Consider the following 141,883-nt stretch of genomic DNA (forward strand, 5'->3'; position numbering starts at 1 on the left):
CGTTCTCCACGGCGTCTCCAGACTCCACGTCTGCACGTGCTCAGTGTGAACCTGCTTTCATCTGTGAAGGGCACAGGGCGTCAGTAGCGAATTTGCCAATCTTGGTGTTCTCTGGCAAATGAAAAACGTCCTGCACGGTGTTGGGCTGTAAGCACAACCCCCACCTGTGGACGTCGGGCCCTCATACAACCCTCATGGAGTCTGTTTCTGACCGTTTGAGCAGACACATGCACATTTGTGGCCTGCTGGAGGTCATTTTGCAGGGCTCTGGCAGTGCTCCTCCTTGCACAAAGGCGGAGGTAGCGGTCCTGCTGCTGGGTTGTTGCCCTCCTACGTCCTCTTCCACGTCTCCTGATGTACTGGCCTGTCTCCTGGTAGCGCCTCCATGCTCTGGACACTACGCTGACAGACACAGCAAACCTTCTTGCCACAGCTCGCATTGATGTTCCATCCTGGATGAGCTGCACTACCTGAGCCACTTGTGTGGGTTGTAGACTCCGTCTCATGCTACCACTAGAGTGAAAGCACCGCCAGCATTCAAAAGTGAACAAAACATCAGCCAGGAAGCATAGGAACTGAGAAGTGGTCTGTGGTCACCACCTGTAGAACCACTCCTTTATTGGGGGTGTCTTGCTAATTGCCTATAATTTCCACCTGTTGTCTATTCCATTTGCACAACAGCATGTGAAATGTATTGTCAATCAGTGTTGCTTCCTAAGTGGACAGTTTGATTTCACAGAAGTGTGATTGACTTGGAGTTACATGGTGTTGTTTATTTTTTTGAGCAGTGTATATTAATATAGGACAAAACACCCATCACGACAAGAGACAACACAACGTTACATATAGAGAGATCTAAGACAACATAGCAAGGCAGCAACACAACATGACAACATAGCAAGGCAGCAACACAACATGACAACATAGCAAGGCAGCAACACAACATGACAACATAGCAAGGCAGCAACACAACATGACAACATAGCAAGGCAGCAACACAACATGACAACATAGCAAGGCAGCAACACAACATGACAACATAGCAAGGCAGCAACACAACATGGTAGCAGCACAAAATATGGTACAAACATTATTGGGCACAAACAAAAGCACAAAAGGCAAGAAGATAGAGACAATACATCACGTAAAGCAGCCACCACTGTCAGAGTGTTCATGATTGAGTCTTTGAGATAAAACTGTCCCGTCTTAGCGGATGTATAATCAACGCGAATTGAATTATGAGGTGTTTCAGGCCCGAAGTGAACACAATTGTATTTATTTTTATTTCACCTTTATTTAACCAGGTAGGCTAGTTGAGAACAAGTTCTCCTTTACAACTGCCGCCTGGCCAAGATAAAGCGTAGCAGTTCGACACATACAACACAGAGTTACACATGGAATAAAGAAACCAAGTCAATAATACAGCAGAAAAAGTCTATATACAGTGTGTGCACTTGAGGTAAGATAAGGGAGGAAAGGCAATAAATAGGCCGTGGTGGCAAAGTAATAATAATATAGCAATTAAACACTGGAGTGATAGATGTGCAGAAGATGAATGTGCAAGTAGAGACACGGGTGCAAAGGAGCAAGATAAATACAGTATGGGGATGAGGTAGTTGGATGGGCTATTTACAGAAGGGCTATGTACAGGTGCAGTGATCTGTGAGCGGCTCTGACAGCTGGTGCTTAAAGCTAGTGAGGGAGATATGAGTCTCCAGCTTCAGTGATTTTTGCAGTTCGTTCCAGTCATTGGCAGCAGAGAACTGGAAGGAAAGGCGGCCAAAGGAAGAATTGGCTTTGGGGGTGACCAGTGAGATATACCTACTGGAGTGCGTGCTACAGGTGGGTGCTGCTATGGTGACCAGTGAGCTGAGGTTAGGCGGGGCTTTACCAAGCAAAGACTTGTAGATGAAATGGAGCCAGTGGGTTTGGTGGCGAGTATGAATCGAGGGCTAGCTAACAAGAGCGTACAGGTCGCAGTGGTGGGTAGTATATGGGGCTTTGGTGACAAAACAGATGGCACTGTGATAGACTGCTTCCAATTTGTTGAGTAGAGTGTTGGAGGCTATTTTGTAAATGACATCGCCAAAGTCGAGGATCAGTAGGATGGTCAGTTTTAGGAGGGTATGTTTGGTAGCATGAGTGAAGGATGATTTGTTGCGAAATAGAAGCCGATTCTAGATTTAATTTTGGATTGGAGATGCTTAACCAGACACCTAGGTATTTGTAGTTGTCCACATATTCTAAGTCAGAACCGTCCAGAGTAGTGATGCTGGACAGGCGGGCAGGTGCGGGCAGCGATCGGTTGAATAGCATGCATTTAGTTTTACTTGTATTTAAGAGCAGTTGGAGGCCACGGAAGGAGAGTTGTATGGCATTGAAACTCGTCTGGAGGTTAGTTAACACAGTGTCCAAAGAAGGGCCAGAGGTATACAGAATGGTGTCGTCTGCGTAGAGGTGGATCAGAGAATCACCAGCAGCAAAAGCGACATCATTGATGTATACAGAGAAGAGAGTCCGCCCGAGAATTGAACCCTGTGGCACCCCCATAGAGACTGCTAGAGGTCCGGACAACAGGCCCTCCGATTTGACATACTGAACTCTATCAGAGAAGTAGTTGGTGAACCAGGCGAGGCACTCATTTGAGAAAACAAGGCTATTGAGTCTGCCGATAAGAATGTGGTGATTGACAGGTCGATGAATACGGCTGCACAGTAATCTCTCTTATCGATGGCGGTTATGATATCGTTTAGGACCTTGAGCGTGGCTGAGGTGCACCAATGACCAGCTCCGAAACCAGATTGCATAGCGGAGAAGGTCCGGGGTGATTCGAAATGGTCCATAATCTGTTTGTTAACTTGGCTTTCGAAGACCTTAGATAGGCAGGGTAGGATAGATATAGATCTATAGCAGTTTGGGTCTAGAGTGTCTCCCCCTTTGAAGAAGGGGATGACCTCGGCAGCTTTCCAATCTATGGGAATCTCAGACGATACAAAAGAGAGGTAGAACATGCTCGTAGTAGGGGTTGCAACAATTTCTGCAGATAATTTTAGAAAGAGAGGGTCCAGATTGTCTAGCCCGGCTGATTTGTAGGGGTCCAGATTTTGCAGCTCTTTCAGAACATCAGCCATCTGGATTTGGGTGAAGGAGAAATGGGGGAGGCTTGGGCGAGTTGCTGTGAGGGGTGCCGAATAAACTGTATTCTTTCACGACGAGTTGTTGTGGGAGAACCATACAATGTCATCACGTGACTCCAAATTTACTTCGATATGATGGTTATATTAATATTTGCGCATAAAAGCGTTCACACCGAGATTTCTACAATTCTCGCATAATTAATTTTACCGACACAAAAAGATCCCACCTTGTCTAACGTATTTTCTTTACTCGATATATTGAACGTTTACCGACAAAATCTTTTGTTTCCATCAGGCCTGTTATGACATGTTATATCCTACGTACTTTACTCGCATTTAACAGGTAATAATCCTTGGTTCCAGTCTCTCTGTTCAGGCTGGAGCTGTAGCAAAGATGTTTATAAGTAACCCAAGATAGACTACAGCCTCTCGTTTTCAATGGGAACAATGAGTCAGAGTTGGCAGAACAAGCAAGGACGTGGGCAGAGCAAAGCGTTATTTGCATATTTTCGTTAGGGAACGCTTACTCTGTATTTCGCATGTGAATATTTATTTTATTTTTAACCTTTATTTAACTGGGCAAGTCAGTTAAGAACAAATAATTATTTACAATGACGGTCTACCCCGGCCAAACCCTAAACCAGACAGCGCTGGGCCAATTGTTCGCCGCACTATGGGACTCCCAATCACGGCCAGTTGTGATACATCCTGGAATCGAACCAGGGTCTGTAGTGATGCCTCTAGCACTGAGATGCAGTGCCTTAGACCGCTGCCCACTCGGGAGCCCCTAACTCAATTCTCCCTTGCACTCATTCTAAAACAACGCAATTTTTGGAAGCTTTGCCAAAGTGTAAAGTCTACAAAAATGTGATGCTAGTGTTTCGAAAAGAAAACTGTATTGAGACCAAATGTTTCATAGATGAGAACATTTGCAGAATGTCCCTCAAAATCCATATCGTTTTTTTTTCTTCAGGCCAAATCAAACGAAACGTGAACGAGCATTGCTTCGCATACACGCGAGAAAAGTGGACTTGCTTTCTAATTTCAAGCGCCTGTTTTCTGTCATTCACTACCGTGCATAATCATTCCAGCGAGTACACGCTCTTTCGCGTTTCATTTGATTTGGCCTTCCCACTTCCGTCCACTGGGCTTCCGCTTACCACCATATTTGGTAGGGAGTGTAAACTCCAAGCGGATGTTTCACATTTATACATCCGGTGAAATTTCTGTCTCATTGTTCTATCTGTGGGTGTAGCTTCCACTAGGGGTCAGCAAAGATCTATTTTCAACTACCACGCACACGTTCTCTAGACTACGAGATACATTGTTTCGTTTTTACCGTTACAAATCTAACCAATTGCTGTATCGGTAATGAGTGCAATAACAGTTCGATTAGAGAAAGTACTATCAGACATTTTTAAAGCTTTATTTGTGCTGAAAATATTTTCGATGTGGAATTATCTAGCTCATTTCCTCAGGCGTTTACTTGTGCTACCCAAGGGGTCTTTTCCAAAAGTATTTAGCAGACCAAAATGTTATGGTTGAAACAACGTGTGCACCAAATGTTCCACGCGTACAGTAAAATGACACAAGTTTACATTTCGTCAAGAAGAAGATGATAAGCATTAGAAGATGTTGAAGTGCCGCTGGTTTCGTTCTAGCAACCAACAAACGGCAAGTAAAATTGATTCTACCGCTCAAGACTCGTCATGCGGGTTATGTAAGCCAACATGGCATTTCCCATTGTCAGGAGCACGACTCTGGCTATGCAGACTATAAAAGCCTAATAATGGTCGTCAAACTCATTAACCCATTTGATTGCGAGAAAAGTAATGCATGTATTACATATTCATGTATAGATTATGTAGAGTTTTTCTCTTAAGATATTAAAGCTAGAAAGTTATGGGTTGTAAGAGACAACATTCTGGAAAATAATTTCATCATTTGTGTCAAACTCTGTCAGACCATAATAACAACATCATATTTACATCATCTATAATCCTGTCTCTTTTCCAGCAGTGATGTCGTCCTCCAGTGAAACATGCCCGTTCTGTGGGAAAAACTTCAAGAGACTGAACAGCCACCTTCCCAGATGCAAGATGGCTCCGGTCACCACAACCACACAAAGGTCGCAGACCCCCCCTGGCCCAGCTGACCTCATCACAGACAAGAACAGCAAGAAGACATCTTTATCATCGTCTTCTTCATCACCATCAACAACTTCTACTAAGAGTAAGAAGGCATCATCTTCATCTCCATCACCAGCGTTATCACCATTGGCAACTACAACCAAGAGTAAGAAATCATCATCATTGACAACTACTAAAAACAATAAGAAGACACCATCACCTTCCTCCTCCTCATCGTCATCGTCATCAACAACAACTTCAAAGAAACGGCAGAAGCTCCTTGATGAGACTTTCATTCTCTCCAAGGACAGTCTGGCAAAAGATCCAGCCAATATCCACACAAAACCCAAAGCGATAGCCAAACTCAAAGCAGTCCCTGCCACAGCCCCAGTCCCTGCCACAGCCCCAGTCCCTGCCACAGCCCCAGTCCCTGCCACAGCCCCAGTCCCTGCCACAGCCCCAGTGAGCACTAAAGCCAAAGCTGCCTCTAAGAAGAAGGTTTCACTGCGGGAGCAGATTGAACTATCCGCTCAGACAGCCAGAGCTGCTGCCACACTATCCCAGGAGCCTTTACCAGGGGCACAGAGTGAAGCAAGACCCTTCTGGAAGGAGGAGGTGGGGAGCAGTAGGGAGGAGGTGGGAGGAGAAGAGAAGCTGCAGGGGTCAGGCAGTGGTCAGCCCAGACCCAGCATCCAGGACCACACCACCGTCAAACCTGACCGTCTGTACAGCAAGACAATCGCACTGGACCATAACCCAACCATAACCTCTGACCTCAATAAAGACCGTCTACGCAGCAAGACAAGCAACAGGGGACAACTCATGGTCAACCACGTTTCAACAGTACTGGACCGTGTTCAGACCACAACCGCTGATCGTAACAAAGACTATCTGTATAACAAGACCAGAAGACTGCTCACGGTTGAACTCGGTCAAACCTCCGTGAGGACAGAGTCAGCAACAGCCAATCAGAGCGTGACAAGGGAGAAAGCGCCATTCGACACCATGAAGTATGGCACTGAGCAGAGGATCATGGGTCTGTAGTGTTTCTCTGGTCTTACTGTATTATGGCTGCCTAATCCATTGACATCTCTACTGCCTGTAGATGAGACCAGCACTAACTAACTGGTTAACCATTGACATCCCTACTCCCTGTAGATGAGACCAGCACTAACTAACTGGTTAACCATTGACATCCCTACTCCCTGTAGATGAGACCAGCACTGATTGACTGGCATGTTGTGTTGTAGGTAAACTGTCTCTAGGGGAGGTGAGGCTGAAGGAACTACCTTGCTGGATCGCTACCAGAGCTCCCCGCAACCCCAGAAATGGAGTACAGGCCCTGATCAGCGGTAGAAGACACCCTACACCAGAGATCATCAACTAGATTCAGCTATAGGACGATTGTTTTTCATTGAGCGGATGGTCAGGGGGCTGGAACATAGTCACAAATCATTAGTAGACTACAAATTGACCGCAAGAAGTCCAAACAGATATTTGACAAAAACATAATAATTTTAATCCTAGCTTACATTTGTTTATGATCACATACACTGAGTATACAAAACATTAAGAAGTTACCGGCTACTAAGTTGCTTTGAAAGTAGTGGAAACAACTTTTAATGTACACTGAGTGTACAAAGCATTAGGAACACCTGCTCCTTCCATGACATAGACTGACCAGATGAATCCAGGTGATATTGATGTCACTTATTACATCCACTTCAATCAGTGTAGATGAAGGGGAGGAGACGGGTTAAAGATGGATGTTTAAGCCTTGAGACAATTGAGACATGGATTGTGTGTGTGTGCCGTTGAGGGTGAATGGGCAAGGCCAGATTTAAGCGCCTTTGAACGGGGTATGGTGGTAGGTTTTTATCTTTTTAGATGTTTGTTTTTTTATCAGAAAACTTGGGGTTGCCAAATAAAACGCCAGTAGGGGAACCCAGCCCGACAAACATACACACACATACACATTCACACACAGTGAATCTATTTGGTTATCCCATGATATCTCTTTTAGGTCCATCTACCATCTCTCTCTTTCTTTCTCTAGGATGGCAGTGGTACTACAGGAGGTATATAGATGTGAGGAAAGGTGGAGTGGGAGGAGTGGCCATGCTGCTAGCAGGATACTGCGTCCTGGGCTACACCTGGCACTACCCACACATCAGTAAGTGTGTGACTTCAATCTTTCTTCAAAAAATTGACTGACTTTCTTTATATGTTTACTGACTTGTGTGTTTTCCCTCATTAGAGCATGACCGCTGGAGGAAGTACCACTGAGCCCTGCTGAGCGCCAGCGGTAGGGGTCAAACATAGGGGAAACCTCTCACTCTGGAAGCGCGCCCCTAGTGGTGTGGTGGAGAAACATTTTCCAACAGGAGACATATTTGACGAGCTGCAGCAATGGCGAAAACGCTTTGGCTTCATACACATATTCTTCTGTGTGAAAGGAGATGAAATGTATACAGAAGCAACACTGAGGTGCCCAGGGAAATGGTCTCATTTCAGTTTGAAGTTTAATTTCTTGTAAACCTTGTGTACAACTCTTTAAGTATTTATGTCGCATTTGCTGTTGTTTTGTTAACTGTTTATGAAAGAGAAGGATATCTCAATGTTACAGCACGTCTGCTTCTAGGACAAGTTAAAAATGAATTGTGTTCTCTCTAAACTAGTAAGAACAGCATCAAAGCTAATTCAGCACTCCTAAAGGACTCCCAGCCAATCCAGCAAGTGTCACTGTTGGACTGTTTTTGTTTAAACTGACAATGTACTGTGTGTAGCATGCCCTCCCAATCAATGCCTCAAATGATTGAATGTAGACAAACTGGCCCAAGTATAGTAATACTATAATAACAAGTATTACAGTGTGTGTGCTTGCAGTATTTAACTGACTGTGAAGGTTTTACCAATACTACATGTTTGAGAAAGGTCAAGTTTCAAATGAATCAGGCTATGCCCATTTATGATTGTATTCAAAATGAATTTATTGTTGACTTTTCTCTTTCTGTTGTAGTGAACACAAACTAAAAATGAACAACACAGTATTTGTAACAATTTCACTTGGAACACTTCATAGCCAACAGAATACAAAAAAAAAACTGTTTTTACATTCTTCTTCTTTACAAAAAAGTATAAATATTGTTTCATTTTTATATATAGATATATATAAAAACTATACAAATCATGTACAGAGTGAGACAAAAGTAAACAGTGAAAATGGGGGTAATGAAGTAAAAATGTGTCACTCCTTGGCAGAAAGAGCCTAGTTTATCAACCTTAGGCACTCCTGTGGGAAACGACTGTTCCCCATTAAGTGCACTACTTTTGCTCCACGCCACATAAGCTTGTCAAAAGTAGTGCACTATCACAGGCATAGGGTGTAATTTGAGACATGGGGGTGGTCAGGACCAGGGCTGAAATACAGAGGGTTGACAAGACAACATGTAAAACAGACAGCTGTGTTCTCTCTCTAAAGCCTTCAGTCTGTTCATTCAGTCAATTTATGAGCATAGACACTCCCCTCTCTCTCTCTCTCCTGTTGATTGGGGTATAATTGTTGGGCGGGGCAGGAGGATTGAGTGACGTGATGGATAGAAGAGGAGAGGAAAGTTAAGCAGGCGAAGTAATGAGTGACATTCGTCCAGCGTACGTACGCAGAGACATACAACCCATGACCTTCCAGAGTCATTAAATCTCACCATGGTTACAGTGGTTGCGTGTTAACTTCGCTGGTACACACATCCCTAACAACACAAATCGTGATTTATAAAAATTAAAAAATTGAAACCAAAAAAAGATAAACACGGCAAAACATTTCTCCCTCAATCTGAGGAGTTAGTTCCCCCCCAGCACCAATACACTCTAACGAGAGTGAATGTGTGTGAGTGCAGAGGGGCGTCACATACCTTTAAGGTACAAAAGAAAAATGCCAAATAAGAAAATGACAACTGACAGAAAACCAAAAGCTGCTTGTTTAGTCGTTATATAGACACAAGAGTGTGAGTGAGTCTCTCTGGTTTGACTTTACCGTGAAGACTGAAGTAGAAAGTAGAAAAGTAGAAAACACAATATTTGTTGTAGTTTTCCAATCCATCAATTACTACTGTATTTTATGTGTAGGTGTATAATGTCAGGTGCAAAAATAACATTTCTTACAAGGCTTCTTCATGTAAACATTTCAAGGACAATGTAGAATTTCTCAGGCACAGAATCATCATCTTCCTCCTCCCTGAACTTCAGCTTTGTGGGACATAGCCTAACATTGAGTTTCAGGAATTTAGGAATGTTTCTTTAGAGGTCAATGAGAAAGGGTGTCGAATTTGGCCAACAAAAAATGTAATTGCTCATTTGCTTCATGAGGCTTATTTGATCAAATAGAAGTTTTGCAATGGTTAGGTTGTTACAAATGCACTGATATAAGTGGACACACGTGGCATTAATATCTGAGTTGTACCTGTTGTCATAGAGATACTGTATATAGAGAACTCTTCGTGGATATAACTCGTTTTAAAGTGGCCATTGGGGCTTCCACCATTTTAAAATAGCCAACTGGGTGGGAATTCCTATGAGTTGGAAGCAATCGGCCAATGAAGAAGAAAATGTACTACTTTAAAATGGAAATAGCCTCAATGGCGCTGCCCATGCTGTCACAGATGCTATGATGGCACAGATACAGAGATGAGTCCTCCATCTATCTCCATGGCCTGTTATTCCCACACGTATCTGCCCTCTCATTGGCTAAAATAGTCCTACCTGATCTCGCCACCTCCCACCTGCCTTCCATCTTAGAGGACATATATTTCCATTGTTAGAGCAGTCAATCGACTATTTTATCAATATAATAGACAATCTTTGCATCCTCTCCCCACTCACACCCAACAGGATATGATGTCACAAAGATCATGACACCTGGCTGTCCTACAGTAAATATAATACTGTAACCATAGAAATACAATCTAGATTATATTTCTATGGCTGTAACTAACTCAGAGCTGGTTGAAGTGGACTGACAATGAGAGAGAGAAGGAGAAAATAAACAACAAGCATGTAATCCCTGGAGCGAGCTGAGGGGAAAGGATGGGAGGATGAGAGATGGAGGAATGGAAGGATAGAGTGATGGGCACGTCTGCCTGTCAGTCTCTAACATTCTAGAATGCTGTTGACGGCTGCCTCTAGAACCGAGTCTGTGTCGGGCGGGGTGGGAGGGAGTGGTAGGGGGACCTGGGGGTGAGAGGGCAGGTGAGACAGGTGCTGAGTCTGTTCCGTCCCTGTCGACACTGCCGCTGTGGCCGTAGCAGCCACGTTTCCAAGGTGATAGTTGCTGTTGTTGTTGTTGCTACAAGCAGCTTTGTTTCCATAGTTGCTTTGTTGAGTTCTCTTCAGGTCAATGATACTCTTATAAGAGTCTTTTCCTCCTCCCCCACTACCTCCCCCCGGGTCTCCATAGCCTGACTGGGGGTCTGTCCTGTGAGGGGGGTCTGTGTTCAACCCCCCCACTGACTGTCTATGGCCATGGCTGGACGAGGGGGAGGAGAGAGGGTCCAAGGGGAGGCAGGGGGGAGAGAGGAGAGACGGCTTCACCGCACAACAGAAATCTTCCAAGAAGCCATCTATGGAGGGAGGGAGAGAGAGAGAAAGAGACATGATGAAAAATAATGGTCCACAGCTTTTGAATGATCCACATTCCTGCCATTTCCCTCCTCCTCACCTGGGTCAACCAGTATCATACGTTTGTCCTGTGTCAGGTTCTGCCGTTCCTCTTGGTTAAAGGTCCTGTCAATCATCACCATCTCTGAGGAGGGACTGGAGCGCTGCAGGAAGAGAGGGACTTAGCAACATCCTTACAATTTTGAAGATTAACAAGTATTTGTGTGTATGTGCATATGTTCGTGTGTGTGTGTGTTCTCACCTCAGCCTCCACCATCAGCAGTCGTCTGTATTTGTTGATCATAACCTGGGTCCTCTTCAACACCTGAGTCGCCATCGTCTCAAACTCATCATCCACTGGTACAGACAGAACACAGTGTCACACTCACACACACACACACACACACACACACACACACACACGGTGTAGGGGAGGTTTCTGACCTTGAGAAAACTCTTCCTTGTTGGGCGGAGCACCGTGGAACATGTGGTAAGGGAGGAGTCTGTGCAGTGCGTCGTCCAATGAGGTGAAGCGGGTGATGTCAGGTGACAGAACCCCTGAACGATCCATCGTCAACTGATGTAGCATCCTGCAGACATACATTGTACACTTGTCGCATACAATCAGTATAAATGCATATGTGGATATACTCACATCTATAACGCTGGAGGCTGCTGAGGGGAGGACAGCTCATAGTAATGGCTGGAATGGAATGGTATCAAACGTATGGTTTTCATGTGTTTGATATTATTCCATTCCAGCCATTACATCAAACCGTCCTCACCTCAGCAGCCTCCACTGATTTATACGTACAAACACACACTACTTACATTGCTCCTCTGGTGAGCTGCTGAGGGGCCTGCCTCTTCTGAGCGCTGACCTACAAGAGACACGTCATTTTCATCATCACGCACACAAACACAGACTAACACACAAACACACACGTGTGCAACATGTAGACTACCTGTGTGTTTAGCAGGGAGTCTTGGCTCACGGAGGTCATTGTTTTCACAGCTAGGAGACAAAAAAGGAAACAGAAATCAGGAGAGGGGTTTCTTTATGTCTGTAACTACACACAGACACATGAACTCATATACAAACACAAACCTTTGTTTCCAAGGAGGTTGACGAGCTGTGTCTGAGCCTGTGACAGGAAGTGGAGAAGAAAACAACAAAATATTTATAGAAACAAATACAAAGAGGGTAATAATTGAGAGAGAGAGAAAGAGAGAGAGAGTGAGCGAGGGGTAGAGAGTTGTAGTTAGTACCTGTGAGTATTCCTCATCCTGTGTGGCAGTACCAGTACCAGAGAGAGACATGGGGGAGAGGGAGCTGCTGTTCTGAGTCACTGCGAGGCGCTGCACTGGGCTGCACGACACCTGACCCCGAACCCCTGCGGTCGCCGTGCCAACCAGCGTCAGACACCCCTGATTTGATGCCGCCTGGATGGGGGCAGGGCTAGTACCAGGAAAAGTCTGCCATTTTTGGGTCATGGCTCCTCCTACTCCCACCTGACTGCCTCCCACTTGGATCAGCTGACCACCCGCCGTCGCCGTGAAGTTCTGCCCGGTGACAAGCTGCACTGTGTTCTGATTGGCTACCATGGTTGATTGGGATGGGTCTGAGGAGCCATTGTGGTGGACCAGGTACTGCCCTGGGGCCAGATTGGCCTGGACTTGTTGTCCCTGGTTCTGCTGCCCCAGCGGAGAGTGGACCAGGATGGAGCCATTAGCTGTGTAGTTTCCCTGGGCCGCAGTGTTAACCATGGTGGTGGTTGTGGTCTGGAGTCCCAGGCTGTAGACTGTCTGAGCCCCAGCTTGAAGGGGTTTGGGCTGGATAGGTCTGACTAGGGCCTGGGTGCCCCCTTGTCCTCTCTGGATGATGATGTTCTGCAGGGGGATGTTTTTAAAGGGCAAGCCCACCTGGTTCACCTGGCCCACTTGGGAGGAGGCGGCGAACACCTGCCCCCCTGCTGCTACTCCCCCCATCACCCCCCCGATCTCCCCACCCTGCCGGAGGAGGATCTGTTGGACCCCTCCACCTCCGAAGGACCCCAACACCTGGATGTGCCCCCCTGCCTGGCCGTTGTGCAGCTGGGACACCTGGGACACCTGGGATACGCCCTGGAGAAACTGACCACTGGGAAACGCTGCTGTCGCCGTGGTGACCCCGCCACTGTACCCCCCCGAGACCAGCTGGGCGGGGAATGGGGAGGGGGCCGGAGGGGGAGGTGGTTGGGAGTCTAGCATGGCCTCCTGTTCCAGAGTCTGTTCAGTGATGTCTGCCTCCATGAGAGACTTCTGCAGGATGTCAAAGTGCTGGTCCTCTCCTCCTCCAAGATCCATTCCTCCTGGAGAGGCTCCTCCCCCCAGCTCATCCTCGATGAACGATAGGCTGCTGGAAAGCTGGAGGCCAGCACCCGCTGAATCCTCAAACTCGCCATCTTTGAGGCCGGAGTTAGAGCCAGCCTGAGAGAGAGAAAAAAATAACACTTTATAACTATAATTGATACTCATGGTACTCAAAGTGCTTTACATAGTAGTGGGAAGTTCACATTATCCACCATCAGTGTCTAGCACCCACCTGGGTGATGCACGCCGACCATTTTTGTGCCAGAACACTCAGCACACATCAGCTATCAGTTGGAGAGGTGAGGAGTGATATATGCAAATTAGGAGGATGATTAGATGGCCACGATGGAATGGGGCCAGGTTGGGAATTTATCCATTACACCAGGGTAAACACCCCTAATCTTATGATAAGTGCCATGGGATTTTTATGACCACAGAAAGTCAGGACACCTGTTTAATGTCCCATCGGAAAGACTGCACGATAGGCGGGGTAAAGTCACCCTTCACTGCCCTGGGATCTCCCTAGACCAGAGGGAACAGTATTGGCCCTCCAACACCACTCCAGCAGCATCTGGTCTCCCATTCAGGGACCGACCAGGACTGATGCTGCTTAGCTTTAGAGGCAAGCCAGCAGCGGGATGCAGGGTGGTATGCTGCTGGCAACTACGCAGGTTCCGTCAGTATATAAACCCACTGGCAGCAGGTAAGTAAAGGTTTACGAAGACTCACAGTGTTACTAGTGAAGAAGGTTCCAGCAGAGCCGTACACTGCGTTCGTCACATCATCCTCCTCAATCTGAAGGAGAAAACACACAGTCACTTCACCTGTATCACAAAGCAGCCTGCTAACTTTATTAAATATTATGTTAAAATAGGCATGGATGAACTAGTAGACCAGAGGGGGGAAACACTCACAGACTTGTTGGTGGAGCCGTGGAGGTAGTCATTCAATGCTTGCACATCTCTGAAGGAGAGGGAGGGAGCTCCAGTCAGAGACAATCTGATTTTTTTTTTTAAATGCAATTTAGTTAACATTTGTAGCCCTTGGGCAACATACTTCTCTGTTCCACCTGCCATTATGAATGCCTTAGTGTTAGATATGTTATAGACTATGTTTGTGATTTAATTGTCAGACAGATTTACCCTATAATATCCAGAAGACGGCGATCGTCCTCATCATCCATGACACCTGGGAGAGGTGAAAGCAGAGAGGGACGAACTGAGAGGAGGGTTGGATGAGAGCAGAGTGGAGGATGATGTGAGAAAAATGATGTGTAATGGAATGAAGGATAAGTGGAAAATATTCTATTAAGGCTTTTAACTGTATACATTCTGTAAAATGCTCAAATGCAATATGAGTTTTTATTCAAACCCGTCACTACTCTAGATAGAGGCAACAATTCCTATGAATGCTTATGAGCACTAAAGAGCAATGCAGAAACATTGACAGTGGGCCAATAAAGAGGAAGTGGTGTGTGGTGACAGTTGGTGATGACGAAATAAAACACTCACAGCTTTCTGACAGCGGGCATGGAATCATTAATTAACCACCCTTTATTTTCTGTGCTGGAGTAGAAGGGAGCAGGGTGAGAGAGACAGATGGGAGAGATACAGGAAAGGGAGAGGGAGGTTAAGAGAACAGTACGTACAGTATTGCCCCTATCCCTCCACCTAGTATCCAGATTCCCTGAGAGTAATAATATAGGATATTTTAGCAGACGCTCTTATCCAAAGCGATTTACAGTCGTGTGCAAACAACCCCATTATTCTGGCGTTGCAAGCACCATGCTCTCTACAGCAGACCGGGAGTGACGCTCCCGAACCCTACCCTTCTCCTGCATATTGGTCGTCTCTCCTGTCACCTCCCATAGAATGAAGATGGCCATCGGTGTAAATAACTCCACCCTGTTCAATTTCAAGGTTGTCTGGGAGTTGAACGTTTAGAAAGCATTTTATAGCAGACATTCCACAGAACTAACTCCTATGATGTTGACCGTCGTCTTGTGACGGAAGGGGCCATAGAACAGTGAATAGCAATAGTATCATACTATTCTCAAGGGCGAACCTGTTATTTGGTTCATTCATAGAGCCGCAATGGCCGAGTTAAACAAGGTTGGGCTTTGAAAAATGGATTGCCAGTGTAGGGGGCCTAATATACTGTGATGTGTCCCAATTATAGACGTATTTTTTTCAAACTTATTTGTATCATTCATTCGATGTCATGTCGAATTACAAATCTGATACATTGTGTCCAGTCAGTGATGTAGCCTCTTACTCCCGTGTCAGTCTGAAACAAAATGGCGACTCCGCCACCATCTTTATTTGAGAAAGAAAAGCCTGATGATGAGACTCAAAACAATGCGACAAAGTCTCAGCTACAATTGAGTAGTTCAATGTAAAGGGAATTACACGAATATGGTTAATCAGATCTAACTGGCCGTTTTGAAATGGCGAAACTAGTTGCATTTTCTATAGTTGGGCTGCTAGTTTGTATGTTTGTCCTTAACAAAACATGTGGCATACGCAGATAAGCGTGGCACTTTATATGCAGTTTTCCACCCCCCAAAAAGGAAACAAAACAATATATTTTACTTCACACATTAAACCGATATACCCGCTCTTGGATGGTCCCTTCAAGTATTGTTAGTTAACGAAAGATTAGTTGAAAATAATCTGATGGCGTCGTAGTATGTCGGCTACGCGACTAGCTAGCTTTATAATGTCCCTCTGCCCATTTCATTTGGGTTATTTTATGCCATAGCGGCGAGCTAGCACCACTAAACATTGCATTTATACGTGTCAAATAACGTTTAACTGTCCGAATTCATACGCAGTGTCAAAAAAAACCTGTCAGTTGGCTTGGAAATATCAAAGATTTGACTAGATACATTTGGCCGAATGTGGGAAAACGAGCAGCTAGCTTGAACTCAGTCAGCTAGCTGGCCAATAAATGCAAAAATAAACACACAATATAGCATTTCCTCTCCCCCCCTACAACTCGCCCAGTGGTCGGAGTAGGCGTATAAGAAGAGATAGCTAAACCAGCTCATCCGAAGAATAGTCGAAACATTTTTGCTCCAATTGAATTTCGACATGGCAATAACACCCTCCCAAATCTTAGCATTGTGCTGAGTCGAACCGCTAGCTAACGACAGTCGTGGCACGACGCTCAATCTTCGGCGTCGTTAACAAAGCCAGTTAATGTATAGCTTGCTATTTTTTTTTTTTATGTCCCCCAAAATATAGACTGAATCGACAGACAATGAATCGTATTGGAGCACAACAACAAAAAAAGCCTGTCCTTCCAGCCTCTAGCTGACGTGCTCCTTCTCTGTTGGGGTAAAAGCTACCACTCGTCTTCTACAGTATTTAGCTCATCTGCCAGCATGCAAAACGTCACATTTCTCTCGATTTGCTGAACAGACGTATTTCAAATCGTGGAATTTACTAGAGCGTGGCGATTTCCATCAAGCAGCTCTTGGGGCTACTTATTTGACCGAGGATTTTTTTTTTTTAACTGGTAAACATCGGCCTGTTCTTGGTTAGCTCCGTTGTCGCCTATTTAGAAACGTCGGACATAATTCGTTGACACGGTTAAACGGACTAAACAGCGTCGAGACATAAATATTTATTTCGATTAGCATAACATAAAGACGACTGAAAGAAGGCAAACCCTTACTCCTGTCTCACTCTTCTTGAAACCCAATATCTCCATTTGGCAACTTTTAATTTGCTCCCCCCTCCTCCTCCTCCCTCCCTCCTTTCCCACTCATATATTTTTCTCACTGTCCCTGTTCTGTCTCAGATATATTTCTCTCCACTCTCACTCTATTCCCCCCCAGAAGGAAGGGAGGAAGGAGGTTGTGTGTGTTTTTTCCTTGAAATTTTATCACAAAATTATAATACACTCAAAGGGAAACTCACCGTCATGAAAAAGCAGTGCCTTGTCAACGGGGTTTCCTCGCCATCACAGCACGGGTAGTCGGGGTAGTGCCGCTCCAGCAGAAGGCAGCAACATCAGAGCATTCTACAGATAGCATTGCAATATTCCATAGTACTCACATAGGACAACCAAATAGTTACTAAACTATAAATACTGAAAAACTATGTTCTACCATTCATTATTATTATTTGTTTTTACTTAACATATACTTAAATTCTCCCATATGAATAGGAAATTGTTTTACTGTACGCTTGGCTATTATGAACGGTAGGGGGCCACTAATAGATGCCACACCTTGATGTGACTGCTTAAGTAATTGAGGAGGAATGACTACATAGAGATCATCAAAACGAGGGCGTTATTCCACTCATATACTCTCCAAGGGCATATAGGAGGGCGGTAACAGCTTTAATAAGTCTTATTCATAGTGCTGCTCTGTACACCATGTTTCAAAAAGAGATTGGGGTCAACTATGTATACCGCAATTCAATCTATTGTGGTGTGAATTCACGTAGGCCTATTTTATTCCATATATTTCATATTATTGAAAACAGTTACAGCTGTCTCCTTTTGACGAGTGAAGTTATTCCTCCCTGCAGAATAATACAATGTTACTGCATATGAAAGTGAGGTGTGTGTGACATTGAGGAATAAATACACTCTTCTACATCTACTGTGAAGGTGGTCCCAGATATACTCTTTAACTATACTGAGATTAATTTTATATTCGCCTCGATTTAAAACCCAGGAATCCTTCCATTTGTTTTCGCAGTAGGGCACGATAGAACATGGGAAACATTATAGATGGATATTTGTTATGGGTTGCAGAAATGGGCACTGTGGACTTTTGGGTCTAGGTGAGAGTGGGGAAAACGTAAGAAACGCCGTTCCATAACCCACCAATTAAGTGACAGTATAGCCACAAGAGGGGAGGGATTTATCCAATGAGAATGCCGTTTGTTACGAAGCGACATTATCTCTTCCGCATGTGCCGATACAACAACATAAACGAGAATATGGATGTGGAGAGTGGTATTTGTCAGGGAAACGGGGACTCTGGGCCTAGTGAGTTACGCGTGAAGATCCCCGAGGGGATGCTGAAACGGGAACAGGATAGGCTCGAGGACGTGGAGAGAAAGAAAGAGGTGAAAAAGAGCCAGTCTGTCACGGAGGAGAAGAGCGGGTTCTTCACCGCGACGTTCGGCAGCGAAAGGGCGGCTATCGAGAAGTTACTGGCTGGTTGCTCGGAGGCTACTGACCGTGTCCTGGCCACCAAAACCTTGGAGGAGGTGACTACTAAAACACAACAGCTCCAGAAGTTTCTAAACGACAGCATGGTGTTTTTACCGCAGTACGAGCTGAGACAGGCACAGATGGCGCTCCAGAAACTACATAACTCTCTGGCCGAGAAGAGAGATGAGATTCTCCCCAAGAAGAAGTTCGCCTTTAGGTCGCGTGCAGCAAATACACCCAAAGTAGATCCACCTGTCGCGGAACCAGCGTCACCTGTAACGCCTAAGGATTCTGGCCGAATTAAAGTGGATGGAGCCATAAGCCCCCCAGAGCAGTGCGGCTTCTCCCACTTTGAGTCCCAGGTAAGCCCCTAACATAACACGATTCATTAAATCATTTCTTATGAGAACGCTTGTCTCTAATCAACTGTGCTGTAGATTCTACTCTTTGAAGGTATGTAGTTTAAATGTCTGATGACCACTGTTTGTCTTTGGCAGGTGCTGACCAAGACAGCGGAGGAGATCAAACAACAGGATGTTCTCCTGACCCACCTGACCAATTGCAAGGTCAGACTCCTGGGATCCCCAAGCACCGTCCACATCAAACACGTCCAGAACTGTGAGATCTTCTCTGGGCCGGTCTCCAGCTCTGTATTCGTCGACCACTGCACCGGCAGCACCCTCTCCTTCCCCTGCCAGCAGCTACGGACTCACCACACTACTGACACACAGGTCTATCTGCATGTCACCAGCCGCGCCATCATAGAGGACTGCCAAGGGGTGCGCTTCGCCCCCTTTGCCTGGTCCTACCCAGGTCTGGACCTGGACTTTAAGGTGTCTGGTCTGGACCGGGAGAGGAACAACTGGAACCAGGTGGATGATTTTAACTGGCTGGCCATAGGGACCCAATCACCTAACTGGTGTGTCATCCCAGAAGCTGAGAGAAGAACTGAATGGGACTCCTAGAGACATAAATAAAGAGCCTGTCAATCAAACAAATGAAGTGTTTTCTTATTTTCTAGAATTTATGTTGTTGACTTCAACAATCACTCAGTCCTGATGTCCTGACAGGGTTGACTGTATGTGTATTTTATATATATATATATCCTTTATATATTTATTTTATGTGTGTGTTTACTCATTGCTGCTTTCTCACTACCCTACTCTGAGCAGTACAATTAGAACGTTAACCACAGGTAATGTCACTAACACAGTTTGTTACATGTTCATTTATTCAGAAAGGACCACCTTAGTTTGTAAAAAAAATATCTATATTTACAACATGCATTTCTTTCACTGTTCTCTCATCTGTGGAAGTGGTCTTGGTGAGTGTTAGTGAAGATGTAAATAAAGGGTTTGGTTGACAAACCAATAAATCTGTCAGTTTGTCTTTTAATGGTACATTAAATATATGACTGAAACAGTTTGGGGTGGTTTTCCGGGATGCGTATTAAGCCTAGTTCTGGACTAAAAAGCAAGTTCAATAGGGAATCTCCATTGAATGTGTTTAGTCTAGGACCGGGCCTAATCTGTGTATGGAAAACCGTCTCTAACTGTTTCTTCCCTTTTCCACATCCTGTCCCCACTTTTCCCAGAGAAATCTGACATGTAGTAGAGGTTATAATCATACTGTACCAATGACAGTGCTGATCTCTGCCCTCAGCTACTCTAACGCCAGTATGTTCCTCTGGTTTCTCTCATAAGTTTTGCCAACTTCTGAAGATGTCATATCAGGTCTGCTGGCCTGTTGTGTGTAACTGTGCAGCTCACATGTGCACCTGCCATCATGTAGTTGATTGAATGCACTGACACTCACATAACCACACACATCTCCCTTCTCTTATATAGTTTACACATCACAATCCTAGCTTTGCTGTGCAATGAAGAGGCCTCCTTTAGAAGTTAGTTGTTGGTCCACCAAACTGCCAGAAGCATTACACAGTTCATTCATTCCAGACACAAACACCTTCATAGTTAAATCTGCCTGCTTCCTTACTACAGCGGGGTATATTACAATGCAGGGTCAATGAGTTAGCTAGCGAACTTGCCTTATCACTCTGAAATAACTTTTTTTTTTTTTTTTAGAAATATAAGCTAGAAATGGGCATGGTTTAATTGTCTTAACAGCCCAAAAAACATCTCAGTTTAGCTTTCTTAATGAACCAGAAAAGCAATAGTTCTTTCTGGTTGTTGATCAAATTTATCTGATCCTGCTTTGTAGTAGACCCCTCTGATGAGAGACTGCCAGGTTGTTTATGTTGGCTGCTGAATGCAGGTGTAACTAAGTGGGTCATGGGGAGACTGTTGTAGGAGTTACTCTAAGGATCCATTCTTCCAGAGCCTGTTTGTCTGTGAGGGGCTTACAGGTTTTTTGGTTGTTTTTATTGAATCGTCTCACTGACTCTACACTGCAAACATCCTGCCTCGTCTGAACCAAGGGACCCATGTCAACATCGCAGCACGTCTTAGTTCCACCTACCGGCTCTCTGTTAACCACTTACTGTCCTCGTTTCCGGCCCCCGGTGCGTTCGATCGGGGCGACCGTGGACCATGTGAGCATTCAAACCAATTATGTATCCTGGCAGCAGTTTACGGCCTGGCTCATCTTCTGGAGAGGGATTTCTGTAAATGGGATCAGACTGCTTACAGGGAATTATCATGACGCACCTCCCCTCTGGCTGGAATCGGGAGGATCTTCCTCAATCCTCCTCCAGCCAGTGAAAGGGACATCACAATTAGCCTCACCTGTTGATTTTGACATTTTTGGAGGGAAAGTTTGGGACAGGGGCAAGGGGGAAAAGTGGGAAAAGTGTGACCCTGTGTTCTGTCATCCGTCTGGGTGAGTTTGGTGAGTTTTCTATTTAGGGTCCTGCCATTATGGGAGAGGAAAGGGCCCTGAAGTAATAACAGCACTCCTCTTTCCTTACCTCTCCTTCTCTCTGGGATGGATTACAGATCTTTGGCTGAGCTGACACTCCTGCCCTGCTGAAACTCTGCTGCCTGGGACATCCAAAAGAAGGACCAGACCTTCAGACATTAGAGCTATATCTCATCTCAGTAGTGTATTTTCATTTTAGGAATCTCCCTAAATTGCCACCATGGCACTAATGAAGGTCAAGTTTGACCTGAAGAAGCGGGTGAAACTGGCCCAGTTCGTATGGCTGATGTACTGGTTCTCAGTGATGGCAGGCGTGCTGGTCTTCAGCATGGGTCTGTTCTTTAAGATCGAGCTGCGTAAGCGCTCAGAGATGATGGACAACAACGAGAGCCACTTCGTTCCTAACCTACTAATCGGCGTGGGGCTGCTGGCCTGTGGGATCAATGCCATGGGAGGCAAGATCTGCTATGACTCCCTGGACCCCAGCAAGTTCTCCAGGTGGAAGCCTATGCTCAAACCCTTCCTAGTCTCCTGTGTGGTTTTCAACTGTCTCCTGGTGCTGACGGCTCTCCTCTGCTTCCTTATGAGGATCCCTCTCCAGTTCACGCTGGCCGAGGGCCTGAAGAACGCCCTGAAGTTCTACAAGGACACAGACACGCCGGGACGCTGCTACATGAAGAGAACCCTGGACCAGATGCAGATGGAGTTCCGTTGCTGCGGCAACAACAACTTCAGGGACTGGTTCGAGATCCAGTGGGTCAGCAATCGCTACCTGGACTTCAGTGCCAAGGAAGTAAAAGAGTGAGTCATGATATTAGCAACAGATCTAGGATCAGTTCTAAAGATCCCTAACCATTAGGAGGTAATAATGCAAAACTGACCTTAGATCAGTGTTAAACATAGTGATGTACGTTTTTTATTTTAAATAAGATGACTCTATAATAGGCCCACACCAACAAATGGTATGAATGGAGATTGTAGAGTTAGTTTATGGGGGGGGGGGGGGGGGGGGGGGGGGTCCACTGTTCTTAAAGGGTGTTCAGTATAAAGGGATTGCAGGTGCGAGGAGGGGGGGACTAAGTCATATAAAAGGGCCACTTTTTGTTATAAGGTTAAGGAGGGATTACAGGGTCAGTGGATTTTAGATTTTAGTGTTAGAGGTGGTGATGGTGGTGTGTGCATGTGGGTTTGTTTAAAGGATTACTGAACAGTGTCTGGCTTAGGGAAGGAGATTCAGTCTGTGAGAGTTGAAAGGGAATGATTCCGGGGTCTGTTTTGCAGTGTGTCTGGTGTAAGGTGTGTATGGATTCATGTGTTTCAAGTTTTGGTTTTCAGTGTAAGTGATATCAAGTGTGTAGTTGTGGTCGTCTAAAGGGGAAGTAAGTGGCGTACATGCACCCATGTGTATGCGTGAATGTGTGTGTGTGTGTGTGTGTGTGTGTGTTGTGAGTCTGTGAGTTCTTAGTGGCTCCAACCCTACTTTAATACAACTCATTCGGAAGATCGGACCTGTCTAGAGTGTCAGCGTTATCAAGCATTTTCAGTATTCCCAACAGAGTGTTATTCTATGTCCTTGTTGTTGGGAATGACTGGAAATTATTCATATCCCTGTCACTCTCTCATCTCTGATCCCATCAGACTACTCTTTGCATGACTCTAATTTAGAACTGCCCTACAACTGTCAATCACAGTTGAAACCCTACCGCCAGACCACCCAAAGGCCAAATGCACGCTCCCTGCTACAGAATCAGAGAGATTACTGCTGTCACGTCCAGTCCAGTCAGTCTCACCTTATGGGGATCATCTACTCAGACGATCAACAAACTGCTTGATTGATTACCTGTCAACTATAACTATGTTGACAAGCCACAACTAGGTTAACTAGCTACTACTGTATATCCAGCCATCGATTAGTTAGTATGCAGACTAATTCCATTTAGGCAATTCATCATCATTTGAAGTAATGGCTCAACCATCAATTTATGAATTGAATTTCAATACATCCTCTGAAATGCCTTCTCAGTGTAGTGGGGGAAAGTCATTCTGAGAGAGATCCTTTGTAAGTCGTGTGCATCATTATCCTCCACAATCCTTTGTTGTAATTTCTGAGTCCGTGGCAGATAGATGTCTTACCAATGAGGACGTGTGTTCAATGAGAGTTGCTGAATGTTTTTCTCATCTTCAGTGTGCTCATCTGTTTGTGTTGGAGACCGAGATGTAGTGAAAGTATCATAGTTCCTTCCCAATGTAAGCAGAGTTCATTCTTCATTCTCCTTTGGCTCATGCACCTTTTTTTGGAAAGCAAGTGACAGTATTCGTTTGCACTGTTTCTTCCCAAATCCAATGTGAGGAGAGCAGAGTGTTCCCAGTAGAGAGGGGCAAACGGGGTTAATCCCATTCAAACAGCATGTGACTGATAGAGCTTCGTGATCCTCTCTTTACCAGGTACAATGTGGACAGATTTCAGCTCTGTCAGAAACTATGCAAGCACTGCAAACCCTTTGTCATGGAAAGAGCACGTAAAAGCAGTGTCAGGGTTGTGTCAGGGTTGTGTCAGGGTTGTGTCAGGTTGTGTCAGGGTTGTGTCAGGTTGTGTCAGGGTTGTGTCAGGGTTGTGTCAGGGTTGTGTCAGGGTTGTGTCAGGGTTGTGTCAGGGTTGTGTCAGGGTTGTGTCAGGGTTGTGTCAGGGTTGTGTCAGGTTGTGTCAGGGTTGTGTCAGGTTGTGTCAGGGTTGTGTCAGGGTTGTGTCAGGGTTGTGTCAGGGTTGTGTCAGGGTTGTGTCAGGGTTGTGTCAGGTATTTCAACCTAATACTACCTTTCTAAATACTGGTAGTTCACTAGGACTTCATCACACTTACAGTGCGTTATGATGGATGGATTGGGTAGGGCTTTTTATATATTACCCTGACCATGACATCTGCCCTTTGCCCTCTGACCCCCAGTCATTTAAGCACTAATGAGTATGGAAAGTACTTGGTGGAGGCTAACTTTTCACTCCCCTAACCCCATAAGACCTTGACCCTAACACACAATACACTGTCCCTAAGCCATGAAACTTTAACCTCTGCTCTTTGCCATTTCACCCCCCAGTCGTATCGGCAGCAACGTGGATGGGAAGTACCTGATGGATGCTGTTCCATTCAGCTGCTGTAACCCCGGCTCCCCGCGGCCCTGCATCCAGTACCAGGTGACCAACAACACGGCCCACTACTCCTATGACCACCACACCGAGGACCTGAACATCTGGAAACGGGGCTGCCGCGACGCTCTGATTTCCTACTACGGAGGCATGATGAACAGCATAGGAGCCCTGGTGCTGCTTGTCACTATTCTGGAGGTAAGAAAATATAGTCTGTAGAGCATCTACAGATGGACTATCCAAATAAAGTTTGACCAAATACTCCCTTTCACTCGCTTGTTAAAAGGCATGGGGTGTTTTTTGTGATGAAGTTTTAACTGAGAGTTGACAAAGATGCCCCAGATGCCTGGCTAGATCCAGAATTCCTGGCATGGTGTCCTCCTGTACTCTCAATGTACATTTCCACACCTCCCTCCACCTCCCTCACCTCCTCCACCACTTACACCTTCCTCCATCTCCTCCACCACCTACCACCTCCCTCCACTTCCCTCATCTCCCCCCACCACCTCCACACACTTTCCTCCCCTCCCTACACCTCCCCCCCACGAACTCCACCAGCTCCCTACACCTCCACCTCCTCCTTCCACCACCCCCCTCCACCTCCATCTCCTCCACCCCAACCTCCTGCATTAGTCATGATACCTGCTTCTACGCCTCCTGCTCTCTGCTGTAGGGACGCCATCACCTGCCAGGTTTACAGAGGTACACACAGACACACACCTGCCAGGTTTACAACGGTACACACAGACACATGACTGCCAGGTTTGCAACGGTACACACAGGCATACACTTGCCAGGTTTACAATGGTAAACATAGACACACACCTGCCAGGTTTACAATGATAAGTGTAACGGATGTGAAATGGCTAGCTAGTTAGCGGTGGTGCACGCTAATAGTGTTTCAATCGGTGACGTCACTTGCTCTGAGACCTTGAAGTAGTGGTTCCCCTTGGTTACCCTCTGCAAGGGCCGCGGCCTTTGTGGAGCGATGGGTAACGATGCTTCGTGGGTGTCAGTTGTTGATGTGTGCAGAGGGTCTCTGATTCGAGCCCGGGTTGGGCGAGGGGACGGACTAAAGTTATACTGTTACATAAACATAGACACACACCTGCCAGGTTTACAATGATAAACACAGACACACACCTGCCAGGTTTACAATGATAAACACAGACACACACCTGCCAGGTTTACAATGATAAACACAGACACACACCTGCCAGATTTACAATGGTAAACATAGACACACACCTGCCAGGTTTACAATGGTAAACATAGACACACACCTGCCAGGTTTACAATGGTAGACACACACCTGCCAGGTTTACAATGGTAAACATAGACACACACCTGCCAGGTTTACAATGGTAAACACAGACACACACATAGAGGCAGGCTTACAGTGGTAGTGCACATGGCTGGTAACTCTTTAGTGGTCTTCTTGTGGGCCATATGGATGCAGGCTTTCACTCCAAACAAACCAATAAAATACCTGAACTTGCTTCAGCTTTGGTTTTAAATTCTCCTCATTAGGAAGTGCAACTGAGAGCGAGATTTGGGTCTTGGAGGCTTTGATGTGGGTGTCTCGGAAGTGTGTGTTCAAACGTGGGAAGCGTTTGCACTTTCACTCGGCCAAAACCGTGCACAGTTACAGTCACTCACCTTTCCAGATAACTTGAAACAATCTGACCAGAGGGGTATACTATGATTAAGCTAGATCTACTTATAATTTTCTAATGCTAGCCAGCTTCAGTTAGCTTCACAGTCCAGCTCATGCTTCATTCGTACTCCGACGTGGATATTGCTTGTCCGCCCGCCGCTAACTCTAGCAGGCTTATGTCGTATGTCGTATGTCTTATGTCGTATGTGGCTAGTCGAACACCGAACTCTTCATTGAGACAATGCTGAAACACCAATGTAATGGCGAGTCAGTGCCACATTTTCAATTGTGCCTAAATCAAATTGAAAGAAAAGTTATCTTGCATATTCAGCAGGCTATGGCGTGAAATAGGCTTGTTGAAGTCTTTATTGATTGTTAATGCCATCTTTGGCATGCTTGTCAATGCACAAGCACTTTTTTCCCCACACTTATCAATAAAAGCAAAAGTTTCTGTGCAAAGTTTAAAATGTATTCTGTCATTACTAAATGTGTAATGTGATAGGTATTTTAATGTAACTTTTTTTGAACACACATTTTTTTATTAATAAAATATTGAATCAGTCATGTTCCTCAAATGAAAGGGATGATGCAATCTTTGCGAGAGGGAGGGAATCTAATTTCATTGGTCCTCAACTCGCAGCTCAGACACTTCATTCAGGATATATTTGAGCAGGTTAGTTCTGAATGATTTGTAGCCACAGGAATTTACCTGCCTGAAAGGTGAGCAATTTTCGAGGTACCAGTTATCCCCAGTTGAACTCAGAGTTGACCAAAGTTACCTCCCTAACTCCTCAAACTATGTATAGGCCTCAGGTCTGGAATGGTCAAAGTTAGTTTGACGTTGGATAGCCTATCTCTGGGGCTAGTTAGGGACGTCAAATAATTACTCTATGTAAATGGGATAATATTTTCATGTTGCACATCTTCGAGTTGTTTCGTTAAATGCTTTCAATATTTGTATATGCATTTCTACAATTTATAGTTGGTTTGAGGTTTTTAAGTCATTGAAATTTGGAGCTATTGACATTTAAAAGTATTGTCCCATGTACATTGTGTAATTTACTGATGGTTCCTAACGAGTCTCATATGGATATCAAATATCAAACATATCAAACTGACCATGGTCATTAGGATAGAGCCATGTGCAGATGCAATCTGAATTGATAAATAATTGGGTGCTTCCAGCTGTAGGCAGGGTTGAAATAAATCCAACCCAAGGAAAGCTGTTACGGTACCCTTCATTCTGTGACATACCATTTTTTCCTAATTATCTTGCAAATCTCAGTTTTGGACAAGACTGACTCAATGACCAAAATGATGCTATTACACTTTGTTGTAGTCAATTTTGACACAATAATAAATGTTTCTGACTAATATAGATGCCACATAAACCGTTTTCTACCAGAGAAGTTGTTTATTGCCTTCAGTTGCTCCCTTAACTTGTCCTGAAAACCTGGACTTGGACTCAATCTGCTGAAGCTTATCAGGGATAAAAACAACCCGAGAGATCTCCTACCTGGAATAGCCATGGTTACGCAACTGTCTCCATGGTATTACCTTACCTATAGCTTTGTCAGAGGGGTCATACTAGAAAGGATCCGGCTTTTGTCAAATTAACATCATATTTGACTTTTCGTACTAGGTTTGGAGAATTAACGTAGCAGGTTAGGGGAATTATGTTAAAGTTTGGAAAAGCCTTAGCTTAAATGTAAAAAAAAAAAAAATCTACTTTTGACAAAAGCTGGAGCAATTGAAGTTGAAAATTCCTGGTGTTTGTGATGACTGCCGTTTGGTGCGACGCAGACCAGGTGGGGAGCGTGGTGAAACAGGAGTCATCGCAGTCCTTTTGAGTCAAAGTTTCTACTGAACAAAGTCATGTTGGGGTGGCAGGTAGCTTAGTGGTTAGAGTGTTGGGCCAGTAATTGAAAGGTTGCTGGATCGAATCCCTGAGCTGACAATGTAAAAATCTGTCGTTCAGCCCCTGAACAAAGCAGTTGTTGTATGCTGAGGCAGTGAAGAAAGTAGAGGAGGATGGGTCAATGGTGAGGATCCCAGTGAGTAATAGATTTCTGTCAGTTTCTTCGGTTGTCTGTCATTGGAAATAAGAATTGGTTCTTTACTGACTTGCCTAGTTAAATAAAGGTTAAATAAATGTTTTTTTTATCTTGTTAGAGCTTTTGTGCCGAACCCATTGCACTGTTTCACATGCAACTTTTATGTTCATGTCGCAGCCGTGTGTAGGGGGGAGATTCCAAGATGTGGGAAGTGTGCAGGAGGGCATGGGACAGAGGATTGTGTCGTTTTGGTGGATAAAGTTGCGTGTGTCAACTGTAAGGGTGCCCATGTTGTTGGGGATCGGAAGTGTTCGGTGCGAGAGAGGCAGGTTGAAGTGGTCTGAGTCAGAGTAGTGCGGAAGCTGTCGTATGCTGAGGCAGTGAAGAAAGTAGAGGAGGATGGGTCAACGGTAGAGGAGGATGGGTCAACGGTAGAGGAGGATGGGTCAACGGTAGAGGAGGATGGGTCAACGGTAGAGGAGGATGGGTCAACGGTAGAGGAGGATCGGTCAACGGTAGAGGAGGATGGGTCAATGGAGTAATAGATTTGTGTCAGAGGGTGTTTTGAGCTTCATTAAGGCTGGCTTCTTAGCGTTCATAGAAATGCTTATCAGATGGAACGTAAAATCACAGAATATAGATGTTGTGGTGGCAGCAGCAGAGAACTATTTGGGCATACCAGATTTGACTTCAGAAGAGTTACAGGGTGTGTTGAGTGGTGGTGTCCTGTCCTCCCAGGCCTTTGGCATGGTGCAGGAGCAGATAGTGTCAAAGTAGTGAAATGGGGTATGTATTTTATTCGGTTCTGTAGGGCTACAGAGATGCTACTACATTAGCCTATGCCTGTGAGGCAAACTTATGATTGCTGTTGCCTGTTGTTGCTTACCCTGTCAGTGTGAATCTCTGTTTTTAGCTAACTCTTTGTTTCAGACGGGTTTGATGTGTTGACTTGGAACATAAGCAAAGCTATATTTCAGTTGCTGAATGCTGATTGGTGTCTTCTGTTAGACATGTCAGCCTGCGCTAACAGCTATAGCTATCTCTCTCAACCCCTGTAGGTTGGTTAATGTGGGGTTAGGTTAAGTTATGGGTTTTCACTTCCAGTACATGAGCAAGTCGCTGAAGCTAGTGTTTACCTCAGGCCAGGTGTAGCTCTTCACCCAGGCTAGGTGTAGCGCTTCACCCAGGCTAGCTGTAAGTCTTAGCCCAGGCTAGATGTACTGTAACTAATATGTCTATCTCTATCCCCTGTAGGTTATTGTGATGATCGGCCTCCAGTACGTGAATACCTCCTTGTCTAACCTGGCCAACCCAGAGGACCCAGAGTGTGAGAGCGAAGGCTGGATCCTGGAGAAGACAGTGAAGGAGACGTTTACTGACATCATGGACAAGATGAAAGCCATGAGTAAAGGCAATGCAGTGGACGAGGCCGGAGTGGATGGTGTCGCCACGGGCAGCTGAACAAGACACATTGACACAAACTGAGACATTCCCACCGAGGGGAAGAAAGGCAGATTGAACAACTCCTTTGCATATATTACACAAAATACACACATAATACACACATACATGCCCGACACACACAATACTGTCCATCTGAAGGGAAAACTGAAATGGACACAAATGGACTCTTGAGTACATGTCAGCACTTACGATATGTTGAATGTACGAATGCATGAATGTATGTATAAGTCACATTATAACCAATTTCCAATATGCCCTCCCCCACTCCAATACACACAGACTAACAAACAATACACACTTTTTCTAAAACTCATACCTTTTCCACACACACACACACACGCACACACACACACACACGCACATACACACACACCTCTCCTCCAACCCCAGCTTTGCTACTCTGCTTCAGTTTTCTTACGTTCTGTATAATTCTGCTCTGTTTCATATTTTATTTTTAGCCCATTTTCTATAAAACGAGGGAAAAACTAAACACCACCCAGTGTCATGAAAATGCATAATGTCAGATGTTTTGCATTGCACTGTGAAAATGCATTTTTAAGAGTAAGGTCAGGAAACCAGGTATGTTGTGTTTTATGGATAATGTGGGGCTGGTGGTTGTGGCGCAACCCGCTTCCCTTCCCAGAGAGGACGTTAAAGTGGAAAGGTTAAATGTTAATTCATATCCCAAGGAAATATGTTTTGGATCCACCTGTAGTGCAGTTTTTTCTATTAGATAATTCCTAGAAAATTCCAAAGAAAAGGACTGAAACACCCCAGATATCAACTCTTTAAAGTTCTTAATTTCTAACTTAATTTGAGAGATGGAGGAGGGCTGGAGACTCCTGGGCTGGAAGAGGTGGATCCATTTCACCCTAACCCGATGTTGTTGAAGTTTGGGAAGGAGGGCTGGAGACTCCTGGGCTGGAAGAGGTGGATCCATTTCACCCTAACCCGATGTTGTTGAAGTTTGGGGAGGAGGGCTGGAGACTCCTGGGCTGGAAGAGGTGGAACCATTTTATGCTAACCGATATTGTTGAAGTTTGGGGGTGAGGGGCTAAAGGAGACGTGGCGGGGGTGAACCAGGGGTGACCCCAAAGTTGAGGACATTTGAGACTGGCAGCTAAACCCCTGGCCTCTGACCCCTGAACTCTGACCCCAGCCGTCTGCTCTGTGAGGTCACTCAGCAGGTCCAATCAGCATTCTCTTATTGGATTATCAAGAGCTACTGTACATACCCACACACTCACAGACCAACTCCCAGGCTACTGTTGTCTTTGTAAATAGTCTAGTATTGATACATAACTTTTTTTTAACCGTGTAATTCATTTAAATTATTTTATTTACTGTAAAGAAAATGTTTTGCCATGAGAAATCCTTCTGTTTTTCTTTCTGTATGTTGTGTAGAAGGATGATGAGGCCATTGTGTAAATGAAAATGTTAATAAAGAAGCTAGCCCTGTGAAGTAGAGTTGGACATATTGGTGTTGTGTTGTTTCTACTTAAGACTGATCAAAGATCAAACAGCAATGCCTTCTGGGAACTCAGCGGGGTGCCTCATTTAGCCAATTGGATCAGGGTAATCATCAGATTATCGCATTCACATGGACACAGGACAACCCTGCACATGGAGACTGAAGGACGAGGGTGTGTGCGTATGTGCGTGTGTGTGTGTGTGTGCGTGTGCGTGTGCGTGTTTGTTCTGTGACTTTAGATGAAAAAAAAATCTAAACTTCGGATCTCTAACATTCTAGGTGTTTTTAGTTGTTAAGCGACCAAAGGATCCGCCTACGTTACCAAAGGATCCGCCATTAACTACGTTACCAAAGGATCTGCCTACGTTACCAAAGGATCCGCCTACGTTACCAAAGGATCCGCCATTAACTACGTTACCAAAGGATCCTTACCACAAATCAAGGTTCTGATTCCAGGTCAAGTCAGAGGGGAGACCTATAGAGAGCAGAACAGCAGTAGGTGTTATTATAGTACTGTAAAGGACCAAGTATAATGAGGTTGTGAGTTGGGGCTTGGGGGGTAGTTAGTGGGTGTGTGGAGTATCTAGCTAGTGTGTGGGTGCCTGAAGGGTAGTTAGTAGGTGTGTGGGGTAGCTAGCTAGTAAGTGGGGGCCCGAGGGCTAGTTAGTGGGTGTTTGGAGTAGCTAGCTAGTGCGTGGGGGCCTGAGGGGTAGTTAGTCAGTGAGTAAGGTCTTGAGGGGTAGTTAGTAGGTGTGTGGGGTAGCTAACTTGTGAGTTGGGGGCTTGAGGGGTAGTTAGCGGGTGTGTAGGGTAGTTGGCTAGTAAGTGGGACCAGAGGGATAGTTAGTGGGTGTGTAGGGTAGTTGGCTAGTAAGTGGGGGCCAGAGGGATAGTTAGTGGGTGTGTAGGGTAGTTGGCTAGTAAGTGGGGCCAGAGGGGTAGTTAGTGGGTGTGTAGGGTAGTTGGCTAGTAAGTGGGGCCAGAGGGGTAGTTAGCGGGTGTGTAGGGTAGTTGGTTAGTAAGTGGGGCCAGAGGGATAGTTAGTGGGTGTGTAGGGTAGTTGGCTAGTAAGTGGGGCCAGAGGGATAGTTAGTGGGTGTGTAGGGTAGTTGGCTAGTAAGTGGGGGCCAGAGGGATAGTTAGTGGGTGTGTAGAGTAGTTGGCTAGTAAGTGGGGCCAGAGGGATAGTTAGTGGGTGTGTAGGGTAGTTGGCTAGTAAGTGGGGGCCAGAGGGATAGTTAGTGGGTGTGTAGGGTAGTTGGCTAGTAAGTGGGGCCAGAGGGATAGTTAGTGGGTGTGTAGGGTAGTTGGCTAGTAAGTGGGGGCCAGAGGGATAGTTAGTGGGTGTGTAGGGTAGTTGGCTAGTAAGTGGGGCCAGAGGGATAGTTAGTGCGTGTGTAGGGTAGTTGGCTAGTAAGTGGGGCCAGAGGGAAAGTTAGTGGGTGTGTAGGGTAGTTGGCTAGTAAGTGGGGGCCAGAGGGATAGTTAGTGGGTGTGTAGGGTAGTTGGCTAGTAAGTGGGGCCAGAGGGATAGTTAGTGGGTGTGTAGGGTAGTTGGCTAGTAAGTGGGGCCAAAGGGATAGTTAGCCAGTGAGTAAGGTCTTGAGGGGTAGTTAGTAGGTGTGTGGGGTAGGTAACTTGTGAGTTGGGGGCTTGAGGGGTAGGGTAGTTGGCTAGTAAGTGGGGGCCAGAGGGATAGTTAGCCAGTGAGTAAGGTCTTGAGGGGTAGTTAGTAGGTGTGTGGGGTAGGTAACTTGTGAGTTGGGGGCTTGAGGGATAGAGGAGTTGGCTAGTAAGTGGGGCCAGAGGGATAGTTAGTGGGTGTTTGGTGTAGCTGCAGGCAGCGGTAAAGAGGCCAACAGTAGGTGGTATTTTGGTATTGTGGTTAACCAGCAGGTCTGAGCAGATAAGAGGCCAAAAGAGGCTTTAGATTAGCATCGTTAGACAGCCTGGAGAACAACTATACAGTCCTGGAATTACGTCACTAAGGGGAGGGTGGTATGAGCTGAATCAGGGGAAAGCGGTACCCACTAAGCAAGCATCGTGACGTCCATTACAATACCTTCTGTTTCCCACAGAGAGCGGTAGATTATATCTGTTCTCTTCTACCTTTCCTAGCTGGAAAAGCACCAGGATGTTGTTTTGAAGTTATGAATCTGAATTGAGAAAACTGAATTTAGAGAACTGAATTTTAAAACTGAATGCATCTGAGAAATTGATTATATTAAACTTTGGTAAACTTGAAATTATAGTTTGTAAACTTATTTCAAAAATTGAATTTGAATATTGAATTCAAATCAAATCAAATCAAATATATTTATATAGCCCTTCGTACATCAGCTGATTTCTCAACATGCTGTACAGAAACCCAGCCTAAAACCCCAAACAGCAAGCAATGCAGGTGTAGAAGCACGGTGGCTCGGAAAAACTCCCTAGAAAGGCCAAAACCTAGGAAGAAACCAGGCTATGTGGGGTAGCCAGTCCTCTTCTGGCTGTGCCGGGTGGAGATTATAACAGAACATGGCCAAGATGTTCAAATATGACCAGCATGGTCCAATAATATTTTTCTAAAAAAATGTTACCTTTATTTAACTAGGCAAGTCAGTTAAGAACAAATTCTTATTTTCAATGACGGCCTAGTGGGTTAACTGCCTGTTCAGGGGCAGAATGACAGATTTGTACCTTGTCAGCTCAGGATTTGAACTCGCAACCTTTTGGTTACCAGTCCAACACTCTAACCACTAGGCTACCCTGCCACCCCATAATAGGGCAGAACAGTTGAAACTGGAGCAGCAGCACGGCCAGGTGGACTGGGGACAGCAAGGAGTCATCATGTCAGGTAGTCCTGAGGCATGGTCCTAGAGCTCAGGTCCTCTGAGAGAGAGAAAGAAAGAGAGAAATAAAGAATTAGAGAGAGAACACTTAAATTCACACAGGACACCGAATAGGACAGGAGAAGTACTCCAGATATAACAAACTGACCCTAGCCCCCTGACACATAAACTACTGCAGTATAAATACTGGAGGCTGAGACAGGAGGGGTCAGGAGACACTGTGGCCCCATCCGAGGACACCCCCGGATCACATCAGTGACTCAACCCACTCAAGTGACGCACCCCTCCCAGGGACGGTATGAAAGAGCCCCAGTAAGCCAGTGACTCAGCCCCTGTAATAGGGTTAGAGGCAGAGAATCCCAGTGGAAAGAGGGGAACCGGCCAGGCAGAGACAGCAAGGGTGGTTTGATGCTCCAGAGCCTTTCCGTTCACCTTCCCACTCCTGGGCCAGACTACACTCAATCCTATGACCCACTGAAGAGATGAGTCTTCAGTAAAGACTTAAAGGTTGAGACCGAGTTTACGTCTCTTACTTGGGTAGGCAGACCATTCCATAAAAATGGAGCTCTATAGGAGAAAGCCCTACCTCCAGCTGTTTGCTTAGAAATTCTAGGGACAATTAGGAGGCCTGCGTCTTGTGACCGTAGCGTACATGTAGGTATGTACGGCAGGACCAAATCAGAGAGATAGGTAGGAGCAAGCCCATGTAATGCTTTGTAGGTTAGCAGTAAAACCTTGAAATCAGCCCTTGCCTTGACAGGAAGCCAGTGTAGGGAGGCTAGCACTGGAGTAATATGATCTCATTTTTGGGTTCTAGTCAGGATTCTAGCAGCCGTATTTAGCACTAACTGAAGTTTATTTGGTGCTTTATCCGGGTAGCCGGAAAGTAGAGCATTGCAGTAGTCTAACCTAGAAGTGACAAAAGCATGGATTAATTTTTCTGCATCATTTTTGGACAGAAAGTTTCTGATTTTTGCAATGTAGATGGAAAAAAGCTGTCCTTGAAATGGTCTTGATATGTTCTTCAAAAGAGGGATCAGGGTCCAGAGTAACGCCGAGGTCCCTCACAGTTTTATTTGAGACGACTGTACAACCATTAAGATTAATTGTCAGATTCAACAGAAGATCTCTTTGTTTCTTGTGACCTAGACAAGCATCTCTGTTTTGAGTTTAAAAGTAGAAAGTTTGCAGCCATCCACTTCCTTATGTCTGAAACACATGCTTCTAGCGAGGGCAATTTTGGGGCTTCACCATGTTTCATTGAAATGTACAGCTGTGTGTCATCCGCATAGCAGTGAAAGTTAACATTATGTTTTCGAATGACATCCCCAAGAGGTAAAATATACAGTGAAAACAATAGTGGTCCTAAAACGGATCCTTGAGGAACACCGAAATGTACAGTTGATTTGTCAGAGGACAAACCATTCACAGAGACAAACTGACATCTTTCCGACAGATAAGATCTGAACCAGGCCAGAACTTGTCCGTGTAGACCAATTCACCGTGAACCATTAAATCCACCGTGAACCATCAGATCCTCCTCTCCACCCTCGCAGGGCTGGGTGTCTCAGGCTCTGCACACTCATGGACTGCATCCTATGTGGCAGGCCGCTCCTACCAGGTGATGTGGAGAGGATCTGTGTCTGCCCCACGCACTCTCACTACTGGTGTCCCCCAGGGGTCGGTTCTAGGCCCTCTCCTCTTCTCTCTATACACCAAGTCATTGGCGCTGTCCACTCGCTCCTGCAGTGACTCGCTCCTCTACAACCCTCAAACTCAACTCTAGACCTTGAAGCCAGTTTCATTGCTTTTCTCCATTGTTCCCCTCTATTCAGGGAGAGATTTAGACCTGGGACACCAGGTGGATGCAATTTATTATCAGGTAGAACAGAAAACCAGCAGGCCACCTCTGATTTCTTGGCCCTTCCACCCCTACGGGAGGGCAGCTCCGCTCAGCCCAGTCCAAGCTCTTCTCTGTCCTGGCACACCAATGGTGTAACCAATTTCCCCCTGAAGCTAGGACAGCAGAGTCCCTGGCCATCTTCTGAAAACATCTGAAACCCTACTTCCTTAAAGAGTATCTTAATAATCTCATAGCCTTCCTCCTTTCGCACCCCCTCCTCACCACTTTCCCCCTTTATTGAGTAAACATCTATGTGTGGTTGTCCCACCTAGCTATTTTAAGATTAATGCACTAACTGTAAACCTTTCTGGATAAGATCGTCTGCTAAATTACTAAAATGTAAATGAATTCAATTGAAATTTAATGTAAAAACTGCATGCAATATTCCTAAAATTCAGTTTAAAATCATGAAATACTTTTTTGAAATACAATTTTAGGGTTAGGGATAGGGAAAATGATCTCCTAATCTGCCATGAGAAGTCACTTCTGGCCTTAACTGTATCAAAGTGGCTTGTTTGCAGGGAGTCCCATTATGATGTAATTCAAAGAAGCTGTCCTCTGCTGCAGTCTACTGGTGCAGATAGGTACTGCTCTGCTCCCTCATCCTGTCATTCTACAGCAGATATCACTATCCCAATGTCTCCTTTGATATTCCCCTGGACTTTTGTCCTTTGTTTAGTGATGTCATAGTTTGACCTCTAACCCAGAGCTCTGGGGTCAAACACGTAACCATCAAAGACACAGATAAACATTTTCTGAACTATGTTCATCTAGAGAGAGAGAGAGAGCCCTCTGCTGTGAGTATGTTTTAGTAGCTAGTCAGTGTCTTGTGTCTTAATGAGAGGGGGTATTGTTTGGGCCCCGCCCTGAATACCCATCACACCGTACCAGGCTGATACAACGACATCACCCAATAACAAACACACACACACACACACACACACACACACACAAACAAACACACACATATACACACACACATATGCACATTTAAATTCAGAAGTTTACATACACTTGGGTTGGAGTCATTAAAACTCCACAAATTTCTTGCAAACAAACTATAGTTTTGGCAGGTTGGTTAGGATATCTACTTTGTGCATGACATAAGTCATTTTTCCAACAATTGTTTAGACATATTATTTCACTTATAATTCACTGTATCACAATTCCAGTGGGTCAGAAGTTTACATACACTGCGTTGACTGTGCCTTTAAACAGCTTGGAAAATTCCAGAAAATGATGTAATGGCTTTAGAAGCTTCTGATAGGCTAATTGACATAATTTGAGTCAATTGGAGGTGTACCTGTGGATGTATTTCAAGGCCTACCTTCAAACTCAGTGCCTCTTTGCTTGACATCATTGTAAAATTAAAAGAAATCAGTAAAGAACTCAGAAAAACAATTGTAGACAACCACAAGTCTGGTTCATCCTTGGGAGCAATTTCCAAACGCCTGAAGGTACCACATTCAGCTGTACAAACAATAGTACGCAAGTATAAACACCATGGGACCACGAAGCCGTCATAACGCTCAGGAAGGATACGCGTTCTGTACCCTAGAGATGAACATACATTGGTGTGAAAAGTGCAAATCAATCCCGGAACAACAGCAAAGGACCTTGTGAAGATGCTGGAGGACACGTGTACAAAAGTATCTATATCCACAGTAAAACGAGTCCTATATCGACATAACTTGAAAGGCCGCTCAGCAAGGAAGAAGCCACTGCTCCAAAATGTCCATAAAAAAGCCAGAAGACGGTTTGCAACTGCACATGTGGACAAAGATCGTACTTTTTGGAGAAATGTCCTCTGGTCCGATGAAACAAAAATGGAACTATTTGGCCATAAGGACCATCGTTATGTTTGGAGGAAAAAGGTGTGGCTTGCAAGCTGGAGAACACCATCCCAACCGTGAAGCACGGGGGTGGCAGCATCATGTTGTGGGTTAGTGCTTTGCTGCAAGAGGGACTGGTGCACTTCACAAAGATGATGGCATCATGATGAGGGAAAATTATGTGGATATATAGAAGCAACATCTCAAGACATCAGTCAGGAAGATAAAGCTTGTTCGCAAATGGGTCTTCCAAATGGACAATGACCCCAAGCATACTTCCAAAGTTGTAGCAAAATGGCTTAAGGACAACAAAGTCAAGGTATTGGAGTGGCCATCACAAAGCCGTGACATCAATCCTATAGAAGATTTGTGGGCAGATCTGAAAAAGTGTGTGCGAACAAGGAGGCCTACAAACCTGACTCATTTACACCAGCTATGTCAGGAGGAATGGGCCAAAATTCACCCAACTTATTGTAGGAAGCTTGTGGAAGGCTCCCCGAAACGTTTGACCCAAGTTAAACAGTTTAAAGGCAATGCTACCAAATATTAATTGAGTGTATGTAAACTTCTGACCCACTGGGAATGTGATGAAACAAATAAAAGCTGAAATAAATAATTCACTCTACTATTATTCTGACATTTCACATTCTTAAAATAAAGTGGTGATCCTAACTGGAATTTTTACTAGGATTAAATGTCAGGAATTGTGAAAAACTGAGTTTAAATGTATTTGGCTAAGGTGTATGTAAACTTCCGACTTCAACTGTACATACACACATATACAGTACACACATATATACACACAGGCGCACAAATGCATGCACCCACACACACACACACACACACACACACAATGTCCCCTACCCCATCAGACGTATAAGACCATCGTTGTGTTGAAGGTTAAATACACACATCTGATTGTTTGGAGGAATGAGATGTGGTGCTTGGTGGGTGGAGATGGGGGGGGGGGAGCTGAATCTGAGATGAATATTCTGTCTGTGTAGTGTGTGTTTGTGTCAGATGAATATTCTCTCTGCTCCATGTCTGTGGTGGCAGTGAACAGTGGGACAACAGTGTGAGACAGCTGTGGCTGACAAAGACTGGAGTCAGAACAGCTAGTCCACAGAGTCAGAACACACACACACATACAGCCTTGCCAATAACAAGGCATTATTATTCAAACTATACATTAATTTAGCATTTTATTCAAAGAAAAGTGTGTGTGTGAGAGAGAGAGAGAGAGAGAGAGAGAGAGAGAGAGAGAGAGAGAGAGAGAGTGAGAGAGAGAGAGAGTGAGAGAGAGAGAGAGAGAGAGAGAGAGTGAGAGAGAGAGAGAGTGAGAGAGAGAGAGAGAGAGAGAGAGAGAGAGAGAGAGAGAGAGAGAAGAGAGAGAGACCACTTGAATGCCACACACACATCCAGAGATCCCCCAGAGTGACAGAGAGTGAGGTAAAACAGGTGTGCAAACCTCTGAAGGAACATTGACAAACAGCATTGTTGACATTGTTACTGCTATCAGCCAATCCAATCACATTGAACAACAGATTCACTACATGGAACAACAGATAGTCCCCAAACAAATCTAAAGGAAATTTGTTCACAGCTCGTCCTCTAAGTCTGTGTGTATGTGTGTGTTTGTGTGTGTATGTGTGTGTGTGTGTGTGTGTGTACAACTAGAATTCAGTGAAGTGAGGACATTTTGCCGGTCCTCACTTGTAAAAAAGACATTTTAGTCTTAAGGGTTAGGTTTAGGGTTAGAATTAGGGTTAGGGGTTAGTGGTTAGGTTTGGAGGTTAAGGTTAGGGTTAAGGTTAGGGTTAATTAAGGGTTAGGGAAAATAGGATTTTGAATGGGAATCAATTGTCCCCAAAAAGTCCTCACAAGTATAGTAAGACATACAGTGCCTTCAAAAAGTATTCATACCCCTTGACTTATTACACATTTTGTTGTGTTACAGCCTGAATTCAAAATTAATGTAATTTTTTTTTGTCATCCAGCTACCCACAGTACCTCATAATGACATAGCAAAAACATGTTGAGTCAATAGTTTGTAGAAACACTTCTGGAAGTGATTACAGCTGTGAATCCTTCTGGGTACGTCTCTAAGAGCTTTCCACACCTGGATTGTGCAACATTTGCCATTCATCTTTTCAAAATTATTCAAGCTCTGTCAAATTGGTTGTTGATCTTTGCTATACAACCATTTTCAGGTCAAGCAGATTTAAGTCAAAACTGTAACTCGGCCAATCAGGAACATTCAACTGACTTAGGAAGGACTTTAATAAATGGATCACTAGACACTTTAATAATGCCACTGTAATCATGTTCACATATCTTTCATTAGTCATCTCATATACTATATTTTATACCATCTATTGCATCTTGCCTGTGCCGCTCGGTCATCGCTCATCTATATATTTATATGTATATATTCTTATTCCATCCCTTTACTTAGATGTGTGTGTATTAGGTAGTTGCTGTGGAATTGTTAGATTGCTGTTAGATATTACTGCACTGTCAGAACTAGAAGCACAAGCATTTCGCAACCCTCGCAATAACATCTGCTAACCATGTGTGTGACCAATAAAATTTGTTTTGATTTGATTCACTGTCTTCTTGGTAAGCAACTACAGTGTAGATTTGGCCTTGTGTTTTAAGTTATTGTCCTGCTGAAAGATGAATTAATCTCCCAGTGTCTGGTGGAAAGCAGACTGAACCAGGTTTTCCTCTAGGATTTTGCCTGTGCTTAGTTCCAATCCGTTTCTTTTTTATCCTGAAAATCTCCCCAGTCCTTAACGACTACAAGCATTCCCATAACATGATGTAGCCACCACTATGTTTGAAAATAATCTGTTGTATTGGATTTGTCCCAAACATAACACTTTGTATTCAGGACAAAAAGTGAATTGCTCTGCCAAGTTATTTGCAGTGTTACTTTGGTGCCTTGTTGCTAACAGCTTGTACTGTCTTCCTTCTTTTCATTCTGTCATTTAGGTTAGTATTGTGGAGTAACTACAATATTGTTTATCCATCCTCAATTTTCTTCTATCACAGCCATTAAACTCTGTAACTGTATTTAAATCACCATTGGCCTCATAGTGAAATCCCTGAGCGGTTTCCGTCCTCTCTGGCAACTGAGTTAGGAAGGATGCCTGTATCTTTGTATTGACTGGGTGTATTGATACACCATCCAAAGTGTAATTAATATATTCACTGGGCTCAAAGGGCTATTCAATGTCTACTTTTTTTTACCCATCTACCAATGGGTGCCCTTCTTTGTGAGGCATTGGAAAACCTCCATGGTCTTTGGTTGAATCTGTGTTTGAAATTCACTGCTCGACTGAGTGACCATACAGATAATTGTATGTGTGGGGTACAGATATGAGATAGTCATTTAGCATGTTAAACACTATTATTGCACACAGAGTGTGCATTTATTATGTGACTTGTTTAGCAAAATGTTACTGCAGAACTTATTTAAGCTTGCTATAACAAAGGGTGTGAATACTTATCGATTCAAGACATTTCAGCTTGAAATGTTTTATATATATGTAAACATTTCAAAAAACAACACTACTGGGTATTGTGTGTAGGCCAGTGACATAACATCTCAATTTAATTTTATATTCAGGCTGTAACACAACAACATGTGGAAAAAGTAAAGTGGTGCGAATACTTTCTGAAGGCACTATCGCTATGTGTGTGTGTGTGTGTGTGTGTGTGAGAGAGAGAGAGAGAGACATGTGGGGGAGGAGAGACAGAGACAGACGCGAGATGACAAACACGCTGTCTCTCCTCCATAGATTTTCTAAATCTGAATCCAATCTTCGGGGACGCGCAGCTCTCTCTGGTACCACCCCCTTCCCCAGTTCGGTCTCTCTCTCCTTATTTCTCCTTCTCTTGCAGTGTGATGTGTGGTCATATGACAGGGTCTGAATACCAACACACTCGACATGAGCGAGGAGGCGTAAACCGGAGAAAACAAGTGGCTAAGTGTGTGTCGCGGACACTGAGAGAGCGTGAGCGGTTACTGGGGAACGCCTATCTGACTGAAACTGCGGAGAAGAAAATTAGTTTAAAGCAACGGGGGACACTAACTAACTAACTTTAGGCATATCCAACCCAGCGAAGTTAAAAAATATATATATATTTACAAATCGCATCGTGTTATTGCTTTCCACTTTTCTGAGCGGTGTGTGCCCAAATCTCAGAATCGGAGGAGGCTGGGGCTTGAGGAAGCAGTTTGGACATACTTTTATTTTAAAGTTATACTTTTTTTTGTTGTTAAGCGTCATTCTAGAGCGTCAGCCCTGATTTTGGCTGGTAAACTTGAGTTGTTAGTTTGACAATGGTCGGCGAGTTGAATGAGCAGGTCCGGGAAAGACCCAGACCAAGGCCCAGCCCGGACTACCTGATGCAGTTGATGACAGACCGGAAGGTGATGAGCTCGCTGCCCAATTTCACTGGCATCTTCACTCACCTGGAGCGGCTCTTAGACGAAGGTAAGTGCTTAGGCTACAATGCATATATATTTGTAAAGATTTACAAAAAAATATGATAGGTCTATAATTAGCAGTGGTAAAAAAAGTAGCAAATTGTCATTCTTGAGTAAAAGTAAAGATACCTTAATAGAAAATTACTCAAGTGAAAGTCACCCAGTAAAATACTTATTGAGTAAATGTCAGAAATTATTTAGTTTTAAATATACTTAAGTATCAAAAGTAAAAGTACAAGTATAATTAATGTCTAATTCCTTATATTAAGCAAAGTAGATGGCCACATTTTCTAGTTTTTTACATTTATTTACAGATAGCAAGGGGCATGCTACAACTCAGATATAATTTACAAACGAAGCATGTGTTTAGTGAGTCCACCAGATCAGGGGCAGTAGGGATGACCAGGGATGTTCTCTTGATAAGTTTGTGAATTATACCATTTTATTGTCCTGCTAAGCATTGAAAATGTAACGGAGTATGTATGGAGTAAAAATGACATCATTTCCTTTAGGAATGTAGTGAAGTAAAAGTTGTCAAAAATATGAATAGTAAAGTACGGATACCCCAAAAACAACTTAGTACTTTAAAGTATTTCTACTTAAGTACTTTACTCCACTGATAATTAGTTGGTTGATATTTCAACTATGTTGTTTGGTGAGATACTGTGACACACATTAATAAACAGACACACCATAGACATTAAGAGAGACACACCAGGCAGTTGGTGATGTGAACAAACGGACAGTTGTTAGTCTGGGTCGGTGACCTATTGTGCAAGGCGGTGTGAATGTGGCGGCCCATCCCCGGTTAGTCACGAGGCTCAGTACTCGGTCAACGGGATGTCAACCTGAAAATACTTGACTTTGGAGGACGTGAATAGAGAGCCAGTAAACTCTCTCTGTGTGTGTGTACAGTATGGCTGATTGATTGATTGATTGTAGTCTTTGAAGAGGACCCCCATCACAACAACAACCAAAAACACTCCAAGCAGGTCAAACGACATAGTAACAAACAATGAGATGTCCTGTGGAATTAATGATCAGATTATATTGATTTTGACAAAGGACAAGGAGAGGGGGAGAAATAACGTAAAAATGACTGAGAGGAAGACAACGGGAGAAAGACAAGAGGGGGAGAGGCCGGGGAGGTATTTGTGCTTGGCTTTATCTCTACACTTCAACCTGCCATTACACTATCTAGATTTCTCTCTGTATATATATATATATAGACTGCACATACTCACTCACACTCATGCACCAGCTCTCTTTCCATTCTGCAGCCACATTATTCTTATTGTGCCAATTTTAACTACTGTGGCCGTCTCATCCAAGACACATTTCTCGTGTGTGTGTGTGTGTGTGTGTGTGTGTGTGTGTGTGTGTGTGTGTGTGTGTGTGTGTGTGTGTGTGTGTGTGTGTGTGTGTGTGTGTGTGTGTGTGTGTGTGTGTGTGTGTGTGTGTGATATGTACGCAGGGCTCTAAATTATTTATTTTTATTGGGAGCACAATTTAGGAGCACCAGAAAATACGATTTTTATTTTATTGATTTGCGATACAGCCAATAAGAAATCTAGCTACTTTTAAAACACATGTTGTGCCCCAGAAACTAATATGCAACACGGTAAAGACAGTTTGTTATAAAAGCTAAGATGTTGCTACGAATACCTGTCATTGAAATGACAAAGTCATTAGTGGAATATTAGGTTTCTACATTGTGTAAAAATGCTATTTTACTTTTTGTTGTTGTAATGTTTTATTTAACTTTTCTTTTTTTTGTTTACAAACAAAAACACAATAAACCTACTTAACATTGACATACATTTCCACCAACATTATGTGGTTTCTGTCTGTAGCCAGATTTCTAAACAAATATGTTAATGATAAAACATTTGATTCTACTAATATTTACATGCATGCATTTCCACCAACATTAATGACGTCACACTTGCTCAGACCTACGTTCCAATCGTGCCCACATCCAAATGTTGTTTTCTAATGCTTGTAACACTCTGACTTCAAATTGTGTTATGACGTTTCTGTCTGTAGCCAGTTTCAAAAATAATAATAAAGCATTTGATTGGTCCAGTATTTAAGTAATAGCTTTTTCAATATAAGCGCTAAAAATAATATTGTCCAACCCATTGAGTATCTCACGGCACCCTCATATGCCATGTCTTGAAATGTGCAGATAGATGGATTAAAAGTAAATGTATATTGTAAAGCTTCTGACAGCCACTTTCTAACTCCGCCTAAAACTGTTGGACTTTATAGTACTCCCAGAAGGCATGTGTCATTGAGTCACTGTTAGTTTTACACTTAAGACATGACTCTGAAGTTTTGCTGTAGAATTTGTATAATACATTTTAGACATTAGTTTATACTGGATTAAGCGTACATTTGAGTTAACTGTGTCATTTTCTATGTCTTGGTTCCAATAGTTTATATTTTTTTCGAAGACATTGTCAGTTGGACATTACCTATCATCTTAGTATATTTTTCTGTCTCAAATAGGATTGCTCTGATGTCCAAAAGCTTTCAGGTCAAAATGTTGTAATATAAAACTTAAGTTGCAGGTCTTTGAAAATGTTTACGTTGGTCAGTCCAAAATTGCTTTTTAATTCTGTCATGGAATTAATTGTATTTCCTATTACCACATCATTTACGGTTTCTATGCCTTTAGTTTTCCATGTGGGACAATTTGTTGGTAAATTCTGAAAAGCCAAGGATTGTTCCATAGGGGTGTGTTTTTAGAGAGTGATATTGGTTCTTGTAGGATCCGTTTCATTTTCTTCAATGTTATAGTGTTCTTAACAATTAAGTTGTTATAGTGTTCTTAACTATGAAGTTGTTATAGTGTTCTTAACTATGAAGTTGTTATAGTGTTCTTAACTATGAAGTTGTTAATGTGCTTCGATCCATCCTTTGAAAACAGACACGTGAGAAGATTCTGGGGAAAAGCATGCACCTCTTCAATATGAACCCATTCTTCCTCTTTAGTGCATTTAACTATACGTTGTAAGTAAAAGCCTTGGGTTGTGAGTTGATACAACTCCAAGTCTGGGAGGTTAAAACCACAGATTTAGGGACATGTATACTTTTTTAAAGAATGTCTTCGGTGGGGTAATTGGTATTACTGAAAAAAAATATAGAAACCTTCGGAGCTATGTCATTCTAAAGATGTTTATTCTACTTGTAAGATTTACGAGGAGATTGTCCATTTAATTAGATCTGCCTTAACTTTATTTCATTACTCAACAACATTATCTTTATATATTTGTTGTTTGTTGTCACTTATTAAGCTTCCAAAGTATTTAATATTTTTTGTTGTCCACTGCTGTAAATCAAGATGTATTTTTCCTATTGCCCTTATTAAAAAAATTCCACGTTCATTTTATATCCTGAGATTTTAGAGTATTCCAAAAATATTTTTAACAAGGGGGACATTGAGTTTTCAATATTAGTGAGTCATATCAGGAGATTTTTAGCAAATAAGTTACGTTTTTTTATTCCTGTTTGCCAATACTGATACCTGTTACATTTTGGGGCCTGTTTAATTCTATCTGCAAGCAGTTCAATTGCCAGTGCAAACATGAGGGGGGAGAAAGGACATCCCTGTCTCAAATCAAATCCAACTTTATTTGTCACATGTGCCAAATACAACAGGTATTACCGTGAAATGCTTACTTACAAGTCCTTAATCAACAGTGCAGTTCAAGAAGAGTTAAGAAAATATTTACCAAATAAACGAAAATAAAAATTAACACAATAACGAGACTACATAAAGGGGGTACCAGAACTGAGTCAGTGTGCGGGGGTACATGTAGGTAGGAGTGAAGTGACTATGCATAGATAATAAACCCTGTAGGAGCAGGGTACACAACAAATGGGGTGGGGGTCAATGTAATAGTGGGGTGGGGGTCAATGTAATAGTCCGGTGGCCATTTGATTCATTGTTCAGCAGTCTTTTTTGATTTTTGATTTTATTTTTTTATTTTACCCCTTTTTTATCCCCAATTTCGTGGTATCCAATAGTTGTAGTAGCTACTATCTTGTCTCGTCACTACAACAGGCTCGGGAGAGACGAAGGTTGAAAGTCCTCCAATACACAACCCAACCAAGCCGCACTGCTTCTTAACACAGCGCACCAATGCGTGGTTAGCGCGCACTGCGCCCGGTCCGCCACAGGAGTCGCTGGTGCGCGATGAGACAAGGACACCCCTACACCCCTAAGCCCTCCCTAACCCGGACGACACTAGGCCAATTGTGCGTCGCCCCATGGACCTCCTGGTCGCGGCCGGTTACGACAGAGCCTGGGCGCGAACCCAGAGACTCTGATGGCACAGCTGCCGCTGCAGTACAGCGCCCTTAACCACTGCGCCAACCGGGAGGCCATTGTTCAGCAGTCTTATGGCTTGGGGGTAGAGGCTTTTAAGGAGCCTTTTGGTCCTAGACTTGGCGCTCCAGTACTGCTTGCCGTGCGGTAGCAGAGAAAACAGTCTATGACTTGGGTAACTGGAGTCTCTGACAATTTTAAGGGATTTCCTCTGACACCGCCTATTATATAGGTCCTGAATTGCAAGAAGCTTGGCCCCAGTGATGTACTGGGTCGTACGCACTACCCTCTGTAGTGCCTTATGGTCAGATGCAGAGCAGTTGCCATACAAGGCAGTGACGGTTAGGATGCTCTCGATGGTGCAGCTGTAGAACTTTTTGAGGATCTGGGGACCCATGCCAAAATGTTTCCTGAGGGGGAAAAGGTTTTGTCGGTGCCCTCTTCACGACTGTCTTGGTGTGTTTGGACCATGATAGATCGTTGGTGATGCGGACACCAAGGAACTTGAAACTTTCGACCTGCTCCACTACAGCCCCGTTGATGTTAATGGGGGCCTGTTTGGCCCACCTTTTCCTGTAGTCCACAATCAGCTCCTTTGTCTTGCTCACATTGAGGGAAAGGTTGTTGTCCTGGCACCACACTCCCAGTTCTCTGACCTCCCTATAGGCTGTCTCATCATTGTCTGTCGTCAGCAAACTTAATGATGGTGTTGGAGTCGTGTTTGTCCACGCAGTTGTGGGTGAACAGGGAGTACAGGAGGGGACTAAGTACACACCCCTGAGGGGCCCCAGTGTTGAGGATCAGCGTGGCAGATGTGTTGTTGCCTACCCTTACCACCTGGGGCCGGCCTTTCAGGAAGTCCAGGATCCAGTTGTAGAGGGAGGTGTTTAGTCCCAGGGTCCTTAACTTAGTGATGAGTTTCGTGGGCACTATGGTGTTGAATGCTAAGCTATAATCAATGAACAGCATTCTCACATAGGTGTTATTTTTGTCCAGGTGGGAAAGGACAGTGTGGAGTGCGATTGAGATTGCGTCATCTGTGGATCTGTTGGGGCAGTATGCGAATTGGAGTGGGTCTAGGGTATCCGGGAGGATGCTGTTGATACGAGCCATGACCAGCCTTTCAAAGAACTTCATGGCTACTGACGTGAGTGCCACAGGGCGGTAATCATTTAAGCAGGTTACCTTCTCTTCCTTGGGCACAGGGACTATGGTAGTCTGCTTGAAACATGTAGGTATTACAGACTCTGTCAGGGAGAGGTCTAAAATGTCAGTGAAGACACCTGCCAGTTGGTCCGCACATGCTTTGATACACGTCCTGGTAATCCATCTGGCCCTGCGGCTTTGTGAATGTTGACCTGTTTAAAGGTCTTACTCACATCGGCTATGGAGAGCGTTATCTCACAGTCATCCAGTACAGCTGGTGCTCTTGTGCATGCTTCAGTGTTGCTTGCCTCGAAGCGAGCATAAAAGGCATTTAGCTCGTCTGGTAGGCTCGCGTCACTGGGCAGCTCGCGTCTGGGTATCCCTTTGTAGTTTGTGATAGTTTTCAAGCCCTGCCACATCCAACGAGTGTCAGAGCCGGTGTAGTAGGATTCAATCTTCATCCTGTATTGACGCTTTGCTTTTTTGATGGATCATCTGATGGCATAGCGGGATTTTTTTATAGGTGTCTGGATTAGTGTCCCGCTCCTTGAAAGCGGCAGCTCTAGCCTTTAGCTCGATGCGGATGTTGCCTGTAATCCATGGCTTCTGGTTGGGATATGTGCATAAGGTCACTGTGGGGACGACGTCGTCCATGCACTTATTGATGAAGCCGATGACTGAGGTGGAATAATCCTCAATGTCATTGGATGAATCCCGGAACATGTTCCAGTCTGTGCTTGCAAAACAGTCCTGTAGCGTAGCATCCGAGTCATCTGACCACTTCCATATTGAGTGAGTCACTGGTACTACCTGCTTTAGTTTTTGCTTCTAAGCAGGAATCAGGAGGATAGAATTATGGTCAGATTTGCCAAATGGAGGGTGGGGGAGAGCTTTGTATGCATCTCTGTGTGTGGAGTAAATGTGGTCAAGTGTTGTTTTTCCTCTTGTTGCACATGTGACATGCTGGTAAAAATTTGGTAAAAGTGATTTAAGTTTGCCTGCATTAAAGTCCTCGGCCACTAGGAGCGCCGCTTCTGGGGGAGCATTTTCTTGTTTGCTTATGGCCTTATAGAGTTGGTTGAGTGCAGTCTTACTGCCAGCATCGGTCTGTGATGGTAAATAGACGGCTACGAATAATATAGATGAGAACTCTCTTAGTAGATAGTGTGGTCTACAGCTTATCATAAGGTACTCTACCTCAGGCGAGCAATACTTCAAGACTTCTATAATATTAAACATCGACCACCAGCTGTTATTGACAAAAAGACACACCCCCACCCCTCGTCTTACCAGATGTAGCTTCTCTGTTCTGCTGGTGCATGGAAAATCCCTCCAGCTCTATATTATCTTTGTCGTCGTTCAGACACAACTTGGTGAAACATAAGATATTACTGTTCTTAATGTCTCATTGGTAGTATAATTGTAATCGTAGGTCATCAATTTTATTTTCCAATGATTGTATGTTAGCAAGTACAATTGATGGCAGTGGGAGTTTACTCGCTCGCCTAAGGATTCTCAAAGGCAGCCCGATCTGCTTCCTCTTTTCCTCCGTCAAACTGAGCAATCGGGGGAGAAGGACCTTGGTCAGGGTGATGATTATTAGTGTCAGTCGATGATTACGCTCCCGGACCCGGGATGGGGAGTTACTAGATTAAAGTATAGTGCTTGGTGGGTCTCTATTGGGTGCACTGAAAGACCTAAGTGAGATGAGTGGAAGCACCACACATATTAACCACTGTTGAATCTTAACTATGTTTACAAGGAATAATACAAATTCAGAAACTTTTTCCACATTTTGTTACGTTACAGCTTTATTTTTATTTATTTATTTTATTTTTTATAGAGATTTTACCCCCTTTTTTCCCCAATTTCGTGGTATCCAATTGTTAGTAGTTAATATATTGTCTCATTGCTACTACTCCCGTACGGGCTCGTGTTTCCTCCGAAACACAACCCAACCTTAACACAGCGCTCATCCAACCTGGAAGCCAGCCGCACCAATGTGTCAGAGGAAACACAGTGCACCTGGCGACCTGGTTGGCGCGCACTGCGCCTGGCCCGCCACAGCTAGTGCACGATGAGACAAGGATATCCCTATCGGCCAAACCCTCCCTAACCCGGACGACGCTAGGCCATTTGTGTGTCACCCCATGGACCTCCCGGTCGCGGCTGGCTGCGACAGAGCCTGGGCTCGAACCCAGGGTCTCTGGGGGCACAGAGACCACTGCCCTAGGCCACTGTTCCACCCTTTACAGCTTTATTCTAAAATGGATTAAATAGTTTTTCCCCCTCATCAATCTACACACAATACCCCATAATGACAAGTCAAAAACAAATGTAAATTTGCAAATGTATTACAAATAAAAAACAGAAATATCACATTTTAGGTAGATATTCGGACCCTTTACTCAGTACTTTGTCAATCTACTTTTTTTAACAACAGATTGTAGCAGTTTGTTAGTTTTGGTGGGCACTGTGAACTTTAGTATTGTTTTCCCAGAGAGCATTTAACTGTTCATTACTCTCGTTTTACATTCCAAGTTGCCCTTTGTCTTTTTCTTTGACGGAGGCCATGATCTGTTGCGTTCGTGTTGCTGCACTGTTTACAAACTGATTGGTTCACTGTTTACAAACTGATTGGTTCACTGTTGTACAAAATGGATTGCTCACCCTCTCCCAGTTGCTTGGGAATATGTTGATTTATCAAGTTGAGGCCTGATTGTTTCTACATATAACCACAGTTTTGTCGGTATGCGCCTCACTATTTTCCTATATGCATTGCATTGAACATATTATACTCTCTTTAAGAATGTCAGGTTTGTGATGACGAAATGCAAAAGATCTGCTGTTCATTCATTGCTATGATCATTGACACAGATTATATTGTCTTCAAAAATGGAAGGCAGTCGGGAGGAGGCAAGATCAGGTGGGACTAGGGCTGTGTCAGCTGGTGATTGTCAAGCAAATAATTGCCGGTCTCATGGTAATTTACCATTAATTAACATAAATACGTTTAGCATCTCCCGGCTTCCTCGCGTAGACTACAAGCCACTGATGCAGACCAGTGGAACATCTACATTTTAATAAATACATTTAATATAGCCTACACCATCACAATAAATCCATTATTTATTTTAAAACGGTCTAAAGAAACATGATATGAAGTAAATCTAGTCTATTTCAGAAGAACAGAATATCATACTCTGAGTTGTCCCTCTGGCTATGCCATATGCTTGTGTGCTACACTAGTTCATTTAGCAGACAATTTGCTTAGAATTCCTTGACATTATTTTATATTTTCTGAGGGTATCTATTAACAAAAGGAGTGCGTTAACAAAGAAACAAGTTCTCCTATATGCTTAATTAAGAGTTATTTATGCAACTTTAGTTGTGATTCAAACACTAGGCTATATGTTTTGATTTTTAAAACATTCTAAGGCTGATGATGATGTGAGTTTAATTATGATTTGTAAAGAGTCACATGAAAGGCATGAACTCTGCTTTGATTTCGAGCAGGCTGCACACACTTCATCAGTCTCTCATTCACAATTTGACAAGCACTTGATAATATTCTCACCGATCCTCAAATTTCCTGGCGGCATCCCACTTGTGTTGAACAGCTTGAAGAACAATCTGGCCTGAAATGGACATGTGCTCTTATAATCTCCACCCGGCACAGCCAGAAGACAGGCCACCCCTCAGAGCCTGGTTCCTTTCTAGGTTTCTTTCTAGGTTCATGCCTTTCTAGGTTTTTTTTCCTAGCCACTGTGCTTCTACATCTGCATTGCTTTCTGTTTTGGGTTTTAGGCTGGGTTTTCTGAATAGCACTTTGTGACATCTGCTGATGTAAAAAGGGCTTTATAAATACATTTGATTTATTGATTGGAACGTGATAGATTCCAAATTAATACAACCACTCGCATCAAACAAATATTTTAAAAACAATGAGGTTGATGCAACAGATCAGAACGTTTAGCTTAAAATGCTGGTAAACTATTAGGCTATTTCTTCATATAAGCGCAGTAATGCGCACACGGCAGTAAGAGCAAATGTTCCAAAATGCAATCAATTAGCGGGAAAACACCATTCTCAAAATGACCACAAATGTGATTTTGCATGTAATGCATTATTATAAAGGTGCATTTTTATGGTGAAAATTGTCTTCCCCAAACTTAACTTAATTTTTTGAAGTTATTTGGCCACTTTAGTTGTGATGCAAACCTTATCAACATATAGGCCTATGGGCTAGGCTACATGAGGTGTGTGACTATAATTTATAAGTCACAAAAAATAGGCATGCACAGTTTCCTGCCTTACTGCACAAACTGGGCATCATTCACAAGTGATAATACATCATTCACCTGCGATAATGCATCATTCACAAGCGATAATGCATCATTCACAAGTGATAACACATCATTCACAAGCGATAATGCATCATTCACAAGCGATGATGCATCATTCACAAGCGATAATGCATCATTCACAAGCAGTAATGCATAATTCACAAGCGATAATGCATCATCCACAAGCGATAATACATCATTGACAAACGATAATATTGTTACCCACCAGACTATTCTTGATTTAATCTTGTCTTTACATACATTATTTAGTTTATGTGTAAAATAAGTTTTGATACAAAATACATGTAATTTATGCACTTAAATAGAGAATGGAGGATGCTTTTCCCGTGGTTCATTTGCATGCCAGGCAGGTAAGCTATATGTGCTTAATATGTGCTTAATAGTAGTAAAGTTGATAAGTAAATATAGTAGGCCTAGTGTATAGAGGGATCCTCCTCTTTTTAATAGAGGCCATCAAACTCTGTTTTATGGTGGTCATGACTCATGACTGCCGCTGTGGCGCTAATATGGTCACCGTAACACCCCTAGGTGGGACCACTCTAGCCAATGAGAGGGCAGATAAGCTTGTGAACAACGGTTTCCAATAGTTACCACAAACACAGTCTAAATTGGCTATGTAGTAAAAATGCATGTTTTTTTGTTGCTTTTTGGTCTTAATTTAAGTTTAGGGCTAGGCATAAGGTTAGCAGTGTGGTTAAGGTTAGCTTTAAAATCAAATTTTAAGAAGAGAAATTGTGGAAATAGGTGGGGTGGCTGAGGTAACTAGTGACGACCAGGCACGTGTTTTTTCTCCGTTTCCAGTTTGTCACATCTCTTAGTTATATCAGTACACTCGTAAAACCCTAATCATTACAAAACTTCTATTCAATCAACTAAGCCACACGTAGCAAATAAGCCAATCATTTTTTTGTTAACCAAATTTTACACTCTCCCTGACCTCCATACAAAAACTCCTCTCTTGTTCTGTGGTGAAAAACGCCATCTGCTGGAGAAGACAGAGTTTGGGCCCAGTTATCCCTTTGCCTCTTTCGCTCTGTCGTTGATCTCCTGAAGAAGCTATCGCTTACTTTTTTTCTGTTCTCCAAAATGGTTGGATATAAACTTGCCAGGTTGTTAGCTAGCCAATGAGGTAACATAACTGAACAAAGTGTAAACAAATGGTTAACGACACATGAGCAGTTTTACATTTTATCCAGACCGACTTACAGTAGTGAGTGCATACATTTTTTAAATACTTTTTCGTACTGGTCCCCCATGGGAGTTGAACCCACAACCCTGGCGCTGCACCGCCATGCTCCACCAACTGAGCTACACTAGAACTGCCCACGACCTGGTTTATGAATCTAAAATGAGGTCCCGGCGAGGAAGATAAAAATGTTGCACTGGTATGTTATTTTTTTACCTGGTTGGGTCACAAGCAAGCCGTTTCCACTGTAGTAATGGTGCAACCATGACACTATCAAATCTGCACTCTTTTCTCTAGGGCACTCGGAAACAACAGTACGGCACAGCCTAATCATTAAAACAATTATTATCTGGAATATATTTTTCCTAGTTGCACTGTGCCCCCAACAACAACTGCTCCCCTGGCACCGATAATGTTTACGTCGATTAAGGCAGCCCCTCGCACCTCTCTGATTCAGAGGCGTTGGGTTAAATGTGGAAGACACCTTTCGGTTGAATGCAGTTCAATTGTGCAACTGACTAAGCATCCCCTTTCCCTCTCCCAAATTGGTCGCACTTTAGAGCCCTGTGTGTGTGTGTGTGTGTGTGTGTGTGTGTGTGTGTGTGTGTGTGTGTGTGTGTGTGTGTGTGTGTGTGTGTGTGTGTGTGTGTGTGTGTGTGTGTTTAACCAGGTTTACATGTGAGGTCAGGTGTGTTATTAGTGGCGTATAGCTGTTGTGAATATAGCTTTAGATAATTATAGTTTCAGTTATTATAACTATGTTCACACTTAGTTATCACTCAGCTTCCGTCAGGCCATAGTTATTTCACAGGGGTATGTGTGTGGTGTGTGTGTGTGTGCGTCTAGCCTAGCAGGTTATTATAGTGGTTGGCATGCTGTTAGTAATGCATCATGCAACAATATTGAAAGTCTGAGTCAGACAGCTTTAAACAAACACACACTGTCTCCGTCTTTATTTTGTAGTGCTTGACTTTATTAATTTATTTTCTGTTTCTCTCCCTCCCTCTTGCTCTCCCTCCTTCCCTCTCTTTCTTTCTCTCTCTCTCTCTTCCCTTCTCTCAATCTCTTTCTCTCTCTCCCAATCTCTCTTCGCCCTCTTTCTCCCTCCATCAGAGATAGGTAGAGTGCGCAAGGACATGTATAACGACTCAATGAATGGCGGTGTGGCTGCCGAGGGGCGGGACTCCGAGGAGCTGCCTGATGGGATTGGTCCAGTGGCTCAGCTGCAGGAGAAGCTCTATGTGCCCGTTAAAGAGTACCCCGACGTGAGTAGACAAACCTTTTTTCAACCGTTATAGATGTCTTTATGTCAGTGTCTAAATGAATAACAGAATATCTATCGCTTTCCATAACAGAAACGTCCAGCCCATTGGAGGGTAAGGTAAAGCCGATATGAATAGAATGGGCTTGGAACCTTTAACCCTTGCAATTTCACTGGTAAACTCATGAGTACACTCACAATGGCTGCCTGGTATTGTGATGCAATAATTTCCATGGTAAGGTATCATTTTTGTTCAAATGATGCTAACTGATGTGGCTCCTGCAATGAATATATTTTATGTAATGTCAGTTGTGCTGATTCAACAAATCACCACACAGATTGATGGGTACACTTCCTGATTTTACTTCCTGCTTTGCTCCTAGGTTGAAGATGTCAAAGATGTTAAGACAACCGCATTCTAATATCCCATAACTCTTTGCAACAATGGGATGGTAGTTAGTAACAGCTCTGGCCCCAGATTTTTGACAATGTTGTCTTGAGCTGTATATTTTCGACCTAACTTTGCTCCTTACCAGCTGCTCCAATTGTTGAAAAGAATTGTCTTAGCCATCGACATCTTCAATGTAGCTCTGCTCCTATGGGTATACTTGCAAGGGCCACCAGTCCAACCATTATGCCATCATTGACCTCTATTTCTATGGTAGAGCCATCACCATGTTGCTTACTCATGTCTGGTCCATCCAGATTGGTTAACATAGATGGGGGTAGCAGTAAAGGGTAAAGGGCTGCTTTCTAAGCCCCCAGCCCTTATAAAAGTGGGTTAGAATGTATGGCTGAGGACATCAGATAGGGGTGACGACCAACAAGCTCTCACAGTCTCACTGCAGAATTAGACGTTTATCCACGTTACTCCAATGTTAAATGTCAAAGTTGCTCCAAACGTCAAATTTCAGAAGTGTTTTGACGCCCTGGGTTGACCAGTTCTGCTCAGTATCATTATTTTTCTCCAAAGTCAAATTTCAAATTTGCTGCAAACTTCAATGACAGAAGCTTCTCTTCCTTCACATAATAAAATGACAATATAACCGCGGTTAGTGCTATCCGGGATCATTGGGAAGTCCCGACCTTAACTTTTACAATGACCATTTTAAATTTCAACTTCAATGGGGTAACGTCTGAGATGGGACGTCCAAGGATCCCAAATAGCATGGGACAGTGTAACCACTGGTAACAGACACATGCAAACACACAGAAGGACACACAAACCGATGGAACAGATGAGATCAGGGCTAAAAATACATTAGAATATCCCCTGTGTGTGTGTGTGTGTGTGTGTGTGCGCTCGCTTTAAAGGGGTTATTTTGGGAAGGAAGAGAATGCATTCACATCCGTATAAAAGTGTGGGGGTCAGAGAAACAAATAAAGACAGACACAACGGGTGTGAGAGAGGAGAGCGAGAAGAGAGGCAGCTGTCTTGTTAATCTCTCAGCTCCAGTGACAGATAAGGTTAAGAGAGCCTGGCCTCACCACCACCTGCCAAAACAAACAATGACCTATTCCTGACTCACGCGCTCTAAAGTGCCACAAAATATTTTCATGCGCCAACGGGAGTTTTATTTTGGGAGCACTGCAACTATGAAAAATATCTCCCAGATAATTGTTGTAATGATAAGGCTTCACTGTATAGTTTTGTTCCGTGAGCCTTAGAGGGAAAAAAGCGAATGCAGTCTCATTAGCGTCATGGTTGTGCCATTACTATAGTGGAAACGTTAATTCACACACTGCGCAGTGTATACACACTTAATTATAAGGATAATATATTGTAAACAGTTGTAATTTTTACGTTCGCTATTATTGTTTGTTACTTTTGACTCCCTTATATGTTCTACTGGAGCCACCTTACCCGCCTGTGCTAAACAGTTATGTTAGCTTACGAACGCGAAGACAGTTGTAGCTAATACACCGCAGTGTTGCCAACTCCTCAATAAGGAAAATAGCTATTGGCTGTCCTAAAACTCGCTAGAAGTCGCTAAATGACGTCATCACCTAATTTGCATACTTGGCCATGTGCATGTAATTTGTGATGGACGCTGTAGGAGAGGGGAATAACATCTTGGGAGAGACAAAAAGGGAGTAAAAAACACAAATATGTTTAGAACTACAAATGAACTTTCTTCTGTCGATTCTTGTTTTTTTTTATGTCACAATTCCAACCCTCCTCCTTTATCCGGGTTTGGGACCGGCTAAAGTGACCCAAAAGAGACACTCTGGCAGAGTTACTTAGTTTTTTATTAAATGTTTTAGTTTTTTATTTGAGTTTTTTACATTTACATCCCGCCCTGGGGATGCCAGGGCGGGATCCAGGGCGGGATCAGCCAGCGGCGGCTCCCCGCATGTGCGATTCATTTGCAGTCTGGACGTGAGGGGTGAACATCTCCTGCTCTGACTGCAGCTGGGAGGGACTGCTGCGTGAGGACTGGGCTGCCTGCGAGTGCTTTAGGACGGAGGTGGGGCCCACGGCAACACCCGCTGCTCATTGAGAAGAGTACGATACTTGCTTTCACGTCAGAGTCTCCAATAACACCAGAAAAAGTCGCTAGATTTGTCGCTAGTCGCTTTTTAAAAAATGTGTCGCTAGAGAGGTCTGAATACTCCCTAAATATAGCGACAAAGTCGCTAAGTTGGCAACACTGTACACCGGAGCAGTTTCTGAAGAATTTTGCTAGTCTCGTTTCTTGAGTTTTCCAGCCATAGCCTTTCCTAGGCTATATTCCTATGATCGAAGTCAAACCAGGTAGGCTGCGATTGTTTTCAAAAATGTTTAGCTGATTTCACTGAGAAACCTTAACTTACAGCCCAAATAAATGTTAAACTACATCTTTAGACTTCTTAGCATAGTGAAGATCATAACAATTCCTCAAACCCTTTTCTACAAACAACCCATGCAATTGATCTGATTATTTTATAAGCATTGCTCCGCGGAGACACAATAAAAATAGACTTGCTTTCTAATTTGACACGCTATGACGCATCTGTTTCCTCTCGTTCACTTTTCGTACTTTTTAGTCCATACATTTTCCCTGTCACCTAAAAGTACTTGTTACATTTTGAATGCTTAGCCGGACAGGAAAATGGTCAAGTTCACACACTTATAAAGAGAACATCCCTACTGCCTCTGATCTGGTGGACTCATTAAACACAAGTGCTTTGTTTGTAAATGAGGTCTGAGTGTTGGAGTGTGCCCCTGGCTATCCGTAAAAAAATAAAAATAATGGTGCTGTCTAGTTTGCCTAACATAAGGAATTTTAAATTATTTGTTACTTTTGAACCTTAAGTATATTTTAGCAATTACATTTACTTTTGATGCTTAAGTATATTTAAAACCAAATACTTTGACTTTTACTCAAGTAGTATTTTACTGGAGAACTTTTACTTGAGTAATTTTCTATTGTAGTATGACAATTAGGTACTTTTTCCACAAATAGTGATTTTACACAATATAGAAAACTAATATTACACAAATGACTCGTCGATACTATGTATTCGTAGCAACATTTGAGCTTTTGTAATATACTAAAGTGTTTGCAGTTTTACATATTCGTTTTTAGAGCACAACATGTGCTGCAAAGTAGTTTGAATATAGGCCCAATAAAGGATGTATCTCAACAACGGTAAATCATATTTTCTGGCGCTCTTTCATGTGGTGCTCATAACTTTAAGTTGGGAGCACCAGTGCTACCAATTAAAAATGTCATGGAGTATTTCATGGCCAGGCCAACCGAGACCAAGTTACCAATCAGGTCCAGGAGTATTTCATGGCCAGGCCAACCGAGACCAAGTTACCAACCAGGTCCAGGAGTATTTCATGGCCAGGCCAACCGAGACCAAGTTACCAACCAGGTCCAGGAGTATTTCATAGCCAGGCCAACCGAGACCAAGTTACCAACCAGGTCCAGGAGTATTTCATGGCCAGGCCAACTGCGACCAAGTTACCAACCAGGTCCAGGAGTATTTCATGGCCAGGCCAACTGAGACCAAGTTACCAACCAGGTCCAGGAGTATTTCATGGCCAGCCCAACTGAGACCAAGTTACCAACCAGGTCCAGGAGTATTTCATGGCCAGGCCAACTGAGATCAAGTTACCAACCAGGTCCACGAGTATTCCATGGCCAGGCCAACTTAGACCAAGTTACCAACCAGGCCAAATAAAATAAAATACAATTTTATTGGTCACATACACATGGTTAGCAGACGTTAATGCGAGTGTAGAGAAATGCTTGTGCTTCTTGTTCCGACCGTGCTGTAATATCTAACACGTAATTTAACAATTTCACAACTACATTATTTTATTTTTATTTATTTGATTTAACCTTTATTTAACCAGGAAGGGCTCATTGAGATTAAAATCTATTTTTCGGCCTCCCGGGTTGCGCAGTGGTTAAGGGCGCTGTACAGCAGCGCCAGCTGTGCCATCAGAGACTCTGGGTTTGCGCCCAGGCTCTGTCGTAACCGGCCGCGACCGGGAGGTCCGTGGGGCGACGCACAATTGGCCTAGCGTCGTCTGGGTTAGGGAGGGTTTGGCCGGTAGGGATATCCTTGTCTCATCGCGCACCAGCGACTCCTGTTGCGGGCCGGGCGCAGTGCGCGCTAACCAAGGTTGCCAGGTGCACGGTGTTTCCTCCGACACATTGGTGCGGTTGGCTTCCGGGTTGGATGCGTGTTGTGTTAAGAAGCAGTGCGGCTTGGTTGGGTTGTGTATCGGAGGAAGCATGACTTTCAACCTTCTTCTCTCCCGAGCCCGTACGGGAGTTGTAGCGATGAGACAAGATAGTAGCTACTAAAACAATTGGATACCATGAAATTGGGGAGAAAAAGGGGTAAAATAAAAAAATAAAAATCTAATTACAAAAAAATTACAGACAGACAACATGAAAAACTACAAGTAATCTAGTAAAAACCATTGAATTCACAAGAGTATAAAACAGCAAATTAAAAACATTGACAGGTCAGGGAATCAGCCTCAAAATCCTTCATCATTGATTTAAAAACACCAATCGGGACAAGTTCTTCCAGTTTAAAAGTATTTTATAAGGTGTTCCAAGACGATGGCGCAGAGTACATGAAAGCCCTTTTACCAAATTCAGTTGGGACATTTGGAACAGTTAGCAGGATAAAGTCCAGCGAACGAAGAGAGTACCCACCACATTTCTGAACAATAAAAATGCCCAAATAAAAAGGTAGTAAACCCAAAATGGCTTTGTAAATAAACGTATACCAGTGACTGAGACTACGAGTGACTAGAGAAGGCCAGCCAACCCTGGTATACAAAGTGCAGTGGTGCGTAAGGGTTTTGCAGTTTAAAATAAATCTCAAAGTGCCATGGTAAAGAGTGTCAATTGATCTCAAACACTGAGCGGAAGCATTCATATATAAAATATCCCCATAGTCTAGTAAAGGCATACATGTAGCTGATACTAGCCTCGTTCTGGCTTCAAAAGAAAAACAGGCCTTATTCCTAAAATAAAATCCCAATTTCAGCTTCAATTTTTTTGTAAGTTCTTGAATATGCAATTTAAAAGAGAGGCCGTCATCAATTAAAATTCCAAGATATTTATATGAGGTTACAACCTCAATCTCCTTGCCCTGACAGGTAGTAATAGGTGAAATGTTCAGAGGTCTATTTATTGCATTAGAAAACACCATTAGTTTAGTTTTGTCAGTATTGAGGATAAACTTCAATTGACACAAGGTATGTTGAACAGTATAAAAAGCAGTTTGCATGTTCTGGAAAGATTTTGTAAGAGACGAGGCACAACAGTAAATAACAGTATCATCAGCATAAAAATGTATACACACAAGTGTATAGGAATGAATAAGAATATGTACATATAAATATATGGATGAGCGATGTCCGTCATAGGCTCAGGAGTATTTCATGGCCAGGCCAATTTAGACCCAAATTACCAACCAGATCCAGGAGTGTTTCATGGAAAGAACAACTTAGACCAACTCCTGGCCCTTCTTCTTCTTCTTCTTCTTAAAATGTCTCTCTCTGTGTGTGTGTGTGTGTGTGTGTATGTGTGTGTGTGTGTGTGTGTGTGTGTGTGTGTGTGTGTGTGTGTGTGTGTGTGTGTGTGTGTGTGTGTGTGTGTGTGTGTGTGTGTGTGTGTGTGTGTGTTTAGTTTAACTTTGTAGGTAGGATACTGGGTCCAAGGGGCCTAACAGCCAAACAGCTGGAGGCAGAGATGGGCTGTAAGATCATGGTACGAGGAAAAGGATCCATGAGAGACAAGAAGAAGGTATGTGTACACACACACACGCTCACACACAGATGCAAGCCCGAACACACAAACAAAAGCATGCGCGCACACACACACAGCATGTGTATTTCTTTTTGGTAGTAGAGTCTAACGAGTGGAGTAGAGGTGAATAGAGCTGGGTCCGTATGTTTCTCTGCTGGTTTAGGTTCTCTGGTCAGCCGTACAGTGGAGAAGCTAAAGGCAGGTGGAGCGCAGCTGGCATTCCATCCACCTCTCATGAGAATACACCCATTCCATACCTCAGAGAAACAAAGAGGGAGGGATGGAGAGATGTGGAAATTAGTTGAAAGAGTGGGTAGACATTAGAGATGAAACGGTATGGAAATTATATATCACGATTATAGTGACCAAAATGATCACAGTTATCAGTATTATCAGTATAATCAGTATTATCAGTATTATCAGTATAATCAGTATTATCAGTATTATCAGTATTATCAGTATTATCAGTATTATCAGTATTATCAGTATAATCAGTATAATCAGTATTATCAGTATTATCAGTATTATCAGTATTATCGCGGTATTGTTAATGTGCTGGAAATGTTCAAAAAGTACTGATACAGACTGAAATCATTTCACCAAGTTCTATATTGAAAACCAACAAATAACAATGACTTTAGCAGCACTATGCATTTTGCATTTTGAATGCAAGAACAATACAACCATATGTAAACAAATCCAATGTGCAGGTGTTGACATTAAAATAACAACACACAATATGTAAACAAATCAAATGAACAGCGCTGATTGTATGTCTGTACTCTCCTTCATGAAGAAACAAGGTGCTGCTGGCCTAACATCCTGTATGTATGCATCTTTGTTCACATGAGATTGAAATGTAAAAATGGCATTATATTTACTTTGTCCGGTTTAAGTAGTGATCTGCGAGGGGAGGCAATGTGCCCGCTAGCACTGAACACTCTCTCTGATGTCACGCTGGCTGCTGGGATGCACAAAAGCTTCCTGGCAACCCTGGCAAGGTGAGGCAGCTCTGATGCAGGGCCCCTCCACCACACCAGTGGATCCTCGTCTGCTGGAATGGGAGGCAGAGACAGGTAGATCTTGATCTCTTCTTTCACTCTGTCTTCTGGGGTGGTCGGAATCTGATCCTCTTTACCTCAACAAGGCAGCAGAGAGGTGATCTTCCTCAACAACCCAGCCAGGCCTTTCCCCTCCGATGCCGCTGTGGGGGTGTTGGTGGTGGAGGTGCTGCTGGTGCTTTGTGGTTCTTCCCTGACTTGTGCAGCTGCCAGCTTCAAGGCCTCCTGGACACAGCTGTCAGTGTCAACTTTGGCAGCCTCAGGCTCATCTACAAAGCTCCTTTTTGAAGCGGGGGTCAATGAAACAAGCCATGTGCATGACTCTCTTTGCATCTGTTGTTAAGGTCTTCTCTCATCTCCCTGGTCAGTGATGGCTCCGTATCCTTATCATCTCCTTGGTCAGTGATGACTCCGTATCCTTATCATCTCCTTGGTCAGGGATGGCTCCGTATCCTTTTCATCTCCCTGGTCAGTGATGGCTCCGTATCCTTATCATCTCCTTGGTCAGTGATGGCTCCGTATCCTTATCATCTCCTTGGTCGGGGATGGCTCCGTATCCTTATCATCTCCTTGGTCAGGGATGGCTCCATATCCTTATCATCTCCTTGGTCAGTGATGGCTCCGTATCCTTATCATCTCCTTGGTCAGGGATGGCTCCATATCATCTCCTTGGTCGGGGATGGCTCCATATCCTTTTCATCTCCTTGGTCAGGGATGGCTCCATATCCTTTTCATCTCCTTGGTCAGGGATGGCTCCATATCCTTTTCATCTCCTTGGTCAGGGATGGCTCCATATCCTTTTCATGTCCTCTGTCAGGGATGGCTCCATATCCTTTTCATCTCCTTGGTCAGGGATGGCTCCATATCATCTCCTTGGTCAGGGATTGCTCCGTATCCTTTTCATCTCCTTGGTCAGGGATGGCTCCATATCATCTCCTTGGTCAGTGATGGCTCCGTATCCTTTTCCACCAGAAAATCACAGGTGATGTGGTCCAGGACAGGCTTGTGGCTGACAGTGTCACTCATGTCTCTGAGGCAAGTGCCCTTGTAAACTGTCTCAGAGGTTCAAGTAGCTGGCACAGTTGCTCCATGACACTTATGTCGGCATCCTTGGGCATCAGATGCCATATTCCTCTTTCTCCAGCCAGTGTCGCGCAGACCGGCTGCTGTTGGCTGAGGAAACGCTCAAGCATCTTGTGTGTAGATCCCCATCGGGTCACCACATCATGGATCAGAGCCTTCTGTGGCATGTTGAGGGCAGCTTGCTTTTCTCTCAGTTTTCTCCTTCTCTTCCAGCTCCGTGAGAAGCCTTGGACCAGATGACAGCAGGCCTTGACTGCTGTGTCAACTCTCTGAATTTTCAGAGCCTTTGAGATGGCCAGGTTCAAATGATGGCCAAAGTACCCAAGCCACAGAACTGGGAACTCTTCAAAAGCCCTGGTCATGTTTGTTGCGTTGTCTGTGGTAACGCAGACCAGGTCTTTCTGGTTGATCTCCCACTCTTCCAGCATATTCTCAAACTCTCTGATGTTGTGAGCCGAGTGATCTTCTGGGAAGAACTGTGTTTCCAGACAGTTTGATTCCAGTTACCAGTCTGGGGTGAGGTGATGGATAGTGAAGCTGATGTAGGGTTGACCACCCCTGCTTTCACTGGTCCAGAGGTCAGTAGTTGCAGCAAGCCATGTGCCTTGAGCCAAACTTTTTCCAACATCAGTTTTAACCTGGTTGTACAGGTTTGGGATTTCAGTCATGGAAAATAATGTTTGTGATGACACTTTGTAGTGAGTCACGGCAACCTTCATCAGCCTCAGAAAGCCAGGCCTCTCAACAATTTGAAATGGCATCATGTCCTTTGCAATGTAATATGAAAGGGGTACAGTGAGGTCTTGAGCATGTTTTGATGTGGCTGCATAAGCAGCCTGCCTTTTTAAAATGCTTGCTGGAGTGTCTGTGTCACAACTGTAGATGAGGAGGGACCAGTAGCATCCACTGGGTTTGCCTGCTGCACACCTACTCTGTAAACAAGAGAACAGCAAATGTATTATTATGATTATTATTATTATTCACACACACAGTCTATCTTCTGTGTTGCATTTGAGCATGACCCCATGCACAATTTACATTAATACAAATTAGTCTTAAGACAGTGAAAGTAATTGCAATGAGCCCAACAATTGACATAAATACAGGAGTCTTGTAGAGGAGTCTTATAGAGGAGACTGGTAGAGGAGTCTTGTATAGGAGTCTCGTAGAGGAGTCTATAGTGTTTCTCCTGTTGAAACACTTTTACAACCAAGTTGACGACTGCCTGATTTTAAATGAACGAAATATGTTGGTTGGGTGACTAAACTATCTAACCTTGTTATCGTGTTTAATGGACAAATAGTCTGCAGACACATGACGCATACAGCAGCAGAACAACGTGTCGTGTTCACACAAAACCAAACCCACGCTGCGCCTGCGTCGGACTGTTGCTAACTGTGGTTGATGCTGGACACTATTTACCGTGAGTTTTTCAAACCGTGGTAATCAAACACACTTTTAATGATGATTCAAATTTGAAACGGGTAATACCGTGGTTTATCGTGAAACCGACTAAACGTTTCATCCCTGGTAGACATTCTGACCTTCATGAGGGGGATTATTCAATGAAATGGCTACACTGTAAAACCAAGTGTTTAGGATCTGAACACATAACTAAGCGCTCTTCTGTAGCACGTTTTAAACACCTCAAGGCATTTAGAATGTCAATGAAACTGCATCACAGTGTTTATATTGTAAACACCAGAACGTGTTTAATCCTTGTGACACGTTTTAAACACATGAACACATTTATTCAGCACAAGACGTTCAGGTTTTAACCGCTAAACACTGGGTGTGAAGCCGTAATTTCCTATTTCCCAGCATGCCTTTCGAGTGAATGTGAGAGATACCCACTAATGACTCTGCTTTTAGTGACAGAGACATGGTTCTTGTGTTCAATTACATCTATTCTTGAAGCCTTCACTAAGTGATTGCTTAAGTGAATGTGTTTGAATTAAAACTAAACCCTTTATGACCTCATATTATGCATTTCATAAGGCCTTTAGTTATGGCCTCGTTATCCTTGACATTTTGGTCTGAAAATAATGGGCCACATCAGACCTGCAATAAACAGTACGCTGGTTTGTGAAGTGATTAGTAATTCCTATCGGAATCCAGCCAGAGGGAAGATATCCAAGAATTTGAATATTTGATCACAAACAAGAAAAAAAATCACCCTGAAACAATGGACGCTGGGAAATATGATAATGAGGCCACTACCGCGTCTGTTTCACTCTGAGAGACTTCAAGGAAAGGAACTCTACACAGTCGAGTAACAAGAGCACTCGACGATTTGAAAATAATTATTGAATCAAATGTCCTGTTCAGTTATATGTAGGTAAGGTGACAGACATTCGTAACACTGATCTGAATAAAAGGCATACATTTTTTTTAGGACCACAGGACAGTAGGAAAGTAAACGCTATTGCTTAAAATCTGAACACTTGGGAGATATAGGTGTTCTCCTGGTTGGAAAGCGACAGGAAAAAGATGACTATCATGTTTAATCTAGCCTCAATGGCAAATCTAAATACCTAATGGTTGAGTTTTAAACACTGACATTTAGTTTATGAGTGTGTCACATGTTTCTGGTCTTACAGTGTACTGTGTCATTACAGAACTGAAGCCAATGTGGACAGTCTTCTGGGAAACGGAAACATGTTTTATGGATGAAGGAAGATGCTCACATACACACTCAAATACAAATACACACACACCGTAATATTATTGTTTTGTATGTGTATCAGGAAGAGCTGAACAGAGGGAAACCTAACTGGGAACACCTAAGTGAGGAACTTCATGTTCTCATCACAGTGGAAGACTCACACAACAGAGCTCAGATCAAACTACAAAGAGCTACCGCAGAGGTCAAGAAACTGCTCGTACCAGCTGTGAGTACCAGGAGTTTCATGCTATAATTGTGTGTGTGTGTGTGTGTGTGTGTGTGTGTGTGTGTGTGTGTCTGTGTGTGTGTGTCTGTGTGTGTGTGTCTGTGTGTGTGTGTGTGTGTCTGTGTGTGTGTGTGTGTTGGGGAGTTGGGTAATTCGCCAGGCAGCATGTATAAAGGCGTAACCATGGTAATGCATGTGAAATTAGGGGATGAATGGAGAGACTGTTCACACTTTCCCTTCACTCTATCACTCCTTTCACTCCTCACACTTAATGAATTCCCTCTTCCTCTCTCTCTCTCTCTAATTTCTCACATCAACTCTTTCCGTGTCCTCAACATTTCTCCCATTCTCTTAGCCTCCTACCCTTTCCCCACACCTCACACAGACACATTATTGCTAACAATGTTGCTCTACTGAAATTCAACTTTGAATAGAGTAGTTATGAACCCCCAAACAAACTCTCAGATCACACTGCATTGATTTACAGTAATATAACTAATGCCCCCTGTGAACTTATTCTGTCCCGTCCCTGTCTCTTAAATTGTCCAATCAGGTCGCAGTATCAATACCAGAGAGGTTATAATGATACATGTTAAAGGTCCATTGCAGCCGTTTTTATCTCAATATCAAATTATTTCTGGGTGACAATTAAGTACCTTAATGTGATTGTTTTAAAATTAGAATTGTAAAACATTTACAAAAATAGCTTCTTAGGAAAGAGCCATTTCTCAAACAAGTTTTGCAGGGGAAACTTAAAACTAACTGTTATTGGCTGAGAGGTTTTTCGGTCTATTAACTAATTTACTGCATGGAAGGTCGTGGAAGGTCATGGAAGGTCATGGAAGGCCAAAACTCCATCCCACCAAAACTTTTCAAGCAGCTCTTACACTAAAAATGCATTATCAGAATTTTCACAATTTAACAGTATTGTTCCAACCTCATAGTGTGGAAATAAATATAAAACAGAGGAAAATCACATTTTTGGCCTTTAACTTAACCCAGAAAATCAGAGTGTGTGGGTATGGGTTAATGATACAGTTGAAGTCTGAAGTTTACATACACTTAGGTTGGAGTCATTAAAACTCGTTTTTCAACCACTCCACAAATTTCTTTTAACAAACTATAGTTTTGCATGTTGGTTAGGACATCTACTTTGTGCATGACACAAGTAATTTTTCCAACAGTTGTTTACAGACAGATTATTTCACTTATAATTCACTGTATCACACTTTCAGTGGGTCAGAAGTTTACATACACCAAGTTGACTGTGCCTTAAAACAGCTTGGAAAATTCCAGAAAATTATGTCATTGACATCATTTAAGTCAATTAGAGGTGTACTTGTGGATGTATTTCAAGGCCTACCTTCAAACTCAGTGCCTCTTTGCTTGACAACATGGAAAAATCCAAAGATATCAGTCAAGACCTCAGAAAATAAATTGTAGACCTCCACAAGTCTGGTTCATCCTTAGGAGCAATTTCCAAACGCCTGAAGGTACCACATTCAACTGTACAAACAATAGTATGCAAGTATAAACACCGTGGGACCACGCAGCCATCATACCGCTCAGGATGGAGCGTCTCCTAGAGATGAACGTCCTTTGGTGTGAAAAGTGCAAATCATTCCCAGAACAACAGCAAAGGACCTTGTGAAGATGCTGGAGGAAACCGGTACAAAAGTATCTATATCCACAGTAAAACAAGTTCTATATCGACATAACCTGAAAGGCCGCTCAGCAAGGAAGAAGCCACTGCTCCAAAACCGTTTGGCCATAATGACCATCGTTATGTTTGGAGGAAAAAGGTGTGGCTTGCAAGCCGAGAACACCATCCCATCCTTGAAGCACGGGGGTGGCAGCATCATGTTGTGGGTGTGCTTTGCTGCAGGAGGGACTGGTGCACTTCACAAAATAGATGGCATCATGAGGCAGGAAAATTCTGTGGATATATTGAAGCAACATTTCAAGACATCAGTCAGGAAGTTAAAGCTTGGTGGCAAATGGGTCTTCCAAATGGACAATGACCCCAAGCATACTTCCAAAGTTGTGGCAAAATGGCTTAAGGACAACAAGGTCAAGGTATTGGAGTGGCCATCACAGAGCCCTGACCTCAATCCCATCAAACATTTGTGGGCAGAACTGAAAAAGCGTGTGTGAGCGAGGAGGCCTAAAAACCTGACTCAGTTACACCAGCATGGGCTAAAATTCAAAATTCACCCAACTTATTGTGGGAAGCTTATGGAAGGCACCCCGAAACGTTTGACTCAAGTTAAACAATTTAAAGACAATGCTACCAAATACTAATTGAGTGTATGTAAACTTCTGACCCACTGGGAATGTGATGAAAAAAATACAAGCTGAAATAAATAATTCTCTCTACTGCTATTCTGAGATTTCACATTCTTAAAATAAAGTGGTGATCCTAACTGACGTAAGACAGGGAATTTCTACTAGGATTAAATGTCAGGAATTGAAAAACGGAGTTTAAATGTATTTGGCTAAGGTGTATGTAAACTTCCGACTTCAACTGTATCTGTTCGTTTAACCTGACCTAGCTGTACATCCCTCACAATCTGTTGGCCAGAGCGTAGCATAATCCAACCTTCAACCAACGGTGTGTGTGTGTGTGTGTGTGTGTGTGTGTAGGCTGATGGAGAGGACAGTCTAAAAAAGATGCAGCTAATGGAGCTCGCCATTCTCAACGGAACCTACAGAGACGCCAACATCAAGCAACGTAAGGATGACATCATCATGAAGCGCCTGTCCTGAAACTGACTTTTTGAGGGAGGTGTTTTTTTCATCTAGTAATGGATTGTCTATTTGTTCTTTCTCTCGGTCTCTCTCTCTCTATGTTTCTGTGGGTGTGTGTCTGTGGGTGTGTCTGTGTCTGTGTGTGTGTGGGTGCATGATGGGTGTAGCCACTATGGCCTTCTCCCTAGCCTCCTCTCAGCAGCCTCGGCTCATCTCCAGCCCCTCCCCTGTCATGCAGCAGGCTATGCGGAGCCCCGCCCCTGGTCAACAGCCCAACCTCATGCCTCACCTGATTCGTCAGATCCAGAGTCAGCAGGCCCTCATGCAAGGAGCCAATCAGCACGCAGCACTGATGCAGCAATCACCTGAATCAGGAGGGTTCTTCTACGCTCCCTACGAATATTCCCCCTACACCCTAACTCCATCTATACTAGAATACCCCATGGACACTACTGGTGTACTAGGTAAACACAGATACACTGATACACTGATACAGACAGACAATTATAGCATGAAACTCCTGGTACTCACAGCTGGTACGAGCAGTTTCTTGACCTCTGCGGTAGCTCTTTGTAGTTTGATCTGAGCACTGTTGTGTGAGTCTTCCACTGTGATGAGAACATGAAGTTCCTCACTTAGGTGTTCCCAGATAGGTTTCCCTCTGTTCAGCTCACACACACACACACACACACACACACACACACACACACACACACACACACACACACACACACAGATCAAGTTGATTTGGGCATGAGGGTTGTGTTGTTGTGTTGTGACCTTGTTCTATTTCTCTCTCTGTCTCCAGGTATGGCTTTCCAAACCAAAGGCTGAGAGATGAACACTCTCCTACACATGGACCTCTCACACACACACACACACACACACACACACACACACACACACACACACAGGCTTATCTGAAATGGGCCTCTTGTCTTCTTAATGATTATGTCACTGTTTGATGATGTCACTGTTTGATGGTGTCACTGTTAACCTCCTGTGTTTTGGTGATGTGGTTGCGCGGTGAGCAGGAGCGATGACGGCTCAGGTGCAACGCCACAATATGAGAGCCCATCCTTACCAAAGAGTAGTGAACACCGACAGAGGTCAGTTAGATCACCAGACTGTGTGAGTGGGAATACGCATTCGTGAGTGGTTTTGATTGCGTTTGCCCGACAGTGTGTGTGTGTCCGTCAGTTGACCTATGTGTGCCGCCTGCTAAGAGAGGAATGAGAGGAAAGTCAAACAGTGAGGCTGTGTGTAAATGTCTAACAACAGTCTCTTTTAGAATGGACCTTTCCTCCAACTGACTGTGACCTTGTGATTCTCAGAGTTCTGAGAGCTCTCTTTACATACTATGTTGCTCACTCTCTTTCTCACTGTCTCTCCTCTCTCCTCTCTACTCTTTCATCTCCTCTCTCTGTCCTTCTCTCTCTGTCCTTCTCTCACTGTCTCTCCTCTCTACTCTTTCATCTCCTCTCCCCTCTCCCCTCTCTCTCTGTCCTCTCCTCTCTCTGTCCTCTCCTCTCTCTGTCCTCTCCTCTCACTGTCCTCTCCTCTCACTGTCTCTCCTCTCACTGTCTCTCCTCTCTACTCTTTCATCTCCTCTCCCCTCACTGTCTCTCCTCTCACTGTCTCTCCTCTCTACTCTTTCATCTCCTCTCCTCTCTCTGTCCTCTCCTCTCTCTGTCCTTCTCTCACTGTCTCTCCTCTCTACTCTTTCATCTCCTCTCCCCTCTCCCTTCTCTCTCTGTCCTCTCCTCTCTCTGTCCTCTCCTCTCACTGTCTCTCCTCTCTCTGTCCTCTCCTCTCTCTGTCCTCTCCTCTCACTGTCTCTCCTCTCTACTCTTTCATCTCCTCTCCCCTCTCCCTTCTCTCTCTGTCCTTCTCTCTCTGTACTCTCCTCTCTCTGTCCTCTCCTCTCTCTGTCCTCTCCTCTCTCTCCCCTCTCCCTCTCTCCCCCTCCTTTATATATATATATACACACACACACAGTTCTCACTGTCTCTCCTCTCTACTCTTTCATCTCCTCTCCCCTCTCCCCTCTCTCTCTGTCCTTCTCTCTCTGTCCTTCTCTCTCTGTCCTCTCCTCTCACTGTCCTCTCCTCTCTCTGTCCTCTCCTCTCTCTCCCCTCTCCCTCTCTCCCCCTCCTTTATATATATATATACACACACACACAGTTCAAGACGGAAGTTTACATACACCTAAGCCAAATAGATTTAAACTCAGTTTTTCACAATTCCTGACATTTAATCCTAGACAAAAATCCCTGTCTTAGGTCAGTTAGGATCACCACTTTATTTTAAGAATGTGAAATGTCAGAATAATAGTAGAGAGAATGATTTATTTCAGCTTTTATTTCTTTCATCACATTCCCTGTTTACATACACTCAATTAGTATTTAGTAACATTGCCTTTACATTGTTTTACTTGGGTGAATTTTAACCCATTCCTCCTGACAGAGCTGGTGTAACTGAGTCAGGTTTGTAGGCCTCCTTGCTCGCACACGCTTTTTCAGTTCTGCCCATAAATGTTCTATAGGATTGAGGTCAGGGCTTTGTGAAGGCCACTCCAATACATTGACTTTGTTGTCCTTAAGCCATTTTGCCACAACTTTGGAAATATGCTTAGGGTCATTGTCCATTTGGAAGACCCATTTGCGACCAAGCTTTAACTTCCTGACTGATGTCTCGAGATGTTGCTTCAATATATCCACATAATTTTCCCTCATCATGAAGCCATCTATTTTGTGAAGTGCACCAGTCCCTTCTGCAGCAAAGCAGCACATGATGTTGCCACCCCAGTGCTTCACGGTTGGGATGATATTCTTCGGCTTGCAAGCCTCCCCCTTTTTCTCCAAATATAACGATGGTCATTATGGCCAAACAGTTCTATTTTTGTTTCATCAGACCAGAGGACATTTCTCCAAAAAGTACGATCTTTGTCCCCATGTGCAGTTGCAAACCGAAAGTCTGTTTTTTTATGGTGGTTTTGGAGCAGTGGCTTCTTCCTTGCTGAGTGGCCTTTCAGGTTATGTCGATATAGGACTTGTTTTACTGTGGATATAGATACTTTGGTACCTGTTTCCTCCAGCATCTTCACAAGGTCCTTTGCTGTTGTTCTGGGATTGATTTGCACTTTTTCACACCAAAGTACATTCATCTCTAGGAGACAGAACGTGTCTTCTTCCTCCTTCCTACAATTTTTTTGTACAGATGAACGTGGTACCTTCAGGCGTTTGGAAATTGCTCCCAAGGATGAACCAGACTTGTGGAGGTCTACAATTTTTTTTGCTGAGGTCTTGGCTGATTTCTTTTGATTTTCCCAAGCAAATAGGCACTGAGTTTGAAGGTAGGCCTCCAATGTACACCTCCAATTGACTCAAAGTATGTCAATTAGCCTATCAGAAGCTTCTAAAGCCATGACATAATTTTCTGGAATTTTCCAAGCTGTTAATAGGCACAGTCAACTTAGTGTATGTAAAATTCTGACTCACTGGAATTGTGATACAGTGTGATATAAGTGAAATCATCTGTCTGAAAACAATTGTTGGAAAAATTACTTGTTTCATGCACAAAGTAGATGTCTTAACCAACTTGCCAAAACTATAGTTTGTTAACAAGAAATTTGTGAAGTGGTTGAAAAACAAGTTTTAATGACTCTAACCTAAGTATATGTAAACTTGCAACTTCAACTGTATATACATACATACATACAGAACCAGTCAAAAGTTTGGACACACCTACTCATTCAAGGGTTTTTCTTTATTTGTGCTATTCTCTACATTGTAGAATAATAGTGAAGACATCAAAACTATGAAATAACACATGTAGTTAGAAAAAATTGTTAAACAAATAAAAATATATTTGAGATTTCTCAAAATAGACACCCTTTACCTTGATGACAGTTTTGCACACTCTTGGCATTCTCTCAACCTGCTTCATGAGGAATGCTTTTCCAACAGTCTTGAAGGAGTTCCCACATATGCTGAGTACTTGTTGGCTGCTTTTCCCTCACTCTGTCCAACTCATACCAATCCATCTCAGTTGGGTTAGGACCATCACTCTTCTTCTTGGTCAAATAACCCTTACACAGAATGGAGGTGTGTTTTGGGTCATTGTCCTGTTGAAAAACAAATGATAGTCCCACTAAGCTCAAACCAGATGGGATGGTGAATGCTGTGGTAGCCATACTGGTTAAGTGTGCATTGAATTCTAAATAAATAACAGACAGTGTCACCAGCAAAGCACCATCACACCACCTCCTCCTCCATGCTTCATGGTGGGAACCACACATGCAGAGATCATCCATTCACTTACTCTGCATCTCACAAAGACAGCGGTTGGAACCAAAAATCTTACATTTGGATTCATCAGACCAAAGGACAGATTTCCACCAGCTAATGTACATTGCTCGTGTTTCGTGGCTCAAGCAAGTCTCTTCTTCTTATTGGTGTCCTTTAGTAGTGGTTTCTTTGCAGAAATTTGACCGTGAAGGCCTGATTCACGCAGTCTCCTCTGAACAGTTGAGGTTGGGATGTGTCTGTTACTTGAACTCTGTGAAGCATTTATTTGGGCTGCAATCTGAAGTGCAGTTAACTCTAATGAACTTATCCTTTGCAGCAGAGGTAACTCTGGGTCTTCCTTTCCTTTGGCGGTCCTCATGAGAGCCAGTTAACTCTAATGAACTTATCCTTTGCAGCAGAGGTAACTCTGGGTCTTCCTTTCCTTTGGCGGTCCTCATAAGAGCCAGTTTCATCATGGCTCTGGATGGTTTTGGCTACTGCACTTGAGGAAACGTTCAAAGTTCTTGAAATGTTCCAGATTGACTGACCTCCATGTCTTAAAGTCATGATGGACTGACCTCCATGTCTTAAAGTCATGATGGACTGACCTCCATGTCTTAAAGTCATGATGGACTGACCTCCATGTCTTAAAGTCATGATGGACTGTCATTTCTCTTTGCTTATATGGACTTGGTCTTGGTCAAACGCATTAAGAAGGAAAGAAATTCCACAAAGGCACACCTGTTAATTTAAATGCATTCCAGGTGACTACCTCATAAAGCTGGTTGAGAGAATGCCAAGAGTGTGCAAAGCTGTCATCAAGGCAAATGGTGGCTACTTTGAAGAATCTCAAATATAACATATATTTTAATTTGTTGAACACTTTTTTAGCTACTACATGATTCCATATGTGTTATTTCAAAGTTTTGATGTCTTTATTATTATACAATGTAGAAAATAGTACAAATAAAGAAAAACCCTTGAATGAGAAGGTGTGTCCCTTGCTTCCTCTCTCTCTCTCTCTCTCTCTCTCTCTCTCTCTCTCTCTCTCTCTCTCTCTCTCTCTCTCTCTCTCTCTCTCTTTCCTGGTGATTTCACTACTGTTCAACCTTAGAGACAAGTAGTCATCTCTTTTTATATTGTCTTAAATTACACCATTCCTTTCATTTGATTGAGTCTTTTATTTATTGATGTGGTTTTATAATGTTTTGTGGATCTCATGGATCAGAGACATACAGTACTTGAAGCTGAAACAGCCACCTCATAGCCGTACTCCATATGATCCTATACTGTGTAGTATATGACCCTATATTTCAAAACGACTACTGAAATCTCTATTAGGAGATTTCCGTAGTGTGTGTGTAAAGTAAGCAGTACTGGACCTTCGGGGTAGGGATGGGTTTACATGAGAGAGAATTTAGATAGACATTCCGTTGTCATCTCATTGTGCTTAGCCTGTTCTTTTTGAGATAATTGTCGTTTTTGCTCTTGTGCTTTCCAAAAATAAATGGATGTTTTCTATAGAGTTTAGACTGTAGACTTGAAGCTCTAATTCATATTTATGAAGCAAACGGTTCAAGGGTTGTTTCGGGTATGACTTTGTGTGTTAAAGTGATGTTGGTGTACTCTTGGTGTCACTTTGGTAACAGTAGGACTTGCCTTGCTGTGTGTCAGCTATAGTTCAACTGGTGTACATAGAGAACCAAAGATTGAGATTTAAAAAAAATAAATAATAATAATCTGAAAACCAATGTAAATTATTATAATTTGAAAATATCTGTTAAAAATATCTGTTCTTAATTCCTTCTAAAAAACCACATCTCTTAGCATGTCTTGGCTCTCTGTTAACTGCAGGCCTCGTTTCTTCTCTAATGCTTAACAGCAGTCTGGAAATCATTGGCAGATCATTTTTAATCAATTAATTGGTCATCATTGCATTTGGTCTTTTCTGTGAAGACACCATAACGTTACACCGTGACTACTGCTAACCACTGCTGAACCCAACCTCCAGGACCTAGTGGTCATTTCACATGTCTGATCTAGTCCATCAAGGCATTGATGATTAGAACTAGATTATGTGAGACCACTTGTGGTCCACACAAGTCGACTGGGTTGAGAAACACACTGGGTGAGTCAGAGCAGCCTTAGACGTCTGTGACAATGTCACACCCTCACAATAAACCATACCCTCTGCTCTCTCCATGGTTTCTCAGTCTGTAATGCAGCTAGCCTCACTGTAACAGTGTTCAAACCTTCTACAAAGGCTCTTTTACCATGCCTTCATTAGCAGTACATAAGCATTCATAAGTACCTATGTCAGCAGTCACTGGTTGGCATCTCACATCGTGTCACTTCATGCAGATGCCAGACCTTATGTCAACTTGCGGCTACTGACTTGTAACTGTCAATGTAGTGAAGGTGTTGTGTGTTTGTGTGACTGGAGTAGATCTTTTATGTGGTCATCTTGACACCACTAGCTGACACTAATCTCTTTCTATCTTTTTCTGTGTGTCTTTTTTATGTTCTCATTTCTTTGTGTATGTCCGTCTGTCTCCTAACCCCCCCCCAGCTGCCACGGCAACTAATCCCTGACCTCTGCCCACTGATGACCCACCCGTCTCCGCCCGTGCCTCGCTCGTTGCCATGCTCTGGACAGCAGCCACGCCCCTCCCCCAGAGTCACCTCTGCCTAACCAACCAGAGACCAGCGGCCATGGTAACGAACCTTCAGGACCCAATCAGGACCCAGTCACCAGCCACACCCACCCAAACACTACACTATCAAGCCATGTGCCCCTTTTAAAGGAAACCCCACAGCCAAACCCCCCAACCACAACCCCCTTTAACCAAATCTCCCCAATCTGCACTGGTCAGATAACCTGGCTCTATTCCTTGCCCTGCACTGAGTCGATGTGGAGCTATAATATTATAATAATTCAATAATCCAAATAATAACAGTCATATGTGTGATCATAATTATACTTGTCGAGCACACTGACCCTCCACGGCCACTAGTCTGACTGTCCCTGTTCTCAAAACGTCACTGTCACACAAAACGTTACTTAGATCGGGTTTTACCAGGTCACACCAGTTTCACACGATGTCCTCTCTAAGACTAGAGTCTCGACTGTTGCACCATGCCTGCCTTTCGACAGTGAGCTGAGCCTATCTGATGTGTAAGATCTAAGCTCTCCAGGTATACTCTCAACCACAACGTCACAGTATTATAGAAATGTGGAGAACCAAGTGCCTTTTAGTTATTTAAATAGATCTGTTACAGACCAGCCTTTTTATGAAGGCTTTTCTAACCTCCATGAAAGAGGAATAACCTGACGCCATCTTTTCTATCTCTCAACACAGTGAAAGAGATGTGTATTTTACAGAAACCATCTCAATGTTGTGATTTAACATAAACCCACATGTCTTCTGGGTTTAGAGTGAAGTGCCAAAGGGTTTGTTCCTTCCGTCTGTGCAGTAGGACCTTCTCAGAACAGTATTAATGTTGTGTGTTTATTTTATTTTGGGGAGTGGCGTTTATGTATTTGTGTGTGTGTGTGTGTGTCTGCCTTTGAGAACACACTCTATCGTATAGTGTTGTGTTATTAGATGTGTGTGTGTGTGTGTTACATATTTGAGCCCCTAACTAGCCTCTTGCCAAGCGGTTGTTTTTACTCCACACAAACCGTCTCCTTCAAGACAAAACAGGGACAATACTGTACAACATCTGTAACATCTGTTTTATAATGCAATTTTATATTATATTTTTTATGTGAGAAATAACATTAAATTATGTTTTCAGATAAGAACAGTATACCTTACTATGAATATATTTTTTCATTCAGTTTAAGAGCTAATATTGCCTCCAACCAATGTGCCATTCACAAAGTGTCCGGGAGTGTTTTTAAAATCCTGATATACTGAAAACCTTCAAATGTTCTGGAAGATTCTTGTTTTTCAAGTTAATCTCAGTGTTGCTTACCTTCTGTAACTTCTGTGTGTAAAGGAGGATTAACTCTGTAGTACTGAATATTAATCTTTGTACTAACTGACCCGTCCTGTACTGTTAACCTCTTTACTCATATCTGTCTCTGCTTTGGTTTCTTTTCAAATATAAACTGTGTGAATCAGATCATTAAAAAGTGTTGTTAATGTTTAACGTTTTAAAAGCTGGTAAAAATAATAATAATAACTATTTGTACTGGGAAACAATAACATATTATTAAACTGGTAGTTTTAAAAAAAACTAACAAACTTTGTCACTTTTTCTCTGTAGCATCTAAAGTTTCCTCAGAGCTTCCTTTCTGCGTACTAATCTTAGACACACTGCAGATACTATTGGAATACACGTATATACTTTAGAAAGAAAGTAGGCCAGACATACTTGTTCCCCCTTCCCCATCATCTCTCTGGCTCTCTCCCACTCAAACAGCTAGACAGATTTTAAAAAGGAGATTCCAAGGTGATGGGCAATCTGAAGCAAATCGACTGTGCAACCTAACCTCACTCACTCACTCACACCTACCTACCCACACACAAACATGCAAACACATCTCCTGAGCGAACTATGCTGGAACACTGTGGCTCTCCCTAACGTATAGTATCTCTCTCATTCCACGGTTAATTACAGCCATGTGTCATATTTTAACTGCTGTACATTCTCTGTCTCGAAGACTGCACCCAAGCACACATACAGTATATAGACCTATAAAATATTTCTTTGACAGGGCTGTCAGTGGGTTGTTCTCTCCCTGCCCTTCCTGCACCCTCTCTGGGTGTAATTGAGGTAATTGAGCCCCAGGCTTGGCTCTGGGCCTGTGTTCCGGATACTGCCCCTGCAGCTGTTGGGGGAGAAGGAGTATGATCTGGCAACCCGCTGGACTAGAGTGTGGGAGCAAGAACATCAATATGACATTCCTATGGAAGGAGAGTGGGCTAAAAGAGAAAGATTGAGAATGAGTGCGAGGGAGAAGAAGAAATGCGAAGGAAGAGAAGATAAAAGGTTTGCCTTTCCCCATGTGCTCCCTTTTCCTACTGCGTCATTCTCCCATTTGGGGTTTGAGGCAGATGCACCTGTCAGAAACATCTAGAACAGTGTGTGTGTGTGTGTGTGTGTGTGCTCTCGATTTTGGCTGTTCCTGTTTTGTCTAGTTTTATGATGTTCGGTCCAGGATCCAGTGGTGGAAAAAGTACCATAATAGAAAATTACTCAAGAGAAAGTAACCCAGTAAAATACTACTTGAGTAAAAGTCTAAGTATTTTGTTTTAAATATACTTAAGTATCAAAAGTAAATGTAATTGCTAAAATATACTTGGGTATCAAAAGTAAAAGTATAAATCGATTCAAATTCCTTATATTAAGCAAACCTGGATAGCCAGGGGCACACTTACACTCAGACATAATTTACAAACGAAGCATTTATGTTTAGTTAGTCAGCCCGATCCGAGACAGTAGAGATGACCAGGGATATTCTCTTGATAAGTGTGTGAATTGGACAATTTTCCTGTCCTGCTAAGCATTCCAAATGTAACGAGTACTTTTGGGTGTCAGGGTAAATGTACATTTTTTTCTTAACGAATGTAGTGAAGTAAAAGTTTATCAATATAAATAGTAAAAGTATTTATCTTAAGTACTTAACACCACTGCCAGGATCTCTCAGACCATCGCCAGACCATGTGGTAAGCTCCTCTCCTCTCTGTCTAATCTAACCTACAGACAATGCTAGCCCACAGCTTCCAACACTCGGATAACCATGTCATTGCTACTTTGAAAGGAAATTCCATATAGCAAGTCAAAACGCACCAATATCTGGGAGTTTTGAGTGAATGAGAAGCTGAGCTTCACTAATCATGTTGAGAAGCTGGTAAAGAAGCTCAAGTTGGGCCTCCCGAGTGGCGTGGCGGTCTAAGGCGTCACTACAGACCCTGGTTCGATCCCAGGCTGTGCACACAATTGGCCCAGCGTCGTCCGGGTTAGGGGAGTGTTTGGCTGGCCAGGATTTCCTTGTCCCATCACGCTCTAGCGACTCCTTGTGGAGGACCGGGAGCCTGTAAGCTGACCTGGGTCGCCAGCTGGACGGTGTTTCCTCCAACACATTGGTGCGGCTGGCTTCCCGGCTTAAGCGAGCAGTGTCAAGAAGCAGTGCGGCTTGGCAGGGTCGTGTTTCGGAGGACACATGGTTCTGGACCTTCGCCTTTCCCGAGTCCATAGGGGAGTTGCAGCGATGACACAAGACTGTAACTACCAATTGGATATCACGAAAATGGGGAGAGAAAGTGGTAAAAAAAAAGAAGAAGCTCATGTTGAGAATAGGTTTTTATTACCTTTCATAAGGCTTGTTTTTCTTTGGAGCCAGAAAAGTGCTGATACGGTATTCATTCCTGTCTGTGTTGGACTACAGGGATGTCATTTACATGCAAACCTCAAGTTCTACCCTGAAGACACTTGATTCTGTGTAGCATGCAGCCTTTAAGATTGCCACCAATCAAATACGTCTCACACATCACTGTGATCTCTATAGTGCTGTTGGCTGGTCTTCTTTGACTCCACATAGGCTTAAATATTTGGTATACTATGATCTACACTGAATATGCAAACATTAAGAACACCTTCCTGACATTGGGTTGCACCCCCCCCCCCCCCCACACACTTTTGCTCTCAGAACAGCCTCAATTCGTCAGGGCATGGAATCTACAAGGTGTGGAAAGCGTTCCACAGGGATACTGGCCCATGTTGACTCCAAATCTTCCCACAGTTGTCAAGTTGGCTTGATGTCCTTTGGGTGGGTGACACTACACATAAGAAACTGTTGAAGCGTGAAAAATCCAGCAGCGTAGCAGTGTTGCAGCTCTTGACACAAAACAATGTGCCTGGCACCTACTACCAGACCACAGCTTGAAACACCAGAATCTTGTTTCCTTGGAGGAGTTTAAAAGTTTGCTTGACTCACATGTTACTGAGGAATGTGATTGTCATTAGGACTTTATGCGGAGGTACATATGGTTGATTTTTATCTACGACGTTTGAATGTTTCTGTAGTTGTAACGTATAAATGTTGTTAATTGTGTGTCTATGCCTGATATTTGTCTGAAACATGCCCCCCCCCCCCCCCCCCCCCCTCTTGTTTGGACCAGGTCTCACTTGAAAAATAGATTTGATCTCAATGAGACTAACCTGGATAAAAAAGGCTATATCAAATAAAATTGTAAAACACACTGCACTGAGCCTGTTTAAAGTGCCACAATGTTCTCTTCTTGTCTCTGTGACAACAAGCACACACACAAGGGCCCTGTTGAGGCCCCTTTTTCTGTACTGGTTTAGTTCAGCTTTAGTTCAGCTGAGAGAAAAAAGAGAGAGGGTAGAGATAGCTCAGATTGAGAGAGAGAGAGATCTAGTAACAAGTGTGCATGTGGGAGAGAGAAGAAGAAGAAGATTAAAGATGACATCACAGCTATTTTTCTCACATCCACCATTTTATGGGCTGTGCCCCCTCCTCCCTCCTGGTGATTGGCTGAGGATGAGCTAGCCTCTTGGCCTGTGTGTGTGTGTGTGTGTGTGTGTGTGTGTGTGTGTGTGTGTGTGTGTGTGTGTGTGTGTGTGTGTGTGTGTGTGTGCGTGAGACTGAATAGGGTATTGTATGAGGCCAGCGGGTTCACATATCTCCCATACGGAGACAACAGTTACTCAGACTGTGCCAGGCAGCTTGAACACACACACAGCAACAATGACAATCTTCATCGCTCCACTTGGACTGGGCTGAATACACAATAACACAAGGCAGCTACAGTGGCTGCATCTAAATAAGACAGTTGTTATTTGTGGGTGTGTTTTTTTTTATCACAATAAATGTATTCAGTATCTCTCTGACCCACAACAGATGGCTGGACTGTGTAGGCACACTAAGGAGGGCGCAAGCCAAAACATTTGTGTGTGGGTGTGTCTATGCAAAGCAAAACAGATTTAGAGGGAACAAAGACCTAACACACACTAAAGTCTAATCAAAGAGAGTACTGGCGGTCTCCATATTCTGGTCACAGATGACATGGGAATTAAAGGGAAGATGAAAGGAGTTAGTTATTATAATCTTTGGGGTCTGGTCTTTCGGTTACAGACGAACTGGCGTTGAGCGATTTAATGTTACTTTGCTTCCATCTAGCGCAATATATTAGTACTTTAACTGACCCTGTGATGTCATGAACTGTCGCAAAAATTATCGGACCTTTTACGCTTCATTTACATCTGAATGTATGGCTTTTGTCATTTCAGTCATCTCAAATGTATTTCGATATGTTTATAGCCCCGTTTCAAATGCAATCATTGCTTTATTTCACCCGTTTTACGTTTAGTTATTGACCTAAATGCTGTGTTTACTTTTTTTTTTACGTAATCACCTGTTTGGTCGCTTTACGGCAGAGCGTGGAGGTCAGAGAAGCATGATGAAAAGGCGAACCCAACCATCCATTACAAAAACCTGATCAGTTCAATACCTGACTACTTACAGTAAGACAGTGTACAAACCTATTGAAACGTAAACATATTACTGCGTTGTAGATACCAGGAAATATCGCTATATAGCTTTTCCAACGAGAACTGTCGGTCCCTCGGCTTGCATCATACCGTTTGGTCTGCTAGGCTAGCTAGCTAGCTCACCCAACCAGCATCTCCAGTCCGAAGCATTTGCCGGGTGTGTCTCCAGATCTTCCCCAGATATGGACAACAATGCCCCCGGATCGGGAGGGAAAGGTGGCTTCGGAAGTCTCTTTGGCGGAAGCGAATACTCCAACACAGAACTCGCCGGTGTCCCATGTAAGTGCCCCTGCCAATTTATGCATGTACCTACCTAGCTATCATGCTAACTAGCGTTAGCTGGACAAGTTGACATCACAGAGGTGGTTAAGGTTTATGTTGAACATGACAACTGTTGAATTGTCCAATTTTCTACACAGTGACCGGAATGAGCCCCCTGTCACCTTATCTCAATGTCGACCCCCGCTACCTCGTACAGGTAAGATATTCTAGTTAGCTAGTAGCATACATTTGACCTCAATCAATACATGTGGAATTGATTTGTGACATTCCCAATGACATGTAGACTAAGATCACAGATGTTAACCTGTGTTTGTTCCAGGACACAGATGAGTTCATTCTGCCCACCGGGGCCAGCAAAACCAGGGGGAGGTTTGAACTGGCCTTTTTCACCATTGGGGGCTGCTGCATCACAGGTGAGATGCATACTCCCTCCCCCCGTTTCCCCCGTTTCTCTGTCTCTCCCTCTTTCATCTCTTCTTTCGGTCCCTTTCACTCCCCTCTCTGTCCCTTTCACCTCCCTCTCCCAGATTTAAGTTATGTTGTCTGCTGGTTCGGCTCGTATCTGATTCTCTCCGTCTCTAGGAGCTGCATTTGGGACAGTAAATGGTCTGAGGATGGGGTTGAAGGATACAAGAGAAATGGGCTGGACTAAACCTCGCAACGTCCAGTAAGCACCACTGTGTTCCTCCAGTAGTATGTGACTTTAGTGTTATCACGTTGGAGGCGGGTCTTAGTCATGCTAATAGAAATGCTATATTGTATGGTGGCGGCAGGGTAGCCTTGTGGTTAGAGTGTTGGACTAGTAACCGAAAGGTTGCAAGTTCAAATCCCTGAGCTGACAAGGGATTTGTCGTTCTGCCCCTGAACAGGCAGTTCCTAGGCCGTCATTGAAAATAAAAATTTGTTCTTGCCTAGTTAAAGGTAAAATAAAAAATAATAAAATCTTGCTCTATATACTGCTCTCTGATTGACCTCTGACCTTGACCGCAGGATTCTCAACATGGTGACCAGACAAGGTGCATCGTGGGCCAACACACTGGGCTCTGTTGGTGAGCACTCACATCTTCCTCTCTCCTCCTCATCTCTTCTTCATCACCATGCTAACCAGGTGTCAGGGTCTTCTGTCCTTAGTATTTTTGTATTAACCATTGTGTGTGTGTGTGTGTGTGCAGCATTGTTGTACAGTGTATTTGGCGTTGCCATAGAGAAGGCTAGAGGAGCAGAGGATGATATCAACACTGTGGCTGCTGGGACACTCACAGGCATGCTCTTCAAATCCACAGGTAGGTGTGTGCCCTGTCTGTGATTAGTCTACGTTAGTGTGTCTTGTGTGCTGATATAGAGCCATGTAAACACCATGGTCTGTCTCACTCATCTTATTGTGTGTTGTGTTTTCAGGAGGGCTGAAGGGAGTGGCGCGTGGTGGTCTGGTGGGGTTAGCCTTGTCCGGTGCCTATGCTCTCTACAGCAACTGGGACCATATCAGAGGCGGCTCCTCTTCAAGTCTCTACTGAACACGTCCCTGTCTGTTTGGTTTCATCCAAAATGGCACCCTCTTCCCTCCCTCCACATCCTCAGGGAATAGGGTGCCAGTAGTCAAACCCCTCCCACAAATATCAACAGCCTCTCCCCCTGTTCACTTCCTGATTTTTTTTTTTTTTTTTTTTAAGGGGATATTGGAGGAAGGACTGAGATGTCGGTAAACAATGGACAAAATGACCTCAGAGAAACACCCCTCTGTCTACACACAACTTCCCCTGCTGCCCCGCCCACCCGGTGACAGCCCAGTCCCTTTGGGGTACCTCCCCTCTCTAGATCTGAAAAGCTATTTCCAAGGGGTTCTTGTGTTATTGTATTGGGAACTGTTTTTAGAAATGTATCTTTTGTTCTATTATTGAATGCTGTGTCTAGTAGCCGGGAAGAGAGAGAGAGCGAGAGAGACATGTTAAGAGTATTTACTAAGCAGAGGGAGACTGGGTCCCTGTTGTAATACTTTTTACATGCCTCCTCCCTCCCTGTGAAGTAGTCACTGATCTGACATGACTGGAGCGATGGAAACAATGCAGTGGAAGTCTGTTTACACCTATCCAGTCACGCCCTCCCGAGTGGTGCAGCGGTCTAAGGCACTGCATCTCAGTGCAAGAGGCGTCACTACAGTCCCTGGTTTGAATCTAGGCTGTATCACATCTGGCCGTGATTGGGAGTCCCATAGTGCGGTGCACAATTGGCCCAGCGTCGTCCAGGTTTGGCTGGTGTAGGCCGTCATTTTAAATAAGAACTTGTTCTTAACGGACTTACCTAGTTAAAAAAGGATAAATGTAAAAAAATAAAATGTCCGATCAGTGATTACTTCGAGGAGGGGTGAAGGAATGATGGATATATTTGAAGACCTCTGCTGGTGTTACCGACCGGGTATTTAAAGGGCAACTCCTCCACTTTTCAAGCTAATTTTCATTTTCTCCAAATCAATACATGTCAACGTTTTGTGAAAACGGCGCATTTCTACGTTTTGTAGAAAAGATGTGAAGTTTAAAAAGTTCTTCCTGAAAACATCAAAAGTGATTTTCAAACACAGATTTGCAGTGACGTAGGGAGCAGGCACATAGCCTGGCCTTGGGCTAGAAACCTGTAGTTTTAATCTTACCCTGTGATGTCCTATTTTTTTTTTTAGGACATTCTTTGAAACCACAGATCCTAGAAACACTGTTTTCACATATGTAGACATTGTTTTGATGATGGATAGGAGGTTGAAAAGCGGTGGAATTAGCCCTTTAAGATGTAATGACTATTAGCTCCCTATTGTAAAGCCTGGTGGTTGGTACAGAGAGCTAAAGCAAGTCTTCTCAGGCAAGGTTAATCGTCATCTAAGCGTGGTTCATTGAACCACCTCTGCCACACTGGTCTTAGACCTGATCAGAAAGCTGCTGGAAACCATGAATGTAGTCCTGTCTCTTGATGTTGGTTGTCGTCCTTCAGATACAAATCACAAGACTCTTCAAACTAAAGAGCAATGAGAAACTTTCCCAACACACACCCTGCCAAGGCCTTACAATCAGTACTGTTCTAATGCAGCTATTCATAGTGAGTGCTATTTTCCTGTTAGTTGTGCTTGATGCTGGCCTGTTTAATAAGTTGCCTCCAAACAGTACTGGAAGTGTGTGTTATCTGTGTCGCCTTGCCTGTTAATCCCACTGTAAGAACAATACAACAAACATTGGAAATGCGAATGTGTTGCCCTGGCTCTTTGTCAGTTGTGCTCATGCTGTTGTGCTCATGGTGAAAGCCTGTAGGGGAGGGATATGCCATTGTGTCTGACTGGGTTTGAATTCACCTGCCACAAACTCAGCCACACTATCGGTCAGTAAGCTAAACTAATAACCATAGTGTTTTACATCAGAAGAAGAGCTTCACAATGTTCTGCTTTTTCTGCTAATTTTATTGGGTGCATGGTGGGAAATGTAGTCAGGAAAGAGTACAACCAGGAAGTGGAGCAGTGGATGGGGACAGGGTGGTGGTCAAGGTGTCATAAGTGCCATACAAATTGCAAATATGCACCATTTTAAAATGGGATAACATGATTCTGAATGTTACATTTAGCAGGACAGAATGCTCAAGACAAAATTGATAGGTAATGGACATGGAACAACACTGAATCATTGACATCAGTGTGATTACGAAACAAACTGCAATATGGTATCTCTTCTCAAAAACAATGCTATAGTTTGATGGGTGCAGAGGGGTTGTCAGGTTATGTGTGAGTGTGGTCTAGTGCAGGAAGAAGTCTCTGATGCGGGTAGCCTCGATCCAGGGGATGTAGTTGGCGGTGCGGGTGAACACGCTGGGCTTGTTCTCCACGGTGCAGCCAATGGGGCCGAAGCTCACCACACCGTGCACCTCCCACCTGTCACGCCCCAGCTGGCACAGCAGAGGACCCCCTGAGTCACCCTGAGAGGAGAGGGGGTAGGGACATTGTTAGATCACATTCCGATGTTAATACGAAGTACAAGTATGTATTTCTTCCTCCCTTTTGGGTCTTTCCTTCCCTCCCTCTCTCTCTTGCTCCCTCCTCCCACCCTCCCTCTTGCTCCCTCCTCCTACCCTCCCTCTCTGTCCCCATCTCCCTCTTGCTCCCTCCTCCTACCCTCTCTGTCCCCATCTCCCTCTTGCTCCCTCCTCCTACCCTCCCTCTCTGTCCCCATCTCCCTCTTGTTCCCTCCTCCTACCCTCCCTCTCTGTCCCCATCTCCCTCTTGCTCCCTCCTCCTACCCTCCCTCTCTGTCCCCATCTCCCTCTTGCTCCCTCCTCCTACCCTCCCTCTCTGTCCCCATCTCCCTCTTGCTCTCTCCTCCCTCCCTCTCTGTCCCCATCTCCCTCTTGCTCTCTCCTCCCTCCCTCTCTCTCCCCATCTCCCTCTTGCTCCCTCCTCCCACCCTCCCTCCCTCTCTGTCCCCATCTCCCTCTTGCTCCATCCTCCTACCCTCCCTCTCTGTCCCCATCTCCCTCTTGCTCCCTCCTTCCCTTTCTACCTGGCAGGCAGCAGGTGGTCCTTCTGTGTCTCTGAAGCCGGCACAGATCATGGAGTCCCTGACGCGGTCTCCCCAGAACTTCTTCTGACGGCAGGTCTTGAAGTCGATGATGGGCAGACGGGCCTGGTTCAGAGCCTCAGCCAGAGACACATTCTCCTTCCCACCTGATACACAGACAGGGAAACACCACAGGATTACCTTTGAGTAACATTCTCGTTACTACTGAATACAACCCTGGTTGATGCTCTCTTGTCCTCAATCTTAGTTCTCACATAAGTGGTTATCGTCTCCCTCCAGCCTCCCACCTCCACCCTTGTGTCTCCCCCTCTCATTCCACCTTACCCCGAGTGTCTCCCCAGCCGGTCACCCAGCAGTATTGTCCAGGCTTCAGGTTGATCTGTTTGCGCGGCAGGCATGCGTAGCGTATGTGGTTGTTGGGCACGATGTCGGTGGCAGCCTTGACCAGGGCGATGTCATAGTCCAGCTCGCTGTGCGTGGGGTAACGGAAGTGCTCGTGACGGTAGATCCTCTTCACCGGGATAGTCCTCTCGGGCGTCTCCGAACGTTTCAGCCGATGCTTCCCCAGGACGATCCTCCAACTCCCAGCATCCTCGGCTTTACCCCTGAGACACACAGCATGGTGGGTAACTGAGTTCACACAGGGTTCAGACTGAAACTGTCACAATCCACACAGGTAATCTAGTAGTCTACTAATCGTTGACATTTTCTCAAGGTGTTTTGACTCTCGTCTTAACTGAGTTTTAGTGTAGGGGTTAGAGACTAGAGCACTCCTAGGGGTTATTTCTAGCTCAGGTTCATGAGTGGTAGCACACAACATTATTGAAATGGCTAATCTTACTTAGGGAGTCGGTGTGTGTCTGTACTGTCTTACTTCTGGAAGCAGTGGGCAGCGGTGAGGACCCAGTTCTTGTGGATGAGTGTTCCGCCACAGACGTGGATGTAGTGCTTACTGCCTCTGGGACGAACCTGAGACACACAGGTACCATTAACCCACAAGCAAGACCTTCCTGTTCAGTGTTTCCAGATGTCTATGAAATATGACCTGGATTTAATTACAATATGAGTGAAATAATCTTCCTTCCAAAAAAATGGCAATTAAGTATTTTTTAAAAGCAGCCTTTCCGTGTTGGAATGGTGTGGGCGTACCCCAACAACAGAATGGTGTGGGCGTACCCCGACGACAGAATGATTTGGGCGTACCCCGACGACAGAATGATTTGGGCGTACCCCGACGACAGAATGATTTGGGCGTACCCCGACGACAGAATGGTGTGGGAATACCCCGACGACAGAATGGTGTGGGCGTATACCAGTCATTAAAAATATTCATGCGAGTAGGCCGCTGATTGGTCAGCTCAGCCAATGAGCCAACATGACATCATGCTCTATCTAAGCAAGGCCCGAGGAGGTGTGCTTCCTTATTGCTTTTATAAACCATTTACCAGCATAAATATAACAGTAAACAAGTCTTTTTGCATTATACCCATGGTATATTTAAGCAATAAGACCCAAGTGGGTGTGTTCTTAGTCACGACGCAATGGGGAGTGCCTGGATACAGCCCTTAGCCGTGGTATATTGGCCATATACTACAATCCCCAAGGTGCCTTATTGCTATTATAAACTGGTTACCAGTGTAATTAGGGCAGTACAAATAAATGTTTTGCATTTTTGAAACGTCGGTTTGAGATGGAAGTTTGAGGTGGGGTTTTTTCTCTAATTTCTGCTTTGGCCACATAGGAGTATAGGACTAGTCAACAACATTATTTGGAAATGAGTTACTTTCAAGTCAAATTTTCACTTAGTCCCTAAGTAAGATTTCCTGAAGTTAGCAGAAGTATATTTATTGGTTGATTTGTTGATTGATTACCTGTAGGGAGACCTGCCATGGCCAGGAGTGAGGTCTGGCCTCGTTGCCAGAGACGATCCGTTCAGCCATGTTGGGTTTGTAGTGTGCCATGCCACAGTCCTTAGGCCAGTCTATAGGAGATAAAATACACATGAACTGTCAGTACAGTCAGACTAATACTGATCCTAGATCAGCCACATCAAAGTCTGTGGGCCAGTTTAAGAATATAAGAGATCAGAGACTATGGCTGCGTTTACACAGGCACCCCAATTCTGATACTTTTCCCATTAATTGGTCTATTGACCAATCAGATCGGCTCTTTTGCCCATAATTGGGCTGCTTGTGTAAACAGCCTTTGTGACTATCACAGGTCAGAACAATTAGAATTATATATATTTTTTAATGTTTGACTTCGTTTTAGTTATTGGCCCAAGTAGAAAGGGTTGAGATCACACTGAATAAACGAGAGCGAGGTGTAGTCGCTGTTAAGATGACTGTGTGTTTCTGGCTCACCTAGTTGCAGGACTTTGTGCTGGGCCTGGGGCAGTCTGCCGGGGGTCAGAGTGTATGCGCCGGCAGGCAGAGCCGACACACTCAACAGCAGCAGCAGAGATAGGAGCGGAGGTCCTGGAACATCAACCATCTCCAGCAGAATCACTGCCTCGTGCCCACAGCTCACTATTTATACAGCACTGGACAAACTCAGTCATATACACATACACACACTCAAAACTAATATGCACGCACACACACACACACACACACACACACACACACCCCCCTTACCCCAAGGACAAAAAGGACCACAAAGCCCCAGCGTTGGATTGTTCTCCTGCAACCAGGGGCTTCTGGGAGGCCCATCAGCACTTTCAACACACACACACACACATTCACGCACACACACACACATTCATACATGCGCATGCATGAATACATACACACAGGCACAACACGCTCCCTTGGCCGCAGACATAGGACAAACATGTAGGTCAAACACAGCTGTACTCGCCACTCACCCCATGACGCACATCACTCCCCCATCAGCCCACCCCCTGATCCTGTGTCACGTGACCCGGTGACCTCTAGATGACCTTACCTGTACCCCCCCCCCCAAACCTCACCCCCTACCCCCATAAACACACACACAATTAATTAGATCATCAGTCTACCCATTCATGCCTACAAGCTATTATACCCCATTACTTGTAATTATAAACTGGGAGGTTTGAGCCCTGAATGCTGATTGGCTGAGAGAAATGGTATATCAGACCGTATACCATGGGTATGACAAAACACTTATTTTTACTGCTTTCATTACGTTGGTAACCAGTTTATAACTCCGCGTTGCATCGTGCCTAAGAACAGCCTTTAGCCGTGGTATATTGTCCATGCACTACATCTCCCCGGGCCTTATTGCTTAAATAATCTCCCTCACAAGGCTTACTTTTACTTATCTAAACATTTCCTTAACTATAAATCGGCACCAGTTAACCTCTGTAACCTATCCAATAAAATACAAAACCACTTTATTGGAAATAGATGACATTAAATTCATCCGAACCTCCCTAGGGCTGTGGATGGATGAAGTCATCCTATATAAGTTTGGCCTGCAACTAGGCCCAAGACTCTACCACTTTCATCCCACAGGGGGCATGATGTAAAAAGAGAGAGAGCGAGAGCTTTGTTACTCTACATGATACATACAACTACCGTGTTTGTTCGTGAACAGTGAGATATGACAACAGTAGAAGCAGCTAGCGAGGTGAGTTTTCAGGCCTTCACTACGGTGAAAGACAGGGAATGTGCCTGCTCATCTGAACAGTGGCACTACACAGGGCCTGAATGAACTGAACATGTATAGTATAGACTCACTCACACCACCATGGTTCACCAAGTTTACACACGGTCTGTGAGTGCCTGTGTGTTTATTTTGAGAGGGTGAGGGAGTGTGCTGTATATGTATAGTGCAGAGAATACATAGAGTATACATATGAAAGTGACAATAGTTGTTTTGACCAGATTATTTAATACATGACAGTTTTTTTTCTTCCATTGGAGATTCTTTATAATCAACCATAGCATCCATACATTCACATTCCCACACGTATTTTAATACTCTGCAGTTAGGCAGTAACTGATCAATAACAAAACAATGAATCCTGGACCTGTTATTGCAGCCCTGAACCCAAGTAGTATCTCTTCTATTAAAAAGCCAAAACTTGTTTTACCTACTGGCAGATGCATTTGAATACCAACAGAAATACATTTTGTTTGAGGTAACAACAAAAATATTAAGTAGCTAAAAACTACACTACATCAGTACGGAGTCCAGGTTTATACAGATGGACTCCAGTGTTAGGGCAATACAGATGGACTCCAGTGTTGGAGCAATACAGATGGACTCCAGTGTTGGGGCAATACAGATGGACTCCAGTGTTAGGGCAATACAGATGGACTCCAGTGTTAGGGCAATACAGATGGACTCCAGTGTTAGGGCAATACAGATGGACTCCAGTGTTAGGCAATACAGATGGACTCCAGTGTTAGGTATTTACAGATGGACTCCAGTGTTAGGGCAATACAGATGGACTCCAGTGTTAGGGCAATACAGATGGACTCCAGTGTTAGGTATTTACAGATGGACTCCAGTGTTAGGGCAATACAGATGGACCCCAGTGTTAGGCAATACAGATGGACTCCAGTGTTAGGGCAATACAGATGTACTCCAGTGTTAGGGCAATACAGATGGACTCCAGTGTTAGGCAATACAGATGGACTCCAGTGTTAGGTATTTACAGATGGACTCCAGTGTTAGGGCAATACAGATGGACTCCAGTGTTAGGGCAATACAGATGGACTCCAGTGTTAGGTATTTACAGATGGACTCCAGTGTTAGGCAATACAGATGGACTCCAGTGTTGGGGCAATACAGATGGACTCCAGTGTTGGGGCAATACAGATGGACTCCAGTGTTAGGGCAATACAGATGGACTCCAGTGTTAGGTATTTACAGATGGACTCCAGTGTTAGGTATTTACAGATGGACTCCAGTGTTAGGTATTTACAGATGGACTCCAGTGTTAGGCAATACAGATGGACTCCAGTGTTGGGGCAATACAGATGGACTCCAGTGTTGGGGCTATACGATGACTCTTTCCCTTTCAGACTGAACCCCACCAACCCCCCTGTGTTAGTCCTATGCAGTCATCGGTTAGTCTTATAATGGGAGAATGTCCACCTTCTGGGTGTGCTTCCAGTGTTAGTCATTGGGGTTTGAGGAGCGAATGCATCGCTTTAGTGACCTGATCACTCCTCCACTCTTCTTTCTGCGCCACCCACTCTCACGGGATGACGACTTACGAGACAGCACCGGTGTCCCCTCCTCCTCTGTACCTTCTCCCTCCTCCTCTCCTCTCTTTACCTCTCCTTCTCTCTCTCCCTTTCTTTCTCCCTCTGCTTCTCTCTGTACATCTCCTTCTCTCTCTACCTCTCCTCGCTTTCTATCTCCCTCTCTGTCTCCCTCTCCTTTAGTGTCAGTCTCAGTCTCTATAGCAGCAGTCGCCATGCTATTAATCGATAAGGGTGTGACAAGGGTTGCCATTGGGGAAGTTGCCATGAAACTGGCCTTTCTTTTGTTTGTGACAGGGGTTGACGTGGTAGCGGTTTCCATAGAAGCGGTCTTGAGCTTGGTTGTCATAACAGGGGTTGACATGGTAGTGGTTTCCATGGGAGGGTTTTTGGTCTTAGACATGATCTTAACCCTTGACTTGGGTTTGGTCTTGGAAGTGGTTTCTGTGTTTGTGCTGTCTGTCCTGGTCAGGAGTTGTAGGTGTTTCTGGAAGACACAATAAGATTAGAGAAACATTTTTAACATATAGAAACCATCACTTAAATAGTCGAGCTACACACACACACACACATCTGTAGGGTTGGAAACCACACAGGGTTAACACACACACACCTACACACACCTGTAAGGCTGAGCTGAGCACCTCTGGGTCCAGGGAGGCTCCGTAAACATCCCAGGTCAGTCCATCTTCATCCCACTGCACCTGTTTCATACTACTCCTCCTCTTGCTGTGATCCCTCTCTCCACTCCTCCTCCTCTCCTCCTCCTGTACCACCACCTTCAGACAGGACCTCCTCCTCCCCATCTCCCCCAGCGGGGGAGAGCTGCTCTCCTCCCACTTCACCCCCTCCTCACTCTCCTCTCCAGGGCTGTCCAGACAGAACATACTGGAAGAAGGCAGCATCAGGTTGGAGTGGGAGCCAAGCGATGACCTCAGGTTCAACCTTGACCCTGGAGGGGACCCCAAGATTGACTGTGAACCTAGATAAGAGTTGTAGCCAATGTAGGAGTGGGACCGAGGGGGGGACCCCAGATTACTGTCCGACCCATGATCCTTTATGGAGCTCTGGAAGGACTTTGATCTAAAGTTGAACTTTGACCCTAGAGGTGACCCCGCCTGCACCCCTACCTCAACCAGCTCCCTCTGTGATGTCATCGTCCCCTCATCCTTGAACCCTGACCCCTGGGGTGATGACGTCATCAAGTTCATGACTCCTGAGTGGGCAGAGTTATAGCAGCAGCGGTGGCAGCCATCCAATCGCGAGTCACTGAGGGAGGAGACTAAAGCCACCGACCTCTGACCTCGGTCAGATGGACAAGTGCGCCTCTGTAACCATGACAACGCCAGGTGAGATGGTGGGCTCGGGAAAAACACCCAACAGTCCATCCCCACATCTTGCTGCTGTACAGGGCTGCCCAGGCTAACACCCAGGGGATGTGTGTTATTGTTAGGACTGGGACTGGGTTTTGCATTCAGGATAGGGGGCTTCTCTCCATAGCATGTCCCCACACTGGTGCACCCTGGCTGGGGTGGGACCAGCTCATTGTTGCCCCTCTCCACTAGACCTTCCTCACCTTGACCTCTACAGGAAGGAGAGGGGAAGGGGTAGGGGGAAGAGGAATGCTTGTGGGGGGAACGAGCCTCGTCTGTGTAAGGATTTGGTGGGCATCCTTTATGTGTCAGGGATGAGGCTAGGGGTGAGGTTACAGGTAGGGGTGAGGTTACAGGTGAGGTTACAGGTAGGGGTGAGGTTACAGGTAGGGGTGAGGTTACAGGTAGGGGTGAGGTTACAGGTAGGGGTGAGGTTACAGGTGAGGGTAGGGGTGAAGGTAGGGGTGAGGGTAGAGGTGAGGTTAAAGGTGGAGTTGTGGGTAGGGAGGATATTAAAGGTAGGGGTGAGGACACAGGTGAGGGTGTGTGTCTGATGGGGTGTGTCTACAGTTAGGTGTGATGGTATGTATTGTAGGGTGTGGCATGATTGTAGTGTTGTGGGTGTGTTTAGAGGTGAGGTAAAGGGTGAGGTTACAGTTAGGGGTGAGGAAGACTGAGACTCTGACGCCAGTTTGGAGCAGCGAGTGAAGTATGGGACGCAGGGGCTCTCCTCAGTTATAATCCAGGGGCGGGAGGCCCCTCCCTTCCACATGACCGTCTCTGGCGTGCTGCCACCACTACACACACTCCAACTCTCCACACGCTCGTTGCCAAGGGGAGATCCGTGCCCGTGTATGTTTTGAGACGTGTGTGAGGGTGTGTGTTGTCTGTATGGCTGCTGCTGTGTGAGCTTTGGTGTTTGTGTGTTTGGGGAGGAGTGTGTGTTATGGCTGGCGCTATGTCTCAGCTCCAGTTTTGCCCAGGCCGGATCTAGCAGATGCTGGTGTCCGATTGCCATGACTATGTCCATGGAGCTCTTGGAGAGAGAGTAGATGGGCGAGCGTTCTTCCTCTTCTTCTCCCCCTTCATTTATCTTTGTCCTGAATCCACCTGTTGACCCAAAATGGCAGCTGGCAGGGGGGAAGTGGTCCGATGACGGACGCCAGCGCCTCGCCATGGCAACAACACTGACAAATGGGAAGAAGGGATTAATCAATGCGTCTTCCAGCAGTGGCCTGGTTGTTTGTTCTACTCAGATTAATTCTTTCTTTCTTTAATTTCTTTCCCTCTACTCCCTGTCTTTCTCTTCTTTCATAAACCCTTCCTGTCAGATGCTCCCTGACTCTTCTCTTACTCTCTCGTAACACACACACACACACACACAGACGCAGACAGATTAACTTCCGGTAATAAGATTACAGGGTCCAGATATTCGATTATTTAGTAAAACGTAGGATTGAGTTAGAGTTAAGAGATCATTTAGCCCTAACAGGTGGCCACTTCCTCTCCCTTCTGTCTCTCTCTCTTCCTCTCTCTCCCTTCATTGTCTTTTCCCTGTGGAACAGCCTTCGTTGTGTTTTTGCTGGTGACTAGCCGCTGTGTTTTTGGTTGTGGTTGTGCCAAGTTGTGTCAATTGGCTGGGTGTCCTTGGGTGGTGGACCATTCTTGATACACACTGGAAACTGTTGAGCGTGAAAAACACAGCAGCATTGCAGTTCTTGACACACTCAAACCGGTACGCCTGGCATTTACTACCTCGTTCAGAGGCACTTCAATATTTTTTTCTTGCCCATTCACTGGTGATGGGGAAGCCAAGCTTCCAACAGTTAAGGCTTTCCAACCAATTGCGTTGAAAATAGATTCATTACTCGATACTGATCAACACAGTGTACGCTAGTGGCACCTGCTGGTCAAAATAATTTAGAGCAGCCAAATTATTATAGATGATACCCCATGGCACGTGCGCAGAGTAGCATTTTTGTCTTTGACCCGAAACCAATACCAAAGCAATCAGGTGGTTGTTCGGCGAAACAAGGCTTTGGATGTTATGCCACAAAAACATAAATAACGTACATTTTTCTAAACCAATCCCATCTGTAGTTGGATTTATTACACCCGCTACTGAAATGGTTGTTCCAGTTTAGGTAGTCTCATTCATGTACCTTTCAAACTGTGGCAGCCATTCTAAATGCAGATTATGGAGATCCACTTTAGGATTTCAATTGTAATTATACATCACTTTGCTAGCCAGTTTGTGACTTGATGTTGGGTTTTCTTTAGCTTATGCTGGTCTCCAGTGTCCAAAACACAGTGAAGGCTAGTCACCAGCAAAAACACAACGAAGGCTGGTCACCAGCAAAAACACAAGGAAAGCTGGTCACCAGCAAAAACACAGTGAAGGCTAGTCACCAGCAAAAACACAGTGAAGGCTAGTCACCAGCAAAAACACAACGAAGGCTGGTCACCAGCAAAAACACAAGGAAGGCTGGTCTGCCAGCAAAAACACAAGGAAGGCTGGTCTGCCAGCTAGACCATGCTGGTCAGATCAGCTTGACCACCTAGACCCTCATATCCAACTAACATGTCCAGAGTTTTTTTTCCACAGTAATAATGTCTTCACACTAATAAAGCAGCTTACTGTTTGCATTTTTGTTCCCATGACAACCAAGAAACGCAGGGCAAGTTCAACTAGAAAATTATTGTGTAATGTGAGCACCCACGTCCTGGGGTTGAGGATAAACAGAATGAAATGAGGAAATGTGAGCACCCACGTCCTGGGGTTGAGGATAAACAGAATGAAATGGGGAAATGTGAGCACCCACGTCCTGGGGTTGAGGATAAACAGAATGAAATGGGGAAATGTGAGCACCCACGTCCTGGGGTTGAGGATAAACAGAATGAAATGAGGAAATGTGAGCACCCACGTCCTGGGGTTGAGGATAAACAGAATGAAATGAGGAAATGTGAGCACCCACGTCCTGGGGTTGAGGATAAACAGAATGAAATGGGGAAATGTGAGCACCCACGTCTTGGGGTTGAGGATAAACAGAATGAAACGGGGAAATGTGAGCACGTCTAAATTAAGATTTTAGAAGTTGTATATTGTATGCCCAGCATTAAACAATGCTAGTCAAACCACCTTGAACAGCATCCAACAAGCACTGACCAGCATGGACCAGCAGAAAAGGAGAATAACAATAAGCTCATGGAAAACAATTCAACTAAGTTTATCTCTCTGGATCCTATGATTGAGTTAGCGATGAGTTGAAAAAATACAAAGCCACATGACCACGCCTACTGAGTGTTTGTCCTGTGTCCTGTGTCCTGTGTCCTGTGTCCTGTGTCTGTGCCAGACAGTGTGTTTGTGGGTGTATTAAACCTTCCAGATAGCTGAGAAGCTTTCAAAAACCCAGTCAAACTGCCTGCTATTGGAGAGAAAAACACACAACACACATCCAAATTTGTCCTCAATCCAACCCACACATCCCCTCTGTCTCCTGTCTCTCTCGCACAAACTGACCTCACCTTACAAATGCTTAAGGCCAGTTTCACACACACAGATTAAACATACAGATGAGGTTAAATATATTGGCACCCTTGCTTGGTTCACTATTTATTTTTAAAATACGTTGACATTTAAAGACTTTGTTTGATTTACAACTGCACAGGACCAAGAAAATATATATATTTTTAATTGAAATTAAGATTTTTCACTTCAAAGTAAAAACCTTTCAAACTAAATTTAAAAAAATGAAAATACATTTGTTTGGAAGAACTTATTGTCCTTTACTGTGTAATGCATCTCACCTGTGGTACGTTTCAGGTGCCTACAGGGTAAAACATCGCCATTCAACCAGTTTTGAAAGAAAAAACTAAACATTCTTCTCAATTCAACCAGGCAAGTCAGTTAAGAACAAATTCTTATTTAAAATGACCGCCTAACCCGGACGGCGCTGGGCCAATTGTGCGCCGCCCTATGGGACTCCCAATCACGGCTGGTTGTGATACAGCCTAGATTCGAGGGTCTGTAGTAACGCATGCAGTGCCTTAGACCGCTGCGCCACTCAGGAGCCATTGCATTTTAAAATACAAGGGTGTCAAAATATTTGACCGCAACTGTATTCCCGGACTAAGATACTTTCAATGGAGAGTCAATATTGAGCGTGCCATCTAGTCCAGGAGTATGGTTAATCTGGGCCGTGGAAATCAACCTGTACTCACGAAAACTCACTCTTTCCCAACCATGGGATATACTCTATAGTGTCTTACCTTTATGAGTCCTGTTGTACTCTACTGCTCTTCTCCTCCACACCTGACTCTACCTGCTTCATACTGCTCTTCCTCTTATACACCTCTCTTCCGCACCTGACTCTACCTGCTTCATACTGGTCCTCCTCTTGTACACCTCTCTTCCGCACCTGACTCCACCTGCTTCATACTGCTCCTCCTCTTATACACCTCTCTTCCGCACCTGACTCTACCTGCTTCATACTGCTCCTCCTCTTATACACCTCTCCTTCATTCCCTTCTTTCCTCTCTCACACTCATTCTATCACTTCCTCTCTTCTGTCTCGCTCTCTAACTCTCTCTCTGAGCCCAAGATGAGCAGGTGGCCGTGTGTGTGTGTGACTTAGAGCTTTAGCATTAGCATTAGCCCTATGGATTAGCATCTTGTCATCTCATTAGCTGCAGCTCTGCTCTCTCAGACTGACCAAATCCCTGAGCTCTGTGTGTGTGTGTGTGTGTGCGTGCGTGCGTGCGTGTGTGCGTGTGTGCAACGATTATTGCTCAGATGGAAAATCAACATTTTTCCCGATGGCCCAATAAAAATAATATGAATGATGTTTGTCTGTGTTGATTTCCACGGCCCAGATTAAGCGTACTCCTGGACTGGCACGCTCAATGTTGAATCTCCATTGAAAGTATTTTTACAGAATACAGTTGAGGTCTGATATATTGGCACCCTGTAGGCACCCTGTAGGCACCCGTAGGCACCTGAAAGGCACCACAGGTGTTACCCTGTAGGCACCCGTAGGCACCTGAAAGGCACCACAGGTGTTACCCTGTAGGCACCTGAAAGGCACCACAGGTGAGACCCTGTAGGCACCCGTAGTCACCTGAAAGGCACCACAGGTGAGATACATTACAGAGTAAAGGACAATAATTGCTTCCAACAAAAGTAATTTACATTTTTTATAATTTAGTCTTTTACTTTGAAGTGAAAAATCGTATTTCCATTTTTGAAAGTTTGTTTAAACACAATCTACATGAGGATGCCCCCATCCATATCAACGGAGCTTAGGACTTAACATATTCCACACAGTCGTGTAGAGGGCACTACGACGCCTCTTCCCCCTCAGGAGTCTGAAAAGATTTGGCATGAGCCCTCAGATCCTCAAAAAGTTCTACAGCTGCACCATCGAGAGCATCTTGATTGGCTGTATCACCACTTGGTATGGTAAATGCACCACCCTCGAGTGCTCCAGAGGGTGGTGCGGGCAGCCCAGTACGTCACTGGGGCCAAGCTCCCTGCCATTCAGGACCTCCATATCATGCGGTGTCAGAGGAAGGCCTGAAAAATTGCCAAAGGTACGGACGGGAGCATCTGCTCTCGGAACAACAGGCTCCAAGACAGCTTCTACCACCAAGCCATAATACTGCTAAATAGTTCATTAATGGTTACACAGTCTATCTGCACTGATCCTACCCACTAGGCACATACAGGTTGAATCAATGTTGTTTCTATGTCATTTCAATGAAATTACACACTCACAAGATGATATATGCAATACATACTAGACACACACACACACTACAATGGCAATCTCACACAAAACCCACACACATACACTACATACGTATACCGACACAACACAAACACACACACACCTTTACACTCATCACATGCTGCTGCTACTCCGTTCTTTATTTTACTCTTATTATAATCTATCCTGATGCCTAGTCACTTTACCCTGCCTTCATAGACATATCTACCTCAATTACATTGTACCTCTGCACTTTGATCTGGTACTGGTACTCCCTGTATATACCACCACATTGATCTGGTACTGGTACTCCCTGTATATAACTCCACATTGATCTGGTATTCCCTGTATATAGCTCCACATTGATCTGGTACTGGTACTCCCTGTATATAGCTCCACATTGATCTGGCATTGGTACTCCCTGTATATAGCTCCACATTGATCTGGTACTGGTACTCCCTGTATATAGCTCCACATTGATCTGGTATTGGTACTCCCTGTATATAACTCCACATTGATCTGGTACTGGTACTCCCTGTATATAGCTCCACATAGATCTGGTACTGGTACTCCCTGTATATAGCTCCACATTGATCTGGTACTGGTACTCCCTGTATATAGCTCCACATTGATCTGGTATTGGTACTCCCTGTATATAACTCCACATTGATCTGGTACTGGTACTCCCTGTACATAACACCACGTTGATCTGGTACTGGTACTCCCTGTATATAACTCCACATTGATCTGGTACTGGTACTCCCTGTACATAACACCACGTTGATCTGGTACTGGTACTCCCTGTATATAACTCCACATTGATCTGGTACTGGTACTCCCTGTATATAGCTCCACATTGATCTGGTACTGGTACTCCCTGTATATAGCTCCACATTGATCTGGTACTGGTACTCCCTGTATATAACTCCACATTGATCTGGTAACTGGTACTCCCTGTATATAGCTCCACATGTATCTGGTACTGGTACTTCCTGTATATAGCTCCACATTGATCTGGTATTGGTACTCCCTGTATATAACTCCACATTGATCTGGTACTGGTACTCCCTGTATATAACTCCACATTGATCTGGTACTGGTACTCCCTGTACATAACACCACGTTGATCTGGTTCTGGTACTCCCTGTATATACAGTGGGGCAAAAATGTATTTAGTCAGCCACCAATTGTGCAAGTTCTCCCACTTAAAAAGATGAGAGAGGCCTGTAATTTTCATCATAGGTACACTTCAACTATGACAGACAAAATGAGAAAAAAAATCCAGAAAATCATATTGTAGGATTTTTAATGAATTAATTTGCAAATTATGGTGGAAAATAAGTATTTGGTCACCTACAAACAAGCAAGATTTCTGGCTCTCACAGACCTGTAACTTCTTCTTTAAGAGGCTCCTCTGTCCTCCACTCGTTACCTGTATTAATGGCACCTGTTTGAACTTGTTATCAGTATAAAAGACACCTGTCCACAACCTCAAACAGTTGTAAAGTTGTAAATGAGAACTTGCTCTCAACTAGCTTAAAAAATATATAACTCCACATTGATCTGGTACTGGTACTCCCTTTATATAGACCCACATTGATCTGGTACTCCCTGTATATAGCTCTACATTGATCTGGTACTCCCTGTATATAGCTCTACATTGATCTGGTACTCCCTGTATTTAGCTCTACATTGATCTAGTACTGGTACTCCTTTATATAGACCCACATTGATCTAGTACTGGTACTCCTTTATATAGACCCACATTGATCTGGTACTCCCTGTATTTAGCTCTACATTGATCTAGTACTGGTACTCCTTTATATAGACCCACATTGATCTAGTACTGGTACTCCTTTATATAGACCCACATTGATCTAGTACTGGTACTCCTTTATATAGACCCACATTGATCTGGTACTGGTACTCCCTTTATATAGACCCACATTGATCTGGTACTCCCTGTATATAGCTCTACATTGATCTGGTACTCCCTGTATATAGCTCTACATTGATCTGGTACTCCCTGTATTTAGCTCTACATTGATCTAGTACTGGTACTCCTTTATATAGACCCACATTGATCTAGTACTGGTACTCCTTTATATAGACCCACATTGATCTGGTACTCCCTGTATATAGCTCTACATTGATCTGGTACTCCCTGTATTTAGCTCTACATTGATCTAGTACTGGTACTCCTTTATATAGACCCACATTGATCTAGTACTGGTACTCCCTTTATATAGACCCACATTGATCTGGTACTCCCTGTATATAGCTCTACATTGATCTGGTACTCCCTGTATTTAGCTCTACATTGATCTAGTACTGGTACTCCTTTATATAGACCCACATTGATCTAGTACTGGTACTCCTTTATATAGACCCACATTGATCTGGTACTCCCTGTATATAGCTCTACATTGATCTGGTACTCCCTGTATTTAGCTCTACATTGATCTAGTACTGGTACTCCTTTATATAGACCCACATTGATCTAGTACTGGTACTCCCTTTATATAGACCCACATTGATCTGGTACTCCCTGTATATAGCTCTACATTGATCTGGTACTCCCTGTATTTAGCTCTACATTGATCTAGTACTGGTACTCCTTTATATAGACCCACATTGATCTAGTACTGGTACTCCTTTATATAGACCCACATTGATCTAGTACTGGTACTCCTTTATATAGACCCACATTGATCTAGTACTGGTACTCCTTTATATAGACCCACATTGATCTAGTACTGGTACTCCTTTATATAGACCCACATTGATCTAGTACTGGTACTCCCTGTATTTAGGTCCATTCTTAAAAAAAAAAAAACTGTCCTCCGCATTTGTTGTGTTTTAACTGGTGACCAGCCTTCAATGTGTTTTAACTGGTGACCAGCCTTCAATGTGTTTTAACTGGTGACCAGCCTTCAATGTGTTTTAACTGGTGACCAGCCTTCAATGTGTTTTAACTGGTGACCAGGCTTCAATGTGTTTTAACTGGTGACCAGGCTTCAATGTGTTTTAACTGGTGACCAGCCTTCAATGTGTTTTAACTGGTGACCAGCCTTCATTGTGTTTTAACTGGTGACCAGCCTTCAATGTGTTTTAACTGGTGACCAGCCTTCATTGTGTTTTAACTGGTGACCAGCCTTCATTGTGTTTTAACTGGTGACCAGCCTTCAATGTGTTTTAACTGGTGACCAGCCTTCATTGTGTTTTAACTGGTGACCAGCCTTCAATGTGTTTTAACTGGTGACCAGCCTTCATTGTGTTTTAACTGGTGACCAGCCTTCAATGTGTTTTAACTGGTGACCAGCCTTCATTGTGTTTTAACTGGTGACCAGCCTTCATTGTGTTTTAACTGGTGACCAGCCTTCAATGTGTTTTAACTGGTGACCAGCCTTCAATGTGTTTTAACTGGTGACCAGCCTTCAATGTGTTTTAACTGGTGACCAGCCTTCATTGTGTTTTAACTGGTGACCAGGCTTCAATGTGTTTTAACTGGTGACCAGCCTTCATTGTGTTTTAACTGGTGACCAGCCTTCAATGTGTTTTAACTGGTGACCAGCCTTCAATGTGTTTTAACTGGTGACCAGCCTTCATTGTGTTTTAACTGGTGACCAGCCTTCAATGTGTTTTAACTGGTGACCAGCCTTCATTGTGTTTTAACTGGTGACCAGCCTTCATTGTGTTTTAACTGGTGACCAGGCTTCAATGTGTTTTAACTGGTGACCAGCCTTCATTGTGTTTTAACTGGTGACCAGCCTTCAATGTGTTTTAACTGGTGACCAGCCTTCAATGTGTTTTAACTGGTGACCAGCCTTCAATGTGTTTTAACTGGTGACCAGCCTTCATTGTGTTTTAACCGGTGACCAGCCTTCATTGTGTTTTAACTGGTGACCAGCCTTCAATGTGTTTTAACTGGTGACCAGCCTTCATTGTGTTTTAACTGGTGGCCAGCCTTCAATGTGTTTTAACTGGTGACCAGCCTTCATTGTGTTTTAACTGGTGACCAGCCTTCAATGTGTTTTAACTGGTGACCAGCCTTCATTGTGTTTTAACTGGTGACCAGGCTTCAATGTGTTTTAACTGGTGACCAGGCTTCAATGTGTTTTAACTGGTGACCAGCCTTCAATGTGTTTTAACTGGTGACCAGCCTTCAATGTGTTTTAACTGGTGACCAGCCTTCATTGTGTTTTAACTGGTGACCAGGCTTCAATGTGTTTTAACTGGTGACCAGCCTTCATTGTGTTTTAACTGGTGACCAGCCTTCAATGTGTTTTAACTGGTGACCAGCCTTCAATGTGTTTTAACTGGTGACCAGCCTTCAATGTGTTTTAACTGGTGACCAGCCTTCAATGTGTTTTAACTGGTGACCAGCCTTCATTGTGTTTTAACTGGTGACCAGCCTTCATTGTGTTTCAACTGGTGACCAGCCTTCAATGTGTTTTAACTGGTGACCAGCCTTCAATGTGTTTTAACTGGTGACCAGCCTTCAATGTGTTTTAACTGGTGACCAGCCTTCAATGTGTTTTAACTGGTGACCAGCCTTCAATGTGTTTTAACTGGTGACCAGCCTTCATTGTGTTTTAACTGGTGACCAGCCTTCAATGTGTTTTAACTGGTGACCAGTCTTCATTGTGTTTTAACTGGTGACCAGCCTTCAATGTGTTTTAACTGGTGACCAGCCTTCAATGTGTTTTAACTGGTGACCAGCCTTCATTGTGTTTTAACTGGTGACCAGCCTTCAATGTGTTTTAACTGGTGACCAGCCTTCATTGTGTTTTAACTGGTGACCAGGCTTCAATGTGTTTTAACTGGTGACCAGCCTTCAATGTGTTTTAACTGGTGACCAGCCTTCATTGTGTTTTAACTGGTGACCAGCCTTCATTGTGTTTTAACTGGTGACCAGCCTTCATTGTGTTTTAACTGGTGACCAGCCTTCATTGTGTTTTAACTGGTGACCAGCCTTCATTGTGTTTTAACTGGTGACCAGGCTTCATTGTGTTTTAACTGGTGACCAGCCTTCAATGTGTTTTAACTGGTGACCAGCCTTCATTGTGTTTTAACTGGTGACCAGGCTTCAATGTGTTTTAACTGGTGACCAGCCTTCAATGTGTTTTAACTGGTGACCAGCCTTCAATGTGTTTTAACTGGTGACCAGCCTTCATTGTGTTTTAACTGGTGACCAGCCTTCATTGTGTTTTAACTGGTGACCAGCCTTCATTGTGTTTTAACTGGTGACCAGGCTTCATTGTGTTTTAACTGGTGACCAGCCTTCAATGTGTTTTAACTGGTGACCAGCCTTCATTGTGTTTTAACTGGTGACCAGGCTTCAATGTGTTTTAACTGGTGACCAGCCTTCAATGTGTTTTAACTGGTGACCAGCCTTCAATGTGTTTTAACTGGTGACCAGCCTTCATTGTGTTTTAACTGGTGACCAGCCTTCATTGTGTTTTAACTGGTGACCAGCCTTCATTGTGTTTTAACTGGTGACCAGACTTCATTGTGTTTTAACTGGTGACCAGCCTTCATTGTGTTTTAACTGGTGACCAGCCTTCATTGTGTTTTAACTGGTGACCAGCCTTCAATGTGTTTTAACTGGTGACCAGCCTTCAATGTGTTTTAACTGGTGACCAGCCTTCAATGTGTTTTAGCTGGTGACCAGCCTTCATTGTGTTTTCGCTGGTAATCAGCATTTGTTGTGTTTGTGCTGGTTACCAGCATTGTGTGTGTTTGTGCTGGTGACCAGCATTGTGTGTGTTTTCACTGGTGACCAGCCTTCATTGTGTTTTCGCTGGTGATCAGCATTTGTTGTGTTTGTGCTGGTGACCAGCATTGTGTGTTTTCACTGGTGACCAGCCTACAATGTGTTTTCACTGGCAACCAGCATTTGTTGCATTTGTGCTGATGACCAGCCTTCGTTGTATTTGCGTTGGTGACTAGCCTTGGTTGTTTTCACTGGTGACCAGCCTTCGATGCATTTTCACTGGTGACCAGCTTTCGTTTTGTTTTCAATGGTGACCAGTTTTTGTTTTGTTTTCAATGGTGACCAGCCTTCGTTGTATTTGCGTTAGTGACTAGCCTTGGTTGTTTTCACTGGTGACCAGCCTTCGATGCATTTTCACTGGTGACCAGCTTTCGTTTTGTTTTCACTGGTGACCAGCTTTCATTTTGTTTTCAATGGTGACCAGCTTTTGTTTTGTTTTCAATGGTGACCAGCCTTTGTTGTGTTTTCGCCTGTGACCAGCCTTTGTTATGTTTGTGCTGGTGACCAGCCTTTGTTTTGTTTTCGCTGTTGACAAGCCTTCATTGTGTTTTTGCTGGTGACTAGCCTTCGTTGTGTTTGTGCTGGTGACCAGCATTGTGTGTTTTCACTGGTGACCAGCCTACAATGTGTTTTCACTGGTGACCAGCCTACAATGTGTTTTCACTGGTGACCAGCCTTCATTGTGTTTTCGCTGGTGACTAGCCTTCGTTGTGTTTGTGCTGGTGACCAGCATTGTGTGTTTTCACTGGTGACCAGCCTATAATGTGTTTCCACTGGTGATCAGCCTTCATTGTGTTTTCGCTGGTGATCAGCATTTGTGTTTTTGCTGGTAACCAGCCTTTGTTGTATTTGTGCTGGTGACCAGCCTTAGTTTTTGATGTTGACCAGCCTTCATTGTATTTGCGTTGGTGTCTCGCCTTGGTTGTTTTCACTGGTGACCAGCCTTCATTGTTTTTTCATTGGTGAACATGCTTCATTGTCTTTTCACTGGTGACCAGCCTTCGTTTTGTTTTCAATGGCGACCAGCCTTCATTTTGTTTTCAATGGTGACCAGCCTTTGTTGTGTTTGTGCTGAATACCAGCCTTCAGTGTCTTTTCGCTGGTGAATAGCTTTTGTTGCGTCTTCCCATAACCCAAGTCACATAATAAGTTGTATTCACTCACTCTGTGTGCAATAATTGTGTTTAACACGATTTTGAAAGACTACCTCATCTCTGTACTCACACATACTGCACCTTACGCATACATATGTAAGGCGCATTTCAAACACAGATTCAACCACAAAAACCAAGGAGGTTTTCCAATGCCTCACAAAGGGCACCTATTTGGTAGATGGGTAAAAAAAAAGCAGACATTGATTATCCCTTTAAGCATGGTGAAGTTAGACTTTGGATGGTGAATCAATACACCCAGCCACTACAAAGATACAGGCGTCCTTCCTAACTCAGATGTCAGAGAGGAAGGAAACTTCTCATGGAATTCACCAGGAGGCCAATCGTGCCATTAAAACAGTCACTGAGTTTAAACTGAGGATGGATCAACAACATTGTAGTTATGCCACAATAGTAACCTAATTGACAAAAATATATATATTCTAAAACATGCATCCCGTTTTTAACAAGGCACTAAAGTAATACTGCAAAAAAGGTGGTAAAGCAATTAACTTTTGGTCCTGAATACTAAGTGTTATGTTTGGGACAAATCCAATACAGCACATTACTGAGTTCCACTCTCCAAATGTTCAAGCATAATGGTGGCTCCATCATGTTATGGGTATGATTGTAATCGTTAAGGACTGGGGAGGTTTTCAGGATAAAAAATCAACTAAATGGAGCTGAGCACAGGCAAAATCCTAGAGTTTAACCTGGTTTAGCAGACACTGGGAGATGAAGTCTATTATGACACAAGGCGAGACCCAGATACAGACACTGGGAGATGAAGTCTATTATGACACAAGGCGAGACCCAGACCCAGATACAGACACGGGAGATGAAGTCTATTATGACACAAGGCGAGACCCAGACCCAGATACAGACACGGGAGATGAAGTCTATTATGACACAAGGCGAGACCCAGACCCAGATACAGACACGGGAGATGAAGTCTATTATGACACAAGGCGAGACCCAGACCCAGATACAGACACGGGAGATGAAGTCTATTATGACACAAGGCGAGACCCAGACCCAGATACAGACACGGGAGATGAAGTCTATTATGACACAAGGCGAGACCCAGACCCAGATACAGACACTGGGAGATGAAGTCTATTATGACACAAGGCGAGACCCAGACCCAGATACAGACACGGGAGATGAAGTCTATTATGACACAAGGCGAGACCCAGACCCAGATACAGACACGGGAGATGAAGTCTATTATGACACAAGGCGAGACCCAGACCCAGATACAGACACGGGAGATGAAGTCTATTATGACACAAGGCGAGACCCAGACCCAGATACAGACACTGGGAGATGAAGTCTATTATGACACAAGGCGAGACCCAGACCCAGATACAGACACGGGAGATGAAGTCTATTATGACACAAGGCGAGACCCAGACCCAGATACAGACACGGGAGATGAAGTCTATTATGACACAAGGCGAGACCCAGACCCAGATACAGACACGGGAGATGAAGTCTATTATGACACAAGGCGAGACCCAGACCCAGATACAGACACGGGAGATGAAGTCTATTATGACACAAGGCGAGACCCAGACCCAGATACAGACACTGGGAGATGAAGTCTATTATGACACAAGGCGAGACCCAGACCCAGATACAGACACGGGAGATGAAGTCTATTATGACACAAGGCGAGACCCAGACCCAGATACAGACACGGGAGATGAAGTCTATTATGACACAAGGCGAGACCCAGACCCAGATACAGACACGGGAGGCAGATGGTTGGAGTTTAAGATGTTTAATAATCCAAAAAGGGGGAGGCAAGAGAATGGTCGTGGACAGGTCAAAGGTCAAAACCAGTTCAGAGTCCAGGAGGTACAGAGTGGCAGACAGGCTTGAGGTCAAGGCAGGCAGAATGGTCAGGCAGGTGGGTACAGAGTCCAGAACAGTCAAGGGTCAATACCGGGTTGGCCTAGAAAAAGGACAATAGCAAAGGCAGGAGTAAGGGAAAAACCACTGGTTGACTTGGAACATACAAGACAAACTGGCACAGAGAGACAGGAAACACGGGGATAAATACACTGGGGAAAATAAGTGACACCTGGAGGGGGTGTAGACTATCACAAGGACAGGTGAAACAGATCAGAGTGTGACAAACTAACCTTTCAGCAGGACAATAACCTAAGACGCAAGGCCAAATCTACACTGGAGTTGCTTACCAAGAAGACTGTGAATACAGTTTTGACTTAAATTGGCTTGAAAATCTATATCAAAACCTGAAAATGATTGTCTAGCACTGATCAACAACCAATTTGACAGAGCTTGAAGAATTATTATTATTATTTATTGTTTTATCCACAAGTGTCGAGGGTCAATTCTGGTTCACAACAATTGTTTTGTAGAATTCTTTTAATTCACAGTACTCATTATCAATAGAGAAATATCTACATCAAAAAATATTAATTCACATACTTTTATATCTTATATTCAGTCTCTTTAGCAGTACACATAGATATTGATATTCAATGAATTAGTATCTGTACCAAAATAAAGGCATTTCACTTACAAATAGTGCAAAAGGTATGCATTCTAGCATGTAAAACCATCAAATTGTATGTGTGTTGTCCAACACATAGCAACAGATTACCCTGTATAGTAGTGTAAAAATAAATGTTACACAATTCTACACAATCGCTTAGCAAGAGGCTACGCTAACTAGCAAACTTTATAACAATTAATTACGGCAACAATATCAAATACTAAAACATCTAACTACAAGGATTCATTTTAGAATAAGGCTGTAACGAAACAACATGTGTAAAAAGTCAAGGGTTCTGAATACTTTCCGAAGGGCCTGTATTTCTTATTAAATATATTTAATTAAAATACATTTTTACACAAATACAATGCTAATATATTTAAAATATATTATTTGACCAATTCGGAACATTTTGACATACAGTATATTCCAAAAATGTATTTTAAATTAATACAAATTTAATGAATTAATAAATAAAAACAAAATGTATTTTAAATGTATTTTTTTCTGTTTGGGGAGGTGATAACACCATGCTAGAAGCGGACGTCTGGTTGTAATTGGCAAACTGTTTTAACATTGCAATGACAGGTTTCAGTGAAACCCAGCCTTCCTTTCCACTGTATAGTCTTATCAATAGTATCAGTCTGTCACTGATAGTGAAAGAGGATCAGAATGGCTCAGGGGCGGATTAGCCATCTGGAAATTCTGGAAAATGCCAGATGGGCTGGGCATTTTTGTTGTTGGGTGGTCTGGTCAAAGTTGACACACACACACAAACAATGATATACTAAATAAAACAATGAGAAAGGTGACATGGCCATACTAATCTATAATGAGCCTTTGGCTGATCAGTGGGCAACAGATGGCCCAAGATGGGCCGGAACGGTTTTTCTGATAGGCTGAGCTGAGGTCACGCAAAGACAGATTCAATGTCAAATGCGACATCAGCAAAGAGACCTGCTCCGACTCTCTCATCAGTTAGACAGACAACATCATGGATAGTAAATTTTTTTAAAATTAACAGAAAGGTAGCCTATACAGTGCCTTGCAAAGGTATTCACCCCCCTTGGCATTTTCCCTATTTTGTTGATTTACAACCTGTAATTTAAATGGATTTTTATTTGGATTTCATGTAATGGACATACACAAAATGGTAAAACCATAAATAAAAAATTAACAGAAAAATGGTGCGTGCATATGTATTCACCCCTTTGCTATGAAGCCGCTAAAAACGATCTGTAGCCACCAATTACCTTCAGAAGTCACATAATTAGATAAATAAAGCATGGTGGTGGCAGCATCATGCTGTGAGGGTGTTTTTCCATCAGCAAGGACTGGTAAACTAGACAGAATTTAAAGAATGATGGATGGAGCTAAATACAGGGAAATTCTTGAGGGAAACATGTTTCAGTCTTCCAGAAATTTGAGACTGGGACGGAGGTTCACCTTCCAGCAGGACAATGACCCTAAGCATACTTTTGAAGCAACACTCGAATGGTTTAAGGGAAAACATTTAAATGTCTTGGAATGGCCTAGTCAAAGCCCAGACCTCAATCTAATTGAGAATCTGTGGCATATCACTTAAAGATTGCTGTACACCAGCGGAACCCATCCACCTTGAAGGAGCTGGAGCAGTTTTGCTTTGAAGAATGGGCAAAAATCCCAGTGGCTAGATGTGCCATACTTATAAAGACATACCCCAAGAAACTTGCAGCTGTAATTGCTGCAAAAGGTGGCTCTACAAAGTATTGACTTTGGGGGGGTGAATAGTTATGCCCGCTCAAGATTTCAGTTTTTTTTGTCTTATTTCTTGTTTGTTTCACAATAAAACTTATTTTGCATCTTCAAAGTGGTAGGCATGTTGTGTAAATCAAATGATACAACCCCCCCCAAAATACATTTTAATTCCAAGTTGTAAGGCAACAAAATAGGAAAAATGCTAAGGGGGATGAATAATTTCAAAAGCCACTGTACATGAGAAAGAGCACATTCTACATTGTGACTTCACTCAAAACGTCCCATTTTTTGGGTGGCTAAAACCATTATTTGGTCAAACAGAAGTGCATTATCCTCATGATTCCTGTAATGAAAGTGTCTGCCCTGCTCCTGTGCCCTTGCTGGGCCCTGCTGATGTGATGAGCAAGCCGCTCTCCTCTACCCCCATAGCTCTCCTCTACCCCCATAGCTCGAGAGAAAAATGCAGTCTGATCGTATAACATTCCAAAATGTCATTGCGGGAAAACACAGCTTTGGAAGCTTCGCCCGCTTGTCCTTGTCGAAGAGATGAGGGTCTCAGCTTTCTGTAGGTATAATTTGTATTTCTCAGTATTCAGCTGAATAGCAACTATTTTATATTTGATATGGCTTTGAGATATGGAGTTGTGCGCATGAAATGTGGACTGGCCATTGCGAGGGCATAGCCCTAAAGGCCACATGACTACTGGCAGTGGGTATTATATTTAAAGTTAGCAATGGGTTTTGAGTTTCCACTTCCTCAGGTGTTGAACCCCAAATTAATTAGCCTATGATATTAGTTAGTGCACATAAAGATGTATGTAATTAATCTCTATTGAAACAAAAAAAAATCTGGAAATTCTGGAGTTCTATTTTGACTAGGATGACCAGACGTCCCTGATTAGCCTTCATAAGAAAAAAAGCAACTCTGAAGTATATCAATAATCAAACGCTGTATCCAATGAGATTTGCCATGTAAAAATCGATCCCTGTACCGAACTCGTTTGCTTGTGTGGTGATCAGTAATACAATACAAACCATAGCATGAACCACAATGCCCATGGCCAGAAAGTTCATCCAACAGCATAGGCTACCAAACTTGGGTGATTGTAAAATTACTAGATAGACAATTTTTTCTATCCGATTTTAATTCCCAGAATATGGTCACCTTAATTTGGACAGTAAAATATAGCAACTATTGTCTACACATCAACCCAAAATGCATGACTATCATTGGATTCGGATGTAAGTCAAAATATCCTGCTTGGACGTGTTAGATGAAACAACTTCTGAATGACTTTATAAGATGTTGAGCCAACTCACGATATGGGTCCAACAAATCATGGGCTGCTGCCACCAACTGTAAAGCTAGTGGCACCGGTGATAATGAGTTTGCGGCATGTGCAGTGATGTGGTCTGGTGTGGATAAAATTCTAGGGCCGAATTATCCCAGTCTTCCCCTGGAGTGGCTACAGGTTATGTGAGCAGGTAACACACCTTGCACCTGTTATGAAAAATATTCCTATCAGAAGAAAAACAAAAAAACATTAAGTCCACTATTTAAGGGACTTTCTTTTATAATGTCATTGTTTTATCCAGGCATATCAAGGTAATTCTCTTATAAATCAACTTCTGTTAGGTCAAATCGGTCAGCCGTATTGGCACTCCCTAGTAGGAACAGTCCTCCATTGGAATGAATGGCATTCTATAGTATTTTAATGAAATGTTTCAAGACAAAATTAAATATATTTAAGTGTTTTTTGTTGTTGTTGTAGTAGTCACTGTAACATTATTACACTCTAAAAAAAAATTATGTATTTTTTTATTGTACTGTTTTGCTCATATAATATAATTTAAAAGTCTGCATTAAGGTGTCTGTAATATAATAAACATGTCAAAAATGAATGTAGACATTAATAAATGTAATTCTATAGCTTCCTTTTATAGCAACATGAACATGAACATAATATTTTTTTTATTTCTTAATTCCATTATTTTACTTTTTCCTTATGGCAAGGTGCTCCATCATCGCCATTTACCCGTTGTTGTCTGAGCTCTCCCGACAAACACCCATGATTGCTTTATGCCTATCTCTAATGTCTATATGTATTGTCTACTGCTCAACATGCCTAAGATAGCTCTTTTGTCCCACCCCCCACAAATGCGGAGACCTCACCTGGCTTAACTGGTGCCTCCAGAAACGCAACCCCTCCCATCGTCACTCAATGCCTAGGTTTAACTCCACTGGACTCACTTCCTACCATACCCCTGTCTGTATATTATGCCCTGAATCTATTCTACCACACCCAGAAATCTGCTCCTTTTATTCTCTATTCCCAATGCACTAGACGACCAGTTCTGATAGCCTTTAGCCATACCCTTATCCTACTCCTCCGTTCCTCTGGTAATGTAGAGGTTATTCCAAGCCCTGTAGCCCCCAGTTCTACACCTATTCCCTAAGCGCTCTCATTTGTTGACTTCTGTAACCGTAAAAGCCTTGGTTTCATGCATGTTAACATCAGAAGCCTCCTCCCTAAGTTTATTTTATTCACTGCTTTAGCACATTCCGCCAACCCTGATGTCCTAGCCTTGTATGAATCCTGGCTTAGGAAGGCCACCAAAAATTCTGAAATCTCCATCCCCAGCTACAACATTTTCCGTCAAGAAAGAACTGTCAAAGGGGGCGGAGTTGCAATCTACTGCAGAGATAGCCTGCAGAGTTCTGTCTTACTATCCAGGTCTGTACCCAAACAGTTCGAGCTTCTACTTTTAAAAATCCACCTTTCCAGAAATAAGTCTGTCACTATTTCCACTTGTTATTGACCCTCCTCAGCCCCCAGCTGTGCCCTGGACACTATATGTGAATTGATTGCCCCCCATCTATCTTCAGAGTTCGTACTGTTAGGTGACCTAAACTGGGATATGCTTAACACCCCAGCCATCCTACAATCTAAGCTAGATTGCCTGCGTCCGTAATGGGTCCGTGACCACCCCTCATCACTGTTAAATGCTCCCTAAAACACTTCAGCGAGCAGGCCTTTCTAATCAACCTGGAAGGATATTGACCTCATCCCGTCAGTAGAGGATGCCTGGTTGTTCTTTAAAAGTGCTTTCCTCACCATCTCTTCAACCAATCGCTGCTTGCACCCGCCCGCACGACTAGCATCACTACTCTGGACGGTTCTGGCTTAGAATATGTGGACAACTACAATTACCTAGGTGTCTTGTTAGACTGTAAACTCTCCTTCCAGACTCACATTAAGCATCTCCAATCCAAAATTAAATCTAGAATCGGCTTCCTATTTCGCAACAAAGCCTCCTTCACTCATGCTGCCAAACATGCCCACGTAAAACGGACTATCCTACCGATCCTCGACTTCGGCGATGTCATTAACAAAATAGCCTCCAACACCCTACTCAGCAAATTGGATGTAGTCTATCACAGTGCCATCCTTTTTGTCACTAAAGCCCCATATACTACCCACCACTGAGACCTGTATTTATGTTACATTTATTTAATTAGGCAAGTCAGGTAAGAACAAATTCTTATTTTCAATGACAGCCTAGGAATAGTGGGTTAACTGCCTTGTTGAGGGGCAGAACAATAGATTTTTACCTTGTCAGCTCGGGGATTTGATCTTGCAACCTTTTGTTTTTTTGTCTAACACTCTAACCACTAGGCTTCCTGCCGCCCCAAAAGCTCTTGTTGGCTGGCCCTCACTACATATCTGTCGCCAAACCCACTGGCTCCAGTTCATCTATAAGCCTGTGCTAGGTAAAGCCCCGCCTTATCTCAGCTCACTGGTCACCATAGCAACAACCACCAGCAGCACACGCTCCAGCAGGTATAGTTCACTGGTCATCCCCAAAGTCAACACCTCCTTTGTCCGTCTTTCCTTCCAGTTCTCTACTGCCAATGACTGGAACGGATTGCAAAAGTCACTGAAGCTGGAGACTAATATCTCCCTCACTAACTATAAGCATCAGCTGTCAGAGCAGCTTACCGAGCACTGCACCTGTACATATTCTGTCCCTCTCCTCGCCTCGAACCAGGGACCCTCTGCACACCTCGTTACCCATCGCTCCACAAAAGCCGCAGCCCTTGCAGAGCAAGGGGAACAACTACTTCAAGGTCTCAGAGTGAGTGATGTCACCAATTGAAGCGCTATTAGCGCGCACCCCGCTAACTAGCTAGCCATTTCACATCAGTTACATACACAGCCCATCTGTAAATAGCCCACCCAACTACCGCATCCCCATATTGTCATTCTTTTGCTCTTTTTCACCCCAGTATCTCTACTTTCACATCATCATCTGCACATCTATCACTCCAGTGTTATTGACTGTACGTTTGTCTATCCCATGTGTAACTCTGTGTTGTTTTTGTCGCACTGCTCTGCTTTATCTTGACCAGGTCGCAGTTGTAAATGAGAACTTGTTCTCAACTGGCCTACCTGGTTAGATAAAGGTGAAATTAAAAAAACAAAAAAATTGTCATCATCATTACTTAAATTAAAAATTAAACAATTGTCAGTTTTAACGATATAGCCAATTCTGGCTTTGTGGCTGTGCTATCTAGTGGAAACCCAAGGGGGGAGAGAACGAATTTAATGATTATTGCACCAGGAAATGAGTTAGATTTTCCCTGACCATTAAATATAAAAATTCTTACAGTAATAATTCAGCTGAAATCTTACAGCATGTTAGTTGTAAAATTGTGAGAATATGTAGATTATCTAAAAACGTGTTTAGCCCTATTTTGCCATTTTTAAATAATAGGTTGTTCATAGCATATGAAATGTGAAAATAAAATCTACAATTTACTATTGTTCATACTATTTACTGTTGAGTGTCACAGTATGAGTCATAAAACCCGGAAATTGTTCCAATTGTTCCATCTGGGATGTTATAACTACTTCAAATGTCTCTGTTTCGTGTAGGAATACCCTGGCATGACGTTTCGATAACCACGCAAATCTCTCTGACAAGGTAACGTTCATCAATAATTAGCATTGCGAATTTTTGAGAGTAAATTGAGGCGAATTTATTGATAAAACTCACCTTGTCCGAGAGAGAATTACACGGCTATTAAAACGTCATGCCAAGGAACACCTACACCAAACACACAATGAATTATACTTTATTTATTCACAATGTGAAAAATGAATGGCGGAAAAAACATTGGAACCATTTCCGTTTTTTTAAATGCATAAAATCAAAAAATAATGAATAGCTAATAAAAAAAAAGCACAATCTGAGCTTTCTAACAGTGTAAGGCATTACTAGGTACTGTTCATGGCCTACATGAACATGTGTTTTATATGGCCATCCACTTAACGTTAACGGTCAACAGGTTAAAATTATGCAGAATTCGGTTGAAATACTTGTGGAGTAGTAAAATTGGCTAACGAATTGTCAAAAACATGGTTTTATATGGCACAGCAGAAATTACAAGTGTCACCGGTTCTTGAATATGCAATTTTTTTTATGAGAAAACTACTGTTCTGACATTTTAAACATTGTGTATGATACAAAACCCAGAGATAGAGAGAAAGAGCTACACAGTAAGAAGTTCAGTCTAAGATTGTATTGTGTATAATGAATGTTATGAACAAACCTATCGGCCGCTATACGGACCTAGTAGTGTGTGTGTGTGTGGGGGGGGGGTAAATCCATTTGAATTGAATCACTTTTTGACAGCATCACTTTTGATTAAGCAACATTTTTCAAACATGTTTTCCCATTTAAGGTCAAAAAGGGACATCTTGGACCTGAATGCCAAAACCTTCAAAAGATAGAGGCTCCCAAAGTTGACCCATTTGCACACCCCACCATACCATGACACGTGTCTTCATCACTGACTGAAAAAAAGGTAAACAGTTGAGTTTGATATCATTTAAAAGCGTACAAAGCGGGGTTGTCAAATTATTTTAGAATTTCTTAAAAACAAAATAAAGAAATAGGTTTGAATCTTTAACGTCAATTTTGAAAAGAAATTGAACTCCGATTTATTTCTAATTGGGTAAGGTACATCCAGAACCCCAACACCCACAGTCATCTCGGTTTCTGTCTGCAGTCCTGATGTATCTGTAGTGACTTTCAGAGTCAACCTGTTTGTAGTCCATAAAATGCCATGTTTGTAGTCCGTTCCTCTCTAAGGTGTGAATGAGTTCTCCTGTTTGTCATTGATAGAATACCATATTCATAGTCAATGAAAAATGTTTTTAGTTCATAATATGGTGCGTTGTTTGTAAACCATGATATACTGCCATGTTTGTAGTCCATAATATGCTGCCATGTTTGTAGTCCATCCCCCTCTCAAAGGAAGGTGTGGAAGATCAGTGACTTGAGGCTCCTACTGTTGGGAATGTTCTGAACGGAGTACTTGATGGCTTTGTAGAACCTAGGACACGTTCCCAGGTGAGAGAGTGGTGAACGTCGCACTGTCCGGCGGTTGTTATGCATTGTCCAGAACCCGATGGAGTAACGGGATAACACCTCGATGCTGACGGTGTGTTGCCCGGGCGACCACTGGGTCAGTCTGACGACTGTAACCATGGAGCCAAAGCCGCAGGAGTGAGAAGTCACGCCACGAAACACAGACTCCTCGGGACATAGTGACACGCCTCTCTCCCACGATATACCTCCATCCTCCCACCCCTCTCCCATGTCACCTAGGTTACACAGGGCCACAAGACACACACCCTCCAGAGCCTGGTTGCTTTTAAAACCCAGCAGGATTCCAACCAGCCTAGGGACCGCCCCCAAACGCAACAACTGCTCCTGTTGACACCCTGAGAGAGAGAGAAATATGTGTAAGAAAGGTTAGGTTAAGGGCTTAGACTTGAAGCGTTAGATATAAGGCTGTGGTCGAGGGTTAGGGGTCAGAGGTTAGCGATGACTCACGGCTCTCGTAGCAGATACGAGCGATAGCGCGGCCAGCGTGTATCAGCAGCTCCTGATCCCTGGAGACCAGCACAGACAGCAGAGCAGATGACACCCCTGTCTCCCCACACCTCTCCCTGATCACCGCTGATGGAGAAAGACGCAGTGAATGACAACCATGAGAGGCAGAGAGAGGGAGAGAGAGAGGCAGAGAGAGGGAGAGAGAGGGAGAGAGAGAGAGAGAGAGGGAGAGAGAGGGAGAGAGAGGGAGAGAGAGGGAGAGAGAGAGAGAGAGAGGGAGAGAGAGGCAGAGAGAGAGAGAGGCAGAGAGAGGCAGAGAGAGGGAGAGAGAGAGAGAGGGAGAGAGAGGCAGAGAGAGAGAGAGAGGCAGAGAGAGAGAGAGAGAGAGAGGCAGAGAGAGGCAGAGAGGCAGAGAGAGGGAGAGAGAGAGAGAGGCAGAGAGAGGCAGAGAGAGAGAGAGGCAGAGAGAGAGAGAGAGAGGCAGAGAGAGGCAGAGAGAGAGAGAGGCAGAGAGAGGCAGAGAGAGGCAGAGAGAGAGAGAGACTTACTTTCTCTGGCCAGTTCTGACACCAGTTTAGCAGTCATTAAAGTAAGCGGTCCTCTCCTTCTAAGGGCTTGAGCCAGAGTAGGTAATACACCACTCACTGCCACCTGTTCCGCAGCCCCACGCTCTACACACCACACACACAAAGAGAGATTAAATGCACAGCATCATATTAACAAGCGCAATATACACTCTTTACTGTATTCTCCCTCCATTTACCTACAAGCCATCCAGGCATGCATGTGAATACTGTGTGTGCGTGACTGTGTGAGTGTAACCGATGTGAAATGGCTAGCTAGTTAGCGGGGTTCGCGCTAATAGCGTTTCAATTGGTGACGTCACTCGCTCTGAGACCTTGAAGTAGGTGTTCTCCTAGCTCTGCAAGGGCCGAGGCTTTTGTGGAGCGATGGGTAAGGATGCTTCGAGGGTGGCTGTTGTCGATGTGTGCAGAGGGTCCCTGGTTCGAGCCCAGGTAGAAGCGAGGAGAGGGACGGAAGCTAAACTGTTTCATGAATAATGTGTGTGCCATGTAAACTCAGCAAAAAAAGAAACATCCCCTTTTCAGGACCCTGTCTTTCAAAGATAATTTGTAAAAATCCAAATAACTTCACAGATCCTCATTGTAAAGGGTTTAAACACTGTTTCCCATGCTTGTTCAATGAACCATAAACAATTAATGAACATGCACTTCTGGAATGGTCAGGAGATGCACTGCTGTACTTAATGCAGCTGGTGGCCACACCAGATACGGACTGTTACTTTTGACCCCACCTTTGTTCAGGGACACATTATTCCATTTCTGTTAGTCACATGTCGGTGGAACTTGTTCAGTTTATGTCTCAGTTGTTGAATCTTGTTAAGTTCATACAAATATTTACACATGTTAAGTTTGCTGAAAAAAATCTGCAGTTGACAGTGAGAGGACGTTTCTTTTTTTGCTGAGTTTATGTACATTGTGTATGGTTTGTTTACGTGTGTGTGAGTTTAATCCAGGCAGGTTAATCAACCCTGTGACCTTTTCGCCTCTCCCTCCCATTTCGTCTCTCTTTCTCCCTCCCTCCCTCTCTCTCCCTCAGACACAAACGGCTTAGCGACTGTTTGTCCAATTGGTCACGCATCCAACTCTCCCGCTCTCAACCCCTTCCTTCCTTCTCTCTCTTGTTCCTCACTTGTTACCACAAATTTATCTTCTTAAAATGTGATTTTAAACCTATCCTTAACCGTAAACTGAAAAACACACTGCTAACCCTAACCTAAAATAAGACCAAAAAGCTCATTTTGGTGTTCATGAATTTCTACGATATTTTGACTTTGTGGCTGTGGTAACTAATGGAAACCCCTTCCTTCCATCCTTTTTAACAATAGCTTGGCTACTGTAAATAATATATTTTTGGAGAATAGACAAAATCGAAGTTCTCCCTTGAAGGAAAGGCCACCTTTTTGTGTAATTTTTGGTTTCGTTGGCAGGTTGTGTCCTCTTTGCTGTGGTCAGAGGTGTGTGTGTGTGACTCACGTTTTTCCTGTATGACAGTAAGTACTGTTTCCAGGTGAGGTCGGAGTTCATCCTCGATGAGATCAGTACTGACCACAATGGCATCTAATGCATTAGTGAGAGGGTCTGAGAGGATGAGAGAGATGATTGAATATGAATAGTTCCTGTACCAGTTCGCTTGTTACGATCTCCCTATAACCATAGTACAGCATTGGTTAATACGTTTGGCTGTGGGCTGGGAGACCTGGGGTCAAGACCCTTCAATATGAACCCTGGTACAGTAAAATTATGGTGAGCTCTGGCATCGTTTTCATCCCACCTCAAGTACCGATTTGAAATGAATAACATTGTACCACATATACATGACAGCGCTATAGACACCACAAGCAAACGTAGCAGACATGAGTCGGCCTCGTGATGAGGTACCCCTGTCCACGAACAAAATCAGTTTCACCTTCAGCCCAGGAGGTTTAACGGTCAAGACGTTGGTTTCTCCCATTGGGGACACGGGTTCAGATCCCAGCCTGGGACACATACAACACGTACCCTACAGAGTAGTGTAAACCTAAGTGACTATGTCAGTGTATACTTAAGATATAAGGCACGAGGGTTGTGGCATAAGGCATTAGGCCACGGCTAAGGGTCACTCCGCTTTTCGTTGTGCAACAGCTCTTAGCCGTGGTATATTGGCAAAATACCACAAACCCCCGAGGTGTCACTGGTTACCAACGTAATTTAGCAGTAAAACAAATAAACGTTTAGTCATACCTGTGCTATATACCACGCCTGTCAGCCAATCAGCAGGGCTCGAACCACCCAGTTTATAATGTACTGATATAGAAGTGTAAGGTACATAGCAACAGCAGCTGTGTCAGGTCGCATAGTAATCCCCTCCTGTGGCGCGCTGTACACACTGGTGCCATGCTAGTGTCCATATCAAATGAAGCAATATCCGTGGTGTAATGCTCAGTGCTCAATAGTATGTTTAGTGTGTGGCTCAGTCCAACGCAGCGTAGTGTCTATCTTCACACACCAAACTTTAAAAAAAAAAACGCAATTCTACTCAACACTCACCTTTGGGTACCACTGGCAGTAGTCGACCGGAGTCACTGGTCGGCTGCAGTCTATCCATGTGTGTGTTGTGGGTGTGTATGCGTGGGTGTATATGTGTCAGTATAGACTCCCATCCGGCCTTTTTGTTGCAGTTGTTTCTCAAACCGTCTGTCAACCAGACAATGTTTTCTACACACCTCTGCACTCCCCCTCTCCCCCTATATCTTATCCGTATCTCTTCGCCAGCTTTCTGGAACATCTGTCTGTTGCTGTTTCAGACACCGTCTTCTCCTTTCTTTCTACCTCGTCTCTCTTCCCTCCTCTATGATATGCTCAGCAAGCCCCGAATCCATTTATTTCCTTCTTGCCTTTTATGTTACATATTCCGTACTCCCGCTCTTTCAGGCGTTTTTCTTTCTCTCCCTCCCTCCTCCTCCTCCTCTACGCTAATACAGAGTAAATCCTAATTCCCTGCAAAGCTCCCTCGGTTCCTCCCTCCCTTTCACCCGCTGTGTTGGCAGACAATTCATTACCACAGTAAACATATCCATATAACCTAGCGGTCATACAGGTTTTCTACCCTTCATTCTTCTATGGGATTTTACACTTAAGATTCCTTTTATCAAGGTGACTTTTATCAATATATTTGCCTGTATTTCATCAAATGAAATGCTGATTAGCTGTTAATGTGGCTATCATAAAGAACTACAAATGCCATGATGATTTGGACGAGGCTGCCAAATCTCTGCAAAATTAAGAATCTCTGGATTAACTATCTAAAGTTAGCTAAATGTTGTAATGAATAAATTGGTAACATTTCTTTAAATGGACAATTCTGAACTGTCTTGGGCAAATTCTAAAATGACACAATACCTGTTAGCAAAGGTGTCAGCTAGAGATGACATGAGGGACCTTGCAGGGATTTATAGTCTTGCATGATGTCTACTTTGATGTTAATTAGCACTTTCGAATCAGAGCCGAATATATTGATAAAAGTAAACCTTGTCCAAAAGAGATTTGCATGGTTATCAAAACGCCACGCCAGAGTAAGCCTACATGAAACACAGCCCTTATTCTAGGCGTTTCTAAAATCCCCTTTGGGAAAAACGAATGGTGGAAAAAGGATTGGAACCATTTCCCTGTTTGACCGCCAGTTTTATGGGGCTTTATAGGCCCTTGGCTTGGTTGACTTGGCCGATTTACATTCGGCTGAATGAGCAAGGTGTTTTGCTAATCCTTGTACGTGAGGATTTCTTACTGGGTAGTTCTTTAGAATGCAGGATGATTTGTAGATCAGTGGTTCTGCACAGCACCTTGCTCAAACCATTTAAAATGTCCTTATTATTTTGTGTTTTGAAAAAAAGGTTAAGGCTAATAATACTCTGATCATTGTCTGATCGCTCCCAACCCATAAGAATCCCCACCCAGTTTACGTTAAAATGGTGGAAACACTCTACGGGCGAATAACTGCCCCCTACTGCAAGCAGTGAGGACAGCAGGAAAGAGTGATCTATGATCACACACAGAGATGCATACAAAGCTCTCCCTCGCCCTCCATTTGGCAAATCTCATAATTCTATCCTCCTGATTCCTGCTTACAAGCAAAAACTAAAGCAGGAATTACCAGTGACTCAATCAATACAGAAGTGGTCAGATGACGCAGACGCCACAAGACTGTTTTGCTAGCACAGACTGGAAAACTTTCGGGGATTCATCCAATGGCATTGAGGGGTATACCACCTCAGTGACTGGCTTCATCAATAAGTGCATCGACGACATCGTCCTCACAGTGACCATACGTACATATGCCAACCAGAAGCCATGGATTACAGGCAACATCCGCACCGAGCTAAAGGCTAGAGCTGCCACTTTTAAGGAGCGGGACACTTATCCAGACGCTTATAAGAAATCCTGCTATGCCATCAGACAAATTATAAAAAAATAGGCAAAGCGTCAATACAGAACTAAGAATGAATCCTACTACACCGGCTCTGACGCTCGTCGGACGTAGCAGGGCTTGCAAACTATCACGGACTACAAAGGGAAACCCAGCCACAAGCTGCCCAGTGACGCGAGCCTACCAGACGAGCTAAAGGCCTTTTATTTGGTCATTAGTATTTTATTAGAATCCCCATTATCTTTTGCAAAAGCAGCAGCTACTCTTCCTGGGGTTCAACATGAAACATAATACAGAATGACACAATACAGAACATCAATAGAAAACAGCAGCTCAAGGACAGAACTACATACATATTTTTTAAAGGCACACGTAGCCTACATATCAATGCATACACACAAACTATCTAGGTCAAATAAGGGAGAGAATATGTGCCATGAGGTGTCACTTTATCTGTTTTTAAACCAGGTTTGCTATTTATTTGAGCAATATAAGATGGAAGGAAGTTCCATGCAATAAGGGCTCTATATAATATTGGATGTTTTCTTGAATTTGTTCTGGATTTGGGGACTGTGAAAAGACCTGGTGGGATAAGTGTGTGTGTGTCAGAGCGATGTGTAAGTTGACTATGCAAACAATTTGGGATTTCAACACATTAATGTTTCTTATAAAAATAAGAAGTGATGCAGTCAGTCTCTCCTCAACTCTTAACCAAGAGAGACTGGCATGCATAGTATTTCAGCCCTAGCATCTTTATTACGACTAGACCTCTCCCCATCTTTACAACCATTGAATCTATATTTTTTGACCATGACAGTTTACAATCTAAGGTAACGGCAAGTAATTTAGTCTCCTAAACTTGTTCAACAGCCACACCATTCAATACCAGATTCAGCTGAGGTCTAGCACTTAAGGAGTTATTTGTACCAAATACAATGCTCTTAGTTTTAGAGATGTTCAGGACCAGTTTATTACTGGACACCCATTCCAAAACAGACTGCAACTCTTTGTTAAGGGTTTCAGTGACTTCATTAGCTGTGGTTGCTGATGCGCATACAGTTGAATCATCAGCATACATGGACACACATGCTTTGTTTAATGCCAGTGGCAGGTCATTGGTAAAAATAGAAAAGAGTGGAGGGCCTAGAGAGCTGCCCTGCGGTACACCACATGCTCGCTTCGAGGCAAGCAACACTGAAGCATGCATGAGAGCACCAGCTGTTCCAGACGACTGTGTGATCACACTCTCCGTAGCTGATGTGAGCAAGATCTTTAAGACAGGACAACATTCACATATTACCAGGACGTGTACTCAAGAGTATGCGCGGACCAACTGGCAAGTGTTTTCACTGACATTTTCAACCTCTCCCTGACCAGGTCTGTAATACCTGCATGTTTCAAGCAGACCAGCATAGTCCCGGTCTCCAAGAAAGCGAAGGTAACCTGCCTAAATGACTACTGCCCTGTAGCACTCACGTCGGTAGCCATGAAGTGCTTGGAAAGTCTGGTCATGGCTCACATCAACACCATAATCCTGTAAACCCTAGATCCACTCCAATTCGCATACCACCCCAACAGATCCACAGATGACGCAATCTCAATAGCACTCCACACTGACGTTTCCCACCTGACAAAATTAACTCCTGTGAGAATGCTGTTCATTGACTACAGCTCAGCGTTCAACACCATAGTGCCCACAAAGCTCATCACTAAGCTGAGGACCCTGGGACTAAACACCTCCCTCTGCAACTGGATCCTGGACAACAACACATTACCACACTGATCCTCAACACGGGGTGCGTGCTCAGTCCCTCCTGTACTCCATGTTCACCCACGACTGCGTGACCAAGCACGACTCCAACACTATCATTAAGTTTGCTGACGACACAACAGTGGTAGGCCTGATCACCGACAACGATGAGACAGCCTATAGGGAGATCAGAGACCTGGCAGTGTAGTGCCAGGACAACAACCTCTACTTCAACATGATCAAGACAAAAAGGAGCTGATCGTGGACTATAGGAAAATAATGGCCGAACACACCCCCATTCACATCGACAGGGCCGTAGTGGAGCAGGTCGAGAGTTTGAAGTCCCTTGGTGTCTACATCACTGGCAAACTATCATGGTCCAAACACACCAAGACAGTCATGAAGAGGGCACGACAACACCTTTTCCCCCTCAGGAGACTGAAAATACTTGGCATGGGTCCCATTATCCTCAAAAAGTCCTAGAGCTGCACCATCGAGAGCATCCTGACCGGTTGCATCACCGCCTGGCATGGCAACTGCTTGGCATCCAACCGTAAGGCGCTACAGAGGGTAGTATGTACGGCCCAGTGCATCACTGGGGCCAAGCTTCCTGCTATTCAGGACCTCAATACGAGGCGGTGTCAGAGGAAGGCCCCAAAAAATTGTCAAAGACTCCAGTCTCCCAAGTCATAGACTGTTCTCTCTGCTACCACACAGCAAGCCGTACCGGAGCACCAAGTCTAGGTCCAAAAGGCTCCGTAACAGCTTCTACCCCAAGCAATAAGACTGCTGACCAATTAACCAAATGACCAACCGGACTATTTACATTGAACCCCCCCCCCCCTCGACTAACCTGTACCCCCGCACATTGACCCAGTGCTGGTACCCCCTGTATATAGCATTGTTATTGTTATTTTATTGTTACATGACATTTTTTTGTTTATTTTGTAAATATTTTCTTAACTCTTTCTTGAACTGCATTGTTGGTTAAGGGCCTGTAAGTAAGCATTTCAAGGTAAGGTCTACTACACCTGTTGTATTCGGCGCATGTGACAAATCAAATTTGATTTGCTATACCTATCCAATTGCTTTCACCTATCCAATCCCCTCATATCTAGGCCTACACAAGTGTAGGAGCCAGAAACTGTTTCTGGAACGAGGCTATGTTTCTGTTGCCGCAACTGTTGGGGTTTCCTTTCTGCTGGAGTTTGCAGCTACACATTCTGTAACTTTTCAATTCGTTTGTGTACATCCAGCTGCAGAGTTTCCTTCTGTGTTGCCAGGAGTTCTCTTTTTGGCCATCTTTGCATTCCCCTCTTCCTCGGTATCCGTGGCAACGTGTGGGGAGGGGTTTAGCTTAACCTTCTTACCCCTCCCCTTCTCCTGAGCCGCTTCCTGTTTCCTGTCTGAGGCCCCTGAAGCGGCTCTCTTCCTGTAAGATCCCCTGGGGCCACGCTGGACGCCTCGACCCTTCTGATGTTTCAGTGGTTCCGTAGGGAGCTGGGTGTCTGTCTGGGTCTCGTTCTGGGTCTCTTGGCAGCACCGCAGGGGCTTGTTGTGGGGCTGGGCTATCACATAGAGACGTTTCAAGGGGGGTTGGGAGGCGAATGGGCCCAGGGGTGTCGGATTGGTAATAACAGGGGGGGTGACGAGGGACACGGACGTCTGAAGGGCCGGAGAAGGCCTAGTTTTGACAGTGGGAGTTTGGTGTGAAGGCATGGTGTTCACTAGACAGGCGATTAGCTGCACCTGGTAGTCAATGAGGGTAGAGATGATGTCGAAGGTGGCGTCCATCACGCCCGTGCTCATACCGTGGGTCACGTTGTCCATCAGACGACTGTTAGCTGGGTCCCTGAAACACAGTCTCATCTCCTCTAGCTGGGCTCTGAGAGGGGTGGGGGAGGAGTGAGGGGACTAATTAACAAACTGACAAATAGGAAAAGATTAAACGATGACAGATACATCATTTCCCTATCTATGGAACATATTCAGAAGTTAAGATGCTTTGAAATACCAGTAGTAACTGGCATTGATGAATGGATAACCTTGGACCCAACATAAGGTATACGTCTATGAGAGCTTACTTGGTATCGATGATCTTGGACCAGTGCTGCACAGGGTTGGTCTCCTCTATGAGCTGCTCGGCCATATTGGTGAAGTTGAGGTGTTTGATAGCTAGGGACTTCATGTCACTACACAGCATTGTGGTGTCGCCTGAAGGAACACACACACACGTTACAGAAGTTGAGGTAATCGTTTTAGGTAGCTAGGGACATGCCACTACCCAGCGTTCTTGTGTCACCTGGAGAAAATCTCTCTCTCCCTCTCTTACCCTCGGTGAGCCTGGAGAAGGCACTGGTGATATAGGCAGGGATCTCGACGGGGGGGATTCCAGCCTTAATCAGGTTTTTCACCAATCTGTTCTTGCTGTCTCGGTCTGCAGGGTTCTTCCCAGTGTACATCAGCAACGTTCTCACTGACATCTTCTCTGGCGCACCCATCCTCCTCAGCACCTATCAAATCAATAATTTCAATGACCATTGAACAGTCCCAGATCCCAAAGTGTACCTTTAAATTAAATGAAAACAATATATACTGAACAAAAATATAAAACACAACATGTAAAGTGTTGGTCCCATATTTCATGAGCCGAAATAAAAGATCCCAGAAATGTTCCATACGCACAAAAAGCTAAATTTCTTCTTTGCCAAGATAATCCATCCACCTGACAGGTGTGGCATATCAAGAAACTGATTAAACAGTATGATCATTACACAGGTGCGCCTTGTGCTGGGGACAACAAAAAGGCCACTCTATGCAGTTTTGTCGCACAATACCACAGATATCTCAAGTTTTGAGGGAGCGTGCAATTGGCATGCTGACTGCAGGAATGTCCACCAGAGCTGTTGTACTGAGAATGTAATGTTAATTTCTCTACCATACGCTGCCTCCAATACCGTTTTAGAGAATTTGGCAGTACGTCCAACAGGCCTCACAACCATATATGTGGAGCCACGTGTGGAGCCCAGGACCTCCACATCCAGCTTCTTCACCTGCAGGATCGTCTGAGACCAGCCACCAGGTCAGCTGATGAAACTGAGGAGTATTTCTGTATGTAATAAAGCCCTTTTGTGTGGAAAATCCTATTCTGATTGGCTGGGCCTAGCTCCCCAGTGGGTGGGCATATGTCCTCCCAGGCCCATCCATGGCTGAGCCCCCTATGTGAAATCCATGGATTAGGGCCTAATCAATTTATTTCAATGGACTGATTTCCTTACATGAACTGTAAATTTATAAAAACTTTTTTTGCCATTTCTCTCCCCAATTTCGTAATATCAATTGGTAGTTGCAGTCTTGTCCCATCGCTGCAACTCTCATATGGACTTGGAAGAGGTCGAAGGTCCAGAGTCATGTCTCCTCTGAAACACGACCCTGCCAAGCCACACTGCTTCTTGACACAATACTCGCTTAACCCGGAAGCCAGGGAACACCGTACAACTGCCGACTGTGTCAGCGTGCATGCGGCTGGTCCGCCACAGGAGTCGCTAGAGCTTAGGCCAGACCCTCCCCTAACCCGGACAACGCTGGGCCAATTGTGTGCCAACTTATGGGTCCCCCGGTGGCGGCCAGCTGCAACACAGCCCGGGATCGAACCCGGTCTGTAGTGACGCCTCAAGCACGGCGCTGCAGTGCCTTAGACCACTGCACCATTTGGGAGGCCTAAGTCGTTGAAATTGTTGCATGTTGCGTTTATATTTTTGTTCAGTACATGATATTTACTATTACCTCTTCTTTGTGGACCAGGTATGGCTGCGGTGCAGGTCTCACATCTCCGTGTTGCAGCATAGAGACCACCTCTGCCACGACAGTAGGGGTCTGAGTCTGGGCATCAGCCTTGGTTGGGGCTGCATCCCTGGCTGTCAGAGGCTTGGGTTGGAAGTGAACCATCTTCCTAGTCTGCCTTGGAGCATTAGGAGGGTCTATTCTCCCTACTGCAGGCTGGACTTGGGCTTTGACACTGGCTACAATCTGGGATTGAACTGTGGCCCCAGTTGGAGTCTTGATCTGGGACTGTCCTGGCACTTTAAGTGGGCCTATTTTCCCAGCTATAGTTTGGGGTGGAATTGTGATCCTGGCTGTAGTTTGGGGTTGAGTTGTGATCCTGGCTGTAGTTTGGGGTTGGGTTCTGACCCCAGCAGCATTCTTGGGCTGAGCTAGTACATAGATGTGTTTCCTAGTGCCTGGTACCTGGGTTTGCGTCGAGCCCCCAGCAGAGAAAGGTTGGGATACAATAAAGATGCGTTTTGTGGATGGGACTGGAGTCCGGGTTTGGGTTGCATCTGCAGTGGGAGTCCGAATCTGGATTTGTGGCTCTTTAGGAGCCCGCCGGGGCATGGGTACTACGTAGATGCGCTTCTTGGGGACACCGACTGATGTTTGAGATTGGGTCACGACCACAACTGGAGTCGAGGCCTGGGAAGTCCCTGGCAGTTTGGAGGGAAGTAAAAGCATTTAAATCCACAGTAACTGTGTTGTTTTCTGACATGTACTTTGCAATTTGTTTCAAATTGCAGTATTCATACGTTTGTTAACCAGCACCTCCAAGTTCATGCTAAATGATCTGCCTTTTCTCTAGTCACAAAAATACAAGCCGAGAGAACCATATACCTACCGGCTCTCTAAAAAAGTTGGATTAGCAATTATTCCCTGTGGACATTTGTATCATATTTCGAGTGGTTGAAGGACTAACCGCTCAGACAACTGGTAGAGTAAGTTCAAATGTAATTTTATTCTACATTTTGGCTTCTAAGGAAAACTTTGACAATTTTGCAGGAATAAGTTTCAGACTTTACATCAAGCATTGGTATAAAAGTCTGATTAATATGGCAACCTTAAATTCATGCTTCAGACAATGTACATACCTGCATATTTCTCTGCCTTCTTGGCCAGATGGATCATATCCTTCCCCTCAGGGGTTCTGTTCCCTGCAATTCAATTAGAGAAGTCCTTAGTCACCAGCAAAGCAGGGTTTCTTATCAATCCTGGTGTTGGAGATGTGTACACATTTCATTATTGTCCAGTACTAACACATTAAATCAGCCAATCAAGGACTGGATAATTAGTTGATACTAGTTTGTCAGGTCAGGTGTGTTATTGGCAGTGCACAGCTAAAATGTAAATGTGCAACCCTTGTGGGTTCCTAGAACGATGGAAGCGTTGCAAGTCAATGCACACACCTAATCACCACCTTCCCTCCCACACACTCCCCTGCCGCATTCAAAACAACTGGGAACTCTGAAATCCCAGACTTACGAGCATTCAAAACAACTGGGAACTGGGGGGGAATGAGCTCTGACTGGTGAAATTGTTTTTGAAGTCTCCCAAGTCAGAAACTCTGGCATCTTTCTAGAACTGACTTTCCGACCTGAAGATGACTGATGTCATGGTTTGACCTCATTTTTTCCAAGTTCACGTGCCGCTTTCAAAACAACTCCATGTCAAATTATGAAGTCTGATCTTCAGGTCAGAAAGTCAACTCTCCAGAAAAAGGCCAGAGCTCCGGAGTTTGAATTCTGAGTAGGATGACCGTTCAAATCAATTTTTCCCAGTCAAAGCCCGTTTTTTGTTTTTTTGAAAGCACTGAAGTCTGAGATTTCCCAGTTCCCAGTTGTTTTGAAAGCGGCATCCTTTTATTTCTCCTCCTGCTGTCTGTGACAGTCCAGACATATCAAAGATTTTTATAACTAATACAAGGTAGATCACAGCCTGTCGTTTCCAATGAGAGCAAATTAATCATAGTAGGTAGAACAAGCAAGGGGGTGGGCAGACCCAAGCACTAGCCAGTGAGATCTTATGGGCGCATTCTAGAATTATTTGCATATTTCCGTTATGGAACGCCTACCCTGTGACGTGCGCAATAACTCAATTCGCCCTTACACTACTAAACATCGCACTTTTAAAAAAAAAACGTTGGTAAAGTCTACAAAACTTTGTCAACTCTGTTCGTAACAGAAAACTGTAATGATATCTAATGTTTAATTGATGAGAAAATTATCTGAATGTCAGCCAAAATCCATCTCACTCCATCTCCTCCCACTGCCGGCCACTGGGCTTCCTTTCATCACCATCTGGAAACGCCAACCGGATGCTTAAGATTTATACATCCGGTGAAACATCTGGATCATTGTTCAAGCTGTGATATCTTCATCATCATCATCATACCCAACCAGCTAGCTAATTAGCTACAACATCATGCTGATAGGCAATAACTAGCGTACAGCTAACACATAAATGCATGCATTTGAAATGCAAACAGTCACAAACTCGTTAATTTTCAGACTGGCTAGCAAAGCAAACATCACAAACTAGCTATCGCTTGTTAGCTAGCTGGTTAGCTACTTTGCTAGTAGAACAGTTAGCTAACATTACAGTCTGTGTTTACTAGTTAACAAACCCCTTTTGAAATGTAAACAGTTACGTTAATATTTACTAAATAATATCCATGCACTCCCAATCGCTAGTATGTTTATGCGAGGGTGAAATAATTTAGCAAGCTACCTGAGGGCTCCATGTTGATGATGCGCTATAAGATAACGTTGATGTGCGGCCAAAAATATCTGCCGTCTGATTGGTTTGACGCTGAAAATAATAGTGCACAGTGATTGGCTTGAATCTACAACGACCCAATCATATCTCTGCAAAGTGAATATAAATGTCGCGTTCAAAACAACTTCCAACTCCGGAACTCGGAAATCTCTGACTTTGAAAAAACTTCGGAAATGTACATATTACCTCGACTAACCGGCACATTGACTCTGTACCGGTAACCCCTGTAGATAGCCTCGCTGTAGTTATTTTACCGCTGCTCTTTAATTATTTGTTACTTTTATTTATATATATTTTTTACGTTTATTTTTTTTCAACTGTATTGTTGGTTAAGGGCTTGTATAAGCATTTCAGTGTAAGGGTTGTTTGTATTCAGCGCATGTGACAAATAAAATAGGATATTTGGGCATTTTTGTGCTTTCAAGACAACTGTGATATACAGGTCAGAAAGAAGCCCGAGTACCCAGTTGTTTTAAGCGCTGCTTCTTAAAAATGTTTTATTTTTTAAAGATGTCACCTTTATTTAACCAGTTAGGCTAGTTGAGAACACCTTTATTTAACCAGGTAGGCTAGTTGAGAACAGATTTATTTAACCAGGTAGACTAGTTGAGAACAAGTTCTCATTTGCAACTGCGACCTGACCAAGATAAAGCATAGCAGTTCGACACATACAACACAATTACACATGGAATAAACAAACAAAACATTTCTAACAAACTTTCTAGAGCTCCGACTTTGTGACCTTAAGATCACTGACGTCATGATTTGACCTTATCCCAGTTGTCTTCAAGAGATCTCTACTGTCTTTGCTGTAACATTATCCAGTGTCCCTGTTTTATTGTATCAGTGCTACATTTTGAGGACATTTGACTAAATAGGTGTTCATATAGGTTGAGAAACACTGGTCGGGTGTTCGGAGTCTCCACTGGCTGAAAAGTGATTGCATTTGTTTTGAAACTGATGGCTTGTGGTTTGTTGACAACTGTAGCATTTTAACTAAACCTAATCCAGTTATGGTTGGAATGGAATGATAAACATATGGAAACCACATGTTTGACTCCATACCATTTATTCAATTCCAGCCATTAATGAGCCCGTCCTTCTACAGCTCCTCCCACCAGGCTCCACTGACTTACATTGCAGGTTAGGAGAATGAGATTAAGGTTAGGAAAAAGGTTAGAGTTAGCTAAAATGCTACAGTTGTTAATAACTGTTATCCCAGACAACTAGATGGAGCAGTACTAGTAGCCACAACCGTACAATCCACCAGTATCATAACACCGGCTGGCCCTATTCTGCCTTCTCAAAAGAAAATTAATTTGAAAAGATGCACCATGTTTCTGAATGATGCTGCCTTGTTGACAATATGACCGGGCGGCACAGATTACTATTCAATTTGAGAAGCTCCTTCCTTATCGCTTTTTCCCGGTCACGGCACAGGCCATCCCGGTTCAGCTTAGTCAAACTCCCTCAGTGAAATAGATCAGATGCTGTGCCATTGATTCTGTCAGAAATAAAGAACATCATGGAGGTTCATTCATAAAATGAAAGCTTTAATACAAGTATTTCAGCAATCCAGGTTTCAATATAAACATACAATCCTTGACAAAGTACTGGCATGATGTGTTCCCTATGTTACAATCATGGAGATTGAGAGAGGGCTATAACTAGTCCACTCATGATATAAATAAACGGGGCTATCAAATACCAGATGAGTAGGTGGAATGAATGGGTTGCCTTAACCCAAAGACCAGAATTAAGACTCATTTCTACATTGTAGGTTTTTCAATATAATCAGTTATCTTTGGATTGACTTGAATTCCACTTGAACAAAGCTGCGTTCTTCACCTCTGTGCTAACTGACAACAAAAAAAAACAAAATGCAATTGATTGAATTTATCAGTAGGCAAGAGCTGCAACATTCAAAAACAAAACTCTAAACCAGAATGCTGTGAGGTCACTGAATGCCTCCCTCTCAGTGTTTGGGGTTCTGTGGGCCAGAGCAGAGTTGCGTCTAAACATCACAACGTTCCACAACGTTACTAAGACAGTTCCGCTCCCAGCTTCCCCATGGGAAAATGTTAAGCAAAGTCTGATTCCCGTGTTAAGCATTGTTTGTTCAACCGTTAAACATCTTCAGATCTGTCCTGTGGCATTGAGGCCGCTGGAGATGGTCTCGTAACCAACAGAGACGAGTGTGAGAACACTGCTCTCCACATCCTCCGGCTGACAATGCTCTTGATCCTGCTGCTGGGTTGTATCCATGGCAACACCAACCGGAGCTCCAGACTCCTGCAGCCGCATCTTCTTCCTGCCTCTGCCCCTCCCTTTGCCCTTCCCTGGCCCTTTCTCTTGACCTTTAACCCCGCCCAGCGACCCGTGCAATTTGTCGTTGCCGTTGTCTCGGGGCTTGCGGTGGCGGCGGCGGATGCGTCTCATTGGAGGGCCGGTGTCGACGGGATCGGTTGCCGCAGCGCCAGACAGGATGCGAATTTGTTTGTCGATCACCATGGTGATCATGTCGAGGGCGGCGTCGAGCATCCCGAGGCCCAAGCCGTGAGTCACGTTGTCGAACGACGCACTGTTGACCGGGTCACGAAAACACTTCCTCATCGCCTCCAGGTGGCTCCTATCGCAGAATAAAGGTGTGTTAGGGTCGGTCTCACTGTACAGAAAACGTATAGATCATAGTTAACTCGTGATTACACCGTGCTGTAACCACACTAACCTGGTTTCTATGACCTTGGACCAGTGTTGGACAGTGTTGGTCTCTGGAATAAGCTGCTTGGCCATGTTGCCAAAGTCTATGTAGTCATGGGCAAAGTCCTTCATGTCGTTACACAGGGCTTTGGTGTCACCTGGAAAACACAACAATCTATAAAGCACAAGAGATGCTCACACACACACACACACACACACACACACACACACACACATCGCTTACCCTCTGTGAGCTTGGAAAAGGAAGAAGACACAGAAGTAGTAGTACCAGGAGTAAGACCCAGTATATTTAGAGACTCCTGCAGGGTTTTCTTGCTGGCCGGGCCACGGCTGACCCTGGTGTAGGCTGCTAGTGAACGCAGAGACATCTTCTCTGGAGCCTCCAGACGACGCTTGATCTCGTCATAGGGTATCAGGTACTTGCCTAGGACCAGAGGAACAACAGACAAATTGTGTTGAGTTTTCTACTTATTCCATACTACAGCAGGTGAGGCCAACCTTCTACCTGGAGAGCTACTGGGTGTGCAGGGTTTTGCACCAGCACTGTTCTAACAACTGATTCAGTTAATTATGGTCCTGAGAATGCCTTAGACCGCTGTGCCACTCGGGAGCCCAAGAACATCCTGCAGAAAGAGAGGTCTCCAGTAGGAGGGGCCACACCTGGCCTGATTCCCTCCGTCTCTAGCTGTGGTACTTACGGGCCTTGGAACTCTTCATGTTGGGGTCCAAGAGAGACGACACCTCTGCAAACGGAACATGGGGTACGTGGTTGTGGTTCGGAGCGGCAACCTGGGTCTGGGACATGTCCTCTGCTGGGATCTGAATCTGGGCTTGCATCTGGTTCACATCCCCCATTCGCTGCTGGCCCTGACCCTGTCCATCCCCCAGCACCATGGAGGGGAGATTGGATAACCCTTGTAACCCCGTCAGCCCCTCAACCATCATCTGCTGCGACCCCCCCTGTCCGACAGAGTTGGTCTGTTCTGAGGAGACTTGGAAGATGCCCATGACAGGTTTAACCACTCTGAACACCATGTTGCCCTGGGAGTCCACCCCCGCCAGGCTCTGATTTGATTCCATCTGCTCTGATGTCACTTCCTCTTCAATTCCTGGGTGACTGTTTTGGAGTGTGGAAGAGTTTCTCCTGAACCTTTCTATATTTGTTTGCAATGTCCGGGGTAGGATGAGAATGAGCTTTCACACTGCTCTAAGGTCAGTTATGGGTAAAGTCTGTAGGACAGAAAAAAACAGACATCAAACTTTAGTCTACAGAGTAATAGTCATCATTAATAAGCCATTACAATAATACAAATGTCCTAATTAGATTCCCCAAGTACCTCACATCCAGACTAGGGTTGTTGTTCTTATGAATCTCTTATCTCATCGAGTCGCTATGCAGTCGATGCTTCAAAAATGTGAATTCTTAAACCCTTACGTTAGCCCGCCATTTTTTGTTTGCTGAAATCCGTACCTTTTAATAAAACGTTAATAAAATACAACGACCGACTGTTTCCTTGTTGATTTTCAATTTGCGAGTTGTCCTCTTAGAGGAACAGCAATGAGAAAACAGTCGGTGGTTGTTTTTGAATAACGTTTTATTAAAAAGTATGGACTTCAGCAAACAAAGGCACGCAGATGAGAAACATAGGTACATAACAAGGGTTTGAGAATTTTCACTTTCGAAGTATCGACTGTATCGCGAGTCGGAGGTTCGTTTCTAAAACTCTAGTCTGTGCCCAACTCGTGAATCATCATGGAGTTGAGGTACTCGACTACCAATTAAATAAATAATTCCCACCAGTCGCAGATATTTATCCTCTTTCCCACCCTCTCCAATTCAGCAATGTATATTACTTATATTTAAGATTATATTCTGGTAAATAATGAATGTCTATAACATTTGTATGACATATTGTGGGCTCGTAATAAGAACGCTTTGTCGTCATGCAAAAAACAACATTAGGAGTTTTGACGTCACATTTTAACTCGCCCTCTGTTGGTCACCCACGCGCACACCGGAGGCGCTCCGGGCCGGACGTCGCTAGCAAGCTAGGTATCTTCTATTTGGCAAGGACACCTGCTTCCTATGTAAATCCAACACAGTGCATTCATTAAAAGCATGTAGCTAGCTACTCAGATGATAGATTGGGACCAAAAAGTTTGTTATAAGTACACAGTAACTGCTACCGTTGCAAGTTACCCGAACCACAGTCGCAATTCTGTTTGGTGAAAAGTAAACCGTTAATATTCGCTATTTTCGTCTAAACCTAAACATGGCTGGCTAGGCCTCAAAGGGGGAAGGTAGCGCCTTTGATAAGGCCCAATCGAAATTATGATACAACACATTCAGAACAGGTTGCACAACATTTTCGCGCTAACCTTCACTGCAGTGCAACTAGTGAGGGTTTTCCGACTCACCACTTTGCTGTTTGCGTTTTCCTAACGGCCAGCTGATCCTAGAACGGTGCGTGTGGAGACAGGAGACATTTTCCTTCTTCTCCAGATCTGCTTCGGCGGGTTGCAAATCAGCTCTAGATCTTATTCTTCTTCTTTGATGAAGTTTAACGGAGGTTGGCATCCAATAAATGTTGCATTACCGCCACCTACTAGACTGGAGAATAACTCCCCTATACGTTGCTTGAAAAATACATTAATATGCAAATACCCTACCATCTAACAAAGACTCAAAAAAATATATATATATACAGTACCAGTCAAAAGTTTGGACACACCTACTCATTCAAGGGATTTTCTTTATTTTTACTATTTTCTACATTGCAGAATAATAGTGAAGACATCAAAACTAAGAAATAACACATATGGCTCCATTACTGTCATCAAGGCAAAGGATGGCTACTTTGACGAATCTCAAATATAAAATCTATTTTTATTTGATTAACAATGTTTTGGTTACTACATGATTCCACGTGTGTTATTTCATTGTGTTGATGTCTTCACTATTATTCAACAATGTAGAAAATATAAAAAATTAAAGAAAAACTCTTGAATGAGATGTGTGTCCAAACTTTTGACTGGTACTGTATATTATTGGGATTTTAATCCATAACTTTAATCCATAGTCCTTCGAAAGAAGTATTGTTCACATATTTTTTTTAAACATTTGTATCTAAAAGCATAATATATATAATTCATATTTTGGCATATATATGACATTTTGGCAATACCCAGGCCTCCACAGTATTTCATCTGTAGGTGCTACAAAGCAGATATTGGTCTAATAAATATATCTGTAATATGAGTAGCATTTTTATTTCAATAACAATTTTCTTACATTAATTAATGATATATGTCAACAACCCTTCCTCCAAATTTCCAGTCTATGAATTACATTTCCTGAAAATCCCCCAAATCATGTTATTTTTGTTGTTGTTGTCCTGGTTTCGTGTGGACTCACCCCATTTCCTGTTGTGACGACCTGGGCTCATAGTACAGGGGTAGTGTGTTGCCCCATAATGCTACAGAACTTCCGGTTCAGTCAGAGGTTATGTATGACATTGACCTTAAAATAGGTGTGGCCACACTTTAATCTCCACTCACTCAAGCTTACACACACACACACACACACACACACACACACACACACACACACACACACACACACACTTCTTTTCATCACTGACTCCATATGGAGGGGGCGGAGATGCCGGTGGAAGAGAGAGTTCCTGTAAACATCTCCTGACAGACACACTCTGCGGTGGATGATATCGCTGAACACCATCCGTGCCGGCGGCAGGAGATGATAAACGATCTGTCGCTACACAGTGCTGCTGAAGACAAACACCCCCGCCTCGCTCTCTGTTTTCCTGTCTGTCTGTCTGTCTGTCTGTCTGTCTGTCTGTCTGTCTGTCTGTCTGTCTGTCTGTCTGTCCCTGTACCGCCTAACTCTCTGTTCATCTCTGTACCTGTCTGTTTTCCTGTCTGACTCTCTATCTGTCTGTCTGTCTGTCCCTGTACCGCCTAACTCTCTGTTCATCTCTGTACCTGTCTGTTTTCCTGTCTGACTCTCTATCTGTCTGTCTATCTGTCCCTGTACCCCCCCGCTCTCTTTCTCCCTCTCTCTAGCAGTACAGCATATTCACACATCCTTACAACCCACACAGGGAGGGTTAGTACTGTGTCTGTCTGGTTGCCTCAGAGGGAAGGGTGTTGAAAAGGAGAGACTCTGAGTTTTACTGATCCGTTACCATACCAACTGTCTTAGCTGTGGGAGCTGGCTCTTTTTAATGGGACGGTTTGGGGATGAGGAGCGGGGGGAGGGGGTGGGGTAATGGGATTGGAACCTAAGCCTCTGGGTAGGATTGTGGAACACACACACACACACACACACTCTACAACGACATCATGAAACCTCATGAAAGCTTCAGATGTGCGTGTGCTGTCATCACTCAGCCTGTGTTAAGTGAAGTTAAATCTTCAAAGCTCCACCTATTTTGACCCAGTGAAGATTTCCATCAGTAGCCTACTCATGGCCTGATTCCACATGTCTAACTCTAATGCTGCAGTCTAATTCTAAATTCTAATTCTAATGTATTCTATACGTGATCATCCCTGGTCACATCCTCCCCTGTCGAACAGTATGAGTGCTATTGTAGCTCCTCAAATTAGCAATAGGAACTGGAGAGAGCTCTGTCAACCACTCAGACATGTAGTAACCCTTGTGTTGCCATGACAACTGCACATTTGTAAAATCAGCACTGTACCATGTGACTCTTGTGTAGTAGGCGAGGTACAAGATGGGTATGGAACAACAGCAACAAAGAAACAGGGACAGGTTGTGTGTGTGAGTGTGCCCTGTTTTGCTGAGTAGCAACAAGGTTATAGGTAGGTGTGATTCAGCCCGATTCCAATCCCCTCACTAGCCTCCATCATAAGGAGAGTAAACAAGAGCCAAAGGAAGGGTGCAAATTATCTGATTTGAACCATGCTCCTTCTTTGGCTGGAGGAGGTGAAGGAAAGGAGACAAGGAGAGTTGGATGAGAGAGAGAGATAAGATAATCATCTACACATTGACTGGCTGGAGGAGGTGAAGGAAATGAGACAAGGAGTGTTGGATGAGAGATAAGATAATCATCTACACATTGACTGGCTGGAGGAGGTGAAGGAAAGGAGACAAAGAGAGTTGGATGAGAGAGAGAGATAAGATAATCATCTGCACATTGACTGGCTGGAGGAGGTGAAGGAAAGGAGACAAGGAGAGTTGGATGAGAGAGAGAGATAAGATAATAATCTACACATTGACAGGCTGGAGGAGGTGAAGGAAAGGAGACAAAGAGAGTTGGATGAGAGAGAGAGAGATAAGATAATCATCTACACATTGACTGGCTGGAGGAGGTGAAGGAAATGAGACAAAGAGAGTTGGATGAGAGAGAGAGATAAGATAATCATCTACACATTGACAGGCTGGAGGAGGTGAAGGAAAGGAGACAAAGAGAGTTGGATGAGAGAGAGAGATAAGATAATCATCTACACATTGACAGGCTGGAGGAGGTGAAGGAAAGGAGACAAAGAGAGTTGGATGAGAGAGAGAGATAAGGTAATCATCTACACATTGACTGGCTGGAGGAGGTGAAGGAAAGGAGACAAGGAGTGTTGGATGAGAGATAAGATAATCATCTACACATTGACTGGCTGGAGGAGGTGAAGGAAAGGAGACAAAGAGAGTTGGATGAGAGAGAGAGATAAGATAATCATCTACACATTGACAGGCTGGAGGAGGTGAAGGAAAGGAGACAAAGAGAGTTGGATGAGAGAGAGAGATAAGATAATCATCTACACATTGACAGGCTGGAGGAGGTGAAGGAAAGGAGACAAAGAGAGTTGGATGAGAGAGAGAGATAAGATAATCATCTACACATTGACTGGCTGGAGGAGGTGAAGGAAAGGAGACAAGGAGTGTTGGATGAGAGATAAGATAATCATCTACACATTGACTGGCTGGAGGAGGTGAAGGAAATGAGACAAGAAGTGTTGGATGAGAGAGAGAGATAAGATAATCATCTACACATTGACAGGCTGGAGGAGGTGAAGGAAAGGAGACAAAGAGAGTTGGATGAGAGAGAGAGATAAGATAATCATCTACACATTGACTGGCTGGAGGAGGTGAAGGAAAGGAGACAAGGAGTGTTGGATGAGAGATAAGATAATCATCTACACATTGACTGGCTGGAGGAGGTGAAGGAAATGAGACAAGGAGTGTTGGATGAGAGAGAGAGATAAGATAATCATCTACACATTGACTGGCTGGAGGAGGTGAAGGAAATGAGACAAAGAGAGTTGGATGAGAGAGAGAGATAAGATAATCATCTACACATTGACTGGCTGGAGGAGGTGAAGGAAAGGAGACAAGGAGTGTTGGATGAGAGATAAGATAATCATCTACACATTGACTGGCTGGAGGAGGTGAAGGAAAGTAGACAAGGAGTGTTGGATGAGAGATAAGATAATCATCTACACATTGACAGGCTGGAGGAGGTGAAGGAAATGAGACAAAGAGAGTTGGATGAGAGAGAGAGATAAGATAATCATCTACACATTGACTGGCTGGAGGAGGTGAAGGAAAGGAGACAAGGAGTGTTGGATGAGAGATAAGATAATCATCTACACATTGACTGGCTGGAGGAGGTGAAGGAAAGGAGACAAGGAGTGTTGGATGAGAGATAAGATAATCATCTACACATTGACAGGCTGGAGGAGGTGAAGGAAAGGAGACAAGGAGTGTTGGATGAGAGAGAGAGATAAGATAATCATCTACACATTGACAGGCTGGAGGAGGTGAAGGAAATGAGACAGGGAGAGTTGGATGAGAGATAAGATAATCATCTACACATTGCATTGGCTTCCAGCTCAGCACAGAGCTAACCAGAGAATCAGCCTGCTCAATACACACACACACTCACACAGGCAGAGCAGAGATCTGGGTTAGAGATAACAAACCTTTACCAATGAACACCAAACTTCAAAGACTTGTGAAGACAAAAACACATTTAGCTTTTAACTTCATGAGGGATCTTATGCCCTGAAGTCGGGAGATAAAACAAAGTCTGTAAAAAAAGACGAGTAGTTTTTCTAATTTCTCTACAATCCAAGAAAAATACGTTCCATAAAGAACCCGAAAAGGGTTCTATCGCTTGCTTCATACCCCTTAAAGTTCTAGAACCCTTTTGTAGCGTTCTTTCATCAGAACCCTAGGGATTCTTCTTCACGGAACCAAAGGTAGCCCCATTTATAACCCTGTATGGTGCAATTTATTAATTAAGGCTACTACTAATGAATAGTCATATTTCTAGCAAAGAATATATTAAAATTGGGACTGTCAAATGATTCAAATGTAATTGAGTTAATCACAGGATTTGCTACGATTAATCGCAAATTCTGAAATTAAGATTTTGTTTATATAAAAACGTTACACTAATATTGACATATTGATTTGGTCTAAAGTGACGGTTAGCAAAATCAGGTCAATTGAAAAAGCGCACTTTCTTTAACCTCAATGTCAATTTGTTTTTACATGGCGTTGTTTTCAGTGCATTTTCAGTGTGTTTTCAGTGTGTTTTGAACACTTTCAGACAATGTGATTAATCACCATTAAACAAAAATAGTGCACTAAAATTACAAACATACAATAAATGATTAAAGAATGGACAAAAGACTACCCACATAGTTTTTAGATTGTATTGTCATCACAGTCACATTCAAACACAGATCAGGTAATGCTAACGCAATTTGGAAATATGCACTGGTGGCCAGGGAGGCATCTCTTTGTTTGAATGATGGCCCATGCCAGTCTTGGTACAAACGCTGGCTGACTTCTTTATGGAACAGTAGGCCTGCAGTATGGGTTGTTGTCTGGCCTGAGAAGAAAAACGGAGCAAAAACACGAGTTAATCTACAGAAATAAACATGAGTTAATCGGCCAAAATTAAGACAAAATGCCATGCAGATACAGTTGAAGTCGGAAGTTTACATACACCATAGCCAAATACATTTAAACTAAATTTTTCACAATTCCTGACATTTAATCCTAGTAAAAATTCTATGTCTTGGGTCAGTTAGAATCACCACTTTATTTTAAGAATGTGAAATGTCAGAATAATAGTAGAAAAAATGATTTATTTCAGCTTAAATTTTTTACAAGTTTACATACATACACTCAATTAGTATTTGGTAGCATTGCCTTTAAATTGTTTAACTTAGATCAAACATTTCAGGTAGCCCACATGCTTCCCACAATAAGTTAGCCCATTCCTCCGGACAGAGCTGGTGTAACTGAGTCAGGTTTTTAGGCCTCCTTGCTTGCACAGACCTTTTCAGTTCTGCCCACACATTTTCTATAGGATTGAGGTCAGGGCTTTGTGGCCACTCCAATACCTTGACTTTGTTGTCCTTAAGCCATTTTGCCACAACGTTGGAAGTATGCTTGGGGTCATTGTCCATTTGGAAGACCCATTTGCGACCAAGCTTTAACTTCCTGACTGATGTCTTGAGATGTTGCTTCAATATATCCACATAATTTTCCTCCTCATGATGCCATCTATTTTGTGAAGTGCACCAGTCCCCACCTCAGCAAAGCACCCCCACAACATGATGCTGCCACCCCTGTGCTTCACGGTTGGGATGGTGTTCTTCGGCTTGCAAGCCTCCCCCTTTTTCTTAAAAAAATAACTATGGTCATTATGGCCAAACAGTTCTATTTTTGTCAATGTAAATTGTCTAGTGGCGATTGTTATGAATTGTTCAGCAGTCTAATGGCTTGGGGGTAGGAGCTGTTGATCCTAGACTTGGTGCTCCGGTGCCGATTGCCATGTGGTAGCAGACAAAACAGTCTATAACTTGGGTGACTGGAGTCTCTGACAATTTTATGGGCTTTCCTCTGACACCACCTATTGTATAGGTCCTGGATGGCAGGAAGCTTGGCCCCAGTATAGTACTGGGCCGTTCGCACTACCCTCTGTAGCGCCTTACGGTCAGATGCGGAGCAGTTGCCACACCAGGCGGTGATGCAACCGGCCAGGATGCTCTCGATGGTGCAGCTGTAGAACCTTTTGAGGATCTTGGGGCCCATGCCAAATATTTTCAGTCTCTCCCAAGCCCGTTGGGGAGTTGCAGCAATAAGACAAGATCGTAAATACCAATTGATATCACCAAATTGGGGGTAAAATTTCATTTTTTTTTAAATAGCTAAAATATGAATGCATCATTAAAGTTACACTATCAGTATTACATTT

General features: G+C 43.8%; 9 protein-coding genes across 26 annotated transcripts; 5 read left to right on the forward strand and 4 right to left on the reverse strand.

Annotated features, from left to right (window-relative positions):
- Positions 1–4,404: 4,404 nt before the first annotated feature.
- Positions 4,405–8,359, forward strand: si:dkey-21c1.4 (flocculation protein FLO11). 2 transcript variants are annotated; one of them, XM_021564723.2, is made up of 5 exons: positions 4,405–4,811; positions 5,154–6,302; positions 6,517–6,618; positions 7,323–7,439; positions 7,524–8,359. In XM_021564723.2, the coding sequence occupies exons 2-5, from the start codon at positions 5,159–5,161 to the stop codon at positions 7,550–7,552; spliced, it is 1,392 nt and encodes a 463-aa protein (XP_021420398.2). In that variant the 5' UTR covers positions 4,405–4,811; positions 5,154–5,158; the 3' UTR covers positions 7,553–8,359. The 2 variants fall into 2 exon arrangements, with proteins under 2 accessions (XP_021420398.2, XP_021420399.2); XM_021564724.2 differs by having other exon boundaries at positions 5,157–6,302.
- LOC110491344 (BRD4-interacting chromatin-remodeling complex-associated protein-like) lies at positions 8,232–17,328 on the reverse strand. 7 transcript variants are annotated; one of them, XM_021564719.2, is made up of 13 exons: positions 17,194–17,304; positions 14,782–14,830; positions 14,413–14,458; positions 14,185–14,233; positions 14,000–14,065; positions 12,188–13,387; positions 12,027–12,063; positions 11,884–11,933; positions 11,750–11,799; positions 11,363–11,508; positions 11,181–11,275; positions 10,980–11,082; positions 8,232–10,881 (listed from the first exon to the last, which is right to left on the reverse strand). In XM_021564719.2, exons 2-13 carry the CDS (start codon positions 14,807–14,809, stop codon positions 10,412–10,414), a joined length of 2,340 nt encoding a protein of 779 aa, XP_021420394.2. In that variant the 5' UTR covers positions 14,810–14,830; positions 17,194–17,304; the 3' UTR covers positions 8,232–10,411. The 7 variants fall into 7 exon arrangements, with proteins under 7 accessions (XP_021420394.2, XP_021420392.2, XP_021420393.2 ...); XM_021564717.2 differs by having other exon boundaries at positions 14,413–14,488; XM_021564718.2 differs by having other exon boundaries at positions 14,782–14,835; positions 17,194–17,263.
- A 456-nt stretch (positions 17,329–17,784) lies between these two features.
- On the forward strand, positions 17,785–19,710 carry LOC110491347 (tubulin-specific chaperone C). Its single transcript, XM_021564726.2, has 2 exons — positions 17,785–18,807; positions 18,943–19,710. Exons 1-2 carry the CDS (start codon positions 18,157–18,159, stop codon positions 19,408–19,410), a joined length of 1,119 nt encoding a protein of 372 aa, XP_021420401.1. The 5' UTR covers positions 17,785–18,156; the 3' UTR covers positions 19,411–19,710.
- A 1,832-nt stretch (positions 19,711–21,542) lies between these two features.
- On the forward strand, positions 21,543–31,083 carry prph2a (peripherin 2a (retinal degeneration, slow)). The gene is made up of 3 exons (XM_021567349.2): positions 21,543–22,123; positions 24,413–24,659; positions 29,427–31,083. The coding sequence occupies exons 1-3, from the start codon at positions 21,543–21,545 to the stop codon at positions 29,631–29,633; spliced, it is 1,035 nt and encodes a 344-aa protein (XP_021423024.1). The 3' UTR covers positions 29,634–31,083.
- A 10,390-nt stretch (positions 31,084–41,473) lies between these two features.
- On the forward strand, positions 41,474–77,045 carry LOC110491348 (protein quaking-B). 6 transcript variants are annotated; one of them, XM_036946126.1, is made up of 8 exons: positions 41,474–42,178; positions 54,317–54,468; positions 60,608–60,724; positions 65,619–65,762; positions 68,406–68,493; positions 68,678–68,974; positions 69,545–69,641; positions 75,369–77,045. In XM_036946126.1, the coding sequence occupies exons 1-8, from the start codon at positions 42,025–42,027 to the stop codon at positions 75,382–75,384; spliced, it is 1,065 nt and encodes a 354-aa protein (XP_036802021.1). In that variant the 5' UTR covers positions 41,474–42,024; the 3' UTR covers positions 75,385–77,045. The 6 variants fall into 6 exon arrangements, 4 of the variants coding, with proteins under 4 accessions (XP_036802021.1, XP_036802024.1, XP_036802023.1 ...); XR_005036439.1 differs by having other exon boundaries at positions 41,477–42,178; positions 69,319–69,641; XR_005036438.1 differs by having other exon boundaries at positions 41,477–42,178; positions 69,319–69,619.
- Positions 77,046–80,849: 3,804 nt separating this feature from the next.
- On the forward strand, positions 80,850–84,831 carry LOC110491349 (mitochondrial import inner membrane translocase subunit Tim23). The gene is made up of 7 exons (XM_021564728.2): positions 80,850–81,601; positions 81,742–81,800; positions 81,924–82,017; positions 82,187–82,271; positions 82,595–82,653; positions 82,777–82,887; positions 83,003–84,831. The coding sequence occupies exons 1-7, from the start codon at positions 81,505–81,507 to the stop codon at positions 83,116–83,118; spliced, it is 621 nt and encodes a 206-aa protein (XP_021420403.1). The 5' UTR covers positions 80,850–81,504; the 3' UTR covers positions 83,119–84,831.
- Positions 84,832–85,022: 191 nt separating this feature from the next.
- LOC118939489 (testisin-like) lies at positions 85,023–92,548 on the reverse strand. The gene is made up of 8 exons (XM_036945872.1): positions 91,960–92,548; positions 91,759–91,833; positions 88,512–88,676; positions 88,020–88,129; positions 87,023–87,117; positions 86,473–86,753; positions 86,131–86,294; positions 85,023–85,549 (listed from the first exon to the last, which is right to left on the reverse strand). The coding sequence occupies exons 1-8, from the start codon at positions 92,546–92,548 to the stop codon at positions 85,370–85,372; spliced, it is 1,659 nt and encodes a 552-aa protein (XP_036801767.1). The 3' UTR covers positions 85,023–85,369.
- A 21,538-nt stretch (positions 92,549–114,086) lies between these two features.
- Positions 114,087–129,930, reverse strand: si:dkey-21e13.3 (uncharacterized protein LOC100150043 homolog). 3 transcript variants are annotated; one of them, XM_036946130.1, is made up of 10 exons: positions 129,870–129,930; positions 128,234–128,296; positions 127,098–127,795; positions 125,644–125,824; positions 125,396–125,525; positions 125,123–125,196; positions 118,633–118,737; positions 117,124–117,246; positions 116,576–116,701; positions 114,098–116,463 (listed from the first exon to the last, which is right to left on the reverse strand). In XM_036946130.1, exons 1-10 carry the CDS (start codon positions 129,880–129,882, stop codon positions 115,988–115,990), a joined length of 1,989 nt encoding a protein of 662 aa, XP_036802025.1. In that variant the 5' UTR covers positions 129,883–129,930; the 3' UTR covers positions 114,098–115,987. The 3 variants fall into 3 exon arrangements, with proteins under 3 accessions (XP_036802027.1, XP_036802026.1, XP_036802025.1); XM_036946131.1 differs by lacking the exon at positions 127,098–127,795 and having other exon boundaries at positions 114,090–116,463; positions 129,870–129,887; XM_036946132.1 differs by lacking the exons at positions 125,123–125,196; positions 125,396–125,525; positions 125,644–125,824; ... (1 more) ...; positions 128,234–128,296; positions 129,870–129,930 and adding an exon at positions 119,686–121,285 and having other exon boundaries at positions 114,087–116,463.
- A 1,519-nt stretch (positions 129,931–131,449) lies between these two features.
- LOC110491353 lies at positions 131,450–135,201 on the reverse strand. Of its 4 annotated transcripts, none has more exons than XM_036946133.1 (6): positions 135,057–135,195; positions 134,629–134,722; positions 133,337–133,868; positions 132,862–133,062; positions 132,646–132,775; positions 131,450–132,546 (listed from the first exon to the last, which is right to left on the reverse strand). In XM_036946133.1, exons 3-6 carry the CDS (start codon positions 133,716–133,718, stop codon positions 132,054–132,056), a joined length of 1,206 nt encoding a protein of 401 aa, XP_036802028.1. In that variant the 5' UTR covers positions 133,719–133,868; positions 134,629–134,722; positions 135,057–135,195; the 3' UTR covers positions 131,450–132,053. The 4 variants fall into 4 exon arrangements, with proteins under 4 accessions (XP_036802028.1, XP_021420408.2, XP_021420407.2 ...); XM_021564733.2 differs by having other exon boundaries at positions 134,617–134,722; XM_021564732.2 differs by lacking the exon at positions 134,629–134,722 and having other exon boundaries at positions 135,057–135,201.
- Between the last annotated feature and the right edge of the window lie 6,682 nt (positions 135,202–141,883).

This window comes from Oncorhynchus mykiss, chromosome 16 (genome assembly GCF_013265735.2).
Source record: "Oncorhynchus mykiss isolate Arlee chromosome 16, USDA_OmykA_1.1, whole genome shotgun sequence".
Lineage (NCBI taxonomy): Eukaryota > Metazoa > Chordata > Actinopteri > Salmoniformes > Salmonidae > Oncorhynchus > Oncorhynchus mykiss.

Excerpts from the sequence above, each read along its gene's own strand:
- si:dkey-21c1.4 (XM_021564723.2), top strand. The coding sequence starts at position 5,159 with ATGTCGTCCTCCAGTGAAACATGCCCGTTCTGTGGGAAAAACTTCAAG. Across the intron at positions 6,303-6,516 it reads CACTGAGCAGAGGATCATGG|GTAAACTGTCTCTAGGGGAG; the intron begins GTCTGTAGTGTT and ends GTTGTGTTGTAG. Across the intron at positions 7,440-7,523 it reads CTGGCACTACCCACACATCA|AGCATGACCGCTGGAGGAAG; the intron begins GTAAGTGTGTGA and ends TTCCCTCATTAG.
- LOC110491344 (XM_036946125.1), bottom strand. The coding sequence starts at position 14,600 with ATGTATACAGTTAAAAGCCTTAATAGAATATTTTCCACTTATCCTTCA. Across the intron at positions 11,509-11,749 it reads CAGCTCACCAGAGGAGCAAT|GATGCTACATCAGTTGACGA; the intron begins GTAAGTAGTGTG and ends GTATGTCTGCAG. Across the intron at positions 11,276-11,362 it reads CAAGGAAGAGTTTTCTCAAG|TGGATGATGAGTTTGAGACG; the intron begins GTCAGAAACCTC and ends TGTCTGTACCAG.
- LOC110491347 (XM_021564726.2), top strand. The coding sequence starts at position 18,157 with ATGAGAATGCCGTTTGTTACGAAGCGACATTATCTCTTCCGCATGTGC. Across the intron at positions 18,808-18,942 it reads TCTCCCACTTTGAGTCCCAG|GTGCTGACCAAGACAGCGGA; the intron begins GTAAGCCCCTAA and ends TGTCTTTGGCAG.
- prph2a (XM_021567349.2), top strand. The coding sequence starts at position 21,543 with ATGGCACTAATGAAGGTCAAGTTTGACCTGAAGAAGCGGGTGAAACTG. Across the intron at positions 22,124-24,412 it reads AGTGCCAAGGAAGTAAAAGA|TCGTATCGGCAGCAACGTGG; the intron begins GTGAGTCATGAT and ends TTCACCCCCCAG. Across the intron at positions 24,660-29,426 it reads TGCTTGTCACTATTCTGGAG|GTTATTGTGATGATCGGCCT; the intron begins GTAAGAAAATAT and ends TATCCCCTGTAG.
- LOC110491348 (XM_036946126.1), top strand. The coding sequence starts at position 42,025 with ATGGTCGGCGAGTTGAATGAGCAGGTCCGGGAAAGACCCAGACCAAGG. Across the intron at positions 42,179-54,316 it reads GGAGCGGCTCTTAGACGAAG|AGATAGGTAGAGTGCGCAAG; the intron begins GTAAGTGCTTAG and ends TCCCTCCATCAG. Across the intron at positions 68,494-68,677 it reads AGACGCCAACATCAAGCAAC|CCACTATGGCCTTCTCCCTA; the intron begins GTAAGGATGACA and ends TGATGGGTGTAG.
- LOC110491349 (XM_021564728.2), top strand. The coding sequence starts at position 81,505 with ATGGACAACAATGCCCCCGGATCGGGAGGGAAAGGTGGCTTCGGAAGT. Across the intron at positions 81,602-81,741 it reads AGAACTCGCCGGTGTCCCAT|TGACCGGAATGAGCCCCCTG; the intron begins GTAAGTGCCCCT and ends TTTTCTACACAG. Across the intron at positions 82,018-82,186 it reads TGGGGGCTGCTGCATCACAG|GAGCTGCATTTGGGACAGTA; the intron begins GTGAGATGCATA and ends CTCCGTCTCTAG.
- LOC118939489 (XM_036945872.1), bottom strand. The coding sequence starts at position 92,548 with ATGACGTCATCACCCCAGGGGTCAGGGTTCAAGGATGAGGGGACGATG. Across the intron at positions 88,677-91,758 it reads AGACCAAACCCAAGTCAAGG|TGAGCTGTGGGCACGAGGCA; the intron begins GTTAAGATCATG and ends CTGTATAAATAG. Across the intron at positions 88,130-88,511 it reads GCACAAAGTCCTGCAACTAG|ACTGGCCTAAGGACTGTGGC; the intron begins GTGAGCCAGAAA and ends TATCTCCTATAG.
- si:dkey-21e13.3 (XM_036946130.1), bottom strand. Across the intron at positions 125,526-125,643 it reads CTTCTCCAGGCTCACCGAGG|GCGACACCACAATGCTGTGT; the intron begins GTAAGAGAGGGA and ends GTGTTCCTTCAG. Across the intron at positions 118,738-125,122 it reads GATGGACAACGTGACCCACG|ACCCTCTCACTAATGCATTA; the intron begins GTATGAGCACGG and ends TCATCCTCTCAG.
- LOC110491353 (XM_021564732.2), bottom strand. The coding sequence starts at position 133,718 with ATGGAATCAAATCAGAGCCTGGCGGGGGTGGACTCCCAGGGCAACATG. Across the intron at positions 133,063-133,336 it reads CATGAAGAGTTCCAAGGCCC|GCAAGTACCTGATACCCTAT; the intron begins GTAAGTACCACA and ends CTCTGGTCCTAG. Across the intron at positions 132,547-132,645 it reads TCCAAGGTCATAGAAACCAG|GAGCCACCTGGAGGCGATGA; the intron begins GTTAGTGTGGTT and ends ATTCTGCGATAG.